At 54.0% G+C, this 137,396-nt stretch overlaps 5 protein-coding genes and 2 non-coding genes across 25 annotated transcripts; 6 read left to right on the top strand and 1 right to left on the bottom strand.

Moving 5' to 3' along the window:
* The first annotated feature begins 21,398 nt into the window (after positions 1-21,398).
* Positions 21,399-33,965, top strand: STAC2 (SH3 and cysteine rich domain 2). 8 transcript variants are annotated; one of them, XM_045983710.1, is made up of 11 exons: positions 21,399-21,862; positions 28,133-28,439; positions 28,793-28,890; positions 29,054-29,144; positions 29,757-29,869; positions 29,959-30,031; positions 30,147-30,208; positions 30,707-30,804; positions 31,188-31,239; positions 31,602-31,739; positions 33,018-33,965. In XM_045983710.1, exons 1-11 carry the CDS (start codon positions 21,773-21,775, stop codon positions 33,108-33,110), a joined length of 1,215 nt encoding a protein of 404 aa, XP_045839666.1. In that variant the 5' UTR covers positions 21,399-21,772; the 3' UTR covers positions 33,111-33,965. The 8 variants fall into 8 exon arrangements, with proteins under 8 accessions (XP_045839666.1, XP_045839665.1, XP_045839667.1 ...); XM_045983709.1 differs by having other exon boundaries at positions 32,333-33,111; XM_045983711.1 differs by lacking the exon at positions 33,018-33,965 and adding an exon at positions 32,171-32,322.
* Positions 33,966-39,421: 5,456 nt separating this feature from the next.
* Positions 39,422-44,041, bottom strand: RPL19 (ribosomal protein L19). The gene is made up of 6 exons (XM_045986580.1): positions 43,953-44,041; positions 42,912-43,018; positions 41,239-41,361; positions 40,478-40,598; positions 39,973-40,083; positions 39,422-39,627 (listed from the first exon to the last, which is right to left on the bottom strand). The coding sequence occupies exons 1-6, from the start codon at positions 43,955-43,957 to the stop codon at positions 39,504-39,506; spliced, it is 591 nt and encodes a 196-aa protein (XP_045842536.1). The 5' UTR covers positions 43,958-44,041; the 3' UTR covers positions 39,422-39,503.
* Positions 44,042-46,617: 2,576 nt separating this feature from the next.
* Positions 46,618-66,830, top strand: CACNB1 (calcium voltage-gated channel auxiliary subunit beta 1). 2 transcript variants are annotated; one of them, XM_045986522.1, is made up of 14 exons: positions 46,618-46,879; positions 49,365-49,451; positions 52,547-52,666; positions 53,902-54,024; positions 54,568-54,704; positions 54,923-54,999; positions 56,377-56,396; positions 56,656-56,736; positions 57,175-57,233; positions 57,423-57,532; positions 57,662-57,813; positions 61,487-61,582; positions 62,022-62,207; positions 64,289-66,830. In XM_045986522.1, the coding sequence occupies exons 1-14, from the start codon at positions 46,796-46,798 to the stop codon at positions 64,751-64,753; spliced, it is 1,797 nt and encodes a 598-aa protein (XP_045842478.1). In that variant the 5' UTR covers positions 46,618-46,795; the 3' UTR covers positions 64,754-66,830. The 2 variants fall into 2 exon arrangements, with proteins under 2 accessions (XP_045842478.1, XP_045842480.1); XM_045986524.1 differs by lacking the exons at positions 56,377-56,396; positions 64,289-66,830 and adding an exon at positions 55,415-55,569 and having other exon boundaries at positions 62,022-62,380.
* Positions 66,831-69,044: 2,214 nt separating this feature from the next.
* Positions 69,045-76,200, top strand: ARL5C (ADP ribosylation factor like GTPase 5C). 11 transcript variants are annotated; one of them, XM_045983851.1, is made up of 7 exons: positions 69,045-69,349; positions 69,503-69,686; positions 71,505-71,565; positions 71,649-71,727; positions 72,539-72,686; positions 73,326-73,502; positions 74,028-74,389. In XM_045983851.1, exons 5-7 carry the CDS (start codon positions 72,543-72,545, stop codon positions 74,232-74,234), a joined length of 528 nt encoding a protein of 175 aa, XP_045839807.1. In that variant the 5' UTR covers positions 69,045-69,349; positions 69,503-69,686; positions 71,505-71,565; positions 71,649-71,727; positions 72,539-72,542; the 3' UTR covers positions 74,235-74,389. The 11 variants fall into 11 exon arrangements, with proteins under 11 accessions (XP_045839807.1, XP_045839801.1, XP_045839806.1 ...); XM_045983845.1 differs by lacking the exon at positions 71,649-71,727; XM_045983847.1 differs by lacking the exons at positions 69,045-69,349; positions 69,503-69,686; positions 71,649-71,727 and adding exons at positions 70,606-70,901; positions 75,326-76,200 and having other exon boundaries at positions 74,070-74,179.
* A 659-nt stretch (positions 76,201-76,859) lies between these two features.
* On the top strand, positions 76,860-76,931 carry TRNAC-GCA. The gene has a single exon. It is a non-coding gene; the product is annotated as a tRNA-Cys (tRNA).
* A 719-nt stretch (positions 76,932-77,650) lies between these two features.
* On the top strand, positions 77,651-77,722 carry TRNAC-GCA. Its single transcript has one exon. It is a non-coding gene; the product is annotated as a tRNA-Cys (tRNA).
* Positions 77,723-79,532: 1,810 nt separating this feature from the next.
* PLXDC1 (plexin domain containing 1) lies at positions 79,533-136,065 on the top strand. The gene is made up of 14 exons (XM_045985900.1): positions 79,533-79,759; positions 87,495-87,673; positions 104,267-104,410; positions 104,703-104,772; positions 105,408-105,530; positions 105,911-106,029; positions 107,003-107,102; positions 117,907-118,002; positions 122,697-122,778; positions 126,115-126,175; positions 127,193-127,328; positions 131,349-131,384; positions 133,350-133,510; positions 134,745-136,065. The coding sequence occupies exons 1-14, from the start codon at positions 79,684-79,686 to the stop codon at positions 134,862-134,864; spliced, it is 1,503 nt and encodes a 500-aa protein (XP_045841856.1). The 5' UTR covers positions 79,533-79,683; the 3' UTR covers positions 134,865-136,065.
* Positions 136,066-137,396: the final 1,331 nt, after the last annotated feature.

Below are 137,396 nucleotides of genomic sequence, written 5' to 3'. Positions count from 1 at the left end.
CCTGACGGTCTCAGTCTCAGGACTCCAGGATGATGCCCTGAGCGGAAGGCAGACTCTTAACTGACTGAGCCACGCAGGCGCCCCTACATCTCTAGAAGTTTTAAATAAGCATAGTGATTTGATAGTTGAATGGTCTTTTAGAGGCTTTAGTGATTACCTTTTGTCTAAACTAGTTGGGGAAAAAAAGAAAAAAAAAAAAACAGCCAGGCTGATTTATTCCTGTGTCCCAGACGCCATCCCTTGCCCTCATCTATAAGGAGAGAACATTTCCCCGCAAGAGGACCAATACACCAAGAAAACTGAGCAAGCATTAACAACACATTAAACATATATGCCTTAAAATTAACTTTTAATATTGAGGAAAGGGAAGGGTGAATACAATTTTAAACAAACCTGAACCCCTGCACCCAGTGTTCGGGCGGCTCTGCTTGGGGCAAAGGCGCCTTCTCCACTGGAGCAGGTTCTGTGCCTCTTGGCCTTGGCCAGCTGAGCAGAGTGACGGGCCTGGGGGCTGCTCCCCTCCTCTCTAGGGGTTGGACATGGCGCTTCACCTTGAGCCCGATGAAGCTGCTGAGAATTTAAACAAGGCTTCTGGTGAATGTGGGGCCCCCAAGAACTAGGCTGGCGTCAGTCTCCGGCTCTTGCAGCAGTATGCCCCTGGGCCTAGGTAAGAACCAGGAAGGAGCCATCTGGATTCTGCACTGAAAGCAGTGAGACAGGGCACCACTGGGGAGAGACAAGCCAACCACAGCTTCTCTGCTGCTCCCAAACCATGCAGCGGGCAGTGTGCCTCCCACACCCAAGTGTTCTTCCTCCCCCAAGTTGAGGGAGCCTCCCTCTGCCCTGTAGGAGGGATAGAGGGCAGGCCTCTCTGAATAACGAGAACCCCAGGGCAGCCGGTCAGAGGTGCTCTGTGCCAAGTGATGTCCAGCAAGCATCTTCTGTCTTGTAAGATGGGGGGCGGGGGCAGAAGACAGAATGGGGGGGCCTTACCTTCCCCTCTGTTCTATTCCGTGGCCTAGAAACTGGGATGTTTTCTCCCTGAGCGGCAAACAGCCTTGCAGCCGCAGGGATCTGTCCCTTTGACAGCAAAACACGGCATTCAGATGTTTACCAAATGACTGGAAAATGGCACAAGCCCCACCTCACCCCCAGCAAACACACACCTTCACAGCATCTTTTAGTCTCATTTAGGAGATAAAATAAACACAATCTTGCCCTTTCTAGGGCCTGCTAGACTTCTTTCTCCTTTAAAACCCCTACCTTTTTTCCCCACAGCCACAAAGTATGACTCATTTTCAAGATTCTGAACCACCTGCCAGGGAGAAGGGGTCATTCAGACAGTTCTGTTCTTTGAGCCAAACAGAAAAAGCCAGGGCAGGGAGAAGGACACGGGGCTTCCGGTGGGACAGTGATCAAGGCCCTTGTGGGGCCTGGCAGAGAGCCAGGGCTCCCTTACCTGGTCACTGAGGAGAACGAGGACGCCCCCAGGTCCCTGGTGGAAGAGGCAGCAGATCTGATTGCCTGGGAGGGCCAAGAACTCAGCCAGCTTCACAGACAGCTGCACAGCACTGAGTTCATCTAGAGAGATCTCTTGATAAAAGCCTGGGGATGTGAGCAGCACCGGGCAGGAATCAGTGGCCGGGGTTGGGGGGGGGTGGGCGGGGGGTGCTAAGAGAGCCCCAGAGACCAGGAAGGAGAGGACAAGGTGATTAGCTTCTTGCGGGGTGGGGGCAGGAAGGAGTAAAGGAAAAAGGTTTATAAATCCACTTAATCTTCACCTATTCCTCAGCTTTGAGGAGGCCTCAGACTGAGGGGAGCCCCCAATTTTAAAAGGGGCCACCTGCATATGAATGACTGAAACTCAAATACAGTAGGATTATAATGTTCTAATGCCACATATCGACAATGACAAAGATAGGCTTGGGGAATGGAACATGGAGGAATAATCCCAGGGGACATCTTGGAAGGAGAGGACTAATCTGGTCACGGAAGACAGAGGAATGCCAGGCAAGGCATCTTAGGTCCCAAGAATGATGGAGGATCACACTCTCCCCAGGCAAGAAGATGTTCCGGGGGCACCTGGGTGGCTCTGTGGTTAAACCTCTGCCTTCAGCCCAGGTCATGATCTCAGGGTCCTGGGATCGAGCCCCACATCGGGCTCTGCTCAGCGGGGACCCTGCTTCCCCCTCTCTCTCTGCCTGCCTCTCTGCCTACTTGTGGTCTCTCTCTCTCTCCAATAAAAATAAATAAAATCGGGGCGCCTGGGTGGCTCAGTGGATTAAGCCGCTGCCTTCGGCTTAGGTCATGATCTCAGGGTCCTGGGATGGAGCCCCGCATCGGGCTCTCTGCTCCGCAGGGAGCCTGCTTCCTCCTCTCTCTCTGCCTGCCTCTCTGCCTACTTGTGATCTCTCTCTGTGTCAAATGAATAAATAAAATCTAAAAAAAAAAAAATAAATAAAATAAAAATAAAAATAAATAAAATCTTTAAAAAAAAAAAAAAAAGATGTTCTGAGAAGCCACACCTGAATCTCGCCTGCAGAGAGAGGTCAGAACCTCACCTGAGTTGGGGTTCTTAGGAACCTCATTCTCTTGCCTAGAGGCCTGCTGAGCCACATGCAGTCAGCCGGTGACAAATGGGCCTGGGCCAGGAAAACAGTTTATGTATCAACACTTCACACCTAAATTAACAGCCCCTCCCTGGGAGGGATCCCACCTCCTGCCAGGTTTCCAGGGAGGGAGGTCACCACTCATTTCTTAGACATTTTATCAATGGTGGACCCTGGGGAAAGAGAAGACGGGAAAAAATCCATCTCTGTCCTCAGAAATGGAGTGATGCAGGTGGGATGGGTCCAGAAAAAGGAGATCACAGGAGCCTAACTTTTTAGCCCATCCCTGCCAGCTTTGTTCTTGACCTCAAGCAGGTAGGTCACTGTTGGGGGGCTGAGTTTCTTCCTCTGTAAAAAGAGGGTGTGGGACTAAGTGGTCTTTAAGGGACCTTATAGCTTGACTGTGGCACGAGTCACAACCATTAGCTGAGTTAGTAAACACAACTACAGAGGGAAAGTACCAAGCAGGAAGAGCATTGGCTCGAAGAGCATTGAGAGGGCAGATCCCATCCACAGCCCCGCAGATCTGGACGAGGTTCTGGCGGGTAAACTTCAGCAGATCAGTGCCTGCAGAGTCAGGGCCACATTGGGGAAAGAGGCCTGCGATCAAGCATGGCAGGGGACACAATCCAACACTAGTCTCCAGACTGCCCTAGTATGTCCAGAGATGGGGATCAAACTTGGATTCAAACCCCAGTTCTGCCCCTTGCTTGTTAGCTGTGTGTCTTTGGGCAAATCGCTTAACCTCTCTGAGCCCTATCCTCATGGGTAGTATATAAATTACATGGGGTGAGACAGAAGAGAGCCGAGCAGGCATAGTGTCTGGCAATTCTTAGTCCTAAATAGAAGTTAGCTGAAGAACACACAGCAAGCCAGGCCACAGGCACATTTCCTGCCCTCAGTCTCCTGCAGGCAGGGTCCCGCCAGACCCCAGCCTCACCAGTGAAGTTGGTCAGCATCCTGCAGTAGCTGGAGAACAGGGGCTAGGATGGAGGCCCCAGGGTTCAGGTCTTGAGGCATAAAGGAGGGCAGTCCAGATTATCACCATGGGCTCACAGAGTGCGAACAAGGGGCAGGAGAAACACAGCCCCCGGCCCTTGGCGGCCCCACGTCTCAGAGTCTGAGAGCCTGGAGCCTCATCCTGCCGGCCGGCCGGGAACCCCAGTCCTCTCAGTTTTGCCATCTGTGGCCATACAAGCTCTGTCCACCAGGGGGCAGGCCCACCCCATTCTGAAAGAGTGCACTGAAACCCCGAGAAGGCTTTGCGATAGAGGTTGGGGGTACTGGAAAAGGGAGACGCACCTCAGCGGGGCTGCCCCTCAAGGTATCCAAGGCGAACGGTGGGGAGGAGCAGAGCCTGTGGGGGAGCAGACAGTGGGGAGTGCAGCCGGCCCCCAGCCCCACCCACCCTTCCCTGGGAAGCAGAGCTTGCTGGGGTTCCCACCCCACCCCCGCTTCCGCCCCCGCGTATTACCCAAAGGGCACTGAGCTGAGCCTCTTGCCCTTGGCCACAACCTCAACCCTGCCCCTCCCCGATGCCAGGGCTGAGGGTCTCTTCGCGCTCACCCCACCTCACCTCTCTGGGGATAGGAGCTTGCCGGAGTGCGGAGAGATCAGAACAAGAGGGCCGAGAGGCGCGTCGGGCCCTGCACTGGGACCTGGGCACGGTCAACACTGTGGGGCAAGCAAGCCGAAAGGTTCAGCCTAGACATCCCGAGGCCAGCGGAGGCTCTTCCCTCGCCTCCTTCTGGTGGGAGGCAGACCAGGGTCCCCGCGCCCTAGGAGTCCCGGACAAAACGTCACTCAGAGGAAGAGTCAACTAGCCTGCCAGTCTGGCTGGGGGAGCCAGGGAAAGCCTCCAAGAGCCGCCAGCCAGAAGCAACAGCAGGAAGGGAAGTGCTCCAGGCAGAGGGGGCCCAAGTGTGGCGGGGCGACGGCGGGTGCAGGGGAGGCAGCCCGGGAGGCTGGAACCGACGCTGCGGCTTGTCCTTGCAGGAAGCAGGTGCAATCACTGGGGATTGTGACGATCGTGGAGCAGTCACGGCACTCGGGCCTCAATTTCCCCACACGTACAATAAGGATCTTTCCTCCAAAGCTGCTCTCCCCCCTCCCGGCGCCCCCCTCCCCACACCTCCGTGAACACCAGGCCCACACGGGCAGCCTCATACTATGCCTCTCCCGGTCTGTTTTCAGTTTGCGGTTGGTCAGCTCCTTTGGGCTGCAGGAGAGTGAGGAGGGGAGTTCAGAGCCCCCCACTTTACCTGCCCCCTTCTCGGGACGGAAGGGGCTGCAAGCAGGAGCTCAAGCTCCATCCAGCCGTGTGTAGAGAAGGGGGCCGCCGGCTGAGGGAGTGCACCCAGCCGCCAAGCGGGGTGACAGTCCTGAGAGGGAGGGGCAGGGACCTGCCTGTACCTTGAACACCCTGGTGAGGCAGCCGGCTGAGTGCAGGTGCGCTGCCTGCGGAAGGTCCTTGTCGCTGGCCTTGAAGGTGTGGATCTGGAGGCGGAAAGGGACACCTTTCTCTCCACCCCTCTTTGAAGGAGCAAATACGGTGCTGATGCAGTGAATCTGAGGTGAAGAAGAAGCAAAGAGAAAGCAGGGTGACTCCAGGTCCCACCCACATTCAAGAAAGTCCACCTACAAACTACCTACCTGTCACCTGTCAGCCTTTCACCACAGCAACCTTCCACCCCAGCTGGAGTTTATTTCTTAACGCATAACTTTATTAGGTTCTTTCCGTTGCTCAAAATCCTTCGGTAGCTCCGCATGGTTATGGGATGAGAAGCAAAGTTCCTGACCCTCAGCTTTGAGCCCCTTAAAGAGTCAAGTCAAGGGGTGCCTGGGTGGCTCAGTGGGTTAAAGCCTCTGCCTTCAGCTCAGGTTATGATCCCAGGATCCTGGGATGGAGCCCCACAAGGGACTGTCTGCTCAGCGGGGAGCCTGCTTCCTCCTCTCTCTGCCTGCCTCTCCGCCTGCTTGTGATCTCTGTCTGTCAAATAAATAAATAAAGTCTTAAAAAAATATAAAAGAGTCAAGTCAAGGCCTTTTTGGATGATTGTGCGCACTCTCTCTCTCTGTATCTCTCTCTCTCTCTCACATCAGCCAACACACTGACCCACCTCCTTGGTCTAATCATGGCCCCCAACACACTTGCATTACAGTTCTCCCTAGAATCTTCTACCTGGAAAGCAATCCTTGCTCCTATCTAAGACAAAACGTCCCATTCCAGGGTAGAATTGCCAGTTAAAATACAGGATGCACCATTAAATTTGAATTTCAGGTAAACAACAAATAATTTTTTAGTATAAATATAATCTCAAATATTTCATGGGATATTCTCCCCCACACACCCCATGGGACATTCTTATACTAACAAGTTCTTATCTAAAATAGAAATTTAGGGATGCATGGGTGGCTCGGTTGGTTAAACATCTGCCTTTGGCTCAGGTCATGATCGGGGTCCTGGGATCAAGTCCGGCATCTGGTTGGTTGCTCAACCAGGAGCCTGCTTCTCCCACTCTCTCTGCCTGCCACTTCCACTCCCTCCGCCTGCCACTCCCCCTGCTTGTGCTCTGTTTCTCTCTCTCTCTTTCTCTCTCTCTGACACATAAAGAAATGCAGTCTTTTTTAAAAATCCATTTAAAGGGTAGGAGGTTGGGGGAGCCTGGTGGGTATTATGGAGGGCACGTATTGCATGGAGCACTGGGTGTGGTACATAAACAATGAATTCTGTTACACTGGAAAGAAATTAAATAAAAAGAAAAGAAAAAATCCATTTAAAAATAATAAACGAATAAAAATAAAATAGAAATTTAACTGAGTGTCCTGTGTTTTATTTGCTAAATCAAAGAGCCTATTCCAGGAAGCCTTCCCAGCCTGCACCCCACACAGCCTACAGCTGTGTTCTGCCTGGTACTGGGATTCCAAGAGCCAGCAGAGTCTTCCCCTCTGTTTACCCCCACTCCCCACTATAACCCTCCCACAATCCTGAGAAGAACTTGAAAGGTTGGGGAAACAAAGATCATGTGACCCAGGCAAGGTCTGCCTACCGAGGAGGGGAAATGAAATTGTGCCACATCCGCCTGACCTTCCAGTCCAGGTGCTTAGACCATGGTGAGCACTCAAAAGAGGGATACACAGGGGACTTTTGACAATATTGTTGGATTATAAAGGGAAACCTATGCGACCTAGAAAATGTGGAGGACTCTGACACAGAGTAAGGAATACAGGCATCCCATCACACCACCTCTCAGACACAGCACTTAACACTCAAGGATCCTTTCTTCCTCCCTTTTCTCTGGGCAAGAAAAAGGAAAAAGGAAAAAACAACTTGTGTACACACACACATTTTTTTTTTAATCAAATGGAAATCTCAAACTTTAAATACAAGTTTGTCCTCTGCTTTCTCTTTACTTACAGGAAAACAGTTTTCATTAGCCATTACTTTAAAGATAGATTGATTGATTAGAGAGAAAGAGCAAATGAGCGAGAACACAATCTTGGGGGGAGGGGCAGCGGGAGAGGGAGAAACAGACTCCCCCCATTGAGCAGGGAGCCCACCACAGGGCACCATCCCAAGACCCTGGGATCACAGCCAGAGCGGAAGGCAGACGCTTAACCGTCAGAGCCACCCAAGCGCCCCTAGACCTCACTTTATGGCTACATAATTTCCAGTGTATGTCTGCACTCAAATCAATCCTCTTCCAACAGGCACTTTGATTGTTTAAAATCTTTGAATATGAGGAAGAGTGCTGCTATGGAGAGCTGGTCAAGATACCTTTGTGTACTTATTGAACACTGTTGTAGGATAAATTTCTTGAAATGGAAACACTAGGGGCAAGCATCTGGGTGGCTCAGTCAGTTAGGCGTCTGACTCTTGGTTTCGGCTCAGGTCATGATCTCAGGGTCTTGAGACCAAGTCGTGCTTTGGGTTCCGTGCTGGGCATGAAGCCTGCCTGGGACTCTCTTTTTCCTTCTGCCACCCCCCCACCCCACTCTCTCTCAAATAAATTAATAAATAAACAAGTCTTAAAAAAAAAAAAAACCAATGGGGTAGAATGCTAGGAACATAAAATCAGTAAATTTTGCCCAAGTGTCATTCTACCAAAGAATAAGTGCACAAACTGCTTCTTTCGTCCTTCTTCTTCTTCTTCTTCTTCTTTTTTTTTTAAGGAGCTAGAAGTTTATTGAATACACCACAAGGGAGCAGCAGGCAGACAGCAGAAGAGAGGCTGTCTGCCTCCCCAGACTACTTCTTCACCAATAAGAGTCTTTTTTAAAGTCTTTGCCCTATGTGTGTGTGTGTGTGTGTGTGTGTGTGTGTGCATTTAATCAGCATTTTTTGAGGTTGAGGTTGAACTGTCTACATTTAAATGTAATTTGTATCCTTTTTGCATAAATTGTCTGCTTATATCCTTTGCCTACTTTTCTACTGAGCTTTTATCTATTTTTCTTATTGATATATGAGGACTTTTTATATATGGAGGCTATAACCATATGTCATATGACAACTATTTTTCCCATTTGATGCCTCCTTTGATTTTTGCCTATGTATTGCAGACCATTACTTTTTATGAAGCTAAGTTGCGTCTTGACTTTCCTAGCTTCTTCCATTGCTTTCAGGTTTAACAAGTCCTTCCTTGTGGGGCACCTGGGTGACTTAGTGAGTTAAGCCTCTGCCTCTGGCTCAGGCCCTGATCTTAGGATCCTGGGATCAAGCCCCATGTTGGGAGACTGCTTCCACCTCTCTGCCTACTTGTGATCTCTCGTGCTCTCTGTCAAATAAATAAATGGAATCTTAAACACACACACACACACACACATACAAAGAAGAAACAAAAACAAGTCCTTCCTTATGGTGAGATTCAATAAACATTTAGCCATATTTTATCTTCAAAGTACTTTCTGGAACTGGGTTTGTTCTTACTGTTCCCTCACCCCCACCCAAATTCCCCTTCCTTTCCCACCCGGCCTGCTGCCACTTCCAAATGATCTCCAGCCTCCACCCAGTCCCAGCTTCAGACTCACCCACCGGAAGAGGGAGGTCCTCTTGAAACTCCAACTTGCAACTTGAAACTCCAAACTTCATTGGGAGGTCCCAATGAAACTCCACTGTGTTGAGTGGTGAGAGCAGCATCTAGGGTTAGATCACCCCCATGGACAGGGGCACATCTGCAGGCACAGGGCAGCAAGCAGGGACCGAGCCTCAGCCCTCCCCATCCACATGGCCGTCCAGGCCAGAAAGTGGACCCAAAGGGTCCCCGGTCCCTCCCCATCCACCAAAGTCCAGGATGCAGTCTCCTGGCCACCTCCATCTGCACTCATCCAGCTGCTGCTGCTGTGTATCACAGAGCAGCACACTCTGGGGGCACAGGAAGTCACAGCTCACAGGTCAGTGTGCCTGGGCATTTGGGAACCAGTTCCCACAGCTGGGTTCGGCCAACCATCCCACCTTCCTCGCCCCCACCTTGCTTCCCACCCTCCGGGGTCATCAGCACTTAGATCATAAGGTCTGTGTCCAGATGCCCACCTGCCACTCACTAGCTGTGACATTGGGGTAGTGACCTAGACACCCTGAGCCTCAGTTTCCTTATCTATTAAATGGGGGAATTAATCCTTTCCCACTCTTAGCCACTCTACTTCTTTCTTTTCTTGCTGCCCTTTTCAATTTATAATCAGTAAATCAATTTGTTATTGCATATAACTTGTTTGATCACGCATTTGTCCCAGTAGAATGCAAGCTCCCTGAGGAAGGGAACCACATCTGTCTCTACTGTTGAATCCCTAGCTCATGGAATGGTTTCTGGCAATGCATGGGAGCTAAATATATAATTTTTTTGGAGAGAAGGAATCATGCATGTGAATAATGCTGTGTAAATGTACTTCTAAATCCCAGATCTGTTCCTTTGTGTCCTTGAGAAAATATTTAACCTCTCTGGGCCTCTTTCCTCAACAATGCCTGCCTACCACTGTGTGGCTGTGAAGGTCGAGGTAAAAGGGGGTCTCCAAAAAATAAAATAAAATAAAAAATAAAAGGGGGTCTCAAGAGGGTTCTACTTGACAGTGACATCGCAGGGATGACATTCGCCTCCTGCCCAGAGGGTCAGTCATGCCTAGCCCTTGCCAGGTGGGGAGGGGGTTGCACCTACCTTCAATAGCCGGGCCCAGGCAGTAGCATCACTCAGTGTGGTGTTACCAAGCATCCGCACCTCATAGGGCTGGCCTGGGAGAGGTCAAGGAGATGCGGGAGCCCCACTGGGGCAGAGATGGAGCCTGCCACCCCCATCTTGCTCTGGCCCCAGCCCCAGTGCCTGCTGCCCCACGACACCCTTCCCTTCCTCAGCCCCAGTGTACCCTGGTTCAGGTAGGTGAGGGTCTCTTCCTGCTGCTTAACAGGCATAGGAGGCGGCTGCACAGAGAATGTACTGGAATGCGGGTCGGGGATGCTCCTAGCTGGGGATGTTGTGCAGCCCTTCCTGCTTCAGGCAGGGCAAGGGCAGGGACTCCCTGTTGGGGGGTGGGGGGGAGCACTGGCAGCTTCCACTCCAGCCCCTGTGGGGCTTTGACTCTGCTAGACCTTCCAGGGAGCCAAAGGCTTCTGTAGCAGGCACTCCAGCAGGAGCAGGGGCCCAAAAGAGTCCCCCTTCCAACCTCTACTACCTCCCGGAGACCACCCTCCAGGGGCAAATTCCAGATACTGCCAAACATCTACAAAAACCTGCCATCAGGGTCACCTGGGTGGCTCAGTGGGTTAAGCCTCTGCCTTTGGCTCAGGTCATGATCTCAGGGTCCTGGGATCAAGCCCCACATCGGGCTCTCTGCTCAGCGGAGAGCCTGCTACACCCCTCTTTCTCTGTCTGCCCTTCTGCCTACTTGTGATCTCTGTCTGTCAAATAAATAAATAAAATCTTTAAAAAAAAACAAAAAACACTGCAGTCAGTTACTTGTTTGCATCTCAGGGCTTGTCGGAGACCAAGTAAATGCCCAACAAAAGTGCCCTAAGAGGGTGGGTGGTCAGGGTGTTTTGAGATCGTCCAGAATCCACTGAAGGTGGACCATTCCTCCACCTGCAAAAGCACCGGAGCCAGGAAGCCCATCCCCCTCCACTTGAACCTGATGAGCCTATCAGTCCAAGCCACACAGACCAGGATCATGCTTGGAGGCCAGGGAAAGGGGTTCTGGCCCTTACCTGAGCAAGCCACTTGGAGACCCTGGGTACAGTTTCCAGGGACTGGGCCATAGGTGCTCTGGCTGGTTATGCCAAAACAGCATCTTGGAAAGAAAGCCAGGGCCAGCTGTGTGACAGAGAGCTCAGCACTGGGTTGGGCCAGACTCACTGGACTGTCCTTCTGGGGCCCCAGCCTTTATGCACAGAAGCAGACCCACAAAGTGGTGGGGCAAGGCCAGGAAACTTCTATTGGCTGAGCATCCAGGGCTCTAGAAAACAAGGGACCTATCAGGAAGCCCAAGGGCAGGCAGGGGCAAGGAGTGTGGGGGGGTGGGGTGGGTGTGCCTCCCCTTTCTCCCCTACCTCCCCCAACAGGTGCAGGACACCTGTCCTTTTCCAGGGGGCTGCCTGGCTAGGGGACCACACTTTACAGAACACAGCCCAGATTGCTGTGGAAACACTCAGGGTGGCCTAGGAGTGAGAGTTCCCAGGTGGGGAGGAAGGGGTGTGCCTGGGAGTGCCCCCTCCCAGGGCGTAGGAGAGTAGTCCCAGTCCTCCTTGGTGGCTTTGCTTTTTCTCTGCCTGGGGGCATGGGCTGACTGTGTTTATGGACAAATAAGGTCTGCCTGGAGGCTTCTTTCCCACACTCAGCCCCTGTTGTCATTGTACACAGATAGCCCCCTCCACCCCCGACCACTGTGGTTGGTATAAACAGATGAGTGCCTTCCAAAGAGGAGACATTGCCTTTAAAGATGTGGCCTGACCTCGTGTGACCCTGGTTTTCCAGGCTTTGTGATTCTGGGGGGCCTAGCTGAGGGAGAGAGAAAACCAAAGAGTACCCCCCACACACATCAGGCAGGACACCTCCATCTCCAGGCCCCTGGCCCTTTGTCCTCTACGTGTTTTCTGCTCCCATGAAGCCAGACAAAATAGAAGTGGGGAGAAAAAAGGGATGGGAATATGCCTGCCAGTAGGGACTAAAGAAGCCTGAGTCCCCCAGATCCCCATGATAAGCTCCCCAAGACTTTGAGAACCCATCCATTGCCCAAAGTTGGATTCAAGGCCAGAGGTCTCCACAAAACCCTCCAAGGCTGGACAGAACGGGATTCCAGGAAGGCCAGGGGAAGGGGAGTCAGAGGGGACCCAACAGGGCTCAGCCCTGGCCTGAGGCCCTGGCCTGAGGGGAGCAGGGTGTAGGGGTGGTGGTTGGACAGAGGAGATGAGCAGGTGAGTGGAGGCTTGTTTTAGGGGCAGAGGTAGAAAAGCTAGAGGCTGGTGTGGGCCCCCACCTCCTTACAGGAGGACACCATGAGGAACCAGTTAGGGGAGTAGGTGGGACCCTTTTTCCAGAACCCAACCCCCCACCACTCAGCCTCCATCTCTGAAGACCTCTGTATCCTCACGCTTCCCTCCTGAGGCTGCCTCTCCCCAGCTTGCTTGGCTAATCCCTCCTTCCACCCATCTCAGAGTCTCCGAGCTCTGTCCCCCTCCAGATGGTGTTGGGCCTGTTCCTGGTTTTCTTTGGCTCTCTCTCTGAGGAAAAAAAGCTAGGCCTGAGGCAGATGGAGCCTGGCCAGTCCCAGCCCCCACCTCACTCTCACTGTGCCCCCTGAGCCAACAGAGCACAGGGTCTGAAAGGCCCATTCTTGAGCCAAAGAGGCCTTAAAGAAACTTCCGGTCTCAGAGGAGCCTCAGGCCCTGAGAGGTGGGAGGTGGGAGACCCTTCAAGGCAGGGCCCCTTTAGGCGTGTCACCTTCCTGAACCCCCTTTCCTCCTCTGTAAAATCGGGAGGTCTCCCTCCCATTCGGTGTGGTAGTGAGGACTGAAGGAAATTCTATGCAATTGCATCTGATCCCGGGGGGGGGGGGGGGGGGGGGTAATCCTCAGACGCCCCTGTTGGGAGGCATCCTCAGTGTCCCCACCAGAGCGCGGTCCTGGGAAGTACAGACATGACTGTCCCAGAAACTTCCACACACACAGAAAGTTCCAGGAAGAGTTTCTTGGGGAGAATTTTTTTTTTAAGATTTTATTTATTTATTTGACAGAAAGACACAGTGAGAGAGGGAACACAAGCAGGGGGAGTGGGAGAAGGAGAAGCAGGCTTCCTGCCAAGCAGGGAACCCGATGCGGGGCTCTATCCCAGGATTCTGGGATCATGACCTGAACCTAAGGCAGACACTTTGCGACTGAGCCACCCAGATTCCCCCGGCGAGAATTTTTTTTTTTTTAATTTATTTATTTGAGAGAGAGAGAGAGCATGAGTGGGTGAGTGGGTGAGCAGAGCGAGAGGGAGAAGACTCCTCCCTGAGCAGGAAGCCCAGACATGGGGTTTGATCCCAGGACCCTGAGATCATGACCTGAACCGAAGGTGGACACTTAACCAACTGAGCCACCCAAGGCGCCCCATGGAAAAAAAATTTTTAATGAATTTTTTTTGCCTCACCCCAATTGCTCTTACATTTTCTATGCCGTGGATAACCCAATCCTAATAATATCCTGTGGGTTCCCAAAAGCCGGGAAGCAACTTTTCAGCTGTAAAAATTGCTGAGCAGTAACAATTCAGAGTCCTTCTCCTCCCACCAAAATGTTTTGGGCTCTTTTGTTTTCTATCCCCAGGCAACATTCCAACCTGGAGAGTCGGAGAGCGAGGTCTACCCCTCCCTCGAAGAAAGAGGGGCTGAGAGAAGGGTTCCTCCTCTCTCCACCCACCCATCCATCCATCCAGTCAAAAATGTTATGGAGTGGCTACAAGGTAGGAGCCTCCCTCTCTCTATCTCTCTCACATTCTCTCTCTCTCCCTCCCTGCCTCCCTCACACGAGTGTGGGACGCGGGTCAGGATACCCAGGCGGGTGGAATCCAGCCCCACCCTGGGCTCAGGTATCGCCCGCTGCCTCCACATCGGTGGTCAAGTCCTGAGTCCTGAGCAGCCCACAAAATGATGTTTAAAAGGAAGATAGCAGGGGCGCCTGGGTGGCTCAGTGGGTTAAGCCTCTGCCTTCGGCTCGGGTCATGATCCCAGAGTCCTGGGATCGAGCCCCACATCAGACTCTCTGCTCAGCGGGGAGCCTGCTTCCTCTTCTCTCTCTGCCTTCCTCTCTGCCTGCCTCTCTGCCTACTTGCGATCTCTCTCTCTCAATCTCTGTCAAATAAATAAATAAAATCTTAAAAAAAAAAAAAGAAACAACCTTTCTGAGCTTCATGTGGCAACTATAAAAAGGGGTTGATTAATGCTTCTACCCCGTGGAGTAGAGGGAAAATGGAATTGAGGTAATAATTAAGCCCTTACTAAATGTAGAGGTTTCTTTCTCTATGTATCCCCAGTGCCTAGTACATCATATGGGTTTATCTATTGAAATTCAGAAGTGAAGGGGTGCCTGGGTGGCTCAGTCGTTAAGTGTCTGCCTTCGGCTGGGGTCATAATCCCAGGGTCCTGGGATGGAGCCCCAGATCGAGCGCCACTCTGGCTCCCTGCTCTGGGAAGCCTGATTCTCCCTCTCTCATTCCCCCTGTGTGTGTTCCCTCTCTCATGGTGTCTCTCTCTATCAAATAAATAAATAAAATCTTTAAAAAAATAAAATTTAGAAGAGAAGAGGGTCTGTTTGTTTTTTATTTTAAAGATTTTTTTTAATTGATTGATTTGACAGAGAGAGAGCACAAGCAGGGGGAGCAACAGGCAGAGGGAGAAGCAGGCTCTCCGCTGAGCAGGGAGCCCCATGTGGGGCTTGATCCCAGGACTCTGGGATCATGAGCTGAGCCGAAGACAGATGCTTAACCAACCGTCCAGGAGCCCTGAGGGTCTGTTTTTTTAATAAATAGTTTTTTAAAATTCAATATTAATATATTAATATATTAAATATATTAATATTTAATAAATCATAGTGTTTACTACAACTATAGAGTGCTTTTCAACCAATCTACCTTCTAAGGTAGAGGCTGGTTTTTTCTTTTATTCTATTGTTACCTTCCCCTCATTATACAGACAGATATACTGAGACTCAGAGAGGTTAAATAGCTATCTCAAGGTCACACAGCTAGGGGCTCCTGAGTGGTTCAGTCATTAACAGTCGTTAAGTGTCTGTTTCGGCTCAGGTCACAATCCCACGGTCCTGGGATAGAGCCCCGTATTGGAGCCTGCTTCTCCCTCTCCCATTCCCTGTTTGTGTTGTCTCTCGCTGTGTCTCTCTCTGTCAGATAAATAAATATAAATTTAAAAAATTTAAAAACTTAAAAAGGTCACACAGCTAAGAGGAGATAGAGCCAGGATTTGAACCCAGGCCCTTTGGGTCACAGTCCCTCCTCCCAATCACTGTACTGTGCTCCACTCTGCCTGATAAATATGTATGGAATTTAAAAAATTAATCTCCAGACAACATTCCAACCTGGAGAGCTAGAGAATGATGCCTACCCCTTCCCCAAAGAAAGTGGGCTGACGGGGGAAGTGTTTCTCATCTATGCATGCAAGCAGGCATTCATTCATTCATTCAACAAGTCCCAAAGAAGTACCCCACCCAGGAACCTGGATTCCAGGGATGGCAGTGACCTGGGGCTTTTCCAAGCTCCCGCTCTCCAGCTGCAAATTGGGGACAAAATACTTTCCATTCCACTCCCACCTGCGAGCCCCGAGGATGAGTAATGCGAGTGACAGCCCCTGGGCAGTGGTGGTTTTAACAGGTGGAGAACAGGGTGGGGAGGGTTGTGCTAATGATGGAGTGGGAGGGGCAGAAAGCAGGGTTTGTGATCTCAGCAGGTGTGGCTACGCAGGGGTCCCACCTGGCTTGGGAACTCCCTTGGGAAGCGGCGGCGGGGAGGCCCGCAGCAGGGAGGGAAAGGCATTGCAGACAGGGGAAGCAGCTTTCCCTGATTTAGGGTCCTGTGATCCAGGGGGAGGGGGCCCAGTCCTGCTACCCACCACCAACAACCCCATGAGGTATGACGATCCCCATTTAGGGACTAGGAAACCAGAGGGATGCCGGTTGCTGAAGTTTCTGAGCTAGCAAGGAATGGGCTGGAACGTGAGCCACCCCAGTGTCCTGCACACATGCCTTCCACCCAGGCCAAGACCCAGGACTGCTGTCCATTCCCATAGTGAAACCGTTGGCCAGACGGCCCTGAAAGCTCACTACTCCAACTCTCTTGTTTCCATGTTGCTGCCTTGGGGATCCAGGGCAATCTCCCTAAGACACAGGGATGATGGCACCACTCCCAGGGGAGATGGGGAGAAACCCCCACAGCCTCCATTGCTCTCAGTGCCGTTCTCAGACTGGGCTGCGGAAAACCCTGGCTAACCCTGGTCCATCTTCCCGGGCACCATTGGCACAGGATAGTTAGTTCTTAAAATCCGTTTTTCTGGCAGGAAAACCAGCATGGATATTCTTGGAGTCAAATGCAAGGCTTGCAGAACATTTAATATAGAGCCATGTGTCTAAATTCTTTTCGAGTTCTGACTGAACCACTTTGCCTGCTCTCCCCTCCCCACCCCCCATGCCTCCAAGGCACTGCTGGATTGCTCAGCTGGGCTCCAGGGAGCCTGCTGGAGAAGCCACTTTTCACAGGAAAACGCAGCTTCCAGGCTCAGCATTCAGGGCCGTCTGTCCACTTTCGTCTGCTTATTTTTAAGATTTTTATTTTTAAGTAATCTCTACCCCCAACATGGGGCTTGAACTCTTGATCTTGAAGATCAAGAGTCCCGTGCTCAGCTCTACCGACTGAGCCAGTCAGCCCCGCCCCAACCTGCGCTTCCTTCCCACCCCTCCTCCTCTTTGCGCACCGACAGCATCCACGACCGGCCCTTCTGTTCCACACCTCTCTGCCTTTGCCCAGGCGGTTCCCTCTGCTTGGAATACCTGGCCTCCCTGCCTTCCGACCCACCCATGGCCTCTATCAGCTTGCCACATGGGCTCCACCGCTCTGTACCCCAAGTCGGCTCAGAGAAACCCTTTGCATTATTGTGCTGTCTGGGTCAGGATTTACAAGAAGGCCTTGAGTGAAAAGCTCAGACGCCCCTGATGCCCAGAACCACTCGAGGCACTTAGTAGGACCTCATTATTTAGATGTATCAAATGGAGACCTTCAGAGACGCCCCTCCCGGAAGGCCATCCAGTGCAGATTTCTGTGCAGTCAGCAGGGGGCGGTGTGAACCCAGGATGGCCCCAGGTTCCCCCACCCCGCTTCGGCTGGGTCCTAGACTCTCCCAGCCCCAATGCCTCTCCCTAGGACAAGTTAACCAGCTGGACCCTGAGCGAGGGATTAAAGGCAGGCTCCGTGTCCCTGCCTCAGCTTCTCCTGGGCATCGCCACCCTGACGCTCCTTCAGCGTAGGAAGGCAGAGTCACCCTCACCTATAAGGCCAGGATTCAGCTGCTTCCAGACTTCATCCTCCCTCTTTTCCACGGACTGTCGGCAAACTTCTGCCCCCGTCTGTGCCCAGGCCGCTCTCCATCCAAAGATCCTCCTTCAGAGTTGGGGGCCTTCAGTGCTCATCTCTCCAAAATTCGAACCACCAGCAGCACTCCCTCCACCAGTCCACTCGGCTCCACCTCCTTGCTCACCCCAAAGTGATGACATTGCTGTTACCTTGGTAACAGATGCTTTGTGGGGGGGTAGGACACCATCAGAGGCTTGGGAGGTGGGGGTGGGGGGCAGGCTGGCACAGGACCTGGGGAGGGTACAGACAGGGGCTGTGACTCCGGGCCCATGACTGCTGTCAGCCCTACCGTCCCAGTCCCCAGGAGAAAAGAAAGAGAGTAGAAGGAGATGTCTTTCAGGAAGGAGAGGTTTTCTTCATGGAGGAGAGGGACACGTAATCCCAAGGTCACTATCCCCCTCCCATGTAAACTGGTGTCCAGGACAGCCTCAACTTGCCTGGTGGGGGGCAGGCAGGGATTGTATATACTGGAGCCCATGTCATTCCCCTCCAGGGAGCCTGGGGCACAGGGAGAGGGAACAGCTCCCCCAGAATGTGTTAGGGACAGTGCCACAGGCAGGGGGAGGGCGGCTCTATGCCAGTGTCCTGAGCTCCAGGGGTTGGTGACAGCAAGGGGTGGTGGAAGGGCTCTCCTCCAGCCCCTGGGGACCTGGCTGTCCCAGATGCCACAGCCAGGAAGTGTGTCAGGCACTTGCGTAAGAGCCTTCTATATTTCCATAAAATCATAATTACTGATGCCTGCCATGGGCCTTAGCTCATTAGAGCAGTATCTCTCTCTGGGGCCCTGGTGGGCTGGCAGGGGGAGATAGGGGAGACTGGGCAAGGCCAGCCCTCTTCACTGTGCTCCCTGTGTCCCCTGCCCTACAAAGCCTGGGCCCTCTTCCTTTCCCCGGCTAGGAGATGAGAACCAGACTTGACCTCAACAGTGACAGACTCCCTACCCTAGGAGCTCCAATTCTAAAGTTGGAGGAAAAGACCAACCACTCGTGTTTTCAGCTTGGGGGTGGGGGGCGCTTGGCAACTCATGGGGGCAGAGGCCACAGCAGGGAGGGACTTGAGCTGAAGGTGTTGTTCAAGGGAGAAAATAGGTCAGTCCTTATGGAAGGAGAAGCAATCCCTCCCATTAGAGACTCTCATCCGCTCAGAGTGGAGGGGTCCTGGGGATCCTTCAGGCCATTGGTTCTTAATCTTTTGGGAATCTTAGATTCTCTGAGGAGAAGGTGAAAGCTCTAGGCTGTCCCACAGAAAATGCTTATCCAACATTTTATACAGCTTCAAGGGATTCATGAACCCCTTGAAGCTTGCCTGCAAGTTCAAGGTTAAGTATCCCTAGATAAATGGACAGGTAGATAGACAGGTAAAAACTATTTACTATGCCCTTACTCTGTCCAGCTCTTCACGTATGTTAATTCATTTAATCCTCAAAAGAACACTAAGAGATATACAATTATTGCTCCCATTCTGACCTGACTCCCTGTGTCAACCTCATCTATTCCAATTCTGCCAATCTAAAAAGAAGGAAACCGAAGTCCTTCCGGAGATGGATAGGTCTCTGCCCAATGTCACAGAACAGGAAGAAAAGGGCTGGACATGGTGCTGTGTGCAGATATGGAGTCTTCTGGTCCATCCTTCTGCCCCCAGGCTCCCAAGAGCCTAGCACCCACGTTCACTCCTTCGGATGTCCCATTAAGAGGCACCCGGTAGCTCTGTCACACACCCAGAAGGGTGTGACTGCGACTTACCTTCACCTTGCCCCTGGCTCTGCCCACCCCTCATATCTGCCCTCTGACTCTGAGATAGAAGAATATTCCTTCTTCAGAAGCTAGCCTGGCTACTCATGCCCTGTCCCCAGTCACTGCAGTGGGAGTTGTCAGCATTCAGGCAATGACTCAGGCTTAGTTCATGAAAGACTGCTCTGAAACACGAAGGCTGCGGGCCAGAAAGGACATCCAGAGGTCATGGGATCCAGCCCCCAGCATTCTCCGCATAGGCCCCACCGTGGGCTTCTGATGCGGAGACCAGATGGGCCCCAGAGCCCACCAACTTCTCTGGCTTTCCTGGGTCCCTGGGAACACTGCTTCCCTTGGGAATTCTTCCCTCTCAGAATCTCCTTTGGAGTTGGTTCCCCCATGAATTAATAGGAAAGTGAGAGGAGGAAGCTGTTTCTTCTCTCTGCCCCAGGGAAAGCACTGGGAAGGGACCTATCTCTCAAGAAAGGAGGGAAAGAAGAAAACAACTTTCCCTGCTGTCTTCCCTGTGCTAAGGGGAGCTTCCTCAGTCATTCTCCTTACAGTGAGGTAGGCACTGCCTCTGCATTGCTGATGAAGAAATCAAGGCTCTGAAAGGTTTAGCTACCTACCTAAGGCCACACAGTTAATTTGTGTTTATATAGGTATTAGTCTAAGAAACTCAGAATCTCTGCTCTTTGGGGGGATACGGGTACCACCCCTTAGGAGGTCTCCAACACAGAGGAAGCCCCTGTTTCCTCCAGCCCATGCTAGATGGAGGGCCTGTTGACCCTATCTCAGGGTGCTTCAAGCACCCCTAAGTCTGAGTGCCCAGGGAGGGATGTTGGACTAACCTGGGCTGGGCCAGAGGGAAGACAGCAGCCATCAACTCAGAGGGCACTGGCAGAAGGCTGGCTAATGAATGAGCCTTAGGAGAGACTGGTCTGAGAGCTGAAGCCAGGATCCTTCGAGGCGTCTTTCAAGAAAGCTAGCACTCAGAGTCAGTCTGAGGCTGATGTGAGTGGATCTGGAGGGGGAGGGGACTAGCCCCCACAACCACAAACCCTCACTTCTGCCCTTGTCCTACTTCTGCCACTGACAAATAAATCTCTATTCCTGCACAGAGTAACCTGAGCAGGGTTCCCATGGTGAGCTCACTCTTGGGAGAACGGAGGTTGCATGAATGGCTATAGGCAGGGGCTGCAGGAGAGGGGACCCAGGGTTCAGCCTCTGTTCCCCAGGGCTGGCATAAAGGTAGAACCCTCTTGAGTCCCGTCCAATCTCATCACCCACAGCAGAGGAGCCCTGGAAGGAGGGGGACTTTGATCCAGAAGTTTCTTCACCCACCCTCAAGAAAGGATTCCTTCAGGGCGCCTGGGTGGCTCAGTGGGTTAAGCCGCTGCCTTCAGCTCAGGTCATGATCTCAGGGTCCTGGGATCGAGTCCCACATCGGGCTCTCTGCTCAACGGAGAGCCTGCTTCCCTTCCTCTCTCTCTGCCTGCCTCTCTTGTGATTTCTCTCTGTCAAAATAAATAAATAAAATCTTTAAAAAAAAAAAAAAAAAGAAAGAAAGGATTCCTTCAACCCCCAATCTACCTCCCTTTCTTTGGACAGGCCAGGAGATAAAGCTCAAAGAGATACCTTCAGGCCAAATGGATAGGGGTCAACTTGGAGAGTAAGAACCTCCCTCCCGCAACATCTCCCTAGCCCCTGATCTATCTCCATTTGTGGTAGAGTCTCTAGGAGGGGAACGTGTCTTGGAGAGGTTTAGGGACCTTAGGTGTGGGGACTGAGGCCCCTTCTTTGCTGAATTCCAAAGGCCAAGCCCTGAGAGGAATCCTGCTTCCCATCCACAAAGGAGGGATTGTCAGGTCTGGCCTTTGACACATGATGTTAAATTGTCCCTTCTCTGCTTGAGGAGCAGAGTCCTCTGCTTGAGGGCTATGAGCACATCCCCTCACAGTCAAGAGATGCGTGTATTTGGAGTCTCCAGGGCAGACACATCCAGTTAATGGGGCAGAAGGGTCTACATTCTGCCACTACTTCACTATCAGAAAGTCCTAACTTTGATGTCGCTCTGATCTGTCCTTCTGCAGATCCAACCTTTTCTTGTTCCCCTCAATCCCATCCAGACTCTAATATGGTCTCCCACGTCTTCCACGACTTTGTCACGTTCCCCATTCCGGGTCTTTCGATGTAAAACTTCCCCCTTCCCCGCATCTTTACCCTTCATGCTCCTCCCCATCTTATCAAGCCCCCCTAGACTCCGCCCACCTCGCGCTCCTGGCCACCACGGCAGCCAATAGCTGAGAAGCTGATTTGCATAGCGGCGCGGGGGAGCAGCGGAGGGAAGGGGGAGGGACCTGGCGACCTCCTAAATCAAAGTTGGAAGGCGAGGACTGGGCGGAGGGGCCTCCGGGTGCCGGGCAGGGGCCGGCGGGGGGGAGGGGGAAAGGGATGGGGGGCGGGCACAGAGGACAGAGGAGCGGGCCGGACACGGACTGCTCTGTCGCTCCCTCCCTCAGCTCATCCCCGCGTCCCCACTTCCCTCCTCCCCTCGCTCGGAGCAGCATCCTCTGCAGACCCTCGGTCCTCATTCCCGGGGTCGTCCGGCTCCCGCGGCTCCGTGTAATTACCCCCCTTCACTGGCCAACCCGGGAACTTTCTCCGCCCGCTCTTGGCAGTGGGGGGTCGCTTTGCCTGGGCGGATTTTTTTTGGGGTTCACTGGGGGGCAGTCTCTGGAGAAGGGCCTCAGGGTCCCAGAGAGACGTCTGCCACCTGCCACCTGCCCCCAGAAGACCTGCCGTCGGGTCTTGGCACCCTCTCTCCCCCTCTCCCCCAACCATGACCGAAATGAGCGAGAAGGAGAACGAACCGGATGACGCGGCCACCCACACCCCCCCGGGGACCATCTCTGCCCTCCAGGAAACCAAGGTAACTCAGGAGGGTAGAGGCCTGGACCCCTGCCCGAGTGCGTCCCCAGCCCGGGTGCCCTCTCCCTAACGCGGTCACCGCTGTGGGCTCGGGTCTCGACAGCGGGACCTGTGTGATCCCGAAGGCTCTGCGTGGTGACCTGGGAGAGTGGGTTCGCTACGAGGGGCCACCGGGAGCGCCCATCACACAAGCACGACACGCCCTTGCGCGCGTGATGAGCGGACACGCTGCCGCGACCCTCCGGGGAGGTTGTAACTCGGCTTTGTTGGAGGGAATCGGCGCGGCTAAAGCGGAGGGAGTGTGTAGCGGTGTGTAACGGTGTGTAGCGGGTGTGGGCCGGTGTACGCGCCGGTGTGTGCGTGCGAGGCGCACCCCTCCCGCGTCCACCAGGTCTCTGTAGCCCAGTCTGTCCCTCTCTGCCTGTGACTCTCTGAAAATGTCTCTACAACCTGTTTGTCTTGGTGTCTCTCCCGCTTTCTTTCGGCGTCTATATATGTTTATCTCTGAGTCTCTCTGCATGTCTTGCTGGATGTCTCTCTCAGACCCGCCGCAGTCCTGCATTCCCCCCTCCCAGCCAGTTTAGGCTCCGGGACGTGAGGCCGCTGCCCGGGGGTGCGTAGCTTCCGAGTGCTCGCTGGGGGCTGCGGCAGCGCTGGCCATCGCGGGCGGGGACCGGGGACTGTTGCTGCGGCTCCAGAGCAGAAGGACAGGCAGCCCCACCCCCCACCCCAGGAGAGGGACAGGGGGCGGGGGTGGGGGGCGGGCGGATGGAAGCAAAAAGAGAAGTCATCGTAATTAATGAATGTCATAATTAACTCTAATTATGTATGATTGTTACTCCTGCGGGAGTCGCAATGAATAAATTATTCCCCAGTGAAGGCAGGCGGAGCCCAGATTCCTGGTGCTATAGGGGTTGGGGGAGGCCACCCCTTAAATTTAATGCCCTCCCCCCACCTCTAATCTGTCCACGTCTTCCCCAAGTTCTAGGTGCTCAGGAGTGACCCACAAGAAGTTTTGCGGGGAGCAACATGAACTGAGTGGGCTGGGGATGCGGAGATAAAAGGAGGCGTCTGTCAAGGGTGCTCTCTGCCTCCTCCCCAGACTTCAGGCCAAGGCCTCTTTCCTTCTTCTTTCCACCCTGGTGTTTTGTTCCCACCTGCTCCTGTTTATCCAGTCGAGGAGGGGACGCTGAAGACCAAAAAAAATGGGTGGGGTCCTTGGCTCCTTCCAGGTGTGGAGCTCATCGATAGCTCTTTCCAATGCCCATCTTGCTTTTAATTCGGTCCAGGCCACCCCTCAGGATATGAGGTTAATTCAAGGTCAAGGTCATCTAGAGAGTGACCAGGGGTAGATGCGTAGGGGCAGGGTGGTGCTTGGCTGAGGCTCCCCAGGGAGCTCCTCCTCTCTAAACCAGTGAGACCCACTCCATCTCCATGTCAGTCTATAGATCAGAGCTTCACCTTCTTCTGCCCCCCTTCTGAGAATGAGACTCTGGTCTCTCAGACCACAGAGTTAACTCCACCTCAGAGATCCAAGTCTCTACTAGGAAAGGAGTCATGTCTTGGGGTGGGAGGATCTTGCTTGGAATATTTGTGTATTTGTGATGGTTTTTTTTTTTTTTTTTTTTAAAGCAGAGGGTCCCAGGAGCTGAGGCCCATCCTGAGTGCCAATATCCCTCGCCTTCCCAGTTGCCTTGTAGTGGCCTCCGACGGATACATTCCCTTTGCTTCCCAAGGGCATGGGGGTCTTCCAGGCCCTGCCTTGCTTCCCACAGGAGGCCAGGCTGCCTGCTCCCTTTCTTAAGACCTCTCCGAAAGCAGGCAGGAGTTGGGGCAGTGCTGTCTCAGCAAACCCAGAGGCTGCAAGCTAAGCTCTGTGGGGAGGGGGAGGGCAGGGCATAGCAGGTCTGCATCTCCCTCCGCCCAGCGCAAGGACTGTCCAATGCTCTCACCTCTGAGCCTGATCCAGAGACATCCCAAGAGCAAGAGGAAGGGGATTGCATACATCGCCCTGCCCCTTTGCCCCCTTTCCCTAAATCTCACCCTTGCAAAGGACTGTGATCACCCACAGGCTGGGCTGTGGATCTGGGTGGGGGTGTTCAGGAAGGCAGACGGGGGCAGGGAAAGAATTCAGGGCCCTACTAGCCCCTTTAGCTCCCGGCATCTCAACCTGTCCCAAAGAAGCTTGGTCTTCAGACTGTAGAATTTGGGGAAGGGGGAAGAGAGAGTTTGAGGCAGGTACAAAGAGGTGGCTGGTGTCCATTAGGCAGTGAAGCCAACATTCCAGAATCATTCATCAGTGCTGGGGTCCCCTGGGCATTCCTTGCCAGCCCAAGACCAGCCTCCTGCTCATACTAAGGTTGGATCACATCCCTGCACCCGAGCTACTCAGTGACCCTCCTGCTGCCATCCTACCGCAGGGTGGTACCATCACCCCCTTTGATGCCATCCTTGGGAAGACCCTGCCATGCCAGCTCTGCCATCTGAGTCAGCTTGTGCCACACCCGCCACCACCCACCGCCAGCTGCCTAGTGCCCTTTCAGGAGCTGGAGGGAAGTGAGGAGATGCTGTGCGGAGCTGAGGAAATGAAGGGACCATCCAGTCTGTGGGGAGGTGGGGAGGAGGCAGGCAGGCCAGGCCCAGCCTCCGGGAAAGGATTCAGGAGAAGGGGCGTGGAGGTCCAGTCTCCAAGCCAGACAAGCTCCTGGGACATCCAGAGAGAAGAGGATCCAGGTGGGTCCGCTTGCCAGGGTACATGGCAACTTCTCCCAGGGACTGGGTCCTGGGATACTGGGGGGCACCAAACAGAGAGCTGATGGAAGATAGGGAACTAGGGAGTTAGTCCTCTCTGGGAACTAGGAGTTGCAAGAGTGGGAATACCTGACCAGGCTGAGCCAAAATGAGGTTTGAGTAGCCAAGCCAGATGTCTCTTGAGGGGACAGGCATCAAGCCATTGGGCAGATGTGCCCCCATCCTGCTGTCCGGCCATAACACTTGACATCTGCCAGCCATCCCAGGTGATACATTATTCCTTCCGGCTTCTCTCCCCTCCTGGGATCTGGGGCCTACAGCAGAACCAGAAAGTTGGGGGCAGAATTGGGGCTGCCCCAGTGCCGGGGAACATTCTGTTCCAAAGACCTCTGTACCCTGCAGAGGCGGCTCTCGGCACTGAGGCCAGGGGAAGACCAGGAAAGGGCAGAGGCCGGAGAGTAAGGAGGCTACGCATCTCATCCTGTGGGGATTACTATGGAAATAACAGCCTTGGGCGGGAGGGACAGGACTGATGTCTTCAAATATTTGAAGGACTGATGTACATATAAGAGGGAGTGGCCCTTTCTGGAGCCAAGGGAGGAACAGAGCCGATAGGCAAAAAGATCTCAGGGAGGCAGGCTTCAGCTCTATATAGGGAAGCACTTTGCTGCGACTGCAGCTGCCCAAAGATGGAATGGCTGTCCCAGGAGACGGTGTGCTTCCTGCCACAGGAGGTGACCCGCCGAGTCAGACAACTGTTCAGAGGGGACGTGGTGAAGGCATTGGGGGCCAATTTTACGGGCTGCGGACTACTCTAGGTGGCTGCTCTTGCACGTTCCTTTCAACCTTACATTTCCTGGTTGACCTAGCGGGCAAGACATCGCTGAGGGTCAGGAGTGAGTGAGGGCCAAGGCAGAGCCCAGAGCAGCGGGACTCTTCTGGTCCTTTTGGCTCGACAGCCAAAACCACTGTTCAAGTCCTGGCTCTGCCACTTAGCAGCTGAAGACTCACTGCATGTGGGTGATTTCACTCCTAGGCGCCTGTGGGTTCATCTGCAAAGCGGGACCGTCATCGTCACTGTGTCGGCGGGAAGGACCAGTCTTCATGAGGTCCTGCAGGAGGAGTGCTAGCTCGACCCCAGTATTTTGACAAGGACAGCCCCTCATTATAGCTTCCTGTCTTTACTTTTTGGACCCAGAGCCTTGCATTGCTTAGAGAGCATCTAGTCCTGCCTCTTTCCTCTTGGACGTGGGGAAACTGAGGCTGAGAAAGTGGAAGTGAAGTGACTTACCTTTTTTTTTTTTTTTAAAGATTTATTTATTTATTTATTTGACAGACAGAGTTCACAAGTAGGCAGAGAGGCAGGCAGAGAGAGAGGAGGAAGCAGGCTCCCTGCTGAGCAGAGAGCCCGATGTGGGGCTCGATCCCAGAACCCTGGGATCATGACCTGAGCCGAAGGCAGCGGCTTAACCCACTGAGCCACCCAGGCGCCCCTGAAGTGACTTACCTTGAGACCACAGGAGTATTTTTATGCCCATGCCCAGCACAGCCTCCCAGAGCCCTCTCTTGCTCTGTGCTCTGGCCCCGGGGCAGAACATTAGGTGGTCCTCCCCCCCCTCACTCTGGGCCTCTGAGAGCCCCCAGAGTCATGTGGGCTCATAGAATACCTTTGTGTTCTAATTAATTGTCCCTCCAGGCCTCCACCTCTGCCCTAACACCCAGGGATCTGGGGCCTGGGGCCCTGCTTCTCATAGACGCACAAAGAAGCCCACAGTGCTGCACAGGAAGCTGAGTTTGGAAGGCAAGAAGCTGGGCAGCTCAGCGTGCCAGACACCCCAAGGCTCCCAGCTGGCACAGCGGGGCCTGCCTCGTGCCCAAACATCGCCCTCTCCCTCCTGCTTCTTCCTATGTTTTGCCGCCTGCCGGCCTCCCTGGGGTCACGCAGGCTGCTTAGAAGTGCCAGCTGGGAACCCTGACCAATTCTCCTGGCCTGAAGCCAGGCCTCCCGCCCCCTTTACCGATTGCCGCTGGGAAGGAGTGGGCAGGAGTGAGGGGGCTCTCCCCAGAGGGGAAGAGGTTCAAGGATCTGGGTAGAGATGTTTCCAGACCTCACTCTGGGCAGACTGCGAGAAGGATATGTTGGGGCGAGCAATGGAGGGAACTCTGGGCTGGCTGCAGAATGGACCCAGTGTTCCAGAACATGGGTTCCATTTAGGATTCCAGGCGCTCACCCACCATTTGATCAACATTGACCAAGCAGCTACTATGTCTTGGGGCTCTGTGTGGGGGTTTTATTCAACTGTCCCTGGCCTTGAGGGGCTCCAGTGTCCTGAGATAGTAAGAAGTAATTGACAACATAAACCAGATTGGATCTGTAATGGAAGCTGGTACTAGGTGCAGGGGGGCCCAGAGGAGGGAGTGGTTATACTCAAGGGAATTCCTGCAGAAGAAGAGACTGCTTCCCAGAGGAGGAACAAGAGTCACTGGAAACCCTGAGGTATAAAGAGGGTATTCACTGGATAAGGCAGAGAAGAGGACAAACACATCGAAAAAGGGCAGAGAAATCAACACAGATGGGTTTGAGAATCCCCGTGTCTGGGCTGCAGGTGGAAGGCACTGGGGGGAAGGGAAGGCTTGGCTGAGCTGCAGAGTCTCCTGACTCTGTCCTACGGAGCCATGGGAAGTGGTTAGCCAAGTCAAGGATCACCTCTTTGGCAGCTGTAGGGAGAGCAGGGGGAGATGGGTAGGGTGGAGGCAGGGACTGTGGCCCTGAACTGGGGCAGGGCCGTGGAGACGATGAGGTGATTATAGGGGATGGGCTGGAGAGCGATTTTGGAGGAAGAATCAGCCCCTGAGGATGAGAGTCCAGGATGACCCCTCCCCAACTCCCAGCCTGGTGGCCAACACAGGTGGAAAACTGGGGACCTGGTGTGTTTGTTTGGCCCCCAAAGTATTATTTTGTTTAACTTGAGTAAATAGTACACCCATACGATGAAATCCTGTGTACCCATAAACAAGAATGATGAAACTCTTATGCGTTGGTATGGAATGATTTCCAAGATTTACAGCAAAGTGAAAAAAGCAAGGCGTAGGAAACATAGTACACTACCCTTTCTGCAATGAAAAAAAAAAAAAATGCAGTACAACCTCTTGAATTTGTTTCTATCCAAATTCACAGAAAAGTCTAGATTTCTTTTGAAAAATTGGAAAGCCTGGCCCCACTGGGCTGGCCGTGTGGACTAGCCCCGGTTGTCCAGGGGACCCCAGCAGCTGCTCTCTGGCTGGCCAGCCTGTCACAGTGCTCAACACTCCCAACCGTGCCTGCCCAGCCAGACCTTCTTTGCTCACGGACGCTCCCTACCTGGCTCCTGTCGGCACACGGGGTTGGGACCACATTCTGGAACAGGGCAGCCTCTGTCTTAGTACTTCAAGGCTGCGAGGCTGCGGCTGACCAAGGAGCTATCCTGGCTGGGAGCCAGTCCCCTCTGGCTTTTGCTTACAGCCCCACTTCCTCTCTCAGCTGCAGCGGTTCAAGCGCTCGCTTTCCCTCAAGACCATCCTCCGAAGTAAGAGTGTGGAGAACTTCTTCCTTCGCTCGGGCTCTGAGCTCAAGTGCCCCACTGAGGTGCTGCTGACGCCCCCAACCCCACTGCCCCCTCCCTCCCCACCACCGGCATCTACAGACGGGGGCATCCCGACGCCGGCCCCCTCCCCCTGCCCCATCCCACGGCCCCTGGCACCACTCAAACCAGTAAGACTGCACAGCTTCCAGGAACATGTCTTCAAGAGAGCTAGCCCCTGTGAGCTATGCCACCAGCTCATTGTGGGTACGTGCCTGCAGTGTCAAGGAGAGGGGTCGGTGGGGGGGCGGTGGGGAGTATACCCAGGCCAATGTTGGGCTCTTGCTACTCAGGGCCTCCGTCCTCACTGCACCCCTCACCCTGGGTGGACCAATGGGCAACCTTGGGGTGGGCAGGTGCCCAGGGTCACAGCATTTACTAAAAACTTGGGCTTCGGTTGATGCTGCGAGTGTATGAGGGGTAGTCACGAGGTCCTCAGGCTGACACGAGGATGCCTGGCCCCTTCCTCTGTCCAATACCCCACCTGCCCCCTCTGCTTCTTGCCCCTGGATGTACCCTCCTTGGCCTAAGTGTTCTTGTTGAACCCAAATTCTTCCCAGGAAACTCCAAGCAGGGTTTGCGATGTAAGACGTGCAAAGTGAGTGTCCACCTCTGGTGCTCCGAGGAGATTTCCCGCCAGCAATGCCCAGGCAAGGCGGTGAGTGGGGACCGTGGCTGGCTGTGGGTGCCTCCCCAAGGACTGGCCTGTGAGGGGAATGAGTGACCCCCTCCAGGCTGGTTCCTCCCATGGGCGTGGTCCTGGGGCTCGGGGAAGGACAAGCTACACCCTCATGCCCTCTCTCCACTCCCTCTTGCCACAGTCCTCCTCCTTCCGTCGCAACTTCAGCTCCCCGCTCCTGGTGCATGAGCCACCCCCCGCCTGTGTCACAAGCAGAGAGTCCCCACCCACTGGTGAGTGTTTCCCCCATGGCATCCCATATCCCAGGGGTGTGATGAGACACCCACACATTCCTTAGATGGGCACCTGAGTCATGGGGCACTGCCGGTCCTTGGCACTTTACTGCTCTGAATGCCCTTGTCCTGAATGGAGGGGTATTCATTCATCCCGTTCTTCCTTCTTCATTCATTCATCCTTCAACAGACATCTTACGGGACACTTCCTAAGTGCCAGGCATCATGCTAGACATGGGGACACAGCACTGAAGAAGGTAGAGTTCGTGGTCTAGTGAGGGAGCGAGACGTGAAAGAGCTAATCACACAAATCGGCAATCAGTCACCATTCTCATGAATGCCTGAACTGAGAAGGGTAGAGACTGGAGAGTCAAGCAGGCACTGTCCTCCTCCGCAGGGAGAGGGAAGGCATCCGGAGATCCGAAGGATGGGGAGGAATTCCAAGAGGATCTGGAGAAGACTGGTGTGGGCAGAGAGGGTCCTGGGGTGGGATGGGGCAGGGAGTTAAAGAGAAAGGACGTCTCGGCTGTGAGAGAGTGAACGTGACACAGGGCTTGGGGCAGAGCAAGGTTGGCAGCCTGATGCCGGGCCTTGAGGGTGGCTCATTGGCAGGGGCGAGCAGCAAGGTAGACCCCGTCTATGAGACCCTGCGCTACGGAACCTCCTTGGCGCTGATGAACCGCTCCAGCTTCAGCAGTACCTCTGAGTCCCCCACGCGGAGCCTGGTATGTCGGGCACCCAAGGGGAGCCTGGGAGGCAGAAGTCTCTGAGGGTGAGGGTCCAGGGGCTGAGTCCTTCCCCCATGTGCCCCCAGAGTGAGCGGGATGAGCTGACTGAGGATGGGGAAGGCAGCATTCGCAGCTCAGAGGAGGCTCCTGGAGACAGTGGTGAGTGGAGGTGGGGACCAGAGGACCAGGAGGTGGGGACCAGGGGCAGGGAACGGAGGCCAGGGAGGGCCACTCCCTGCGGCCTCATGCCCCCGCCCTGCCCTGGCATCTCTAGTATTCACAGCCCCTGCTGAGAGTGAAGGGTCAGGACCGGAGGAGAAGAGCCCTGGACAACAGGTGAGGTTATGCGGGCACTGAGCCCTGGGAGGCCAGATGGCAAGGGAATGTTACTTCTTGTCATTGATCCATAGGTGGGTGCGAGCATGGTGAGTGGGGGTGTCACTGCTCCGTCACTTATCCTCAGTCTATGGGGATGGGCAATGCCAGGGTGAGTGCGCAGGAAAGGGGGGTGATCCCCCTCCCACCATGGAGCCAATGCTGCTGCCCCATCCCCGCGCCGGCTCCCCAAGACTGGGCCATCCCAGGGCGCAGCAAGGTGCAGCAAGGCACAGAGAGTATTCCCTTTCTCCATCCTTGGCCTGGTCCCCCAGGGATGAACCCGGAAGTCAGGAGAACTTGACCTCTCCCCGTCATGGATCCAGGGGCATTGTGTCCCAACCCCTAGCAACCCCCCCCCCCCCCCCGCACCAAGGGTAGGCAGGTCAGGGCCAGTGAACGGTGGGTGGAATGAGGAGAGTGTCCTCTTCCTATCACTGACCCGGAGCTTTTCCACAGCCTCCCAAGCCCCTTCTGCGGAAGGACGTGGGACCCATGTACTCCTACGTCGCGCTCTACAAGTTTCTGCCCCAAGAGAACAATGACCTGGCTCTGCAGTAAGTCCTCTTTGTGGTCCAGCCCCACCAGGCAGCCACCCAGCTCCAGCTCAGGGCCCTGCTCCCGGACCTTGGAATACGAGTGTGAGGGGGACCTTCAGGAACCTTCTCCCGGCATGCATGAGACAGCTGAGCCCAGAGAGGAGCTGGACTGCCCAGAGTCCAAAAGGGATTGGCGCTGATGTCCTCTCTCCTGCCCCTGGCCCGGGCTCTGCCCTACAGTGTCTGCTGTCCCTGTGGTCACAGTGTCCTCAGAGGGCGTCAAGATTCCTCTCCCAGCTGCAGGGTGGGGGCATGCTGGGGATCTGGGGGCCCCAGATCGTTAAGATGTGGAAAGGGCAGGTCCCTCCTGCCCATTTGCGACCCCAGCTCTGTCCTCCCAGGCCTGGGGACCGGATCATGCTGGTGGATGACTCTAACGAGGACTGGTGGAAGGTGACTTGGCAGGGTGGGGAGCAGAGGGACCCTGGTAGGCACCCCACCATTCCCCACCTTCAATGGGCATTGCCTCACCTTCCTCTCTCCAGGCCCAAAGTCCTCCCCTCCTCCAGCCACTGGCCCTCACCAAGCCTAGGACCAACACTTGGGACTTGCTCTCACTTTGACCCTCCCTGCCGCAGCCTTGTCACTCTGCTCACCTCATGCCCTTCCCAGTGCAGAAGCCACCCTCTGGGGGTTCGGATACAGGAAGCCCAGGATCTGGAGTTGGATGGCAGTGGCTCTGAACGGGCAGCGAGTCTAGAGGAAGCGATGTGGGGGGGGGGGGCAGGGGTGCTCATTGCCAGCCTCATCCCCAGGGCAAGATTGGCGACCGGGTTGGCTTCTTCCCAGCCAATTTTGTGCAGCGAGTCAGGCCAGGCGAGAACGTTTGGCGCTGCTGCCAACCCTTCTCTGGGAACAAGGAACAGGGGTACATGAGCCTCAAGGAGAACCAGGTGAGTTCCTGGGCCCCGCAGCAGCCGGAGAGGTGGGCAGGAGAGGGGCGCCAGGGGCAGCATGAATGCCCTGGAGGAGGAACTTGCAGCCTGGCAGCGGGAAGGAAAGGTTAGGAAGGGGGGACTGCAGGGCTCTCCTGTCATATCCTGCTGGGCACGGGGGCTGGTGGCTAACACAGGCAGGGGGCTGACCTGGGTTAGAGACAGCTTGGGGGAGGGGAAGAGCCCTGGGTGAGGAGTCTGGAGGCTTGGGTTTGAATGCTGGCTACGCCTCTGGCTTGTTGTGTAAGCTCAGGCGAGCCCTTTTCCCTCCCCTTACCTCCCCTGCGAAATGGGAGTTCAGCCGGGGCGTTAGGCCAGCTGATCTCACAGGTCAGCCCCAAAGTGCCGCTCAGCATCTGCTGATGTCCTGATCTCTCTGCCGAGCCCAGTACCCTCATGGGATCTGCTCCCGTCACCCCAGCTGATGTCTCCAACCACATCTGATCCTGGTCCCATCAGTCCCTGGGGTGGCCCCCTGGGAGCCATCAGCAGGACTCAGGGCCAGGGCTGCAGGCAGAGCCGGGACTCGGCTCCATGTCTCTCCCACTCAGATCTGTGTGGGCGTGGGCAGGAGCAAGGATGCTGACGGCTTCATCCGCGTCAGCAGCGGCAAGAAGCGGGGCTTGGTGCCAGCCGAAGCCCTGACCGAGATCTGAGAGGAGCCAAGAAAACCCAGATGCCACCCTGCCCATGCCTGGCCCTTGCTTCTGGCCCCGGAGGGGAAAGGCATCTGCCCTCTGCCTCTCTCCTAGGGGCCACTCCCCGGGACTTGGGAGCCTTCTGCACTGAGGAAGGTTTTATTTCTTGGGTCCCAAGTTGCCCTGAGGGAGTTGCTCCTCTGGGACTTGGGGATGAAGAAGGAGGAGAAAGTGGGAGGGAATGGGGAAGCTCCAGGTAGGTCCAGCCCATGCCCGGACATCCAGTTGCCCGTGCTGAATGCAGCCCTGGGGAGGGGGGTGTTCCTGGGGAACTTTCCTGCTGCTTTGCCCAGAGAGCCTTCCCACGTCCACACCACCTCTGCATGCCCGACACTGTCCCCCTCGCCCCACAGAGCCCCTGCTTGGGTCTATGTGCGTGAACTTGCGGCTGCCCCTTCAGAAGGGAAGTGGGCCTTGGGAAGGTGCTTTCCCAAGTCCCTCAGGTCTCCGCCCTCCGCCGGGGGTCAGGAGGCAGTTCAGGGCTGCGGGAGGATCCTGAGTCCAACTCCTGGTTTCACCACCTCTGTCCCTCCATCAGTTCTCAGGAAAGTTCTGCGGGAATCTCTCCCCTTACTTGAAACCCCGGGCAGACAGAGGAGGAGAGGGCCGAGTTCTGGGGAAAGCGCAGTAAATCAGAGACCGTCTCCTCAAAGAGAACAGTCTGTCAGCACAGAGTGGCCTCATTGTGCCCTTGCCCACTGGGGAAGGACACTCAGTAGCAGCCTGCACACAGAAACCTGACTGAGAACAAAAAAAGAAAACCAGCCCGTGCTTGGTCAGAACCCTCATTTGACTGTCAGGAATCTGGAAGTCCCAGCTAGCAGGACTGACCAGCCAGGGGAGCTGTGCTTAGTTTCTGCCCCAGGTCTCACAGGGCTCAGCCCCCGGAGCCTCACCCTCAGGGCCAACCTCCATATGGCCCTTCCTCACCCTCTTCCTCTGGGCCTTGCTGGAAACACTGGGACACCTCCTTCTGTGCAAGAGTCCCTCTTCTGGTTGTATCTGTGCCCTTCTCCTGGACACGGAGTCCTGGGAGGAACGGGGAGTGGGAGATGGTCAAGACCCATCATTCTGTTTGGCCACCAGGAAAGGAAGGGGGTAGGCACCCTGAGTGTGGTGCGGGCACACACATGAAGAGGACCCCTCCCTGGCGGGTTGCTTTTCTCTGGTGCCAACCTCTCTCTCCCCCCAAGCTCAGAGCCTCCTCTTGTGCCCTTGATCGTGCCAGCCAACGCCAGCCCCCATCCGGGGCACAGTCACACCCTCCCACACAGTAGGAGGGACACATCCTCCTACCACTGGCCCCTGCCCCATTTCTCCCCCTCCATGGGGGGCTCAAGCCACACTGCCCTGTTTGCTGCCACGGGGTCCCCCCAGCAATATCCCAGGGGCGGGCCCCACGCCCACGGTACATGAGGCTGCATGATGGGTCTACGGGGGCGTTGCTGAGCCCCTAGACCCTTTAAATAAATGTTTCTTGTCCCAATCTGTCTGCTCCGTGTGTCTGCTTGGGATAGAGGAAGGAAAGGTGCAAGGGGTGGGGCGGGGGCTGGAGGTGCCAAAAGGAGACAAGCCTGGAGGGGGAAGAATTTGTGGATCTCTGAGAGGAGGGGAGCTGGGGTAGACCCAGACGTGGCAGGGGTCCCCATGCTTCCCCAATCCCTTCTCCTCAGGCAGCAGCCCGAGATGGGGGATCTGGGGAGGAGTTGGAGAGAAAAGCAGGGCAGGGGTGGTGTGGGGTGGGCTGGGATGTTCCGGGATGCTGGAAGGGGAGAGAGTGCAGCTGCGGTCACTTTCTGGCTCGATGCACACCTGCGTCCGCAGGGGACGGGCGCCCAGCCATGAGCCTCAGCACCATTTCTGCGCAGCCATTGGTGGCCCACGAGACACCCCCCTCCCCGAGATCAGCCTCGCCCCCACAGCCTCCCGCAAACCCCAGGCAGAAAGGCCGGCGGCGCGGACAGTCTCCGACAGTGGGGCCCACCCGAGATGACTCAGTCCCGCCCGTCATGGAGAGCCTGGCACGCGGGGGGCCGGCGGCAGCGCCCCTCCCGCACCAGTGCCCGCCGCCCACCTGCTCCGCGGCAGAGCTGCCTCCCTCCCCTCCGCCTGCCTGGCCGCGTCATAGCCAAGGCAGGCACGTCCTGTGCTATTTATAGGCAGAGGGGAGCGCAGAGGGAGAAAGGCGGGCTGCGGGGGGGGGGGGGGGGGGGGGGGGGGGCAGGGCCACGCCAGTGCCACCAGAATGCGGGAGCATGTGCTGCCCCTCCTGGTCGGCACCCAGCGCTTCTGCCTTTTAGCCCCCCACCCCCCAAAGTGAGGGCGGCCAGGTAGGGCTATAGACACGGAGCCAGGGAAGGCCCTAGAGCTTGGTGGGTGAGTGGGAGGGGAAGGATGACCTCTCCTTTCTAGGACCCCTGGTAATGGGTATGAAAAAAGGGGTCACAAACCCAGTCCAGGGGCTTCAAGAGAGGAGAACTCGGCTAAAGAGGCACCTGCTGTGCCTGGAGAACCATGCGAGGAAGTTTATGTAATACTCTCAATGACCCAGCAAGGCAAGGGGCGCTCTCCCCTTTTCACAGATGAAGAAACTGAGGCACAGAGTTATTAGGGGGCATACTCAAGGTCATAGAACCTACCCAGCCCTGCCTTGCCTCTTTTATACAAAGGGACACTGAGGCCCAGAGTGGATCAGTAACTTGCCCAAGGTCAACCAGCAAATTGGTGAGCAAGCCAGTCTCAGAAACCATGTCTCTTGCCTCCCAGTTCAGCTCTCTCCTGACCTGGGTCCCTGGATACCTAAAAACAACAAGATGGAAACAGACACTCCGAGACGCTGAGCCAGGGGCTCCGGGGAACCAAAACTACCCCGCTGGAGAGAGGGAAAGCCTTTCAGCCAAGCTTTCTGCACACTCCGCTTGTGCCTGCCCCCAGCCGGCAGCTGGCCTGGACCCCCGCCTCCTCCCCAGCCCATTTGCCGCACTGCTGAGTACAGCAGCTTTTTCGGGTGGCTGAACCACTACCAACACGCTCACAGCCTGGGGGTGGGGAACAGCTGGTGCCCCCACGATAGCTTCTGCCCTCCTCTGTGCCATTCTGGGGGGTGGCTGGGCCAGTGATACCCCTGGCCTCGGGCAGAGGATGTCCAGGAACTGCTGGTGCCTGCTCCCCGTTTGGCTCTATTGTCTGACCCACGCATGCCCTCCCTCCCTCCCTCCACCTCAGCCTGCGCTTAACCTGGCATAGATGGTCTGTGGATAGACTTCGGGGAGATGCAAAAGAGGGGGAGTCTGGAAGCCAGAGACAAGAGGCCTAAAAGAGCAGAGAGATGGATACCAGAGGTGGGGGGGGCACAGACAGAGGGAGACCCTCTGTGCAACCTCACCCATCTTGCTAGTCCCACTCCCTTTAGCCTTGTCGGCCTTCTTCACCGCCCCCCATCCTCAACACATGCCACCCCAATGCTTAGGACAGGCTGGGGACCTCTGCCGAGGAGTGCGAGGGAGGCAGCAGTGGACGTCCAGCCTCTGGCCTCCCTGGGCTGGCAGAGAGCTGGCCTAGGGGTCTCAGTCTCTCAGCCTCAGAGAGAGCACTGGGAAGGGGTCCAAGGACCCCAGCCCCCTTCTCCAGCGCATGTGGCCCTGCAGCAGCTGCAGGCCCGGTCCCTGTGTGGCTGCCTGCTCTGAATCACACCCTCCCACGTCAGGAGGATCAACAGTAGGTGCTGGTGTCCATGCCATGCTGAGATCCTGGGGAGTCCTTGGCTTCTCCAGGCCTCAGTTTCCTCCCCCAGAAATGGAATTAGACTTCTCAGGGAGGTTTTACCTGAGGGCCATGAGCCCCTTTAAACGATATGCAGAACTATGTGGAGGGACCAGTCCTACGCTTTTGAGAGGATGGACCTATCTTTCCATTGGAATGTCCCTAGGCTCCAGGACCTGGACGAGTTCCAGCGATTACTTTTGAGGGCTCTGCCTGCTGAGGCCGCCCCCCCCCCACCCTGCTCTGGGAAGGGCTTGGAGGCCCATGGTAAAAAGAAGCAACCTCCAGGTCTGCGGTGAGCTCCAGAAAGAAGTGACTAAACCCGAGGTTTCCCAAGAGATAGGCTCCTAAAACCCAGACCCCTTCTCTCCCACCCCAACTACTTCCAAAATAACCCTCAAAATGAGCCGGTATCCTACCCCTCCAGCAACCTGCGGGAGAACAGCGCCATCTCCTGGTCAGGAGGGGAAACTGGCTTCGAGTTGCAAGCCCCGGAAGCCTGGTGGAGGGTCCCTGTGGTAACCTTCTCCTTCCGGTCATCCCTCCACTGCCTGGAAGAGGGGAGGAGAGATGGGGGTAGTGGAAGGAGGGTGGCCTACTATGCCCTTCCTCTGGTGGTCCAGCCATGCTTGGGAAGGAGGTATCCTATGATCCAAGCCGGAAGCTTGGTGAAGGTCTTTCCCCTTCTAGGCCGCAGCCTCCCCCCAACGTGGATGACAGCACAAACTAAAGGATATAGTTCAAAAAAAAAAAAAGGATATAGTTCACACAGGCTGCTACAGTGGCGACAGGGAACCCAAAAATCCCGTTCTGATGCACGTGAGCGGTGGTGAAGATCCTCTGGATTTTTCTGAGTCTGAGCTGCCTTGCCTTGGGCCACCCACCTGCCCCACCCTGTCTGGACTGGATGAGGACACTGAAGGCCGGGTAGGAGAGGGGGTGTGGTGTCTCCAAGAACATATCAGTCCTGTCTTCCCCATGCACGTGCAGATGGAAGCATCTGCCCAGCACATCCTCTCAAGTCCCCAACGGGTCGGGGCGGGGCAGGGAGGAAACTAGGACAGGCATGCACTTAGCTATGCTGAGGACTAAAGAAGGGGACCCTTTCTCTACTACTTTTCTCCCCATCCTAGACCTCTGACACCCCTGTATTTAACTGGCTAACTGACACTTCCCACCTGAACACCTGTCCTTCAAACTGCGACCCCACTCCATATATGCAAAGCTCTTCTAGCCATTCTCCCTAACTCACTTGGTTCCTCCCTGACCACCAAAGGCATCACCTGCCCAGTCCCGCAAAGCTTGAGGCCTGGGGATCAAGCCACTTCTTCCTTGGCCCCCACAGTGTCTACCAAGTCCTATCTTACTTTCTAAACATCTTGAATCCATTTTCCTGTCCCCAGCATGCAGGTTGTGTGAACAGCACATCACCTCACTGCTTCCCACATCTACAAAATGGAAAATAACTACAATGTTCTGGGGATTAGAGAACCCATGTCAATGCCAAGTGCCTCACAGACCAGGACTCGCAGAGCAGATCCTTCACCGAAACATGTATTGGTGGTCATCACTACTGGCTAAGTGGCAAAATAAAACTTACTCCTGATTGTTAAAGCGGATACAACTCATTAAGCAATGAATTAACAAATTCATTAAGCAACCATGGCTTCAACAAGTGTTTATTCCAATTTCTGCTGTGAAAAGCCTTTTCCTTTGTGCCGTTTGTAATGGATAGAAGCCAAAGAAACGTTTAAGTTTTTAGTAATCTCTATACCCAACCTGGAGCTCAAACTCAGAACCCCAAGATCAGGTGCATTTTTTTTTCAAAGATTTTATTTGAGAGAGAGCGAGTAAGACAGAACATGAGAGGGGAGAAGGTCAGAGAGAGAAGCAGATTCCCTATGGAGCTGGGAGAGGGACGCAGAACTTGATCCTGGGACTCCAGGATCATGACCTGAGCTGAAGGCAGTTGCTTAACCAACCGAGCCACCCAGGTGCCTCAGGTGCATTTTCTTTCTTTCTTTTTTTTTAAGATTTTACTTGAGAAAGTGCAAAGCAAGCGAGAGAGACACAGAGACAGGATGAGCCAGGGAGAGGAGCAGAGGGAGAGGGAGAAGCAGGCTCCTCACTGAGCAGAGAGCCTGAGGCAGGCCAATCCCAGGACACTAGGATCATGACCTGAGCCAAAGGCAGACACTTCGCTGACTGAGCCCCCTCAGGTGACCCAAGTGCATGTTCTTCTAAGGTAACCAGGCACCCCTAAAAACCCTCTTGGCAGGAAAGAAAAGGTCTAGAAATTGGGACGCTCAAGGCCATCTGGGCAGCTTCCGGAGGGGTCGGCAGTCAAGTCTAGATGGCATTAGCTTCTGGGCTATTGGTAGTTGAAATCCCCTTGCCCCAGACCCCAGGGAACAGCTGAGAAATACATGCAGTCTCAATGCTTTTTATTTTTATTTTTTTAAGATTTTATTTATTTATTTGACAGAGATCACAAGCAAACAGACTCCCCACCCAGCAGAGAGCCCAATGCTGGGCTGGATCCCAGAACCCTGGGATCACCCCCTGAACCGGAGGCAGAGGCTTTAACCCACTGAACCACCCAGGAGCCCCTTCTCAATGCTTTTTAAACAATGTTGACAGCTGATACCAAGACTTCTGTTGGTTCCCAATCAACATTTGGGACCACTTTTGACCTGTTACCCACTTTCTGCTGTGAAGAGCAAGGTTTTTGTTTTTAAGATTTTATTTGTGGGGAGAGAGCCCGAGCATACAAGATGTAAAAGGGGCAGTGGTAGAAGCAGACTCTCCGCTAAGCAGGGAGCCTGAGGCAGGACTTGATCCCAAGACCCTGGGATCATGACCTGAGCCAAAGCCAGTTGCCTAACCGAATGAGCCACCCAGGCGCCCAGAAGGGCAGTTTTGAAGCACAGGATTTTGGAGACTTGAGTAGAAGTCATTCTTTCCCTCCCTTCAGATCAGCCCTCTACCCAACTAAAACAAGGTGAGAAACCCCATCTCTCCCATAAATGCACACAAGCACAACCAGAGGCCAGGAGCCAAGGAAGACATCAACAGGCATCCCACAAAGGGCCTGTGCCCCAATCCTCAGTGTGCAGTCAGTTTTGATTCTCTCAATAGTGAAGACCCACCAAGCAGCCAGAAACTTCGGAAGCGGAGAGAGGCAGATAAAAGTTTGTTTTATTGAATAACTGATCTGTCTTATTGCCGAGGCCACTATGTACAGACAAAAGAGAGGGAGGTTTTATTTCTTGGTCTCTTCCTCCTTGGACAGAGTCTTGATGATTTCCTCCTTCTTGGCCTGGAGCCGCTCTTCACGGCGCTTGCGAGCCTCCTTGGTCTTTGATCTGCGGGCCTCAGCCTGGTCACTGGATGACAGAAAAGATGGGTCAGTCTGAGAATAAACGAGCTGCTGGGAAGACAGCAACACATGCCCAGACTTCTCCCTCTGAGCCTAGTCAGCTTAAGGAATGAGTCACTGGGTCCACCACGCACTCCTGCTTCAACTAAGCCACAGCCCCCACCCTGCAATGAGGGTAGGTGGTGTACGGCACAGAGGAGCATGGATTTCTAACTCAACAGCTATTTTCTGGACAGACTGGGTGTAAGTCAGAATCAGGCAGCAGTGTATTTTAAAGGCCTCAGAACAACCCTTATAATAAAGATCAAAGATCCTGCCCCCATGACAGAGGCCAATTTCTGAATAAACTTACGCCAGAAGCTTCTTGCGAGCCTTGTCTGCCTTCAGCTTATGGATGTGTTCCATGAGAATCCGCTTGTTTTTGAACACGTTACCCTTCACTTTCAGGTACAGGCTGTGATACCTGCAGGATCAAGGTTCAGAGGCTCCGCTCAGCGATGGGAGCAGAGGCTGGCCCAGCATCTGCCCCTCTGTATAAGGTCCCTAAGGATCCAGGGTTCCTCTCCTCTACTCTGCGGGGACGGTTTCCCCCAAACCAAGACTTTCTCTGCAATTTCTAGAAAGAAGAGCTTGCCTGGCAAGTTAAGTTCAATTCTTGGGCTATCCTGATATCATACATGGATCTGGGGGGGAGACGGAGAGAAGACACAGGACAGAATGGAACAACTTTCTTTGAAAGGCCTAAGACACATGGCTCCCTCCCCAAGGCCAATGAGACAGTTGGTGGGTCTGTGCAGAGAACAAGCTGTCAAACCATCAAATGGGTCTCCGTGGCCCTAAGAAGAGGGTGTGCTTACATGTGGCGATCAATCTTCTTAGATTCACGGTATCTTCTGAGCAGCCGGCGCAGAATTCTCATCCTCCTCATCCAGGTTACCTTCTCTGGCATTCGAGCATTGGCAGTACCTTTCCTCTTACCTGCAGGGAAGAGGAGCTAAGCCTACTGCAGTGCCACTGGATCTTGAGTCAGTTACAAGGGTCAGCTGCTTGGTCACAAGGTCAGCTGCCAATGTCTTCAACACTTGACAATTTGCTGTCATGTGCCAAGTACTGGATCCCATTTTCAGTAGCATATTTTCATTTTACAGATGATGACCCTAAGCATTTCTTTCATTTGTTCATTTTAAGGCAGCACCAACAAGGCAATTACTCCACTTCATGCAGAATGTGCCCAGGACAGGGTATGCAGCATGGCACTATGGGAAGCTAGAAGGGGCTTTAAACCTGTGACCTTCATCTCCCTAAATCATCCTAACCCTAGAAAGTGCTCTTAGGACTTACTGGACCACATTTTCAAGTACCCAATAGAATCCTTGGCATAGTGTACTCAATAAATATTCATAGGTAGTCAATAAACGTGACCTCTTTCTACCAATACTTTCAACTCCAACACTACTGTAAACTTTCTGAGTTGCACACAGAGAAAATACATGTAATATCATGGAGTAAGAGGCCTTATGAGAAGACAAAAATGGAAAGAAAAAGATCCTAGATATATCCCAGTCTAGACTTAGACAACTCTAATTTAAGTCTCAGAGAAAAGGAAGAACACACTTACCAATGCCCATATGCCTGCCCTTCCGGCGGGCCAAAGTGTTCTTCCGGCACCGAGCCCGGGAATGGACAGTCACAGGCTTCCGGATGATCAGCCCATCTTTGATCAGTTTTCGGATCTGCTGACCTGGGAAAACAATGTATCTATAGTCAGTGAGGTAGGGCCTAGCTCCCAAAATGCCAGTCATAACCCAGAGTCCGAACAAGATAGGCCAGAGACATCACTCACATCCCTGACCCAGTGGTCTCAAAAATGGTACAAATATTGGAACTTCTGCTTATTTCTCTTTTGCTAAAAAACAAAAAACTTCTATTCTTCTAGATGTTTTACAGCACAAATTTATGTATTTGAGGATGTGTGATCAAGAATTTACAGGTATGGGGCGCCTGGGTGGCTCAGTGGGTTAAAGCCTCTGCCTTCGGCTCAGGTCATGGTCTCAGGGTCCTGGGATTGAGTCCCGCATCGGACTCTCCGCTCGGTGGGGGTCCTGCTTCCCCTCTCTCTCCACCTGCCTCTCTGCCTACTTGGCATCAAGCCCCGCATCTGGCTCTGTGCTCATCAGGGAGCCTGCTTCCCCCACCCTTTGCCTGCTGCTCTGCCTACTTGTGATCTGTCAAATGAATAAATAAAATCTTAAAAAAAAAAAAATAAATTCTAGTCGTTGTAAGAACCCTGCCTAAGTCAATTTAGGCACAAGCCCCTACATTTGATAAAAGATTAGGTTCCCCATCCACCAAAATTCCCAGGTGACTTCTGACCATCCCAGCCTATCTTTATCAACAATCCTGTTAGGTCTAGCCAAAATCCCACCACCCCTGCCCCACCCCCAGCCCTTTACCATTAGGGTTTCCTCTTAGTCATCTTCTATCCCTCATACCATCCACCTTGGCCATAAAATTCCCACTTGGACACGCTATGCTCAGACCGGAGTGCAACATCTACCACACACCCCCGCACCGTAAGATTCCAGTGCAGTGGTCTCTATACTTGAGTGAACGGTCCGAATAAAGCCCGCCTGACTTCTTTAACAAAGATGACTGAACCTTTTTCTGTAACATTACATGGAAGTAATGTAGATAGGTCGCTACCTGCATTACTAACATCTGTTTAACTGCCCTGAAAAATTGTGTGCCAAGAGGCCTTATTACTAAAGCCCTAGGTCCCAGGTCTTCCCAGTCCACCCTTCGTCATTTCCTTGGCCATCTCTACTCCCAGTCCCTGTACCATCTCCTCATAAATCCTTCACGTAGTTATAAAACAATATCCACGTTAGCAATAATCATTAATACAACACTGGGTTGTTTCATTAACTTCCATCCTGTCGGGGCGCCTGGGTGGCTCAGTGGTTTAGGCCTCTACCTTCGGCTCAGGTCATGATCTCAGAGTCCTGGGATCGAGCCCCGCATCAGGCTCTCTGCTCAGTGAGGAGCCTGTTTCTCCCTCTCTCTCTCTCTGTCAAATAAATAAATAAATAAATAAATAAATAAATAAAACTTCCATCCTGTCATTTTGGCAAATGGCAGGTAGAGAATCTCTACTGTATTTCTGGGACCCTCCCTTTTAGAAGACCCCAGACTATGAGCTTTCGTAGAGTTGTTAAGTCGATAAAATCGTGACATCTTTCATCTCATGAAGGATGAGAAAGCAGTAGGGTGATGAAGACCCCAAGAACTCACGGGAATTGGCATTGGCGATTTCATTGGTCTCGTTGGGGTCCAACCAGACCTTCTTTTTGCCACAGCGAAGAACACTGGAGGCAAGCCTCTTCTGAAGCCTGAGCATACTGTGACAAACAGAAAACATTATCAAGCCCTGGAAGCCCTTTCCCAGCAAGACCTGCCTTCCAATCTTTTAATGTTGTGAAAAATAGAACACAGGAACTGATGCGTGTAAGCACTCAATATTTAGGACAACATCCCGCCCTCCACCACCATATTAAGAGTCTTTCCTATAGCAAGATTTTTGTGCTGTGCATTCCTTGCAGGGGCAACTGGCCGCCCTGGAATGAGAACAAAGTCCAAGCTATGCATAACTTCTCTGCCTCAGTTTTCTCCTCTGCAAAATGAGGCTAAGGGATAAAACTGGACGAAGAGCGGCCTTACGCCCTTTCTGCTGAGACTGAAGTCTAAGAATCCGAGGCCAGAGGATCTGATTTGCTCTCTAATCCTTTGCTTCTTGGGCTCGTTTTCCTCGTCTTATCTCAGTAACAAACTTACATTCAGCTAACCTTGGAATTTTCTTAACAAGCTTACATTCCGGTAGCCTGGTTTTCTTAGGAACCGTTCACGGGGCGGAAGGCTTTAAAGTGCTAGGGATCGCCTCACTCTAAGCAGTCTGAGGCCCGAGGCCTACGCGAGACCGGCCCTACGTCACATGGAAGCAGAGCTCGGCTCCGTTCCGGGGCGCCCAGCGAGTAAGGGGGCCACAGCCTAGGCCCTGCCGCGGCCCTTCCACTGTCCGCGCAAAAGTCGCTCATGAACCATATGGGGCGCGGGGTCTATCCTGCCCGCGGTCTAGCGTTCTCGGGACGCCCCCCCCCCCCCGGCCCCACTCCCCTGGAGACCGGGACCTAGGACGCTCCGGCCCACCCCAAGCTTCGGGACCGGCTGCTTCAGGGCTGCCCCCACCTCATCTCTCCCACCCGAAGCCACGGAAGCAAGTCCTGCCATCCGCTGGCACCGCGGATCAACCAAAATCAGAGGCCCGCGCGCCCTCACCTCATGGCTGCGGCCGCAGCGCCGAAAGGAAAGACCTCACTTGGTCCGGGATCCTCCCATTATCTGTGAAGGGGAGAGCCCATCCCCTGCTCCGCTCTCACCCGCATTCCCCGCCCATCCTGGCATCCCCTACCACGCTAAACTTATTCTTATTCTCTGTGAAAACCGAGATAATGTAATCCTAATCTCAGGAATCGGTTTTAAACTCAAAAGATGGAGAAATAGGTCTTTTCGGTGGGGGCAAAGTGGTATGGTCCGACTTCCTACTGGGCATGCGCAGCAAGGGCATCTGATCACGTGGGTAGTGGAAGCCGGAAGTCACGGCTGGACTGCGCAGGCCCGACGTAGTTTTGCTGGAGTGGCCTATGCTTTGCTGGCGGTGTGGATTGTCTGGGGTGATGTTTTCTTAGCCAAAAAATATTAGTGAATAGAGTAAGAGAAGACAACGAGGGGAGATATCAGTCAAGAGCAACCTTTTAGTCACTCTCCCCGTACAGTGGGAATTCCTGCAGCACGGGATAGTTCGCCATAGTTTGTTTTTGCTCCACTGTGGTCCTTAATCTCTTAGCGGTTTAGTCCACTCCTTTGAAAAGTGTACCTAATCCTAATATTCGTGTCATCTTTTGTGAAGATCACATGAATTAACTTGCAAAAGAGGATGTTAAGACCACCTCCTTGGTGACAGGAACCAGTCTTGTTTGGTTCTCGCTGTATGTGCCACAGGAGGCATGGAGCTTTGCCCATAGTAAGCATTTGAGAAATAGTGCATTGGCTGACTGAATGGATAGTTGTGAAGGTTAAAATAAATGGGATGACAGAGTCATCCACAGTTCTTTTCTCCTGCTCTGAAACATCCAATGCAAAAACCTAAAGAGAATATTCTGGGGTTCAAGAAACCTAGATCTGAATCCAGCTCTATCTCCTTGTTTGGCTCTGGCTGAGCACCCATCTCCATCACTCGAACTTTAATGGCTGCTAAACGGAGCTGAGCAAAGAGAGGAGGTGGAGCAAAGCAAAATTCATGCCACGTCTTAAAAACAACACGGATAGTGTCATCCTCATTTTACAGCTGAGTCCTGAGGTAGCAGAAACTGAACATCCAGGTCTTTCTGACTTCAATATCCATGACTTTTCTGTCATACCAGGCTCTCTTGTGCCCAAGGGACAGATGGAAACCCTACTCAGGGTTGGATCTCTTCATAGCACAGTGCTGATGTACTTCATTCTTATTCTCCCTCAAAGTAATGGGATCAGAGAAACAATTTAAGCTGGCCATCCTCTTGTAGAACCCAGGGTGAAGAGGAATCAGTGTATTCCACAGTCTCTCCTCTACTAGGAGGCAGCAGGCTGGGCTTTATATTAGGGTCACTGAACCTGGGCAAAGCTTGTCCATTCTGCTTCTCATCTTCCCTCTTTGAGGACCAGGGCAAGGGGTAGAGAGGTAATAATTCCTCCTGCCATTTGAGACTTCTGTTCAGCGCCTTACAGCATCTCCAAACACCCGAGCAGTCCATCATTTGATTTCATTTTCCTTCATCCTCCTAATAATCCTGGGAGACAAAGACAATACAGTACCAGCAACCCCATTTTATAGAAGTGTAGTGACTTGTCCAGGGCCACATGACTGAGTAAGCCTGAACCAAATGGACACCAGAGCTGTTGTTGTTAACTTATCTCTATGTCCAAGGTGGGGCTCCAACTCACCACCCTGAGATCAGGAATCACATGCTCAAGGGACTGAGCCAGGCAGGTGCCCTAATACCAGAGTTTTTGCCAGAGTCCCTTACTCCTTTTCTCTCCATAGGTGGTGGTGGGTGGGATCCAGGCCTTGGATATTTGACCCCAAATCAAAGATGAATGGGGAGCAATTCTAGGTCAAAAGTCTCTAGATCTGATTTAAGCCACTCTCTCAGCTCCACATTTCTCCCTCCCTTTTCCTCTCTCTTCCAAGAAACGGGCACCTTGCCTTCTGGAAGGGCCTAGGGGGATATGAGGGACAAAGCCAGAAGGACTCCTGGGTCCCTGGGATTTCTTATTGCTCTCTGTGTTGGGACTCCCTTTGGACATTCGCATCACCCCAGCCTCAGCCTCGGTCTCAGACTCTGCCTCCACCTCCGGAGGGCATCGTCCTTTTGGAGACAGAGGGGCCTTTCTGTTTGGTTCAAGGCAGCCTGTGACCACACTGGGGAGAAAGGAGTTAAAGCCGGGTCCCAGGATCAACGAGGGAAGTTCCGGCGGCCCACACTGGAGTGGAATGGGCAGACCAGCGAAGGGAGAGCGGGTTTGGGACGGAAGCGTGGGGCGAGTGGGGGGGGCTGCCAATCCATGCTTCACCTCCAGCGGCGCTCGGCATCCACCGGTAAACCGCGGTCCCCGGTCCCTGCCCCAAGGCCAGGACTCACTTTCCTCCCGACCCCCCGACCCAGAGTGGACCGCTCTCACCCCAGGCCAGTTGGGGGCTGGCGCTGACCCACCTCCAGAACCGGGAGGGGCGTGCCTCCCTCCGGCCGCCCTCCTATTGTCTGTGCGGAGCCCGCGGAGGGGCTGCGAGGGGCGGGGCCGGGGCGGGCGGAGGGAGGGAGGGCGGGCGGAGGGAGGGAGGGGCAGGTGGGAGCGGAGGGGGCGGGGGGAGATGCTTAGACTTCAGGGGCGGAGGAGGCGGCGGCGGCAGAGGAGAGAGCGGGAGGAGGGACGCGAGGCAGGAAGAGGGCTGCCGAAGGCCGGGCCAGGTGGCTGGAGCGGGCACCGGCTGCGCTGCGCTGCTCTCGGTTCCGACGGCCTCTCTCATGCGCTGAGGGCGCCGGGCTGGGCCGGACCGGCGGCCGGAGGGGAGGCTCCTCTCCATGGTCCAGAAGACCAGCATGTCCCGGAGCCCTTACCCACCCTCCCAGGAGATCCCCATGGAGGTGTTCGACCCCAGCCCGCAGGTGAGGTGTGGTGGCCGGGCCCGAGAGCAGGGGACCGCTCCCGCGGACCTTGTGGGGTCGGCTCAAGGGACGCAGGGAAGGAGTTATGTGCCCGGCGCGGAGGGGCGAGGGGCGCCTGCGCGCCCCCAGTCCCTGCCGGTTAATGATTGATGGGCGCTTGGCCTGGAGTTGGGCTGCGGTTTGGCGGAGCGGGGAGGGGGCGGTCGGGCCGCCTGTCACCCTCGCCTCCGCTCCCTCGCGTCAGTGTCCCTGCTGCTCTGGTACTGGCTCCCGGGCTGGAGAGTGGGGGTGCTGGCGGGGCATCCAGGGGTTGAGGGAGGCTAGAGAGAGAGCTCAAGCAAGGGGGCGACGCAGAGCACGTTCGGGGGGCGCCAGGCGGGGGTGGGTGGGGCGGGGGTGGCACTTGGAGATGGCCGTGGCGGTGGTCGGGGCGGTGCCAGCAGGCCTTCGGAGCCGCAGACACGGGCCTTTCGAGGGTGGGGAAGGGGCCGGCCCCGGGCTAGGCCCCCATCCTGGCACCTCAGCTACATCCTCCTGTTGGACCGCCTTCCCTCCCCCAACACCCACGTTATCTTTCCTTCTCCACCCCTCTCCCCTCCCCAGCCTTAGAAAACGCCTCCAAAGTTTGGAAAGTTGGATGGATGCCAACTCACTGTCCTGGAGGGGAGAAAGCCCTGTTACCTGGGGATTGGGGGGGGTGTCTGCGGCCCACCCCCAGTCATACTTTGCGGGTACCTCGGGTTATCCCCAGGAAGGGGTGTTCTTGGGTGTGGTGCGGCCCACGGAGTGACCAGCAGGGTCTGGGGTGACTGGTCAGAGTCTAGGGTGGTCGCGCGAAGGGATTTCTCTGGGACAAGGCCATTCTCCAATCTGGCAACATCCCAAGGGTAGGATACCATTAACTCTTTTCTTGCTGTGACCAGCCTGGAGCAACTGAAACCACCATGATAATGTGGTTGATGGGCATGTGGTGGGGGGGTCAGGTTAGACCTAAAAATACCTCCCTTCTCCACCCTCAGCCCCTTGGAGCCTGGGAGGCAGCTGACTGGGGCCTTCCTTTCAGCTGTCCCTTGTCTCTCTGGGTGCCACTCCCTTTTTCCATCCTGGGGTGGTGGTGATGGTGTGAAAGAGAGTCAGGGGCTCACTGGAGGATTCTCTTAAGTTTGTAAGAATCCTCAGTCCTAGAGGTCGGGTGTGTGTTTGGTTTGAGAGAAGGGGCTGGGAGGGAGGAATTTTGAAGGGTTCCCAGATACCTTTCTCTCCCATCTACCCATGCTCCTTCTTGTACTCAGGCCCAAGGAACCAGAGCCCCCAGTCTGATCATGTCTTATCTAGCTTCTTGGGCAAAGGAACTCTTAGGATAGGGGCTGGGAGCAAGGGTCTGGAGGGCCTGAACGCCCCCATCATCTCTCCCCAGCACACTCTGGACTGGCCTGGGGCCAAGTGTATGTGAGTTAGGGAAGGCAAGGATGAGCCCCCTTGACAGGAGGCCTGGAAATACCTGAATGTGTGGCTGCTCGAGAGGTCAGGCAGTGTCCGCTCCACCCAAGCCAGAAGCCCAGCCAGTGAGGCTGAGCTAGCCTACCCCCGGGCCTTGTGGGGGCTGTGTCCTAGTCTTGTCTTGGGGCAGGGCCAAGGAGCATTCAGATTGATGCAGCCTGGTGGGAATTGGCTATGGGCAGTGGCTGCTGGGGGTTAGAGAGTGGAAGCTTGAGTCCTCTCCCCCTTGGGGAGAGGTATGACCACCGTGATGATGAAGAGGGGCCTGAGAAACAGTCCTGCTGGTGCTGGTGGGGAGGGGGGCTGTGTTGTTAAACCTATCCCCATGATTCTGGGCTGGGTTGGGGTTAGATGTTTCCTTTCCAAATACAGTTCCATGCCCCATCTCTTGGGCCCCCCTTCCCCAGAAATCTGGTTTTGGGTCTCCAAGAACTGAGAGCTGCCACTCCCCTCCCCACTCTGCGGAAAAATGAAGGCAAGATTTGGGTTCAGGATAAGCCAAGCTGGGCCCAGGTTGGCGATTCCTTGTCACTCTGGGGGCCACAGGCACAATCAGCCCCCCTCTGCTCCAGCGGAGGGGGAAAGGGCGGGGGACTTTCCCCAGCTCTCTCTGCCCCCCTCACACTGCAGGCAGCCTCTCCCTTCCCCGGAGGACTCTGCAGCCTGCCCAGCATCTTAATTAGCTTTGCTGCCTAATGAGTCTCCAGCTTCTCAGTGCCTCCCTGTTCCCAGTCTCTCTGGCTTGGTTTGGGGGTTTCTGGGTGTGCTTCCTAAGGTTCTCTCCCACTGTCCCCCCACCCCAAGGCTGTGGTCTGGGCCCTCCCTCCCCCCGGGCTGTACCATCTCTGGAAGAAGATGGGGGGTGGGGCTGCTCAGATCAGGGAATGATATTCCCAAAGCTTGGCTGTAAGCTCTGGGCCTGATGGGATGAGGGTTGGGAACGGCCCTTTCTGATTCCACTCCTGTCCATTCCTGGCTTCCCCAGGGTAAATACAGCAAGAGGAAAGGGCGGTTCAAAAGGTCGGATGGGAGCACGTCCTCGGATACCACGTCCAACAGTTTTGTCCGCCAGGTAATGGGGAGGCTGGGCTGAGAGGAAGGAGGTGGGCTGCTTGGTGGAGACCAGCATTGGTGAGCTGGGGCTGAGGTTTTTCTCCAGGCACCCTCTCCCTGTCATTTGTCACCTGGCCGGAACCACCCCATCACCCTTCCCCCGGTGACCTCTCCTACACACACTGTCAGCCTGCACCCACTCCCTCAGCCCCCGCCCTGCCCCTCCCCCAGCTCCAGGCACCAGCCCCTGCTGCCTGCCTGCGTCATCTCATTCAGGGACAGCCTGGCCTGCCTCCTTCTAGCTTGCTTCGGGCTGTCACCCACTCCCCCTGCCGGCTGTCTGCTTCCATGTCCTCCCCCAGAACCTGTGACAGCGTGGGTTAGAGGCAGAGCCTAAGAGATGAGGAGCCAGGTCCTTTGGGTCCCTGGAGCCCCGGTGAAGTATGGCAAGGAGGAAACGCCCTCCTGCCCGTCCAGCTGACTGTTCTTGACTATGCAAAGAGAAAGTGTGTTGGAGGGTGTGAGGGCAGGAGGGGGTTGGTTTTAGAGAGGACTATAGCTCAGCACCCCTGGCTGCAGGAGGCTGGATAGCTTTCTGGGGTCTTTCCTCAGTCAGGAAGATGCCATTCTCCTCTCTGTTCTCACTCTCAACCCCAGGCCATCTCAGGCTCAGGGAGAGGCAGCCAGAGAACCATGTGGTTGCTATGACTACAGAGCATCTCAACAAAACCTGGTACCCAAAAAAGGCGAGAGAGGCTTGGGATCAAACGAGGAAAGGGAGTATGTCAAAAGGGGAAATGGGCAGGGCATGTGAGGGCAGAGGACAGCAGGGAGGTCAAGGGAGGTCAGCCCCCCACCTCCTCAGGCTGGATAGAGAGGGTGGCGCCAGGCACACCCACCGGCTGAGTCCAGGTTGTGGAATGAGGCCCGTTGTGACTCTTCTGTCTCCACAACACTCGGCACATGTTAGCCCGGGCCGGACTTGAGAGGGTCAGACAAGGAGCCCTTCATCCCATCATCTTCTAAGTACACAGACAGACAGGAAGTCCTTTCTTCAGTCTTTTCCTCATCCCTCCTGTTGCAGGACTGGGCCAGGGACAGAGCCGGGAGGAATGACGCTATGCTCAGTGTAACTCCTCTTGACAGAAAAGAACCTTTGGTTCCTTCATTCAGTGTTTGCCCGCTCTCCCCCCCCAAGGGCATCAGACCCCCAGCCTTCAGTCCTTCCTCCTCTCAGCTCCCTAGCTCTGACCCCTAGTAGGTGGCAGGGAGTTGGGGGGGGGGCAGGCCTTGCCACATCTCTGAGCTAAATATACCCTAGCAGTTTGCACATGTAGCAACTCTGCTTGTAACCTGAGCCCCCGGGGGAACGGGCAGTTTAGGCCACCCCCTAGGCCGGCAGGGCCAGGCACTGAGGGCGCCGGGATGGAGGCGCCCAGCCGGACCCTCGTAGTGGTGAGCTAGGGATGGGGTGGGAGTCGGGGTGGGTGGGAGCAGGCCCAAAGGGAAAGCTGATGGGGGAACCCTCACTCTAGCCTGTCTCCTTGCCTCCTCGCTGTTACCCTGCTCCTGCCATTTCTGATATGTCTACTGCGTGCGCGTGCGTGTGTCTGCACGTGTGCGTGCGTGTGTGCATGCGTGTGCGCGCGCGCATCTCTGTAAGGATCAGTAAATGCCTGTCTGCCACGCTGTCTCTGGGTCTGTTTCTCCCGCTCTCTGGGCATCTGTCTCCCTGATTCTTAGTGCTGTCATCAGGACGGGTGGAGAGTGGAGATGAGCTGGTTTTCACCGTCCTTCACTTTTGTCTTTTCCGGCTCTTGTTAGTGACCCCGCCCTACCCCAATCTTGCACCTTCACAAGTCTCCCATTTTTGTGATTTGGCTGGGAATGGAGTGGGCAGCCTCCCTAGCTAATGACAGGACCCTCTGGGGAAGTTGGGACTTTGTTTACTCCCTTTCCCAGGTCCCCCAGGCATTCCTGGCCAAGTGACCCTTTCATGGCCTCAGGAAAGACCCCCCACGTGGGTGTAGTCCAGCTCTTCCTCCGCATCCCCTTCTCCCCCTGTCCCCGCACCACCCCATTTGTGTAGTGACACAGATGCGCACCTCCTGGCTCCTGCCCTCATGGGCCCCACACAGTCAGGGACATTCACACCTAGGGTCCCCCCCGCCCGCCGCCTCCCAGCCGCGCTTAGGTGCACCTGTCTGCATTCAGTTGTGCATATCCAGCACATACTGGGGAACACCCTCCTAAATGCACTCGAAGTTGCACACCCAAGCACGTCCGTGAATAAGCATGTTCATTGACACCTTGGGTCTCACCCACGCACCTGCATCCCTGAGGGAATTCCTGGTGCTCTGGGATGGTCCACATGGTCAAGGCCAGCTTCCTGGCATAGCCAGACTTGTGGATCTGCTGAGACCCTAGTAGCCAGCAGCCCTAGTATCAAAGCAAGGCCTGCCCCATGTTCTGTTCTTCACCTGCCTCTTTTGCCTGCACTACCCTAGGAATCTTGGGTTCTCTTTTTAGATCTTGTAAGAGACTGAGGATTGGGGTTCCTCTGATTCTGGCCAGGGAAGTAGGATTTTATCTCCTCTCACCTTTGAGCAGAAGATAGCAAAATTTTTGGTGTCCCCATCCTGCAGAGCAGGCTGCCCGCTGCCAATGGTGCCGAGAACTCAGGCCTGTGCCAGTGGCTACTGTCCCTGGAAGGACTCAGTGGGGTTCTCCTGAGTCCGTCTCAGCCCGTGTGGTCTTGGGGACAGGGGAGGGAAGGAGGAACAGGGAGTGGAGACTCGTCCCCTGGCACTCCTCCCCTGCACTGTGCCCCTATCAGGTTCCCACCCCTCCCTGGGCCCCAAGCAGCTGTCCTGGGACCTGCTTTAACCCCCTGCTTGCTGCTGTCGCCCTTCCTAGGGCCACAGTTTTCCCAGGGGCCTGCCAATCTCAGTCCCTGGTTCCTCTCATCTAAGTACCACCTTTTCCTAGCCCTTGTGGCATCACGCTGGGGTGGCTGGGGCTTGAGGGATCCATGATGGGTGGCCCCTCTGTGCCTTCCAAGACCTAGGAACCAGGAGGCAGTGTGGGCCCTGAGTCAGCCTGGTCTGTTTTTAGGGCTCGGCGGAGTCCTACACCAGCCGACCCTCGGACTCTGATGTGTCTCTGGAGGAAGACCGGGAAGCCCTAAGGAAGGAGGCAGAGCGCCAGGCATTAGCCCAGCTCGAGAAAGCCAAGGTGAGAAATACAGAGTCAGGGGACTGTGCTGGCGCTATTTCCCCCATCCCAGGCCTTAGAGATGGGCTGAACAGACCCAGGGTCAAGTTTTGGCCCTGACACTTCTCAACTGGTATTCCCCAAGGCCTCGATGTGCTCTTGTCTTACAGCTGTAAAATGTGGGCTATACTACTTGCCTTCTTGTGTAGTATGTATAATAGGTGCTTAATAGTGTTGCCCCACGTAATAGAAACTTGAGACTCTCCACTTCTTTCTGGAGTCCAGTGTGTCCTGGGCTGATCCTCATTAGCTGCGTGATCTCAAGCGAGCTGCTTAGCCTTCCTGAACTTTGGTCTCCTCATTCATTAAGATGAAGATAATAATAGTAGTTAACATTTATTTATTTATAAGGATTTTATTTATTTGACAGAGAGAGACAGAGTAAGAGAGGGAACACAAGCAGGGGGAGTGGGAGAGGGAGAAGCAGGCTTCCTGCCGAGCAGGAAGCCCAATGCAGGGCTCGATCCCAGGACCCTGGGATCATGACCTGAGCTGAAGGCAGATGCTTAATGACTAAGCGACCCAGACCTCCCTTTTAAAAATTTTTTTAAGATTTAATTTAATTTTTTTTTTTTTAAATAATCTCTACACCCAATATGGGGCTCAAACTCACAACCCCGGGATCGAGAGTCGTATGCTCCACTGACTGAACGTGCTCCTAGTAGTTAACTTCCTAAAGCTTTTGTGGTGAATAAATGAGGTAATGCTTGTAAAACATGTAACACAGGCCCTGGCACAGTAAATGTAACTGCAGTTATTATTATTATTATTACTAATATTCTTTCCAGATGTCATTCCAGGCTACTACGTCCAATCTCCAGTGGCCCCCTCCATTCTGAGAAGGCCAAATTCTATTTTTTTTTAAAGATTTTATTTATTTACTTGACAGACAGAGATCACAAGCAGGCAGAGAGTGGAGGAAGCAGGCTCCCCGCCGAGCAGAGAGCCCAACGCAGGGCTCGATGATCCTGGGACCATGACCTGAGCCGAAGGCAGAAGCTTTAACCCACTGAGCCACTCAGGCGCCCCTCTATTTTTTTTTTTAACTCTGAAATTTAACATATATACAGGAAAACTACTTAAACAATTCAGTATACTTTCTAACGATCAACACAGAAAACCTCCATATCATCCGCATCCTGTACAGTACATCATGGCTTAACCCTCCTGTTGTCATTCTCCCTGTGCACCTCTAGACCAAGCCTGTGGCGTTTGCTGTGCGGACAAATGTCGGCTACAACCCATCTCCTGGGGATGAGGTGCCAGTGCAGGGAGTGGCCATCACCTTCGAGCCCAAGGACTTCCTGCACATCAAAGAGGTGGAGAGAGCACTTGGAGTCTGGAAGGGTGGGGACGGAGGGGTGCAGGGTAGCGGGTACCAGGAGAGGGGCAGCTGGAGCTCTAGCGGAAAAAGACTTCTGAGCCTAGCAGAGCTTGGCTGAATCTGCTGTGTGACCTTAGAGAAATCTCTTCCCCTCTCTGAGCCTCTAACTTGCAGTGGTAAAATGGGGTGGTGATGCCGAGGTCACACGGCTTTCGAGAGGGTTTGGGAGATCTGTAAGGGGAGTGGCAGAGTGCAGGCACATGTGGGTGTCACCATTTGCTCCTCTTCCTGCCTTTCCAGGGTGCCGTGAGCCCATGGTGGGATGAGGACCTGCTGGGTGTGGGGTGATCTGTGGCCTGAGTGGATACAGGTCCCGGGGTTGTTCTGAGACCTGGGGCCTGGCTCTTTGCAGGGGGGGGTGCCACCCCCTGAGGAGGCTTGGCAGGTCCCGGGGTGGTTCCCCCTAGGGTGGCTGCTGACTTGTCCCTCCAAGCTCCCTATTGGTCTCTCCCACCCCACCTGCTGTGGCTGTCCGCAGAAATATAATAACGACTGGTGGATCGGACGACTGGTGAAGGAGGGCTGTGAGGTTGGCTTCATCCCCAGCCCCGTCAAGCTGGACAGCCTGCGCCTCCTGCAGGAACAGAAGCTGCGCCAGAACCGCCTCAGCTCCAGGTGTTTAGCTGGGGACCGCAAGGGGGCCCTCCAGCTGGGACTCAGGCGCAAGGGTTGACCACTTGCCCCGAGGGCCCAGCCGCCTGCGGGTGTCACCCGTGGGGCTGGAGAATCTCCAAAGGGAGTGGGGGTCAGGCAGCCTGTGAGAGAACAGGCTTCCCCCGCCCTCACGCCCACCCCCTCCGCTCACAGCTCCGTTTGCCTCTCTGCCCACACAGCAAATCAGGTGACAACTCCAGTTCCAGCCTAGGAGACGTGGTGACTGGCACCCGCCGCCCCACGCCCCCTGCCAGTGGTAAGAGCTGCTGCCACCTTAGGGAACTGCGGGGGTGGGGCAGGGGAGCTCCTGGGTGGGGTGGTCTCCGCACTGCCTGTCCTCTCCTTTCCGTGCAGTAGGGGGCACCCGAGTCCTGAATCCTCCAAACACACCCAGCGGTACCCCCCGCCCCCCTCCTGAAGAGTAGGACACCCCCCCCATGCTGGGCCTGTCGGTGCCCATTCTCTCATGTCTCTCCTTCCCCTTTCTTCGGGAGCTCCATCTCTCTGCCTGACTCCCCTGCCCCATCCCCATTCATTTCTTCTAGCTCTGTTCCATTCACCTCTTCTTCTTTCTTTTTTCCCCATCCCATCCCTGCCTTCTGTACTTGTGTCTCCATGTCCATCCACTCCTCCCCACCTCGCCTCCCTCCTCTCTCCTGACTGCGGTCCAGGTAATGAGATGACTAACTTAGCCTTTGAACTAGACCCCCTAGAGCTAGAGGACGAGGAGGCAGAGCTCGGGGAGCAGAGCGGCTCTGCCAAGACTAGTGTTAGCAGTGTGACCACCCCGCCACCCCATGGCAAACGCATCCCCTTCTTCAAGAAGGTAATTCTTGCTGGGTTCTGGCAAGAGGGCAGGGGGTCAGGGCCCAGGTCTTTGGCAGTGGAAGGGGCCAGAACAGATTCACATGCAGCTCTGGCTCGGTTCTTTGGGGGGCAGGGCCTCCTACCAAGGAGCCGGGAGGGCTGGCGTGGCACCAGGAATGGGCATGTCCAGCTTCACGCACCAGCCCACCCTGGCCCACCCCCAGGAAGGAATGTTTCCTGCAGTTGAAGAACCCCTTCCCTTGGAAGGCTGTACCCTCTTGCCCCAGCACTACGGGAAGCAGGGGCTGGTGGTAATGAAACTGGGATGTTCCGTGTCTGCCCTCCACCCCCACGTGTGATGGGGAGAGTGGAACGGTGACCCCTCTTTATCTTTTTTGGACTCCGTGGGGCTAGGGTGGGCACACTGGCTGCACAGCGGGACAGTTTAAGGAACGCTTACAATGGGCAGGTTGGACTGCGCTAGAGGCAGGAGATGGGGACCAAATTACAGGCTGTCACCCTTTCCAGAACTTTTCCCAAGACCCAGAAAGGGGAAGGGCATGTCAGAATATTCCCAGGTCCACTGGACTGACTGTCAGTCCTTCTCCCAGCCCTGATCTTGGGCCATCTCTGACTCCCCCTTGGCACGGGGTCCCGTCCCCTCTCTCTGGCTCTGTCTGTCACTAACACGCATGCCTTGTTATCTCTCCTCGTCTGCCCGCTCTCCCTCCCTCTCTTGTCCTGGCTCCTTCCTTGCCCTCTGCCCCTGCCTGGGTGCCCTCCCCTCTCTCCCCTGCTCCCCACTTTTGGCAATCTCTGGACCCAGCCAAACAGAAGCAGAAGTCGGTGAGTATCACAGCTTTCTGTGTCCCCCTCCCCACCCCCTGGGATGAGCTAGTGGGACCTTCTAACACCCATTCTCGTGCCCTCCCCACCCACCCCCCCATTTCCCTCACCCTGATTCTCCTTGGCCATCCCTCCTGATCCCCTACATCTGGGCTCTGGGAGCAGGGGGAGGAGAGGATGCATGGGGGAGCCTGGAGGCTGGGGAAGAGGGGCTAATGCCATCTCCACTGTGGGGTTCCCCTCCCTGCTTCCACCTCAGACAGAGCATGTGCCCCCCTATGACGTGGTACCTTCCATGAGACCCATCGTCCTGGTGGGACCGTCGCTCAAGGGCTACGAGGTAGGAGCCCATAGAGGGGAGTGGACCCAGAGGGGGCACAGACCTTTAGAAAGATGCTACAGAAAGGTTCAGACTCCAGGGAGATCCCCTGGAAGGGCCCAGATTCCCAGGGTATCTCTCCAGAAGGCTACAGACCTTCAGAGAAGCCCCCAAAGGGGCCTGACCCACAGGGAGACCCAGAAGGGTCCAGTGTGCCTCCCCCAAGACACCCCTGAGAAGGGTCTTCCCAGAGAATCCATCTAGAAGAACCTTTGGAATCAGAGACCCCATTGGAAGTTCCTCAGACCCAGAAGGAACCCCCCACTTTCCCCAGAGGCCCATTTATCTCAGAAATTAAAGAAGAAAATGGAATGTGAGGGTGTACGTACTTAGCAGCCGACCCTTCCTGAGTGGCTTTAAACACCTGACTTCCTCCCCCACCCCAACCCCCAACCTCAGGTTACAGACATGATGCAGAAAGCTTTATTTGACTTCTTGAAGCATCGATTTGATGGCAGGTAAGACCCTGGGAGCTGGCTCCGCACTCCCACTGTGGTCCTCTGCTGCTGGGGATGGGCAGGGTGGGTTTGAATGATGATCCTGGGCTTCCTTGGACTGAAATCTAGGAGGCAGGCCTGGAGCCTGGGGGCATGGGCAGGGCACTCGAGCCCACCCTGACCCCCTATTCCCCTTGCTCCATCCCTCAGGATCTCCATCACTCGTGTGACAGCGGACATTTCGCTGGCTAAGCGCTCGGTCCTCAACAACCCCAGCAAACACATCATCATTGAGCGCTCCAACACACGCTCCAGCCTGGGTGAGCCCACCCTGCGGTGTAGGAGGGGAGGGTGGAGGGGGTGCATCTCCAGAAGGGTTGGATTGTCCGTTGCCTCTTGGGGGAGGCCCCCCCTACATTCCCCCTTCCCCGTGACTCCGTGCCCCGCAGCTGAGGTTCAGAGCGAGATCGAGCGAATCTTCGAGCTGGCCCGGACCCTTCAGTTGGTCGCTTTGGATGCTGACACCATCAACCACCCAGCCCAGCTCTCCAAGACCTCACTGGCTCCCATCATTGTTTACATCAAGATCACCTCTCCAAAGGTAGGTGTGAGAGCCTGACCCTAGTGGGGACAGGAGTGCTCTGGAGTTGGGTGGCCTGTATTTCAGTCCCGGCAACTGCTTATTAACTGTGTGACCCAATCTCCCTGAGCCTTATTTTCCTCCTCTGTAAAACTCCATCAAATGGACATTGTGAAAATCGAACCTAACGTGAATGCTTAACACTTAGCAAAGGGTCTGGTATGATGTGCCCCATCATGTATTAGCTGGTATAAGTATCATGGTAGGGTCATGCAGGCCAGCCCCCTGTCTCCACTCTGGTTGACCTCCCAGCCTTGGTCCAGAAAACTGTGCTTTTTTTTGGTCACAGTGTCACCCAACCACTTGGCAGTTGGGAGGTCTTTTCTGTCATTTGATTTTGTCCCTTTTTGCTGCATTGTCCTCGCTTGGACCTTGATAGAGATGAATTGGGAGGAAGGCTGATTTACTTCTTTTTAGTGTTGCAGCTTTGTGAGTTTCCTCTCCTAGGCGTTAGTGGGGGTTTGAGAAACATGGAGGGCGAGTTCAGGTGAAGGATATGAAGTGAGAAAATAGCATTAGGTTCAAGCCTTTGCCCTGGTTGACTTACTCGTTCATTCATTCATTCATTCATTCACTTTTGTTGTTTGTTTGGTGGTTGTTTTGTTACTGAGCTTGGGATCTCTGGAGGATTTATTTGGCCTCTGAGCCTCAATTTCTTCACCTGTAAAATGGGAATTAAACTCCCTCCCTTGTTATTGTTGAGGGGATTTCAGGTAATGATGGAAAGAGCCCCGAGTTCTGTCTGATTCATGACTGACAGCCAAGGGTGATAATTGTTCCCATTTTAGAGGAGCCTGGGTGGCTCAGTCATTAACTCAGGTCATGATCCCAGGGTCCTGGGATCGAGCCCCTTTGGGCTCCCTGCTCTGTGGGAAGCCTGCTTCTCTCTCTCTCACTCCCCCTGCTTGTGTTTCCTCTCTCAGTGTGTCATTCTCTGTCAAATAAATAAATACAATATTAAAAGAAAAAAAAAAAAAAACTGTTCCCATTTTGGAACACACCCTATGAGCGGAACACCCAGGTATCCTGACCTTTCTGAGTCCTAAGTTTCTAAGGAGTAGAAAGGGGAAGATAGGATTGAAGTCCTTCCTGGGTTGGTTGGAAAGATCTAATGAGTTAATGGATAGTTATGGATACAAAAACACTTTGTGAGCTGGAAGTGACTGATCCTTCATTTCTCCCAGGGGCACTGACCGAGGTGAAGGGTGGGGACTCTGGAACCAGGGCAACCAAAAGAACCAGCACTGCTACTCCTCACTCTGTGCTCTTTTGGCAAAGTCACCTAACTTCTCTGTGCCTGTTTCCTCGCCTGCAAAATAGGGATCCTCATGTGGTGGTTGTGAGGATGACATAAGTGGATTAAGCATGCAGAACACCCGGACCTACTAAGCACTGTTTTTCTTTTCTTTTCTTTTTTTAAGATTTTATTTACTTTTTTTTTTTAAGATATTTATTTATTTATTTGACAGCGAGCGAGAGAGAGAGAGAGAGATCACAAGTAGGCAGAGAGGCAGGCAGAGAGAGTGAGAGGGAAGCAGGCTCCCTGCCGAGCAGAGAACCCGATGCGGGACTCGATCCCAGGACCCTGAGATCATGACCTGAGCCGAAGGCAGCGGCTTAAACCACTGAGCCACCCAGGTGCCCCAAGATTTTATTTACTTTTTATTTGAGAGACAGAGAGAGGGGCGAGCAGGCTCCCTGCTGAGCAGAGAGCCCGATGAGGGGCTCGATCAGGATCCTGGGATCATGACCTGAGCCAAAAGCAGAGGCTTTAACCCACTGAGCCACCCAGGCGCCCTTTTTCTCTTCTCTTTTTAAAGATTTTGTTTATTTATTTGACAGAGAGAGGGGGAACACAAGCAGGGGGAGTGGGAGAGGGAGAAGCAGGCTTCCTGTCGAGCAGGGAGCCCAATGCGGGGCTTGATCCCAGGACCCTGGTATGACCTGAGCCAAAGGCAGATGCTGGACTGAGTCACCAGGCACCCCACCCCCCTTTTTAAAGATTTTTGTTTTGAAATAATTCCAAATCTAGAGAAGGGTTGCCAGAATAGTACCAGGAACTACCATTCTTTGAATGCCCTTCACTCAGATTCAGTAATTTTTTAAACTGCTTTATTGAGATCATTCACACACCATTCAATTCAGCCATTTAAAGTATATTACTTAGTTTTCTTCAGATTCACTAATTGTGAACATTTTGCCACATTTGCTTTATGTATGTGTTATGTATATGTGTATTTATATATATTTTTTCCTTATGAATCATTTGAGAGTAGGTTGAAGATACCATACCATGTCTTTATTCCTAAGTATTTCAACCTGTGTTTCTTAAGAACCAAGGACATTAATCTACATCACCACAGTACAGTTGTCAAATTCCAGAAATATTTTAGTCCTTCATTTTTCAGTTGCCCCAATAATGCTCTTTATGGCAGTTTCTCCCTGAATCCAGGATCACGTGTTATATTTAGTTGCTTTATCTCTTTAACATTCTTTTTTTTTTTAGATTTATTTATGTATTTGAACGAGAAAGAGCTCGAATGAGAGAGAGAGAGAGAGAGAGCACAAGCAGTGGGAGGCAGAGAGGCAGAGGGAGAGGGAGAAGCAGACTCTGCGCTGAGCAGAGAGCTCTACTTTGGGCTCAATCCCAGGCCCCCGAGATCATGCCCTGAGCCAAAGGCAGATGCTTAACCCACTTAACCCAGGAGCCCCTCTCTTTCACATTCTTAAACCGGAACAGTTCCCCAGCCTTTCTTGGATTTTTACGACACTGCTGTTTTTGTTTTTTTTTTTAATATTTTATTTATTTGACAGAGAGAAATCACAACTAGGCAGAGAGGCAGGCAGAGAGAGAGGAGGAAGCAGGCTCCCTGTGGAGCAGAGAGCCCGATGTGGGGCTCCATCCCAGGACCCTGGGATCACGACCCGAGCCGAAGGCAGAGGCTTTAACCCACTGAGCCACCTAGGCGCCCCCGACGCAGCTGTTTTTGAAGAGTACAGACCACAGAATTTGTAGACTGTTCTCAGCGTGGGTTTGCTTGATGTATGCTTGCGATGAGGCTTAGGTTTTGCATTTTGGTGTGACGTGTCTTTCAAGAGGCGCGAGGTGTCTGTTGTGTCGTTGGTGACATTAAATTTGATCATTTAGTGAAGGTCATGGCTTTCTGTTTAGTTATTATTACCATTATCATTACTGCTGTGGAGATGAGAATAATAATAGTGGCTCCCTCGTGAGATATTATCAGGACTAAACCAGCTTTTCATGTGGAAAGCACAGAACAGCGCCTGTTTGCAACAAGTGTCCCATCAGAGATGGCTGTCGCTGTTCCCGTGGGATGCCTGCTTGGACAGCGAAGGCTGTAAGGATGACAGGGATCAGGAAGGTGAATCACTGCCTTTCAGGGAGCCACTTCCGAGGAGAGGCTGGCATGAGACCCAGGAGAGAGCCTGAGCATTGTGTTAGGATGGACACAGGCCTGGCAAGGTCATTTCGGAAGAGGCGGTCAGGGCTGAGAGTCATCTAGCGTCCCTCCCTCCCTCCCCAGCCCTGACACGCTGGCTCCACCAGGACCTGCTTCTCTGACGTGGTGCACTGCGAGATCCCTCTAGCCCCTCTTCTCTCCCCCAAAACCAGGTACTTCAGAGGCTCATCAAGTCCCGAGGGAAGTCTCAATCCAAACACCTCAATGTCCAAATAGCGGCCTCAGAGAAGCTGGCGCAGTGTCCCCCCGTGAGTGCCCAGACCCTGGGAAAGGGGGGATATTTGGGTTCTCCTGTTTCCTCTGGCCTGCATGAGAGACAGAGTGACCAGGAGCACCAGGGTGGGGTCTATGGGAGTGAACTGGTCTTCCGGGAAAAGAGCGCCGGACAGGCAGTCAGAGATGGCTTTTGAGCCCCAGAAGCCCACTTCTGTGTGGGGCGTCAAGCCGGCCTCCAGACTTGGTTGCCTTATATCTAAGACGAGAGGGTTGGACTGTCTGGGTGTCAAGACCTTTTGTAGTTCTGCCAGTGTCTATATCTGAGAGTCGTCCTCTTCCTGGACATCCAGAGGTTTCTTTTTAACTTTGTCCTTCAACCCTTTGACTCCACCCACTGCACCTAGGCCACACCCTCACCCCCTCGGTCAAGCCCGGCTCATCCCAGCCCCGCCCCTAACCCCGCCTCCGCAGGAAATGTTTGACATCATCTTGGACGAGAACCAATTGGAGGATGCCTGTGAGCACTTGGCCGAATATTTGGAAGCCTATTGGAAGGCCACACACCCGCCCAGCAGCACTCCGCCCAATCCGCTGCTGAACCGTACCATGGCTACTGCAGCTCTGGCCGCCAGCCCTGCCCCTGTCTCCAACCTCCAGGTACAGGTGCTCACCTCACTCAGGAGAAATCTCAGCTTCTGGGGTGGGCTGGAGGCCTCACAGCGGGCCAGGTCCGTGCCCCAGCAGCAGGAGCATGCCATGTAGGTGTCCCACCCATCTCCCCTCCTGCCCAAGCCTCGGAATTGGAGCTCAGGGAACATGGGGAAGAAGGGAAGAGGTTTATTTTGTAAAAAATGTGGTGAGTGGCAGCTTCTGGTGTCTGTGGTTTTTGATGGGATGGGACGGGGGGTGCCTCCCTGGGCCTGGCCTGTCCCATAGGACTACAGCTGCTGCCCTAAGGGCTTTTGGATATGAGGACTGATTGGGGCATTGTTATAAGACAGGTGATTAGGAGAAAAACATGGAAGACTGATATTTTCCTTCACTGGACTTCACAGCCATTTTGTTTTTATTTTTTAAATTTATTATTATTTTTTAAGTAAACTCTACACCCAAAGTGTGCCTTGAACTCACAACCCTGAGGTCAAGAGTTGCATGCTCTACCAAGGGAGCCAGCCAGGTGCCCCCTCCCCCCCATTTTAGACCCAACAGAGCAAGGGCCATTTAACCCAGAGAAACTGTCCCTTCTCTCAGAGCCCTAATCCCAGAAGTTTCCTGAGAGGGGACCCAGAATGAAGCATCTTGTATGAGTTGATGCCCTACCTTCCATCCTTCTCCCAGTGAAAGAGATTCCGGGAAAGGCCCTCCTATGGGGGCCCTGCCCTAGGCTGGACCTCCTCCCTTGGGAGCTGCTTCCCATCTCTGAGCTCACACCATTAAGTATTTGGTTCTAGATTAGAGCCAGGAGAAAGCCATGAAATCATTCTAAGACCATTGCTTTTCAGATTTGTTTTCAGTAACAGAGCTCATTTGTTCATTGAAACAACTTCTTCTTTTTTAAAATATTTTTTTATTTGTTTGACAGAGAGAAAGATCACAAGTGGGCCGAGAGGCATGTGGGCGGGGGGAGCAGGCTCCCTGGTGAGCAGAGAGCCCAATGCAGGGCTCAATCCCAGAACCCTTAGATCATGACCTGAGCCGAAGGCAGAGGCTTAACCCACTGAACCACTCAGGTGCCCCTTCATTAAAACTAATAAGGAAGCTCAGTATATAAAGTGTCCTTGCTCTGCTCAGAGGGAGCTGGTGGCTTGACTTCCATTTCACCTCCACACGGACCCCTGAAGCACTTCTGTGCCCTTCTCGCCACCTTCGGTCTCCAGAGAACAGCTTGGAAATTGCTGGTCTAATCCCCATCATGCCACCACAGAGAAACTTGGTCATAGAGAGGAGAGTCATTTGCTCAGGGTCACACAGCTTGAAGTGATGGGGATGACACTAGAACCCAGCCCTTCTTGCACCCTGCCCAGCTGCCTCTGTGGTGGCCGTGACCATCAGATCACCTTTATGTGGCATTTGGACCTGAGGGTGTTGGGCCACCTCATTGTCTCTGGGGGCAGGGGAGGGGGAGGGGTTGTGTGTGGAGGGGGTGGGGGGTGGAGACCCATCAGCTTTCCCCAGGATGCTGCTTTGGTTTTTTGCTGGGGTCAGGGCAGGAATCCTATCAATCTTGGAGACTTTGTCCTCTGGCTAGGGAATAGATGCGGGAGGCGTGGGGCTGTGGAAGCCTGTGATTAGGGTCTGGTTTGAGCTGAAGGAGCTGGGGTTAGTGAGCTCAAGCTGCAGTCCTCTTAGTATATTTGGAAAATTGGGGCAGTGACTAACTCAATCAACCACTAACGAGTGGCGATGCTAATGAGCTGTTAATGATGATTTAGCCCAAGACAGCATTAATGACGTGCATTGAGGAAGCAATGACTAATTATTCATGGGCTTTCTACCATGGTTACCGGAAGAGTTCATGGCTCCTCATGTCTTACAAAGGTTGGGTGCCTCCTGTCCCAGTAGAGGAGCAAAGGCCCTGAGGTCTGTCCTCTGGCTGTGCTGGAGAGCCCTTTGCCCAGCTGCCCACCCCCTTTAGCCAGGCTGGATGTCTTGGTGCCATCACTAACCTGCCTTGCTTTGTTGTGTCTTTCTCACCCCTGCCTGATCTGCATGGTGTGTGCTGTCCGTCTGCTAACCAGGGACCCTACCTTCCTTCCGGGGACCAGTCGCTGGAGAGGGCCACCGGGGAGCACGCCAGCGTGCACGAGTACCCCGGGGAGCTGGGCCAGCCCCCAGGCCTTTACCCCAGCAGCCACCCACCAGACCGGGCAGGCACCCTGCGGGCACTGTCTCGCCAAGACACGTTTGATGCAGACACTTCTGGCAACCGAAACTCTGCCTACACGGAGCTGGGAGACTCATGTGTGGACATGGAAACGGACCCCTCAGAGGGGCCAGGGCTCGGAGACCCTGCAGGGGGCAGCACCCCACCGGCCCGGCAGGGATCCTGGGAGGATGAGGAAGAAGATTATGAAGAGGAGCTGACTGACAACCGGAACCGGGGCCGGAATAAGGCCCGCTACTGCGCCGAGGGTGGGGGTCCCGTTTTGGGGCGCAACAAGAATGAGCTGGAAGGCTGGGGGCGAGGTGTCTACATCCGCTGAGAAATCGAGGCCACGCGGTGGGGGGTGGGGAAGGGCCCTGAGCCCCGGGGAGGTAAGGGACAGAGGGGCTCACCACCGGGGGTGTATCTTTCCTCCAGGGGGCGCTGTCTCCCTCTCAGATGCCTTCACCGGGTGTTTGGGGTTTCTTTCGTGGTAGCATTCTAGCTCCCGGGATTCCCTTAAAGCCTGGCTGTAGGTTTTCACCTACGTGGTGTGGATGGATGGGGGGATGCCCACCTTTCTGCAGTGTCCCCTTTCTCCGACTTCAGGGGGCTCTCTCCCCTCACTCCCAGAGAAAAGGTGCACTTCTTTAACTCTTTCTACTTGGGGCTCTATATAGGGGTCCTAAATGGGGTGGCCCTTTCTTTCCCCAACCTGGAGTATTTGGGAAGGGTGAGGGGGCTTTTCCTGGAGAGGGAGAGCATAGACTCCTTCCCATGAGGGCTGTCTTCCCCAAACCCCAGATCCAGGGTCCCTCCCGGTGCCCACCTGTCTCCCAGCTTCCTGGCACCATTGTCTGGTGGGTGAAAGGTAGAGAATGGAAGCCCCATGGGGAGCTTGTCTTGGGGAGTGGTCTGAGTAGAGAGTGGCAGGCATCAAATGTCCTGACCTCTGCCAGAGCCCGACCCGGACGCCTGAAGAGCAGGCAGCCAGAGACCCTGCTACCCACCCCGCCACATCCATGCCTCGGCCTTCGCCCACCCAGGAATGAGCTTTGCCTACAACCTCCCTTGCCTACTGCCATCAGAAGAGGGGGCCCCTCTGCGTCTGAGCCCCCCACCCCGTTTCATCTGGGTATGGCACCCATGGAACACTAGTCCGCCTCATTTTGAAACCAAAAAACTGCTCCTTCACTATCACCTGGAGGCCCCAGGGGAGAGGCCCGCACCACCCCAGGGGTCACCTCCGGACCTCGGATCTCCCCTGGGGGGCTTGGCTGCTGCTGCTGTTCTATTTGCCTCTTGTGATCCTGTCCTATACCCACGTCCACTCCCCCAGGAGAGGCCTTGGTACCCCCCCCCCCCGTCCCCCTGAGTGTTCCTCAGCCTAGCATCCCTCCAGCCCAGCAGCCCTGCCCCTCCCCAGCACCCAGCTGGGCCAGAGAGAGCCGATTGTGCCAACGAGGACTGGGCCCTGCCCGGCTGCCCGCCTCAGGGATGGGCCCCTCACGCCTGTCTCGCCACCTCCTGTGCCAATGTTGTCCCACCCCCCCCACTGGGGGTGGGGTGCAGCTTCCACTCACTGGTTAGAAGACATCACTGCCCAACCTCCCTCCCTCCCTGTCTGGTGTCTTGTGCCCCCATCTGTCTGTCTGTCCATCTGTACTCCCCTAGAAGTATTTGGCCACATATAAAACCGCCGTCCTGTCCTTTGCAGCCGCCTCCTGAGCCTGGTTCTTCGTTCCTGCCATGTGGCTAGCCTGGCCCCCAGTGGGAGCTGCATGCTGGGGAGTGTGAAGGGGCGGGCCTGGGAGGAAGCTGGGTCCGGAGCTGGTTATTCAACAGGAGAGAGTGCTTTGTTTTGCGGCTCTCGAGCATCACGGTCAAGGCTGATGGGAGCTATGTGGCCCGTTTCAGCCACAGCTTCCCATCAGCCCCAAGTCTTACCCATTCCCCCATAAGTAGAGCCTGAGAAAATGGAAGACTGAGGTGAAGTGGGTGTCGCAGGCATTACTCAGGGGGTGAGATCCAGTTTTTCTGCTCCTGTGGGCTCAGCTGCTGACCAGCACCTCCTGAGAGAGAGTGGCTGAGTTCTGTCCGGCGCCCTCCTCCACTGATGCCCTGGTTGACCAGCTTGGGGGATGAAAGAGGTCTACTTTGGGGGGCAGAGAATGGGGGCCCCCCCAGCCCCAGCCCGATAACATCAAGAGTGAGAAAGTCAGCAGGTGTCTGTGTCAGTTCTGTTATCACCAGCTGGCAGGATGTGGACCCCGGACTGTTGTCACCGCCGGCCCGTATATCCTGCCACACGTGGCACTCAAACCATTTCTCCACTCTCCTTGTTTCTGGCGTGGTGGACCTAGAGGACTAGAGCTCCTGGGTCCCTCACCTGAATGTTTTTGCCCTAAGTGCATGTGTGGGGGGGGGGGGCGTGTAGAGGGCAGCAGCCATCTAGATCTTCCAGGTGAGGAGTTAGCAGACCCAGGGAAAGGAAGTGGTTAAGTCCACAGGTCAGGTGGCTGGCCCAAGATCCTAGGGAGTTGATGATAAAGACTGCTGGGATTGGAGTCCAGTCTCTGCCTCCCAACCTAGTGTTCTTACCCCACTGCCTTTCAACGGAGTCAATCGTTTATTCCTGTGTTTACTTATTGAACATTTGAGTACCTACCGTGTACCAGGCACAAGTCTAAAAGGGAGCCACAGACCGACCAGGACAGCACTGTGAGCTCGCTGCTGGGAGAAGCACTGAGTTCTGCAGGAACCTGGTAGAGGGGAAATTCCCCTAGCCTGGGGAGGTCACGAGAGACTTCTCCGAGGAGGTGAGGCTTGAGTGAAGTCTAGAAGCCTGGTTAAGAGTTAACCTCGGCGGGGGTGGGGGGCAGGGAGTAAGTGTTCAAGGCAGAGGAAGCAGGTGACATGCATGGCATGTTCCTGGTACTTCACCAGCAAAGTGTGCTCTCAAGGTGGTGGTCAGAGAAGGGTCAGCAGGAGCAGATCACAGGGGGCATTGAGTCATGTGATGGAGTCTGGGCTTTGTCCTGAAGCCGCTGGGCAGACATTGAAGGCTTGTAAGCAGCAATGGCAAAGTTGTCTTGGTTGCAGTTTGGAGCATAGATTGGAGGGGCTAGCCTGGACACAGCTGCGGTCCTCCGGGTAAGAAACAAGGTGGGGCTGCACTAGACCACAGCAGTGGAATAGGAAAGGAGGCAGTAGCTGCCAGAGACAGCAAGCAGTTAGAATCCAGCGCTCTTGGAGAGCAATTGGTGGTGGCCAGTGAAAGAGAGGGATGTGTCTGGGGGTAACTGTGGGTGACGGTCTTCTCGGACATAGAGGAAGCAGGTGGAAAAACCAGGTTAGGGGCAGAAACAATGTCAAGCTTTGGACAAGGCAGGCTTACAGTGCCTGTGGAAGGACACCCAAGAGGAGAAGAACAAAAGGCAGCCGGGGGCTTAGTCTGGAGAATCAGGGAATTGCAGAGAGCTCCATCTGGGGATGGACCCCGATCTTTTGAATCAATGGCAGGAATTATTAACTTCAGTTTACAGATAAAGTTCAGTGAGGCTAAGCAACGTCCACAGTTACACAGCTATGGAGCAAGGACTTGAACTCAGATCTTTGAAGTTCAAGTTCTGCGGTGCCTATAAGCCCCAAGTCTCATGCCGATTCCCCTGCTCCGGCTTTTGCAAGGGGAGGAGGGTTGGGGAGGAAGAAGCAGGTGTCTGAGTATGTTTGTCTCCTTTTCATGTGCCTTCTGCCTGAAATTGTGTTTTCCCGGAACTGGCAGGCGGGGGCATTTCTAGGTGACTTAGAAATGTTGAGAGATGAAGAAAGAGAGATTCTTGTCTTTTGGTAACCACAAACCCTCAACTGATGATCATTCAGCACGGTGGTGGTTGTCAATATGTGAGGATTTCAACAACCATAAAGTCAGCTGGGATTCGGTCTAGAGAGACTGGGGTACTGGGGTTCCCACCACCTCAGGGATTTGGGAACTGAGGCACTGGGGACCCCTCCTGTTGGGGACCACTGGACCAGTAAGTAGCAGCTTCTTCTTCTTCTTCTTCTTCTTAAGATTTTATTTGTTTATTAGAGAGAGAGAGAGGAGGCACAAGCATGGAGAGGGCAGAGGGAGAAGCAGACTCCCTACTGAGCAGGGAGTCCAATGCGGGGCTCCATCCCACAACCCTGAGCTCATGAGCTGAGCTGAAGGCAGCTGCTGAACCAACTGAACGACCCAGGTGCCCCTGACCCATAACTTCTGTCCAGCTTCTGAACTGAGGTCAGAGAGGCCTCAGTCCATTGTGTGGCTGAAGGTTTTCCCAACAAATCACAGAAGCTGATCTGGGACCTCCATGGCCCGGAAGCAATGGGTGTTCCAGGTGGTACCTTAGAGAAAAATCTTGTCTTAGCGCCAATAATCACATCCTCAAGAAAATGTGCCTTCCTACATACTGTCTCTCAGAGTTTTGTTCTGGTTTTATTTTTTGATGTTTATTTTTGGTGTTTATATCTCTTTCGCACTAGACGGTAAAGGCTCCAAAAGACCCAGACCAGGTCTGTTTTGTCTGCTTGGCCCATTTCCTAACTCCTGACTCACATTTGTCAAATAAATGAATGAATGCCCCCTAAGACCCAAGCTCTAGGCCTGGCGGCAGAGGCAGCTCTCGTCTGTTGACGGACTGTGCTCCAGCTAGCAGAATGTCACTTTCAATTCCGCAATTGGTGGTGGTAGTTGGGAGGGAGGGGCAGGATGCACTAAGGGGTTCCTTTCCCCCCCAGGAAACAGATGGTTAAAGTGCTTAACGTGTTGCTGCTTCCCCCAGCACCCTCTGCACCCCCATTCTGCTGCACCCAGCGTTCCTTCTTTCCTGGGGCTGAAATGGGCTCTGGTAGTCAATTCTCCTTCCCTCTAACTCCAGGCACCAAGGCGGTTGAGGTGAGAATTCCTTATTTAGCTGACTGTTTTTCCTCTGCGCTCTCCATAGACTTCTCAGCCTTCTTCATGCCCCGTCAACTTGTGCTCATACTTCTTTAATGCTTGAGACACCATCTCTCAGGCTCTAGCATAACTCATTCTACTTCACTCCAGTAGCAACACGGTCCTACTGTGTGCCAGGCACGGGACCAGCCTGGGAGTCGGGGAGGGGGGCGGAGAACAAAGGTGAGCAAGACCCGAACCCCACCCTCCTGGCCTCAGGGCTGATTGGTGGAAACAGGCCAGTCTCCAGTGCCAGGGTGGAGAGAAGCCCCATTTGTCTGGAGAAAAATGTCAGGTGAGGTGGCTGATCCAAATCCAGTGGGCACTAGGGACTCACTGAAGGTTTATGAGCTGTGGAGTGCCAGGCTCTGGGCTGGGCTTTATGTCAGTGAATAGGGCTGTGCTGAGTCAGGGGGAGGCAGAAGAAGGGAGAGGATCAGAGGTTTTCCCCTTAGTGGAGGGGAGCACTAATGCGCTGCGGGAGGACCATGGCAGTGTGGGGGCGGAGGGAGTTGATTCTCCTGTGTGATCACTGACCTCTCCTAACTGTTCCCTCAGCCTGAGGTGGGTTTGCCTTCCCACTTCTCTTTTTGTTTTCTGGTTTTTCCCAGTTTAAGCAAAGAAGGAAATTCACAACTAAAAGAGTCCCTTCGTCCTTCTCCCACCTCCAGCGCTGCTCTCTTTGGCTCGGGCTCTCTTCTGCTGGCTCTTGGCATCTGGTACCCCTCTGTAGGGTCTCTGACTGAAAGATCTCTCTTTTTGCTCTGTCCCTATCCTCAGATGTCCATCCCCCGGAACTGGCAGCTGTGCCTGAGCAGTCGGTTTGCTAGTGAATTGTAGAAGCGGTACGGATTTATTCCTAGAAGTTGCCTATCACCAAGGGACCTCCAAAAGGAAGGGAGACCTTGCCCTTTCTAAGGGAACTCACTTTGAGTGGGTCTGGAAGAGCCCTAATGAAATCTCTAGTGAAACCGCTGGAGATCCAGCTAGGGCTGGAATATTCTCCTGGCAGAGAGGATCAGTGACCCCTCTGCTCCACACAGCCGGCAAGTGCAGAATGGAGGGATTTGCTTCAGTCTAGTGCCCAAACATGACACTTGGAGAAGGGACAGCTGGGACCTGGTAGTGGGTCACTGTGCTGGGCCTCCTTGATGCAGTCAGGGAGCAGGTCACCCACAGAAACTCTAGAGTTTTCTCAGGGCAAAGGGGGGGTGATGTGGAGTCTGGACCCCATTTTCCTTGCTCTAGACAAGTAGCCTGTTCGCTGTCGTTGTGACATTCATAGTATCCGCGAGGGGCCAATGTCCCAGGGGATTCCCGGGTCCCGCAGGTGACTCGTCGGGCTTCCGTGACTTCATAGGCAAAACTCGCTCGGCCCTCCCCGGGGGCGGGGTTCTAAGCACCCTGGCTCGACCCGGCCCCCGAAGGTGCTGAGTCTTGCCCCTCCCTAGCCCGGGACGCGCCATGGGACAACTGATCGCCAAGTTGATGGGCGTCTTCGGGAACCAGGGTAAAGGGCGCACAGCGCATTCAAGCGACCGCTTTGATTCGGCTCCCACCCGGGGCTCCCTGAATCCGGGGTCGGGGCGGATGCGCTGGGGGACCTTGGGCTCCGAAGATCCTGCGTGGGCGCTCCTTGCAGGCTCCCCTTCATAGCCCCTTCCCGCCCCCTCCCCTCCTGCTCCTCGCGGGTGGCGCGCTTCGGTGCACACCGGGGCGCAGGGCTCCGCGAGCCTCCGTCCCCCTGACTAAAAGGGGGTTTTAAAAGGGTTTCCTGCGATCGTGGCTCTTTCTCCAGACCCCTTCTCTTGGCAAGCCCAGGGCGCACCGGACATTTCGGACAACCGCTTTTCTGGAAATGTGGAGCGAGGAAGGCTCAGCAATCATTTCCAATGTCCGGGAGTGCCGCGGTGTCCGGGGTCGGGGAGGAAACCTGGCCTGTTGGGTTTTGGTCGGGGAGGGGTGCAGGGGAGCAGAAATGGTACAGTGAGCAGAGGTCTCCCAGCTCGCTGGAAACACTCGTCTCCTTCTTGGGAACCCCGGTGGGGCACTCAGTACCTTTGGTTACTTAGTTTGGCCCTGACCGTGCCCTTCCCCCCGCCCATGCCTCCAGAGCACAAGGTTATCATCGTGGGACTGGACAACGCGGGAAAGACCACCATTCTCTACCAGTTGTAAGTGACTCTCGGGTGGAAAGAGGTGGGGGTTGGCTCTTTCCACCAGACTGACAGACATTTGGACCAATCATCCTTCCCAGGGTTCCCAGGTTTTCCAGTAGCCAGGAGGAGTGATCGTGGGGGAAGTTATGTGATCTTCCCGGCAGGGTGACCCTTCAGGTCTGTGGCCGCTCGCCGGCATTCGAATCTTGCCCGGTATGGGCGACCCTAATGGTCCTCACCGTCCCTCCCCTTACCCCCCCACCCCCACTTGCCCCTACCAGACTCGGTTGCAGGCCAGAGGCTGTCAGAAACTGACTTCCTGCCTCCCTGCTCTTCGCTCTCCCTAGCGGTGGGTCCCACCTTTTAACTCCTGCACCCCACCTTTGCCGCTTAACTTTCTCCCCTTCTTCAAACCCAAAGGGGAGGGCCAGTTTTGAGTCAGGGTGAGCTCCGTAGCTCCCCATCTAGAAGGGTCTGGCACGTGTGCTGAGTAATTATCCATCGGAGCTCTTCCCAATATCCGCCCCTTTGGAACCTCCAGAGTATTTACTTAGGAAAATTTTCCCCTGAAAAAGAAATATATGCAAATGTTTATCTTAAACCAGAAGAAAAGAGAGCATTGAACATTACAAGCACGCAGAGTGAAAAGTAAGTTTCCCAATCAGCCCAGACGCCCAGATCTTCCAGAGATGCCCCCTACATATAAAAATGTGTGTGTTCTCTCTGCATTTTAACAAGACTCCCAGGTGATCCAGCTGCACATTGCTGTTTGGGGACATGGCTCTAATATGACTCCCATCTCTGGGGTCCGCGCCAGGACAAGGCTCAGTCCCACTCCCACCTGCACTCCCCTGTGACCAGAGACTTAGCCAACCCGGGCCGAGTTGTTCTGAGTTAGATCTAGCCTGACTCGGGAGCCGAGGGCTGGAGGACCCAGAGCTGGGAGCAGAATGGGCTGAGCTCTTGGTGGTCTCTCCTCCCTCCCCAGCCTGATGAATGAGGTGGTCCACACATCTCCCACCATCGGTAGCAACGTGGAGGAGATCGTTCTGCGGAAGACTCACTTCCTCGTATGGGACATAGGGGGGCAAGAGGCTCTCCGCTCCACCTGGAGTGCATACTACTCCAACACCGAGGTGAGCTGCAAGCTGGGGCTGCAGGGGCCTGGAAGGCTGCTTGCTGTGTGACTTGAGCCTGTCACTTCCCCTCTCTGAGCCTTCCTTACCCGACTCTGTGAGGCGGAGATTGTAATAATGATTGCCCCAATGGCTGTGAAAATTAAAACAAAACAAAACCGCTAACACCTGTGTTTCAAATCCTTAATGCAGCAGTGTTTTGTTAAAATTTGTGAATACCCCTTGGCAGCTTTGCTTGCTGGCAGCTTTCTGTGTGATGCCCTCCGTGGCGTAGGCCCTTGGTCTCTGGGGGGCCTTCCTTTCTCACTCTGGCACCCGTGGATTTGGTGGTTTGCTTCCCGGAGTGAGACTGACTGCGAATTTCAGCACCGCCACTCACCAGCCGTGTGTCCTAGGGCAAGATCTGCCGTCTCCCTGAGTCCATCTCATTTGTAAATGGTACTAAGCCTGGTCCAGGGGCACAGGGCAGTGCTGGGAACCGAACGCTGTCCCCAACGCCCATGACATAGCATTGCCTCTGGCACGCGATCCGAGTCGTGCTGTGTTCCCCCACCGTCTGGATGGAAAAGGGAATGAAAACGGGACTTGAGGGCAGTGAGAGGTTGAGACCAGACCAGTTCTCTGTGGGGCTTACATCAGGGCGGTGCAGAGGCCTGGTCGGGAGCACAGTGGGCGGGAGACGCGTTCCTCCCAGGAAAAGCCCACGACTCACCGCTGCCCTCTGCTGGCCAGTTTGTTATCCTCGTGATTGACAGCACGGACCGGGACCGGCTGCTGACCACTAGGGAGGAGCTATATAAGATGCTGGCCCACGAGGTAAGGCTCCCGAGGTTGGGAGAGGGCCCCGGGGGGACTAGCTGTGGGACCTCAGCCTACTCACTTAGCCTCTCTGAGCTTCGTTCCTGAGTCCCCTGTATCTGAGAGCCACTACCCCAGCTGTCTGGACAGGGCTAATTTCTCCCAGATGAAGGGCCCTAATGCCCTCAGCACAACTGATCGCAGAAGCCAGAGCTACTGGTCCAGGTCGTGAGCCCCCTTCTCCCTCACCGTGGGACTTCCTCCCCTCACACAAGTCACTTCACTTCTCTCAGTTTTTCCAAATACAAAATGGGGAGGATCACCAAATTCCTGCCTCATCAGACTGTCGTAAGGATCACAGAACTGGGGGGCAGGCAATCTGCGAGCTGTCGGTGTCCGCGGGTGTGGTTGCCCTACGTTGGGTACCACGGGGCATGGGCTTCTTCTGCAGGGACAGCAGGGGGCTAGGGAGGACTTAGGGGGCAGGGGGAGGGGAAGCTAGGCCCTGGCAGGCGGACTGGGGCTGGGTTCCTCTGTCCACAGGCTCTGCGAGATGCTTCTGTCCTAATCTTTGCCAACAAGCAGGATATGAAGAACTCCATGACCACCGTGGAGATCTCTCAGTTCCTCACTCTGAACGCCATCAAAGACCACCCATGGCATATCCAGGGCTGCTGTGCCCTCACCGGGGAAGGGTTAGTGGCTCTCCACCTGGATATCCAGGGTCTGGCCCAGTCAATGAACAGCTGACCATCAGAACCTTCTCCTGTTTCTCCCCTGTCAGAATCTGGCTCACAGGCGAGCACCCTCCCACAGCTGAGATGTGGGCAAGCAGTGAGCGAGGCAGAGTGCCTGCTCTTGGGAAGCTTATTCTAGTGGGGAGAGGGGTGACCCTCCACCTAAGCACAAACATTTCGGGTACTGAGAAGTGCCATGCAGAGAATGAAATTGGATTAACAGCGATGGAGGGGGCAACAATTGGTCTGAGTTAGCTGTGGTGGTCAGGGACAACCTTTGGGCTGAGACCTGAAGGGAGAGGAGAAAGCCATAGGAAGATCTGGGGGCCAAGCCCTCCAGACACAAGTCATAGACCCTTTCTGACCTTCAGTTTTCTCATCTGCAAAGAGGAGGGTGATTATACTGACTCTCTCTTAGGGTTTCTGTAGAGAGCAAATGGTATCACTCATTCAACATTTATCGAGCACTGACTCTGGGCCAGGCACTTTTCTAGGCACCAGAGAAACAGCAGTGAACAAAACACAAAACCCCTGCCCTCATGGGGCTTACATTCTGGTGGGAGGGAGCTGACAATAAACAACAAAAATAAGAAAAAGCTACAGTAAGTTAAAAGTGGCAAGTGTTTGGAAAAGATCAAGTGGGAAAGGGAGATTGAAAGTATGTGGGCAAATGTTGCAAAGGATGTGAAGGAGCTAGGTCACGGTCACATAGAAAGGGCCTCTCGTCAGTCTTGGAAAGTTCTCTTTCCTCTTTCTCGAGTGGGATCGCAGCAGGCTGGGGACCCAGGTGTCTGGAGGCTGGAGGGAGGTCGGTCCAAGGAACCACACATTTCTGGTAGTTCCCTTGCTGTTCCCTCCTCCAATCCACATCAGTCCCCTCTGCTAGACTGTAGGCCCCAGAGGGCATGTCTGTGTTTTCACCAGTAACCCCGGCCCCTAGCCCAGGACCCAATGTGTAGTGGGTAATCAATCCGTTTATACTTTTTGATGGAGAGAAGGGATTTAACTAATCCATCGGCTCTGGGTTGGGGCTGGCGACTTGGAGGCCATCATCCTCATGGGATATACTGATCTGTGGGATATACTCTTCCATCTTCCCTGCAGGCTGCCCGCGGGGCTCCAGTGGATGCAGTCTCGGGCCACTGCCAACTGATGTCCTGACCTGAGGCCAACCAGAAACTCTGGGGGGTTTTGCTTGGACTGTGTGGGTGGAAAACGCAAGTGACGATTATTTTCTACGGTTCTCTGATGGGAGCTGGGTCAGCTATGGACAGTGAGATTGCCGAAGTCCACCTGACCAATCCTGCCATTGACGGGCTAAACTGCCCACCCCGACCCGCGGCAGACAGGACAGCAGAAGAGCTGCCCTTCACCCTGGGGAGGTGTCTTTGGAGGCACAGGCAAGTCCTTAGATGTGTTGAGGGATTGGGAAGTGGAGCCCCGTCCCCTCAGCCTGCAACCTCTTTGAGGGGAAAAAAATTGGGGATAGAGTAGGAGACCCGTGGAAATCCTCTTTATTTCCTAGAACCCCACCTCCTATCCCTCGATTCCCACCCCAGTTTTCTGGCTCCTTAGCCATCTTTGAGCAAAGGAGATTCCAGAAAGGCAAAGGGGGCAGGCGCAGAGAAAGGAGGACAGAGCCAAAAACTGGTGGGAAGGGAGAGGAAGAAGGACGGGACATCCCAGACGGGGACAGTCCCTTGCACTGTGGGGAGTTCCACTCCTCCCATGCCTTTCCTTTCCCTCTGAGATGCTGGCTTGGACCACAGCTTTTGAGAGTTAAGCCATCCCATCCTTTGCCCTCCAGTCCTTCCAGTGTGAATCCCACGCCTCCCAGATGTCTCCAGTTCCTACAGCGTGCCTATCTTGGCTGTCTTTTGTAACGATTTTTTCATTGTTTTAGAATTTTTATAGTGCTCGCTTCGGCAGCACATATACTAGAATTTTTATAAAAGAGTAATAAATGCTGTTGAAAACCGCTCACTTCTTATTTCTGCTATCTGTGCTTTAAACTGGCTTTTGTTTTTTGTACATGGCATCAGGTCTGCAGAAATCCTCCTGGGAAATGGAGGGGGTACTGTCTCAAGGGTCCACTATGCTAGGGGACTGGCTGGTTCTTTGGTCCTGGGCTCTCCCACCCCTCTGCCAGGTAACTGACTCCTGGCTTGCTGGGACTGGGAGCTTTCGGCTCTCCCTGGGTCTGGGGGTGGGCGTGGCTTGATGCTGACTCAGGGAGGAGGGGAGGAGGGGCCCTTGGGGATTGGAAAAGCCCACGAGTCCTCTGGAGGTAGAGCTGGAGACAGGATGGAAACCCAGGCTGTCCATCTGTACACAGGGAGCCCTGCTTTTACCCCGTAAGACCTGAGATGGTTCTGGAGTCCATGGGTTTCTCTCCTTCCCAATTCAGGTAGTGGACATCTTGGAGACAGTCTGGACTCAGTTATAGAAGGTCCAGGAATCCTTAATCCTGTGGTTTTCCTGGATGGTGGAAAAAGAATTCAGCAATTCTAGCTATCCCCATTCAGTCCACAACCTGTTCTTTTCATGAGGTCATTTTGACGCAACTCTCGTGTCGAAACAATTTAATATTTTCCTTATACTACAGAAACCTATTTCAAAAGGAAACCAGCGATATGGCGGGGGTATAGCTCAGTGGTAGAGCATTTGACTGCAGATCAAGAGGTCCCCGGTTCAAATCCGGGTGCCCCCTCTCCACGCCAGATTTTTCGTGTTTTCTTGTCCACTGGTCCATCTCTCAAAGAGCCCTGGCAGGGGAGAGGGGATGCGAGATGCGATGTCGGGACCTGCCACCCCATTTTGCAGGCAGGCGACGGTGGAGGCTTGGCCGGCATATCCGTGCGCTCAGCCCGCGCGTGCGTGTATGGGTGGGTTGCAGTGAGAGGGTGAGAAGCTGCTGGTTAACCCCAGGTGGACAGCCCAGACTGCGCACTCCCGAAGTGCTAGGGCGGAGGGCGGCGCACCCTCAGGGGGCCCTGGCCAGCGACCCCAACGGCTCTGCCCGGGGAGGGAGGCCCAGGACAAGGTCCTGGCTTGGCCTGGGGAAAGAAGAACCAGAGAACCCTGCCTGAGCGTGCAGGACGGAGAGAGGGGAGCCAAGATGCAATAAAGGGGCTCCGACAGGGCAGGAGAGGCGGACCTCGGTGCAGGGAATGTCCCCGAAACCAGGGATCTCGAAAAATCTCGAGGGATCTCCCCTTCCATTTCCAAACTCCATTTTGCTTACACCATTCAGTAGAAATCTTAAGCTCAGAGCTTCGGGAAACAAGTTCTGTATCCAGGCGAGAAATCTTTTGAGACTATATTATTTCCAACTTTTATAAACATTGGATACCACTTCTTTTCACGAGCTCATCACAGCGCCTGCGCAGTCATAGGACTAAGAGGTTACTGCGCCCAAGCGTCAGCAGAGGGGGTATAGCTCAGTGGTAGAGCATTTGACTGCAGATCAAGAGGTCCCCGGTTCAAATCCGGGTGCCCCCTGCGTAGTCGTTTTTACTGAGCCACAAAGCTCCATTTCTCTGTGTCATTTTCCCTTTTTCCATTTTATGTTGACATTGCCTTCGCCATCTCTTTTGACCAGACGACAATTGGTGCAAGAAAGACGCGAGACAGTGCAAGAAGCGAGAATTCTCAAGCGATGGATCTTAAAATGTGGTCCCCAGACTAGCACCACCACCTGGGAATGTGTTAGAAATGCAGATTCTCGGCTTCTTCCCGGAACTATTGAATTAGAAACCCGAGGGTGGCGCTCAGAAATTTGTATTTTTATTAAGCCCTCCAGGTGATTCTGATGGGCGCGCAAGTTCCAGAGGCTTACGTTTAAAAAAATTTACACGTCTCTTGCTTGGGATTATTTCCAAGTTGCTGTTTTTAGTCCGAGCCTTTAAAGAGACCGTGTAAGACAGACGGCGGCTCCCCACTTGACCGCTAGAGGGCAGCAAGAAGCCGCCGCTGGAAGCGGCGGCCTATTCCTGTTTGAGAGTCGGCAAAATCGGGATTTGAATTAGACAACAAGAAGAACTTACAGACAGGCCTTGCCTTGTCTATCTTAAAGGATTAGCGTTTAGGGCTGGAGGAGGTCGTCTGAGAGATTAGGGGGGCTTTGGTTCTTGTTTCCCTTCTCAGTTGCTGTCTTTGGCCTCAGTGTCAGGGAACCCCCCTCTTCGAGCCCACACTTCTGTTCCCGCGCGTATCCGTCCTCCTGGGGAATTCCTTCAAGAGCTCTCCGTGTCCATCGCCTACCTGTCCGCGACTGTCCAGTTCCTAGGTCCCAGCCCCGTGAGAAACCAGGTGTCCCTCATCCCTCATCCTCCCACCCTGGAGTGCTCCAGCTCCTCGCCATCTCACGAAGTAGGTCAGGGGAGGGAATCAGCACCTTCGTGTCCTGACCTGATTCCCCGCCGTCTATTAAATCTCCTAAATTGTGGGTATTTTTATTCTGTCCTGAAAGAAAATGAAAAAAAAAAAAATAAAAATAAAAGGTGATCTATTCCCCAGAGTCTGTCATAAGGTGGTGGCAGGTGGGGTGAGACGTCTTCGTGCTGGGGGGGGGGGGGTAGACTGGCTTTGAGGATTGATAGGGACCCTGAACAGGCCTGGGGTCCCCAAGAGAGAAAGGTGGCCTCGGTTACCTTCTGGGGTTAAGGGGAGGTCCCGGCTGCCCTCTACCACGGTGTCCACCAGGCTGATGGGAAAGACGGTGCTGGGAACTGGGGTGGGGGAGTGGTGATGGGGAAAAGGGAGAGGAGCCCCGGGGAGGGGAGTGGCATTCAGGTCTCTGTTGGCGAGAGAAGCTGGGGCGGGGGTGGTCTGTGCTGCAAGGGGAGATTCCTGGGGTGGGGATGGGCATCAGAAACCCACAGAACTCTGAGGAACAGCCCAGAAAGTCGGAAAGCCTGGTAGAGCTGGAGGAGGGGGTGCGTATGGCAGGAGTGCACCGCCCGAGGAAAGGGGCGCCTGTCCCTTCCTGCACACACCCCCCTCCACGGTCTTGTCTCAGCGGCTTTCCCCGGGGAAGGGGGGTGAAGAGGGGAAGAGAGGCAGCAGCTAAGGTGCGGGGTGGGGGCCGCTTCTCCCAGCCCAGGGTCCCCCGCCCTGTCCCCTACTCCGCCCCCAGCCACCACCCCCCCTCCAATTCCGCCGTGGGAGCGCTCCGGGAGGGCTGGGAGGACCCGGGAAGACTCTGGGAGCGCTCAGGAGGCGCCGCGCCCCCCCGCCCCGCCCCCTCCCCGTCCGCGCTCCGGGAGGCCGCCGCTCTGCTCGCTCGCCGCCGGCCCGCGCCCGCGCCTCTCCCGCCGCCCCGCCGGGCCCAGTGCTCCGCCGCCTCCTCGCCGCCCGCCCCTCGGCGCGCCAGCCCGGGGGACTGCGCTACCGGAGTCCGGCCCCTCCCTCGTCCGGGACCGCGGCCCGCAGCGGGCCGGGGGCGGGTCCTGGCACCCACCATGCGGGCAGAGCTCTGGCTCCTGGTGCTGGTGTTCAGGGAGGCTGCCCGGGCGCTGAGCCCCCTGCCCAGAGCAGGTAGGACTGGCGGGAGTCGGTCGGGGTGGGCGGGGGGGCGGGGAGGGAGCAGGCAGGCGGGCGTGGGCAAGGCCAAGTACCCACCGGCCCGCGTTGTCCGGTGGGTGGGGGGACTGTCCGCGGAGGGCCAGGAGCTCCGTGGGTTGTGGCAGGTGGACAGGGACCCACTTTCTTAAACACATCGGGTGTGCGAGTGAGGGTGGAGGCATCAGACACGATGCCCCTCGCCTCTCCTTCCCTCCTGGAAGGACACCAGAGGGACCCCAGTAGAGGGGGCTACATAAGGCAATGGGCTCTGGCCCCAAAGAGGACGGTAGGGGAGTCATAGGGACCCCTCGTCACACTGAGGGAGGCTGAATTCTGATGAGACGGAGAGTCTGGGGTGCCTCCTGCCCAAGCTTTGCCACCTCCTCTTCCCGCCCCCTAGGTCCCAGCCAGCCCCAAGCTGACCCAGGTTAAATCTGAATCCATTTCACATTTGGGGGCTGGGTGGGAGCAGCCAGAGGGATGGTGGAGACCCAGCATCTCTCCTAGAGGAAGCTCTGTAGCAGCCTGTCCTACCGCCTTCCTCTCCCTGTTTGGAGCCTGGAGAACCCTCTGGGGCTCAGGAAGCAGCAACTTGCTGCTCCCCCATTCCCCAGTCTCCAGGACCCTCCTGTCACTCTCGCTCTGCTGTCCTGGTGGCCTTTGGCCATCAGCTGCTCTAGCTCTGGATGGGGGGGGGGAGCAGGGGCTCCTCTTGGCACACTCCTCTTCCCTACACTGGTTCTCCATAATCATCTCTCCCACCTGGAAGTCCTTTCTGAGGTCTACCTTGAGTCTCTCCTATTATCAAAAAACATTATTCAGCATGTAATTTTATATTACCTTCCTTTCTCCTCAAGCACCCAGACTTCTCTGGAGTTGGGAGGTGGGTAATTTGCAGTCTAGCATCTTGACAGCTAGAATTGAGGAGATAGAACTTTATGCCTCGGGGACATAGGTGTCCCTTAAATGGGATGGGGCAGGGTCATGGGCTTGTCCTGGGAGATGCTGCAGCTGGGCTGCTGTGTCTCTGGGGTGTGCTAGCCCCGGGCATGGCATCTGTGACAGTGTTCTTGACTTCAACGGACTTGTGTGTAGACGAGACAGGCCTGGGTCCCTGTGGAGAAGGAGCATGGGGAAGGGTGCCGGTGGTGGAAATGCAGGCAGAGAGCAGTGGAAGCTGGTTATGGCAAAAGGCCGGTGGTACAGAAGCACCAGTTTTCAGGGAGACCACACAGAGAAGACCCGGAGACTTGGCTTCTTGTCCTCACATCTAACTTGCTGTGTGACCTTGAGCAAGTTACTTTCCTTCTCTGGGCCTATTTCGCCACTTCTAAAGTGAGCTGTGAGCAAAACCTTCGACTCTTGGTGGGATTATGAGAGGTTCTTTTTTTTCCTTTTAAGGATTATCTTTCCTTTTTGGATTTGTTATGATCTATGTGGGTAACTGGCAATTTGAAAAAAATCTATATAAAAGGGAGAGGTTGGCCAGGTCAGTTTTTGAGGTCCTCTGCACCCCAAACTTGGTGAGACCTTCTGAACTCAGGATGTGACTAGGAGGATGAGGGAGGGCTCTGGACCCCTGACTGAGTTGGGAGAACCATGGAGAGGGGTGGGGAAGGGGAATTGGGAGATAAGGAGCCTGTGCTGGGAGGTGGGGGGAGGTGGCCAGCCTGGGGCCTGGCTGAGAGCTGCCTCTTCAGAGTCGGTTTGGGGTAGTAGATGCCTGGGGAGGCCAGAAAGAGAGGGGCAGGCAGAGACTTGAATCAAAGCTCTAAGTCGAGGACACCCTGTCTTCTGGGCTCTGCCAGAGACTCAGCCAGGAAAAAATGGACTTTCTCTGTGGCAGGAGAGGTGGGTTGGACTTCAGGAAGTGCTTGGGAAACCAGAGGGGGCAGCTGCTGACTCTCAGTCCAGTGTTTTTCATTTGTTTTTGTTTTTTTTGTTTTTTTTTTTCCACCAGGCCTGGCTACACTGGAGGAAAGGCCTGGGTGGAGGCGAAGGTGGGGGTGTCTTCTGGGAAGAAGAGATGTGTGTGTGGGGGGCAGGACATTCTAGGAGAGGGCCACCAAGGAGGGACAGCCTGGCTGGGATCAGTGGTGGAGCCCTGGGGCCTGGGGAAAGGGCATCGGGGAGCTAGATGTGAAGGAGTGCCATCCAGCCCCAACACTCCAAGCTCTCTGGGGTGGGGGTGGGGTGGGGGTGGGGTTCAGGGGAGCCTCAGGAGGGAACTGAGATCTCCCCTCCCTCTTGATGGGTTGGTTGGTTTGGTGGAGCCTTGAAACTTCTTCCAGAATTAGAACAGGAGCAGGAGAAAGATGAAGAAGCCAAAGATACAGTCAGGAGGTGAGGAAAGACCGCAAGAGGCTAATAGACAGTCAGATGGACAGACAGGAAGATGGCCTTTGGATGCATGGGGCATGGCAGGGGCAGCAGGCTCTGGCCCAAGGGGAACAGGAGCTGCCTAAAATACACAGAGAAAGAAGCAGCAGCTGGAGGGCTTGTCTTTGGCCTGGGAGTCAGGAGATCAGGCCCAACATCTATCCCTCTGGCCATCCTGAACTTCCTCCTTTCTCCGCACCTGGATTTCCTCTTCTATAAAGTGGGGTTTGGACCAGATCGTGTCTAGGGTCTCTATAGCCATGATTCTGCCGCATCCCTCAACACACCCAGGCTGTGGGACGTTGGTCTTCAAGTCCAGGTGTTGGTTAGATCAAGGGCCACATCCTCAGAGAGGCCCACCATGATGGCTCTGCCCAGGGGAGCAATAAAGCCCAACCCTTTTGTCTGCACTCATCAGCATGTCACATTGTCTCATCCACCACTTCGTTCGTTCGTTCGTTCATTCATTCATTCATTTACGTGTCTTTTCCCACTAGAATCTTCTGGGGCCCAAGGGTTGTGTCCACCTGTTCACTGTCGCCCTGGCATCCGGCGCAGTGTCCGGCACACAGTAGGGCCTCAACGAGTGTGTACTGAACAAGTGAGCGAAGCAGGTGGTCACGGACCCCAGACTCTCCCTTTGAGAGAAACTCACAGAAAGCCAAGCTCTTCTCTCCTTTCCTCTTCTCCTCTTGGTGGTCCCTTCCTGCCAGTTCCCTGCGCCTCCCTCCCTCTCCCCAAGGGAGGGTCCTCGGCGAGAACTTCAGTGGGTTTCCCAGCAAGAGGAGGCCGCTGAGGGCTTTGTAACTAGGATTTTTGTAACAAGATTTGTAACAAGATTTCAGTTCAGGGTCTGGAGACTCTCTCAAGCCCCTAGGAAAGAAGGCCAGGGGACTTTTCTGGGGGCTCTGCACCTATCATTTTGTTAAAGACTTGAAAACAACTGCAAGTGTAGGTTTTATCATTCCCGTTTTACAGATAAGGAAACTGAGGCTTAGAGAGCTTATGTGATTTGTCCAATGTCACAGTCAGTAAGCAGTAGATTCGGGGTTCATCCCCGAGCTTGTATGACTCCAAACCTGTGCTTTTTTCTTGGGGCCTGCATCCCGGGGGAAGGGTGTTCTCAGCCTGTGGGTCTTAAGTACTCAGGGGCTTTTGAAGATTCCTTCCCTCCCTCCCTTCCTTTCCTCCTTCTCTTTCCTGCCCCCTCCCTCCCTCCTTCCCTCCCTTCCCTGCCCCTTCTACCCTACCTCCCCGGATCCCTCCCTCCTTCCCTCCATCCTCCATCCATGCTTACCAAGCACTGGCTCTGTGTCGGGTATGGGGAGCCTGCAAAAGCAACTGCGTGTGGGGATCAGAGCTGGGACGGTGCAGCTAGCCTTTGCGGTGACAGGGGAGAGACGTCCGGGGATGCTTTGGAAAGAGGTGCCATCTCATGGCACTGGAAAGATGAGCAACGGCTCGTCAGTAGGGTTCATTTATGGGGCAGAGTGGTCCTGGCTGGGAAAGCCCATCCGTGCGAGGCCCAGTGGCCAGAGTCAGCCAGGCTGGGTCCTGGAGAGGGCTTTAGGGAGACAGGAGGCTGGAGGAGGGAGCAGGGATGGGGTCACAAAGGGCCTTGGGCTGGAGGGCTGAGGGGGGGAGCTGGAAGCCTGGGAGGGAGGGAATCAAGTTTGTCCTGGGTGTGCGGGAGATTCCCTCGAGGGCATTAAGGGTGGTGACTACAGTGACTCCTGGATTGCCTGCTGGCTGTGGGGCAGAAAGGGCAAGCTGGGGTGGCGGGTGGTTCTGCCAGGCCCTGGGGCTGGGCATGACATGGCCTCCTGAAGTCAGCCCACAGCTTCTGGCAACAGAGCAGGACAGTTGCCCACAGGGGGTCTGGGGCAGCACTGCTGGGGCGCCCGCCTGTGTGCCAGGGGACACAGTCTCCTAGACAGGGCTCCTCAGATGGGGCGCGATGGTCCCCAGTGAGCCAAGCCCGTATGCCAGGCCTTCCCCGGGCTGTCCCTGCACCTGAGGAAACGGCCTGGGGTTCCTGGTCCCCTCTTGTTGCCCTCCCTATGGCCTGAGCAGACCCTGAAGTCAGCCCTCCTGGAAGTCAGCCTGCCCGTGTGCATCTGTCCTGCCACGGACTAGTTGTGTGACATTGGGAGATTCCACGACACCTTCATGCCTCAGCTCCCAATTTGCACAATAGATCCAACCTAGCAGTCATCCCAAGGGGTTACTGCGGGGAGTAAATGAGTTCATGTTCATGGGCTTCAAGCATTTGGAAGAGGGCTAGCACCAACTAAGCATTCTCGAAAAGTTAGCTTTTTTTATTCTCCCTATTACCGCACAGACAGCCCACTAGACGGCAGCCCACTTGGGGCCGTGGGTGAATGGACGGGTGGTTACAGGACCCAGGAGTGGGTGCTCTGGGCTCTTCTGGTACTTCTGGCCGGAGCTCCCAGGCAGCTACACTCACATGCGTGCATCTGGGTAAAACGGGTGCTGGGAGGGACAGAAGGTAGAGCAGAGAGTGGCCGCGTTGGGGGAGAGGTTGGCAACAATGTGTGAGCGCATGGGGAGGAGGGCCAGGGCCTTGGGGCAAGTCTGTGTGTGCACAGGCACATGGGCCGTGCAACACACATGTGAGCCACCAGCTGTGTTGGCTAAGGGGGTGAGGTCCTGTCCCAGCCTACTGGGAGGGGGCGGGGTGGCTGGGAGACTGAGGTGGGGGTGGGGTTGAGAGGGTCAGACTCAGGGTTGGGCCAGGGTAGGGCGGATTCCTGGGCCGCTTCCCTCTCCATCCCCTTTCCTGCCTGCCTTCATGGACCCTTTGCTTCTGACCTGAGCCCCAGGTTCTCTGATTATAAAGACTTCTCATTTGAATTTGATACTCATGGCAGTCTGTGCTATGGGCATGACTGTCATCCCTGTGTTCATGCTGAGGAAACGGAAGCTCAGAGAGGTCAACAGACGGGTCCAAGGTCACACAGCCTGTGGGTGCAGGTGTCCCTTCCCTGACCCCGCAGCTGGTTGGGTCCCCCTTTCCAGCCCTCTTCTCAGGCCTTGGACCCCCACTTTTCAAGTACCCTTCTGTCTCCGTTGCTAGTGATGCCTGCAGATCCTCAGCACACCCTTCCAGACCCGTTAAGCTCCTGTGCTCGCTCTGCACACGTTCTTTCCTGTTCTGGCTCTCGCCCAGGCTCAAGGGCTGCTTGCAAAACGACCCAGGGAGCCGGGCAAAGCAGCCCAGCACAAATGGTTCTACCTCCAGAGACAGCTGTGGGCCCCACCCGAGAGGGGCAAGACAGCCCTGGCTTGGGGTCTGAGCCTCGGGCACACTGCCTTCCCAGTTCTGGGCGCAGGCCCATGTCAGCCAGTGGGCAACCTGGGGAAGGGGCCTGGGGACCGCCCTTCTCCCCACCTTCTCCAGAGCATCTGGTTGCGATTAGGGGCAGAGAAGTGAGAGGGGGCCGGCAAGGGTCCAGCAGGCACCAGCAGCCAAGAATGACTTAATTGGATAAAATGTCTAATGACAAACCAGGGCCCCACAGCAGAGTCCTGGCCCCAGCCCCAGGCCTAGTGCTGGCCAAGCCTTGTCTCAACCTCTGTCCTTGCTGACTCCCAAGAGTTACTTACCTCTAGTATCGTGTCCTCAATTGTACAATGTTTGAGCACCTACTGTTTGCTAGACACTGAGGATCCATATTTGCAGAAGATGGGGACAGCCCTGGGGGAACTCGTCTACCAGGGAGAGAGGCACGTAGTTACATCACCGGCGCTCTAGGAAAGGAAGTTGTATCTAGCAGCTCTGGGGAGGGTTAGAGTAGGCAGAGGTGGAGAAGGGCGTCCGACGTGGAGTGGGCCTGGAATTGATGAATATCCAGGAAATACCAGATCCACCTCTCCAGTGATCTGTATCCCACACACACATCCATAGTAGGTGTGACAATTGCAGTGACAATATAAGACACATTTCTGGGGGCACAGATCTTTCCAAAAAAGGAAATGCATGATTTCTGTGACATTTGGAATGCACTTAACGCCTAGAGGAGACAGAAGAGAACGATTGGAATGGCTGCTAACCGGCCGGTGTGCAGCGTCTTTCCAATCCTGTGCCCTGGCAGACATTGTTAATTGATCAGACAATCTCTCCTGCTACACGCAGATGGAGCTTCCGAGTTTGTCTCAATTAGAGTGCTCTTGGCTGTCGCTAATCGATTGGAGAGGACTTTTGAGATGAAACCTATTTGCCATCCTTAATGGTGGCAAAGCTCCATGTTTTAGGGAGAAGGGGACTTGACCAAGTGGCTTGGAGGTAGTTGCAGGACTAAACAGTGGTCCCTATCATGGAGACATCTTCGATCGGCACCATCTGGGAGGAGATGCCACTGGCATCTAGTGGACAGAGGCTGGGATGCTGCTGGACTTGCTAGAAGGCTCAGGATAGCCCCCACAACAAAGAATTCTCCAGTCCAGAATGTCCACAGTGCTAATGTTGAGAAGCCCTGAACTAAAAGAGCTCTACTCTCAGGCTTCTCGCCCACGGAGTCCCCGGAAGGTGAGATTCTATGATGGAGAAATAAGGAACTGGTTTGGAATATTCCAGAGCAATGGTTCTCACTCTTGTCTATAGAGTTCGGTTCAGGACTTTGGAGAAAGCTCCCCTGGGGATAATTTAAGACTCCTAATGCCCAGTCCATACTACAGAACAATTATATCAGCATTTCAGGGGTGGGACCCAGAAAGGAGGAATTTTTTTTTTAAAGATTTTATTTATTTATTTGACAGACAAAGATCACAAGTAGGCAGAGAGGCAGGCGGAGAAGGTGGCGGGGGGGTGGGTGGGGGGAGAAGCAGGCTCCCTGCCCAGCAGGAAGCCCGATTCGGGCTGGATCCCAGGACCCTGAGATCATGACCTGAGCCGAAGGCAGAGGCTTTAACCACTGAGACACCCAGGCGCCCCAGGAGGAATTTTTAAAGCTCTGCCAATGATTCCAGCGTGCTCTGGAGGTTGAACATAATTACTTCTTTGGAGGTTTGGAGCTTACCTCCATCCCTAACCCAAGGTGTGACAATCTTTAACCTCCGTGAGCCCCTGATTCCTGTTTGCAAAATGGAGAGCATCTTATCTACTGTGGAGGGCCGGGGTGAGGGACTAGAGGTGTTCTGTGCGCAGAGTGTGAGGCGTGGAACTGGCCTGAGGCTCTTGGTGCATGTGGGGTGTCCCTACACTCAGGGACGGTGTGGGATTGGGGCCTCCATAGAGTACATGGGCTGGTCCCCTCCGTGGACCTTTGCTATGACTGCTGGGACTCAGCTTTCTGTCTCCTTCTCCCAGGTCAGGATGCAGGCCAAAGCTCTGGATGGGCTGCCAAGGGGACCACGCAGGGTTGGAGTCGGAGAGCCCGAGAGAGCCCTGGGCAGGTGTCAGAGTCGGACAGGACCCAGCTGAGCCAAGACCCAGGCGGGGGCACCCTGGCCATTGACACACTACCTGATAACAGGACCAGGGTGGTGGTAAGTGCTGGAGGGATATGGAAGGGGAGGGAAGTGGAATTGGGGGGCTCCCCAGGTGCCCTATGTGTACCTGTCAGATGCACAAATCACATATTCTTTGGGATTGACCTTGGATGTCAGCCTGGAGAAAGGGATCCCAGGGGAGGGGATGAAAGCATGGCCCAGCCTGGGACATAAAATCTTTGCATCTCAGAGCTTCATAGATTGCCTTCCTCCTCGTGCACCCAGAGAGGGGAAGTGACTTGCCCAAGGATGCACAGCCTGTGCACAGGACTCCTGGCACTGGACTTTTTCACTGCCTGCAGGGTCTACTAAAAGCTGAATGAAGGTGGCATTACTAGTCACACCCAGCTGCCAGCTCAGGCCCCTCTCCCTTTGCATTTCTGCACCATTTACAGACAGCGCAGCCCCAAAGGTTTAATGGCTGCAGAGGCTCAGGCTTAGCTTCTGGGCAGGGCACAGAGTAAAGAAGGCAATTTGCCTGTGGACTAGGAGTGGTGGTGGTGAAGGGAAGCCAGGAGGGCCAAGGCCCAGAGGAGGCGCTGTCCTTTCGGTGTCTGGCCCTCTTCCCCAGCCGGCTTTCTTTCCAGGAGCCTGGCGGGGACTCCGTTTCTGTGGGTGAATCGATCACCATGTGTGTGTGTGTTTGCACGTGTGTCTGAGGGTTTTTCTGTATTACGTACGCTTGCCTGTGTGTCTGCCACCGTGGGCTGTCTGTGCGTGTGTGAGTGATGAATGTGTGTGGCCATACACGTGTGAGCGTGCCCCTGGCCGTGTGTATAGGCGCCTATGGCTGAGATTGAATTCCTAGGACGCAGAAAAACTGTGAAACAAGAAGCAACAACAGGATGTGCTTCTTCGCGTACATTTCTTTATGTTCAAGAACGATCTTTTTACATCAAAGAAGTGCACGCAGGTAGTCAAAAAGATCAAATGCTGCTAAGATCGGAGAACAAAGCACCGCAGACCGCCCCGCCCCTCTGCACCTGCCCGCCCCTCTGCCCCGCCCTTCTGCCCCGCCCTGCCCCTCTGCACCTGCCCGCCCCTTGCTCCAGAGGCGCCCCTGGAGACCTTTTCTCCTGGCGGTTACCACAGTATTCCTAAATAATCTGCTTGCGCTGCTGCCTCTTAATTAATTCATTTAAACATTATCTGTTGACTACCTGTTGTGTAGATGAAGATTTGTCTTTTATATACTCCCGCGAGTGTCATCCTGCGCTCGATATTTTTGTTAAATCCATATGCTCTGCTTTATATCATGATAACCATGTAAATATTGTTCGCCACTAATCCAAGCAGGATAATATCATTGTTTACTCTCTTATATGATTTTTGTTTTTTCCTGGATCCTTGCCCCGAACCTCCTTTGCTTAGTTTTCTGTACTTACCATGGTTATATATTCTTATATATCCACTGGCCTCAAATAGAACTTTGGTTGGTCCAACCAGTCTGTTTTTATCCCCCCCACCCCGCCGCCCCCCCATGGAAACCTCTCTCCTGTTGTCCTGCTCTGGCTGCAGGGGCTCTATCCCAGGACCCTGCTGTTGTCTGCGCTGGCTGCTGCCCCACGCAACCGCCCCGGGGTCATCGTGGGGCCTCCTTCTCCTCTGACACCGGAACCCTCCCCCTTCATCTGTCTCCTGTGTTGGGCACCCTGTTCTATGGGCCCTGTGTCTTCTCTTCCCTGCCTCTCCCCCTTGTTTGTTTAGCTTCCTGAAAAAGGTTACACAGGAGGGAAAATTCTTTAGAGAGCTCGCATGTCTGAAAATGCCTTTATTCTATCCTCATACTTGATTGATAGTCTGGCTGAATATAGAATTCTAGATTAAAAATAATTTTCCTTCAGAAGTTTGCAGGCATTATCTCCTGGCTTCCAATGTCATTGTTGAGAGGTTTTCTGTCCTTCTTACTCTTGTTCTTTGTTTATAACTGCTTTCCCCCAACCTCTGGAAGCGTTTGGGGGTGTAAACCCCAGTATTCTGGAAGTTTGGTCATGTGCCCTGCCTCTGGCTCTTTTTCTCCCCACCGTGCCGGATACGTGCTGCCCTCTTGCCACCTAGGACTTACAGTCACCAGTTCTGGAAAGTCCTCTTGTTTTATTTCTTTGACAGTCTTCTCTCTGCCTGTTGTCTTCTTTCCACAATTCCCCTTGATTAGATGTCCATCTCAAGGATTGATCCTTGAATTTCCTTCTCTCTCCTGTTGTCTATGCCTTTTGCCTTTGTGTGTTTGCATAGGTTGCTTGGTGGTGGTGGTGGTGGTGGTCCATTTTCTGGAAGATTTTCTCAATCTTATTTTCTTTCTTTCTTTCTTTTAAGATTTTACTGATTTAATTGAGAGAGAGAGCACGAGCATGAGTGGGGGAGGGGCAGAGGGAGAGGGAGAAGCAGATTCTCTGCTGACCAGGGAACCTGATGGAGGGCTCAGTCGGCAGACACTTAACTGACTGAGACACCCAGGCACATTTCAGCCTTATTTTCTTTTTTTAAGATTTTATTTATTTATTTGACAGAGAGGGATCATGAGGAGGCAGAGAGGCGGGCACAGAGAGAGGGAGAAGCAGGCTCCCCGCTGAGCAGAGAGCCTGATGAGGGGCTCGATCCCAGGACCCTGAGATCATGACCTGAGCCGAAGGCAGAGGCTTAACCCACTGAGCCACCCGGGCGCCCCAAGCATTCTGTTCTTGTGTCGTGGATGTAATATCTTTTCTATCTTAGGATATTTTATTTTTTATATTTTAATTTTTATTTCTTTGACAGAGAGAAATCACAACTAGGCAGAGAGGCAGGCAGAGAGAGAGGAGGAAGCAGGCTCCCTGCCAAGCAGAGAGCCCGATGCGGGTCTCGATCCCAGGACCCTGGGACCATGACCTGAGCTGAAGGCAGAGGCTTTAACCCACTGAGCCACCCAGGCGCCCCAAAAAAAAATTTTTTTTTGAAATAAAAAAAATATGTTTCCTCCTCTGCCCTTCCTTCCTCCCTCCCTCACTCCCTCCTTTCCTTCCTTCTCTCCTTCCCTCCTTCGCTCCTTCCTTCCTGTCTTTTTTTCTAGTGGGGGCGTTCAATGCAGGGACAGTTCACCCAAGAATGGGCAGAGAGAAGGAAAGCAGCAGGGGGTGGTAAAGTGCTTTGGGAACAGCAGGAGCGGGAGCTCAGCTGAGGGCTCCGAGCTGGCAGGGAGGGTGGGGACCCAAACCAGGAGGAGGGGCCACATCTATTAGATGTCCCCCTTGAAGTGGGGACTGAAGAGGGACCAGAGCTAACCCGCAGCCTGGTAGGGAGGGAGCAGGGTCATAAATGCGCTGAACTCTCCCTCCTTCTGCATCGTTTCCGTGACTTATTTTTCCTTTTACCTCAGGCTCTGACATGGCTTGGCACTAGTACTGATCCTGTCTGTTTACAATTTGATATTTTGTTCATTGTGGATTTCTTGGCCCTCATTTCTATTTTAAGATAGTGCATGAACAAATTGTCTATGTTTATGGCTGGGTTTGGTGGTGCCACATTAAATGTAGTACCTGAGGGCAGGGCCCCACCGCCTCACCTCATCCCTCTCTGAGATGGAACCTGCTAGAACCTCAGAGATCGAAGCCCCAACTCAGTTCCCCTTCTGCCCTGCCTTTCCCATCTTGAAGAATGAAGGAGCCATGGTGGGATGACGGAGTAGAAGACCAGGGCAGGAGAGGTACCCTGAGTAAGGGGACCCCTGGACACCCTTCCCTACCCCCAGGTTTGTTGAACTATGAGTTAAAGAACTGATACTTTCTCTGGGCCAGACGCCCGGGTTACAGGGCCATGTCCCAGTGCTTGCAGAGAGGACCTGGCAGAATAGCCACAGAAATGCAGACTTTTGGAAGCCATTGTCTGTGGGCATTCAGAAAGGGCAGTGGGGGTCAGCAAGAACCAATATAGATTCAATAACCCCAGAACTTAAAAAACAACAACACAGGGACACCTGGGTGGCTCAGTCAGTTAAGCCTCTGCCTTCTGCTCAGGTCATGATCCCAGCCAGGGTCCTGGGAATGAGCCCGGCATCAGATTCCCCATTTAGCTGCGAGTCTGCCTCTCCCTCTCCCTCTGTGATCTCTCTCGCTTCCACTCTCTCTCAAATAAATAAATAAAATCTTTAAAAAAATTAAAAGTTCCCATGGAATTCTGCTGGTCATATAGGTGTGGGAACTTCTGATCTATCATATGTCAAACCAATTTTAAAATCAGTTACTAGGGGACGCCTGGGTGGCTCAGTTGGTTAAGTGGCTGCCTTCGGCTCAGGTCATGATCCCAGCGTCCTGGGATCGAGTCCCATATCGGGCTCCTTGCTCGGCAGGAGCCTGCTTCTCCCTCTGCCTCTGCCTACCACTCTGCCTGCTTGTGATCTTTCTCTCTCCGTCTCTCTCTCTCTGACAAATAAATAAAATCTTTAAAAAAAAAAAAAAAATCAGTTACTAGAATGACCAGCAGAACATGAAGCTTTCTTAGGTACCACGTGGCTAACCTTGATGACCCAGGAGCGTCGTGGCCCCCTCGGCAGCAACATGTCGAGAGCCCACGTGAAGGAGCAAGGTCCCCTTGGCCGGAGACCCCTCTTGAGTGCCCGGGAGGCTGAGCCCAGCTCTGCCTGAGCGATAGAAGTGATCAGACTTCTACCTCAGCTGGAAGAGAGTTCGGATGTCAGACTGGGATCTGGAAGATGGCCTTGGCAGGCTGAGTGATAGTCGGCCTCATGCCCGATGAAACTACCAGGATAAATATAAATCCTGGCGCTTGAGTTTAAAATAAGGTGGGAGAGATGGGGCTTAGCAGTAGTTCATGAGGAAAAGATGTGGGGCTCCTCACGGCTTGTAGGCTGGAGATGAGTCAGGAGTGTGAAGGGGCTGCCAAGGACGGAGGTGGGAAAGCTGACTGTGTTAGTGGAAACCAATGGAAACCCACAGAATCCCGGGAACCAGTGCTAGGACTCTAGAGACCATGTGGGGCATTTCTTGGCCTGACCATACACTGAGGGGGTTGTGCCCCCTTTTGGGTGGTTATCTAGAAACCAGAGGAGTCCAGAATGGCTGAAGGAGCTTGCGGGTATTAAGCCTGGTGCAGAGAAGGCTCTAGAGAGACGGCTGTTTTCTCACAGCTGCGGGGCTGTGACTGCTCTTGAGGGAACAAACTGTTTTGCTCCATAGAACTTATCACTTCCTGCACCGAATTATCTATTATTTGTTTATATTGCCTGTCTTCCCCGTGGAACGGAAGCCCCGTGAGGCCCGAGACTGCCATGGGTGCCCGGCACACGGGAGCACACGGGAGGAGGGCCTTCTTTGAAGGAACAGAGGAAGTAGGGATGTCCCCCTCCCTGGAAACCTCAGAAGACGGGGTTGTTGAAGAGAAGAGGTCATGTTGGGGTCTGTCCTTGGACTCAGTGCCTCCAAGGACCCCAACTCTATTCTACTCTTGGGTTCCCACACATAAGAGAATGACAGAGCTATACACCAGAACACGGGGACGCATGCCTGTGACCCAAGTGGTGTCATGCCAGGGGCCTCTGTGGGGCCCGAGGTCCATTCCCTCCTGGAACCCACTAGGCCTTGCACTGAGTGGTGTTTGATGGGGGTCACTGAGGATCACCCCCTTTAGCACAGCTGGGCTCAAGCCCGGCCCCAACCCCGCCCCCATTCATGCTATGTGCCCACCCTACCCTGGACAGTGGGCAGCCTCCGCCACTCAGGAGCCCAGCAAAGGACCCCAGAGACACCTGCTTCTTCACGAGTCTCTGCTCAGCATCTCTGAGAGCTGGAGTCTATTTGACCAGAGGAAACCCCATCTAGACTAAGACTTGGTGGCAAAGGGTTAGGCAAGCAGGGAGTGGTGGGAAGAGGATATTTCAGTGGATTCGGTTTGGTCTCTTTCAGGTTTTCTTGAGTCTCACCAGGAACTCTGCTCTGGGGCCATATCAAGGGGCCGAGGGCCTGGCAGGTGGGCTTCCATTCCCTCTGCTGCCCCACACAGCCACCCCAGAGGCCTCTCACACTCCGGACCGTGGGCTTCCCTTCTGGCTCAGGCCTTCTGCCCAGTCTCTCTAGCCATCTTCCTATCTTGCCTCCTCCGGCCCAACACTTTCTTCCCACCCCCTTTCCCCCCAGATCCCTGTCCAGACTCCCTAGCCATCCCTCCTGCCTGGCCCCTCTGCCCAGGGTAGACCCAGGGTAGATCCCTGATCGGGGTCCTCAGCTCAGCTTCTGTTGCCCAGCACCCTGGGCTCACCACCTCACCACAGCGCTCTGTCCAACCCAGACGTGCTTGCTTTGAGGCCTTGAGCATCCAGCCAGCATTGCCAGGGTGAGCTGGCAGCTCCAAGGCCCCTGGCCAGGGCCCTCTCCTTAGATTTTATTCTCATACCCACTCTACCATACCATGCCCCAGTGGAGCTAGGACTCTTGTCTGGACCAGGATTTCCAGAGATTTTTCCCACCAAGACCAATTCTGAGGCCCTGGAACATGGGCAACTTTTTTGGAGGGGTGGGTTGGGGATTGAGGGGATACCCTGGGTTGTGGCTCAGTTTATTCTGAGAGGCTAGAAAGGGAAAGGAAGCCTTGGACAAAGTTCTTCTTCCATCCTGGGGATTTCCAATCCAGTCCAAGGTTTTCTTGACTCTCTGTTTCAGATCTAGCCCAGAGTCTGGGAGGAACCAAGCTTGAGAACGTTCAGATTTGGAAGTTCTCCTGTAACAGAATAGTTCTCTCCATGGTAGGAAAGACCCTCTCCTCCACCCCAGTCTTCCTTAGGGCTGCACCTCCCTAAGTTCCTCTCCTCTCTAGCCAAGCAAAACTTCCCTGCTCTTTCCCCACCACGGGAAGCCCCAGGGATGCCGAGGGACCCTGCATCCAGGCAGGTACCATGTGGTCCAAGATGGCGGACAGCAAGAGGGACAAATGAGTGCAATACCTGCCTGGTTTCTATAATCTCCCAAAGGAGGCAGTTCCCGAAAGGAGACTTCTAGGAGACATCCTCCCCAGATGGAAGGGCCTGGGGGAGATGGCACAGACAGACAGACTCGTAGCCCAGAACCTGGTGACCAAGCAGTGCTCGTGGGAGGACTGTACTGTGCCAGTGGGCTCAGGGGAAGGGATGAGGTGAGGACGCTGAACCTGGGAGAATTCTGGGAGTAGTGTGTAATGTGGGTGGAGGGAAGGGAAGCTCAGGAAGACAGAAGAGAGAAGATAAGGGGTTTTGTAAGAGGAAGGGGTGTTTGGGGAGGTAGGATGTGGAGCCCAAGGGTCCAGTCTCCAGTGCTATGGAAACAATCTAGCAGTACTGGGCCCCAACCTTTGCACTGGCAGGTACCAGTTTCCTGATCCTGGGCTGGATGCTGAACTCCTCAATGAAGGAATCCCTGCAGTCCCCACTAGTTTCGAATTTCCCAGATAGGGTGGTAAATACTGATCTCACAGGGTTGACATTCAGGAGCAAAATGCGAGTTTTCTGATCCTGTCATCTCCTCACCCACCCACTCCGGGCTCAGTACGGGTGCCAAGGACACCTCGTGGCTGCTCAGCCCCAGGACATCTATCCCCCACAACGGTTACTCTTGTTGATCTTTTTCCCGTCCCTTGGGCAGGTTGGTGGTTGGTTGGTTTTCTTCTTTCTTTTTCTCGTGTTGAGGTGAGATTTACATAACATAACATTAACCATTTTATTATTTTTTTAAAGATTTATTTATTTTAGAGAGATAGAGAGAGTGTACACATGGGGAGAGGGGCAGAGGGAGAGAGGGAATCCCAAACAGATTTCCTGCCAAGTATGGTGCCCAACATGGGGCTTAATCCCACAACTCATGAAATCACGACCTGAGACAAAATCACAAGTCAGACACTTAACCGACTGAGCCGCCTAGGCACCCACATAACATTAACCATTTTGGGTTTTTTTTAGACTTGTATTTATTTATTTGACAGACAGAGATCACAAGCAGGCAGAGAGGCAGGCAGAGAGAAAGGAAGGGAAGCAGGCTCCCTGCTGAGCAGAGAGACCAATGCGGGGCTCGATCCCAGGACCCCGAGATCATGACCTGAACTGAAGGCAGAGGCCCAACCCACTGAGCCACCCAGGTGCCCCAACATTAACCATTTTAAAATGAAGGGCATTTAATACATTCACAGTGTTGGGCAACCATCACGTCTATCTAGTTCCAGAATATTTCATCACCCCAGAAGGAACTGCTGTGCCATTTAAACTGTTGTTTCCCATCCCCCCTCCCTTCATCCCCAAGCAAGAACCAATCTCTGTTCTATTTTTATAGATTTACCTATTCTTGATGTCTCACATATAACTGAAATCATACGATATATGACTTTTTGTGTCTGGTTTCCTTCACCTAATATAATGTTTCTGAGTCTCATCTATTTTCATGGCTGAATGCTATTCCAGTGTACGAATATATCATAATTTGCTGATTCATTCATTTGTTGATAGGCACTTGGGCTGTTTCTGCCTTTTGGCAGTTGTGAATATTGACACTGAATGTGTGTACATGTATTTGTTTGAGGACCTGTTTTCAACTATTTGGGCCATATACCTAGGAGCGGAATTGCTGGGTCAAATGGCAACTCTATGTTTAACTTTTTGAGGAACCTCCAAACTGTTTCCCACAGTAGTCAAACCATTTTACGCTCCCCCAACAATGTGTGAAGGTTTCAAACTCTCCATATCCTTGCCAACACTTGTTACTGTCTTTCTTTTTTAAAAATTAGAACATTCTAATGGATGTAAGATGATATTCACTGTGGTTTTGATTTGTGTTTCCTGATTGACTAATAATGTTAAGCGTCTTTTCATGGTTTGTTGGCCATTTGTATATCTTCTTCAGAGAAATGTCTACTTAAGCCCTTTGCCGCTTTGCCCATTTTTAAATTGGGTTGTTTGTCTTTTTGTCTTGGGCAAATTTCTTAACCTTTCTTCATTGTCAAATGGGGATGCTATTGTCTAAATGTAATTGTAAAGATGTTCTAGAGGAATCTACATTAAGGCCCGGCACGGGGTCAGGAATGATAAACATTAGCTGACTCTGAATTAGGCTCTGGTCTCGGTGACCAATTATCTTGGTGTTCCCAGAATGCTCCTGGGTTTTGCATTGTCCTGGGAAATTCTAGTAGCAGGCAAATTAGGACACTGGTCACCCTACTGTGGTCCCAGGTATGGCAGATACTAGGTATCCTTGTCACCGATGTGCTCTAAACCTCAGATTCCTCATCTATAAGTTGGGACTGAGAATGACTCATGGAGTTGTTCTAAAAATCCAGTGAGGGGGGCGCCTGGGTGGCTCAGTCAGTTAAGCGTCTGCCTTCAACTCAAGTCATGAGCCCAGGCTCCTGGGATCAAGCCCCGAATCAGGCTCCCTGCTCAATGGGAAGCCTGTTCCTCTCTCTCCCACTCCCCCTGCTTGTGTTCCCTCTCTCACCGTCCCTCTGTCAAATAAATAAATAAAGTCTTTGAAAAATTAAAAAGAAATGCAGAAACTCAAGGGCACGTGGCTGGCTCAGTCAGAGGAGCATATGACTCTTGATCTTGGGGTGGTGAGTTTCAGCCCCTCACCGGGTGTAGCAATTACTTAACAAAAATAAAAAAAAAGAAAAGGAAATGCAGAAACTCCAGCCCTGCCGAATCAGTATCTGATTCTCAGGTGACTTGGATACACATTAGGGTCTGAGAAGCACTGCTTTGTATCAAAAGTTTTAAAGCTTTAAAGCAGGGGAAACCATCTTGGAGATGGAAAGTACATTAATAAGTTCACCACAGGAGTATCTATGAGAGCATAAAAATTAGAAGCTACCTGAATGCCCCAACAATAAGGAAATAGTTAAGAAAATTATGGGTTTTCTTTGGAGTAGATGGCCAGGAAGCCATTACAGGTGATGGTTAAAAGACCAAGTTCAACATCAAAAACTGTTTTAGAGATCATGAAAGCTGACAGAAGCAGTCCACACAACAGGATTATAACTATGTGAAGTTATATACATATGGAAAAGGCTAGAAGGAAATGTGGCCTCATGGGACCAGTTGAGGGATGGGGGAGGTCTGTGTTTGTTTTTATGTTGCCTTGTCCTGATTCTGTGTGGTGATAGGATCTATATTTATGCTCTCAAAATCCCTGGTTGGCTGCTATTTCCTCCTCATGGGGAATTGTGCCGAGAGTGGATGATTCTTCCATTTCCATGAAGTGTTGGGGGCACTGAGAAATGCTGTGTCTAGAAAGCCCGTCCCCACCCTCTTTCTGAGCCTGGTCCAACGCCCCATTTCCAGGGCCTTCTAGGTCTGCCTTATCCATTCCAACACCTCTTTACCGTGGGCCCTCGGTGTGGATGTCGCTGCCCCTTTGTCTGGTCTGGGTCCCCTCCCTTTCCAGGATAGACCTGCTTTCTGCACTCTGTGATGACAAGTTTTCTGTGTGGGTTTATTTTAACCTGAGGCTTGAATACTTCCAGAGGGAAGATGGAGAATATTATTATTACATGAGGTAAGGGAAAATACGAATAAAAGGCCATGTTATGGAAGTCCTCTCTGATTGCAGACCTCATTCTATGGCTTGACATGGAATATCACTGAATTATGACATCTATGACATTAGAATTATGACATCAATATCACCCACTTATACCAAGAGGTGAATATTTCTAATACCATCTTGGAACAGAGAGGTGAAGTTCTTGCCTCAGGTTGCACAGCTAGTGGGTGACAGCCAGGACAAGAGCCCAGGTCTTTCTGCCTTTGGAGTCCAAGGGTTTAACACGCCGTCTCCTCATGGTTGAAACTGCCTGGCATATTGGTCCAGACAGGGGGTGCCTCTAGACCAGTGCTTTTCAAACTATTGTGCAAAAGAATCCCCTGGGAAGCTTGTTCAAATTCGGAATTTGGTCCCTGAGGTTTGGGGTTGGGCCCAGGATTCTGCATTTCCAAGGAGCTCCCAGGTAGATGCAGGCACGGCTGGTCCCTGGGGGCACATTTTGAGATGCAGGGATCTGGAGAATATCCCTATGGGTCTTGTAAGGCTTCGTGGGATGGTGGAGTCAGGGAATGGGATGCTGCCTCCTCCAGCAATCCCATCAGCACCGCCTGGGTTGGACCCAGCTGCCTGGAGCCCCATCCTGACAAGCCTGGCTGGCCAGACCTCTCCAGCAGGCCCCGCAGGGTGCCCTTGGTGGCCTGCCCCAGCATTTTCACCTGCCAGTTGGCTGGCAGTTGACGGGTCGATGGTGACAGCTTAGCCGGAGCTCCTGTCCAGAAACGTCTTGAGCTCAGCCAAGGCAAATGCCGCCCCGCTGTCAGCAATGAAGTGCCTGGCGGGCTCCAGGCATGAATAATTGAGGCAGAAGAGACACTGTAACGGCAGACGATCGGGATGGGGCTGGGGCTGGTTTGGAGGAGGCAGCCTCCACAAGCAAAACCTTTCTTGGAAAGGTCCAACAAAATCATCGTAATCGCTCCTATCTAGCGAACACCGACTGTGGACCGGGCACTGGGCTGAGAGTATACGTGGGTAGCTTTTGTCTAATCCTTTCAAGAACTCTGTGTGAGAGATTACTGAGGAGGGACTCAAGCTGAGAGGAGAGTGAAAAACTGGAGCCAGGTTTTGAATTTAGATCTGTCTGACTCCGCAGCCCGGGCACCTGACACTAGAGCAGTGGTTTTCAAAGTGCACTCCATAGAACCCTAAGGGTTCACAGGGGCACTTCCCTGCACTGGCTGTCGTGGAATGGAGGGTGTTGGAAGAGGAAGTAACCCAGCAGGCCCTTCTTTCCTTCCCCCAGAATGGCCAAACTTTGATATGATTTATGTACTGAGCTTCCATGGAAGGTTAATTGGAAGAAAAGATTTCGTGACCCAAAAAGTTTGAAACCCCCGGCATGCCACCTTCCAGAATGAACGTGGATTACTGACCAGAGCTTCTTGCGCGGATTTCAAGGGAACACAGTTCCCTTTGGTGGACTTACCAAGTAGTCTGACTCAGGCTATGCCCCCTGACCCTCTGTTCTGTGAGCCCACCCTCCTTCTGGACTCCAGGCCACAGGCTGCCCTCAGGGGGAACGGGACTGCCCCATGGACTGCAGGTCCCGGGACTGCCCCATGGACTGCAGGTCCCGGGACTGCCCCATGGACTGCAGGTCCAACACACTGACAGACCTGAACTGGGTAAATTCTTGGGACAACTTCACCGCCAGGCACAACCTCTAAATCCTTTTAGGAAACACGTGTATATGGATGACAGCGAGGAAGCCCTCAGATTGACCGGCCTGAGGAGGCCTCTCAGGACCTTCCTTGTATTAATTAGGACGCAGATTCAGCTATTGTAACAAATGCTCAACTCATGAGGGGCTTCGGCACGAGTTTATTCTCCCACATGTAATAGTGTGCGTGTAAGGAAGCAGGTGGTGAGGTACTGTCTCCATGGTGTTGGGGATCCAGCTTCCCTCCGTCTTGCTGCTCTCGCCTCTGCAACGTGTGCTTTCTCTGCTGTGGTCCAAAATGGCTGCCCATTCCTACTGAGGACGATTGTTCTGCTGGTCTTCCATTGGTCAGGCATAGTCACGTAGCCCCACTGAGCTGTAAGGACGGCTGGGACACGTAGTCTTAGCTGGGTGGCCACGTGCCTAATGGAAACTAAAGGAAGAAGGAGAGAATGGTTATGGGGAAGCACTTATCCGTCTCTGTCATGGGTGGACTTCCTCTATCAAAACTGCTGGTCCTGGCGTCCGCGTGAGCAGGGCTCCACAGTAACAAATGGGAAGTGCCCCCTAGGTTGGTGACTTTCCACATGACTCGTCCCCTCCATAGTCAGTCAAGAAATTGGCAGTGGGGCACCTGGGTGGCCCAGTCCATTAAGTATCTGCCTTTGGCTCAGGTCATGATCCCAGGGTGCTGGAATCAAGTCCCACATTGGGCTTCCTGATCAGCGGGGAGTCTGCTTCTCCCACTTCCTCTCCTGCCCCTTGTGCGCACGTGCTCTCTCTCTCTCTCTCTCTCTCTCCTAAATAAATAAAATCTTAAAAGAAGAAGCAGCCAGCAGTGCTTAACTTTATAGAAGAAAAACATGGCAGCCTGGGTGTTGTCAGGGAAAATTCTCCCAGAAACTGGGTTTCTCACTTCTGTCTTCCCAATCAGAGTCTCACTGTCTGTGCTGGTGAAGGACTGTCTGGGGTGTCCCTGGAAGACCCTCTGATCACCCCAGGAGCAAGCCTCTTCGGGTTAGTGCCCTTCTGGTTCCAAGGAGCTATTTGAGCTGTGTCAGGAGGAAGGCTTACAGTGAGGAGGTAGAGGCCTAATGTGGGCTCCAAGGGCCAGAGATGACAGATAGGCTGATCTCAGAGTCCAGGAGAGCAGTCAGAAACCAAGGCTGCTTTCTTTGTCTCCAGGCCCACGTCAACACTAGTCTCTTTTTCACTCACTCAACATATATTTATTGAAGCCAAGTGCATGTAAGGTCTTCCTTCTCCTCTCTGTGGACAAGAAGTCACACTTAGGACAGCGCCCTGATGACACAGAGGCACCCGTGTCCACCTGCTGCTAGGCGGAGCCAGGGTCTCTCTTCCTTGCTTGGAAAGAGTCTCCCTCTCTAGCTTCAGTTCCTCAGGGAAGAGCTGGAGGAGTCAGGGGACTTCCGCCTGCGAGCAGGACATGCCAGCTTTGGAAGGCTTTCCACAGACTTGGATTCTCAGAGGAGGCAGCTGGGTCCTTCACAAGGGGCTTGTGTTTCACCTGCCTTCAGTGCTGAGGGAAGATGTTGTCCCTGTCACCGCCCCACATGTTCTCAGCACAACCTCGGGCCCCAGCAGCTGCAGGATCCTTGTGACTCAACTAATTCAGCAGGCAGATCCTAACACCTGCCATATGCCAGGTGCCAAGCCCTGCACTGGGAGGTGCTGGGGTGACAAGATGAACATGACACAGTCCCCTCAGCTCTGTGCCCCATAAAGGACCTGCGCTGGTCCTTCTGATGTGGGAGACTTTATTTATTTTTTTTAAGATTTTATTTATTTATTTTATTTTATTATTATTTTTAATTTTTAAATTTTTTTGTTTTTTTATTTATTTTTAAAAGATTTTATTTATTTATTTGACAGAGATCACAAGCAGGCAGAGAGGCCGGCAGAGAGGGAGGGGAAAGCAGGCCCCCCGCTGAGCAGAGAGCCCGATGCGGGGCTCAATCCTAGGACCCTGAGATCATGACCTGAGCCAAAGGCAGAGGCCCAACCCACTAAGCCACCCAGGTGCCCCTTATTTATTTATTTTAGAGAGAGAGAGGCAGAGGCAGAGGGAGAAGCAGACTCCCTGCTGACAGGGAGCCTGATGCGGGGCTCCAACCCAGGACCCCGGGATCATGACCTGAGCTTAACTGTTAAGGCAGACGCTTAACTAACTGAGCCACCCAGGCACGCCTGACGTGAGAGAGTTTAACCAATGACTAAAAAGCAGCCCAGGTCACCTTCCAGTGGGGACAGTTACTTAAACATACGAGAAGCAACGGACAGAGGAAAAGCCTTTGCCTTCGAGCAAGACTGACCTGGTTTTAGATGGGGCCCAGGAGACGCGCCCCCATCACCCCACCCTTTGCCTTCGTAGCTGAGGCAGCAGACACACAAGTTAGCATCTGTTTGGGGTTTCCGAACCCACGGCAGACTGTGGCTTCATTTCTGACGCTTGGAGGTTTGGCAAAAGCTCTCACCGCGTGAGTCCCCCGAAGCAGGTGATAGAAACCAGACCCTTCTCCAAGCCTCCAAGCAGCCGTTTTTCAACACGGGTCTGCTCCAGTTCCTACGTGGGAGCTGCATTTGGTTGACTCCCACCCTACCTGCCCAGGTGTGTTCTCCGTTGGCTGTTGTCCTGCTTTGCTTGGTAACACGATCCCATTCCGGTCACCAGCATGCGCGGTGGTAGCCGTGGGACAGGGGAGGGGCAGGCCCCTGATGGCTGTGCCCTGGGACCTTTCATTCATCAGCAAATCCTCCAGTTGAGCACATCCCCTGTGCTCCCTGCCCCCCCTCCCCAACCAATGGATAAAGGCAGCCCTCGCCTGTGGGAATGTCTGGTCTTAGAGGAGAGGACTGTGGGAGCCCCAGAAGGCTTGTGAGCAGAGTGATGGGGCCTTGCACGTGCCTTAGATTTGTCTGACAGCCGCTCGGAGGGCCAGTGGAGGGCTGGGGGGATCAGGAGCCTGGAGGGGAGGCCCCCCTCCCCTGCCACACCATGATTCTCCTGCTCATCTTCCCCCCAACCCTGCCCTGACCCCAGGTCCCCAGAGCGTGTCACTTGTCAGAAGAGCAGAGCCTGCCTCTTGGCGGCTGGAGAGGACAGGCATCCCCTGTCCCTACTCATGCTGGGCCCAGGGCAAGGGCCGGCTGGGCAGCTGGCAGGTTGGCAGGGAGAACATGGTCTGTCTGCTCTGCTGTGTCTGCAGCCGCAGCCGCTGGACAGCCTGATTAATGACCCGCCGCGTCCAGGGCTCCTCACGGGTCAGCAGCCTCATCTCCTCAGCCGCAGCCAAGTGCACCGGCTGGGTCTGCCTCCTTCTCCCTGTGGCTGGCACTCCCAGATGGGTTGAAATGCTACAACATCGCCTCCTACCCAGGCTCTGCTACCCTTTCTGATAACTGTTTCCTGCCCTCTTTTAAATCCTGGCCCTAAATGCTTCTGTGCAGGAGAGGCTTTACAGAACTAACTCCCAGCTGGCTGTATTCTGGCTTGTTCTTTATCTGCTTTGGGCTCAAGGTAGAGGTTAGAAATGTCTCAGAGGAACCACAGCTGCTTCTCTCGGCTTTCTCAGCCCTCTGGTGACTGTCATGTGGGCCCCGATTTCTCCCTCTGCTCAAGGGTTTGTGTCTGTGTGTCCTACTTGCCTAAGGCCTACCTCCTCCATCAGACTAGCAGCTCCCCAAGATCAAGGGTCTGCCTCCATCTTTATTTTTTATTTATCTATTGATTTTTTTTTTCTGAGGGGGTGGGGGAAGGCAGAAGGAGAGATGCTCCATGCCCAGAAGAGCATCGATCTTGAGATCCCTGAGATTATGGTATGAGCCAAAACCAAGAGTTGGACTCTTAATAGACTAAGTCACTGAGGCACCTCTCTGCTTCCATCTTCAGACTGGGGGCTTCTAAGATCCACTTTTCTCTTTTCCCTGAAGCAGGGTAACCCGGGCAGAGACTGCATGTCCCGTTCAGTCTGGGAGCTCCCTGAAGACAAGAGCTCTGTTTGGGGCTGCCCTGGCTATTTCTTGCTGATGCCTCAAACTGAGCTCTGCCCTGGGCGTGCTCCATGGCCAATCAACGGCTGCAGGGAAAGCCTCCTGGCCTGTCTGGAAATGACAGGGCTGAGCGTGGGTACAGCAGGTGTGGGTTTGGCTGGGGCCAGAGCTCCTGGGGCATGGCTGTGGGCCTGATCCTGAGCTGCTTGTCTGGGGCCAAGGGGAGCCCAGGACGTCCAGGCCAAAACCAGCCCTCAAGGCCACAGGGCTCGCACGAGGGAGGGTGGTGACTTCTCTGGGGAGGGCAGAGGATGGCTCCTGGCCAGCCTGACTCCTCATACCTCCTGTGGTCTCTGTCTTGGGTGGTGGCAGGAGGACAACCACAACTACTACGTGTCTCGTCTGTATGGCCCCAACGAGCCTCGCAGCCGGGAGCTGTGGGTGGACGTGGCCAAGGCCAACCAGAGCCAAGTGAAGGTCCATAGAATCCTCTCCAACACCCACCGGCAGGCTTCGGTGAGTAGGCCAGTCCCTGGCAGGGCTGCCTTGGGCTGGGAGGCTGGGGGCCAAGGCATTGTGCCTGGTCAGTGGGCATGGTTGTGGCCTGAGGTCCATGATCTGGTAGGTGCTTTCCAGGGAACCCTGGGGCTGGGGTGCTGCCTAGAGTTACGGGGCCCACCCGTGGTCCTGGCGACCTGTCCTGGACATGCCTCCTCCCTGCCCTGTCCAGACAAGCATGGGGCAGTGTGGGTGCCCAGCCTCCTGGCCTACAGCTTGGCCCATGCTGATTCTCTCCCATGCCCTGCAGAGAGTGGTCTTGTCCTTTGATTTTCCTTTCTACGGGCATCCTCTGCGGCAGATCACCATAGCAACTGGAGGTAAGGCTGTGTTGGTGGGACTGGGGGAGGTTTGGAGATCTCAGCCAGAACCCAAGGGACCTACCTGGAAAGGTTCAGTGGAGTTGGGAGTGTACAGATAAGCAGTGGAGGGTCCTGCGTTGGGCTCTGTCTTGGGATCCCAGTCTCAGGAGGGAGAAGAGCGTGTGTGTTGGACCATGTCCCCCGACGTTGGTTGACTTGCATGTGTGTGTGCATGTGTGTATGTGTGTGTGTGTGTGTATGTGTGTCTGGGCCAGTTCAAGCCAGCCTGGACAATCCCTGTGGTCCCTGTGCTTCAGTCTGTGAATGAGAGAGAGGAGGAGATTTCACTGTGAGCCCAGCTCTTGGGATCAGGCTCCTTGCTGACAAGAGGAGCCTCTCTTAGATTCCTGTGCACTTTCCCAGGGACAGGGAGGGGCGGGAGTCCATGCCTACCTGGAGGGTCAGAGAGAGCCTTCTCTGCTCTGGAGCCCTTTTGCTCTGTACACACCAGACCCAGAGCCCAGCAGGCCCAGCAGGGGAACAGAGGTCCAGGATTCGCTTCCAGCTCCCTCTGCACTGTCCCTTCCTGCACAAGGAGGGCACCCCTCTAGGCCTTCTCTGATGATTCCTCTGCCTTAACCCCCCTCCCCCAGGCTTCATCTTCATGGGGGACACGATCCATCGGATGCTCACAGCGACTCAGTACGTGGCGCCTCTGATGGCCAACTTCAACCCGGGCTACTCTGAGAATTCGACAGTCGCTTACTTTGACAATGGTGAGACCGGATCTCAGAGTTTACAAATGCTCCCTGGCTCAGGGGCTCACTTAGTCAGCCCCTTTAGAGCAGTCCCAAGTCTAGAGAGGACAAGGGACTTGCCCATGGTCACAAAGCAAGGCAGCCACCCACCTTCTTGTGTTCACTGTCTTCATCTCTAAGATGGGGATAGGATGCCTGCCACCTAGCAGGATCTGAGAGATAGGAACAAAAAGGGCTTGGCTCTTAGCAGAGGTGACAAGCATTAGAGGCCATGATTGTCTCTTACTCTCCCTGGATTGTCTCTTGAGGACCCAGCCTCCCACGACACCTGTGTTGGCCCCCAAAGCTGCTGCGGGGCCTGCCTCCCTGGCCAGCCGGCTCTCTCCTCTCCTCCCCAGGGACAGTCTTTATTGTTCAGTGGGACCACGTCTACCTCCAAGGCCGGGAGGACAGGGGCAGCTTCACTTTCCAGGCAGCTCTGCACCACGATGGCCGCATTGTATTTGGCTACAAAGAGGTGAGCGAGCTTAGCTGCGGAGACGGCTGGGTCTTGGAGTCTTTCATTCAGCAACTGAATCTGTAAGGAACCTGCAAATGTGCCAGACGTAGGCCTTGGTGCTGGGGAGACAGAGGTTGATGAGATGGCTGGAGGCCTGTAGGTATGGTTGGGGAGATAGATGGTAACTGCAGGAACAAATGTAGAATCACACTGTGACAAGTATTCCTAAGTTAGAGGTGCCCGGTGTCAGGAGTGCCTTTCATGAGGCTTTTTTTCCCCTCCTTTTCTTCTTTTTCATGAGGCTTTTTACCTCAGCAGAGGTCAGGGAAGGCTTCCCTGAAGAACAGAGTTGAAATCTGCAGGAAGCAAAGGAATTCCTTAACAGGAAGCCAAGAGGAGAGGGAAAGGCACGTTCAAAGATCCTGTGGCAGAACAGGGCATGGCTGGTACAAAGCCTTGGAAGAAAGCAAGGCTGCAGGGGAGAAAGTAGGGGACAAGCAAGGGCAGGGGAACACCCAGCTTTGCCTTTGAGAAAGGTCACTCTGGCTTCAGAGTGGAGAATAGATTGTTGGTGGCTCAGAGGGAAGGCTGCGGGATGGTTTCAGAGAGAGATGTCAGCTTGGAGTAGTGTCGTGAGATGGAGAGAACTAAACAGATTTAAGAGCCAGAGGGCAGGTGAATGAATAGGATTTGGAGATGTGTTCGGTGGAGGAGGGCTGAGATGGACGAAAGGGGGTGACTCCCAGGTTTCTGGCCTGCATGGAGGTGCCATCCACTAAGACAGAGCAAAGGAAAAAAGGAAATGTGCTGGAGAAGTTGTGGGAGAGACTTGCAATTTGGATGGGGACCCATTGGATTTGGGATGTCTTTGAGTCCTCTGAGAGGAGATGCTGAGCAGGCAAATACATCTGGAGCTCGGAGGGGAGCTCTAGGCTGGCCCAGGGGTGTTTGGGGGGTGAGGGTAGATGGTGCCTCTTTTCTCCTGCCACAGATCCCTATGCCTGTCCTGGAAATCAGCTCCTCCCAGCACCCCGTCAAAGCAGGCCTGTCAGATGCCTTCATGATTCTCAACCCTTCCCCGGATGTCCCAGGTGAGTCCCTAAGGATCCAGCGGAGCTCTCGGGCAGGCGGGGCATGGGGGGGGGGGGTTTGGACTGAGCTCCAGCTGACCCAGGCTGTAGGCGGGTGGGGATGGGCAGTGGAGGGGGTGGATGGAGGACAGAGAGCCAAGCAGGAAGGAGGGAAGATGGAGCACAATGAGTTCCAACTTTTCTTCATTCAAGCAGAGGAACCATTTTTTTCCCCCAGTGAAATCTCTAGTGGGAGGCACGGCTCTAGTTTTGGAGGGGAAGGAGAGCCACTCAATACCCCGTCCATTTAGAAAATCTCCACAGACACTAAATTAGGATTTTTGAGTCCTCACAGAACACAACCATAATGACATGCCCATCCCAGGTGATAGGAGCATCACAGGGGCTTCAGGGGAAGGAAGCTGGTCTCAGCCACGTTGTTAACTGTCCTTTGGCAAATCAGATCTCCCTAGCCTCTGTTGCTTCTTCTGTAAAGTGGGGGTGTGTGTAGCTGGAACGGTGCTTTTTCCTTCCTGGTCCTCTTCTAGTTCTGATATTTTGGGGGGATCACAGCTCTTTCTCTCCTGCTTCTAACTCCTGCTCACCCCCATGAGGGTCTTGGATTCCCATTTCTGGGGAAGGCACGGCAGGCATGCCGGCTGCTTTTTCTAGACCCCTGGCTCCAGTGCTTTTGAAACTGACCTCTTCTGTTATGCTGTGTATACAAAAGTCCTTCTGTCTAGGGGCACCTGAGGGGCTCAGTCGGTTAAGCCTCTGCCTTCAGCTCAGGTCATGATCCCAGGGCCCTGAGATCGAGCCCCGTGTTGGGTTCCCTGGTCAGTGGGGCATCTGCTTCCTCCTCTGCCTCTGTCCCCTTCCATCCCGTGCTCTCTCTTGTTCTCAAATAAATTAATACTCTTAAACAACAACAACACTAACAAAGTCCTTCTGACCTAGATAGAAGGACTGTCTAACCTGCAGGGCCCCAAGCAGGAGCAGACCGGTGTCTGTTCTTCTCTATCCCTACCCATACCTGATGGGACTGGGGGATATTCTGACCTCCACCCTAGCCACACCAGGCTGGATGAGAGGACGTGGGTGGGAGGCACCAAAGGGCTTCCCTGTAGAGAGGCAAGGCACCACCATTCTGGGAACTCCAGGGACTCCAGGGGAAGTATCCTTCCTACATCTGTTGGTTGAATTCAATCAGTACACATGTTCTGAGTTTCTACTCGACACTATGTCCTGGGTGCTATGGAGATACAATGAAGAGGAAGTCATGGAGGGACTCATCACCTGAGCAGAGCCTCTGTCCCTAACAGAAATCTGAGGGAAGGGACCAGGGCTCCTGTCGTAAGCCTCCATCCAGCACCTTCCACGTGCAAGCTTCAGTGCAGTGTGTGGGGCTTGGCTCTGGAGTTGGAAGCATGGAGTCCAAACTCCCCACAAGCATCTGACCTTCGGCAAGTCACTTATCCTCTTAAAGTTTATTTCTTTATCTGTAGTTGGGGATATAAGTAGTTCGTGCCTCCTAGTTACTGTGAAGGGGAACGCTATGATGCACACGAAGCGTTCGCTCCGATGTTTGGTGCACTGAGTCTGTGAGTCCTGCATTAGGATATCTTCCTGTGCTGGCCCTTAGCACTTGATGCGGTGTTTGATAACCCAGCAGGACATCTGGTACAGGAGCAAACAATGCAGAAATGGGAGCATGTGATGTCCTGACACCGGTGTGTCATTGGTCAGATGCCACGCCCACAGTACGTTCCCGTGACTTTTGCAGCTAGTGGGAAAACAATCACGTGCTACAGTGGCAGTTTCCCAAACTTCACCCATGTGCGCATCACCTTTGAGGTTTTTGTCATGAACATGAATGACTGTTGTGTTATTATGAATGTTCTTTTTTTTTTTTCTTTTAAGATTTTATTTACTTATTTGTCAGTGGCGGGGGAGAAAGCGCAACCAGGGGGAGCAGGAGGCACAGGGAGAAGCAGGCTCCTGCTGAACAAAGCGCCCAAAGCCGGATTTAATCCCAGGACCCTAGTATCATGACCTGAGCCAAAGGCAGATGCTTAACCCACTGAGCCACCCAGACATTCCTATGAATGCTTTTCTTTATCCCAATCTATAAAGTGATATATTTTTTAAAGATTTTATTTATTTATTTGACAGACAGAGATCACAAGTAGGCAGACAGGCAGGCAGAGAGAGAGGAAGGGAAGCAGGCTCCCCGCCGAGCAGAGAGCCCGATGCGGGGCTCGATCCCAGGACCCTGGGATCATGACCTGAGCCGAAGGCAGAGGCATTAACCCACTGAGCCACCCAGGTACTCCTAAAGTGATATGTTTGCACAAATAAATGTACCCAGTTTAAAACTCAAAAGATAAAAAGTTTGTATAAAAACAGTTAGGTTTTGGGAGAAATGGGGGGGGGGGAATTAGGTTTCTCTCCCATACCTGATCCCTACTCCTAGTTTTCCTTTCTGGAGGCAACCCCACTACTGGGTTATTTCTAGAGCTGTAAGCCTATAGGTAAGCAAGCATATGTTTGGTTATTTAACACCAATGATGGCATATGATGCCACTGTTCTACCCTTGAACGAAGTATATCCTGCCCATCATACCACGTCAGCTCCCACCCCATTCTTGTTACTGGCTACTTGACAGCCTGTCACACAGATGTTACCTTAATTTAACCAACCCCCTCCCCCGACGTAGGCTTTACAGCTGTTTCCCACTTTTGCTACAACAAATAAGGCCGCTGTGAATATTCTTGCAAGTAGCTATTTTTACTCCCTGTTGCGAGTATTTCCGCAAGATAAATTCCCACGATCCGGATCTTGCCCCGGCGGCTCTCAAGGTGCTTTCCAGGGTATAGTCATCTCCGCCGCTGACTGGGCTGGAGCCTGCGAGAACTCTCCCATGGGTGTGGGCAGGGTTCATTTCCTTGAGGAGGGCCCCCTCTGTCCCTGCCCTGTGGACCTCCCCGTAGGACAGCTCGTAACAGGGCAGCTGACTTCCACCAGAGAAGGTGAGCAAGACAGCCGGAGAGGGTGGGCAAGGTCAAAGGGCAGTCTCTTTTTGTAACCTAATCCTGGGAGTGCCATCTCATCACTTTTTTTTTTTTTTAAAGATTTTATTTATTTATTTGACAGAGAGAAATCACAAGCAGGCAGAGAGGCAAGCAGAGAGAGAGGCAGGGAAGCAGGCTCCCCACTGAGTGGAGAACCCGATGTGGGGCTCGATCCCAGGACCCTGAGATCATGACCCGAGCCGAAGGCAGAGGCTTAACCCACTGAGCCACCCAGGCGCCTCCATCTCATCACTTTTGCCGTATTCTGCTGGTTAGAAGCAAGTCACTCGGTGCAGCCCACACTCAGAACAGGATTCCAAGGGCGACAGTACCAGGAGGCAGGCCGCTGGGGGCCACGTTGGAGGCTGCCTGATTACCACACTGATTATATTCCCATCCCCAGGCTCTCAGTTTTATCGTATCTGGTCAACCTCCCAGCACTGCAAGTGAAATCTGTATTTTGTAAATGAGGACACAGAGGCTCTTGAGGTGGTTTGCTTGTGATCGCAAAGCTCCGAGAGAGAACTGAAACCCAGATCTTCCTTTTTTTTTTTTTTTAAACCCTGGGGTGGACGTTTGAGACTTTCTAAATCTAACCCAGCCCCATTCCAGCCAGAGGGGTGAATCCTTTCCTCCTTAGCTCCCCAAACACCCACAGCCTGCTATGCCCCAGATCCCAGGCTGTTTTGCGGGATGGGCGGTTCTTAGCGTCCTGGTCCTTGCGGCGCCCGTGTGCCTTACGGAACCCCGTCTGGTTCATCGGTGCCTCTCTCACAGGGCTTTGTGGGCTGGCAGCATCTCAGGAAATGTGTGTTCGATCCAGCTGTTTTATGAGGGTGAATTAAAGGAAGTCAGATCCCCCAGGGAGTGTCTGCATCTGAGGTTTCTCTGTGATTCTGGAATGAAAGGCTGTCTTAGAGCAAGCCAGGGAAATGTGGGGAGGCGGTAAGAGGGGCAGGAGAGGAAGCACAACCCACCTGCAAAAACAGGAGGGCAGTTGCGCCTGCTCTGGGAGGTGGGGCCTCTCCGGCGTGGGAGCTGCGGGATTCAGGACTCCAGGTGCTGTTAGCTGAGCTGTCGCGTCTGCCTGTCTGCTGCAGGCACCCGGCCCCCAGACACAGCCACGCAGCCCCCAGCCTCTCATCTCCTTCCTTCCTCCCCCCATTCCTTCTTGTCACCACTGGATCTGATCATGTCATTCTCTGCCCTCTTGTTGCGGCAGCATGAAGTCCAAATCCTTAGCGCGGCATTTAAGGTCCCATGCAGCTGGCACGGCCTACCCATCAGCCACCACTCTCTGTCGGGGTATCACTGGTCTGCGTGCCCTGTTCCCCAAACGTGCTAAGGGCTGTCCACATAGCTATGTCACAGTTCTTTTTTTTTTTTTTTTTTTTAAGATTTTATATATTCATTTGGGAGAGAAGAGAGCACAAGCAGGGGGAGAAACAGACTCCTGGCTGAGCTGGGAGCCCGATATGAGGCCCTATCCCAGGACCTGGAGATCATGACCTGAGCCGAAGGCAGATGCCCAACCATCGGAGCCACCCAGGTGTCCCTCTATGACACAGTTCTTGTTTAAAATGGCGCCCATTTCAACCCTTTTGCCACTTGGCAAAATTCTCCTCATCCATTGGTCCAGCTCTGATGTTGTCTCCTCCGTGCACAGAACTCCTGGTTTCCTCAGACCCCTTCTCCCCAGCGGGCCATGAGCTCCTTGGGGGGCTCACCGTGGCCCCCTTAGCTCAGTGCCCGCGTCAGGGCAGGCGCTCAACAAATGTGCAGTAGGGCAGGGGCGGGAGCCGCTGGAGGGAATGGGTGCTGTAGAGACATGGTCCTTTGCTCTCTGGTGACCCCAAGTGAGAATAGGGCCCTGATGTGGTGGTGGGGGGGGGTACTTTGGTAATTAACTGCATCTCTCTTTGTCGGAGGTTTTTAGCCTGGCTCTGGGCAGAGACTTTAGGAGGAATATCGAGGTGTGGGTGGGCCATATTCAGATGCCTGCCTTTTTCTGGGACAGCACCCATGGCCTTCATTGCGTTGTTGTTGTTGTTTTTAAAGATTTTATTTATTTGACAGAGAGAGACTCAGCGAGAGAGGGAGCACAAGCAGGGGCCGTGGGAGAGGGAGAAGCAGGCTTCCCACTGAGCAGGAAGCCCTATGCGGGGCTCGACCCCAGGACCCTGGGATCATGACCTGAGAGCAGACGCTTACCAACTGAGCCACCCAGGTGCTCCCTTCACTGGACCATGGGCCACCATGGGCCACCACCTCTGCTTTGGGGAGTGATGGATTTGATGTGGCTGAGAGGTCAGATTCCTCTGGGTCTGCTATTCAATCCACAAGTAGGGAATTAGTTTGGATTAGGCTGAGCTGCAAATAACAGTAAATCCCCAATAACAGGGGCTTCAGTGAGACGCAAATTCAGGGACAGCTCTCTGGGCCTCTGCTCCCATTGTCCAAGCCTCCCTGGGACGCTGCCACCAGAAAGGATGGTATTGCTGTCTTTGTACCCAAGCCCTTCCATGCCTGGAGTGCAATGAGAAGTGGAGGTTGGTTTCCCCACTATTCCAGAATCCCCCGGCAGTGAGCCCATGGGCTGGTCTAGGAGACTGTCTCCTTCCCCAGGCTCCCCTTTCCTTCCACCCCCTCCTGAGGGCGGTGGGGCGGTGTTGGGGGTGGGGGGAATTCAGCACAGTCTCACTCTGGGATTGAGGGAAGGAGATACTGCAAAAGCCAGAATTTTTCTTACCATTACTTCCTTACATAAACCGTTACACGGGCTTTGCAGCAGAGTCTGCAGAGCCCGCCTGATGCAGAGACAAGATCTATGGGCAATTAGCGGCGGCTTTCTGCAGAGGCACGCAAAACATACAAGGTCGCTCATATGCTCTATATTTGGCCACAGGGGCCCCCAGGAATCAATAAAATTTCCTCTATTCATTTGTTTAAGAAACTCGTTCTTGGCGCACCTGGTAGCTCTGTTCGTTAAGTGGCTGCCTTTGGCTCAGGTCATGATTCCGGGGTCCTGGGATCGAGTTCCCATGGGGCTCCCTGCTCAGCAGGAAGCTTGCTTCTACCTCTGCCCCTCCCCCTGCTTGTGCTTTCTCTCTATCTCTGTTAAAATAAATAAATAAAGCCTTAAAAAAAAAAGAAAGAAATACATGAACGAAGAAATGAAAACTTCTAAGACTACCATCTTATATTTTTTAATCTCGTAACCACCCATTTTTGGAGTGGTTGCACTTTGTGGCAGAATTTGACAGTCTGATTTCTTCTGGCCAATCCAACCCTTCCCCGCTGGTGTCGGTTTTGAAACAAAATGGGACATGTAAACCTCTCTTTTGAGCCGCTAACATTTCTTGTCTGGGCAGCAGCGCTTTCGGTGTCTGGATCTTAGTATTTCTGAATCTTTGATGAGTGGAGGCAGAGATAAAAACAGAACGTCTCAAACTGCCAGAAATGTGGCTTTGGGGAGGCCTCTGTCTTGCTTCCAGAGGGATCTGTTGGTCGTGCAGATGGACGTCATCATCCTTGGGCGAGCCCCAGATGTTGGCGAGATAATCCAAAAGCAAATAACTCAGGCAGGAATATTAAGAGTGCTGTTTATAGACAAATAAAATATTACCCAAGCCATACACTCAAACAAGTACAAGTTAGCAGTTGAAATGAGCAAATATTTTTAATCAGTGGTCTATTTCCGCACACCCACTCTCATCCCCCTTCCTACCACACTCCTCTTCCCTGCCCTGCGGTAGGGCGGTGACGGGCTTTGGAGCACATCTGACCCCGTCTGGCTGCATCCTCCCTTGAAGCACATCCCCAATTCTGGTTCCCCGGCCCAGATGGTGGGGAGACTCATCCCTAGATTCTGGCAGGAGATTTGCTGGGAACCTTGCTTTCCCTGGCTGCTGCTCGTATGTCTCTATCCCTGAAATCAGCCTCCTCGACAAGTTCTTGCCTCCATTCATGCCCAACCCTGATTTCACTTGTTCTTCCCATTTCACCTTCCTTCCCACCCTGGGGGCAAGCGCTCCTCTACATCCTTGCGGCTTGGAAGTCCGGAAAGCCAGCTCTCCCCTCCTTTGAGCTCTAAGGTCAGAAGGGGCATGTCTGACTACAGTGCCCATTGGGGGCTCCCCTTTCGAGAAAGGCCATAGTCTGGTGGGCTAGGCAGGAAGGGCGTTCTTCCTTTAGAACTGAACTGAACTGGACTGAAGTTATAATATGTTGCTGAGGTTTTGGTGACTATCTAATCTACTCATTCATTCTCGGTCATTTCTTAAGCCCCTGTTATTTGCAGGGTGGGAGTGGTAGAGCTCAGCCGGGTGGGGCAGGTGTTGATCAAAGTCAAAACTGATCGAGGGTGTAACAGGGGATCCTGGACATTGTGCAGAAGTTGTGAAGCTCAGAGGAGGGGCCACTGAAGGTGCTGGGGAGGGTGGGGAAGCCTTCATGGAGGGCGTGTCCTTTGAGTTGAGTCTTGCAGGAGGAAGCAGATAAAGGAAGAAAGGTTTACTTAGATCCAGTGGTCTCACACCCGTTGGAAGACCTGGAATTTCCCTTCGTTTTCTTCCTCTTACATTTTAATGCTCAAAGGGATGATTTTTCAGAAGGAAAGATCGCCCTTGGAGGTGGTGTGTGGGACAGAGCCATGGAAGGCTGCCTGGGTGTCCTCCAACTAGATGTCCCACATCCCCTAGACTCACTCCTATCCCAGGCCACCTTCCCAGTGCAATTGGTGCTACATGGGGAGGGCCCTGCAGCACATACAGACCTTGATGAAAGATTAAAGATTAAAAACTGAGCAAAAAATTACAGAAAGCTGAACTTCCTCACCCCAATTTCTTCCAGACCCCACTCCTGCTTGGCAATGGGACTTCCTTGTACAAAAAAAAAAAAAAAAAGTGTGTGTGTGTGTGTGTGTGTGTGTGTGTATACACGGGGCTTTGTGAACCTCATCCCTCAGCTTTTGATGGAGGAGTCTCTCCTCCCTAGGACCTTGGTAACCCTGTAGACATCCGGCAGTGACTGCCTGCCTGAGATCTATGAGGATTTCCTCTCGGCCCCTTCCCTTTCAGACTTAGGGTTGCTTAGGGAAAAAATAAGGACACAGTTCCTCTATCTTTGGGATGTTGGCTTAAGTATTTATTTTTACGGAAAACACTGTAAATGTTTCCCTTCTGCCCTTTTATTTTTTTTTTTAAGATTTTACTTATTTGACAGACAGAGATCACAGAGAAGCAGGCAGCAAGAGAGGAGGAAGCAGGCTCCCTGAGCCTGGTGCGGGGCTCAATCCCAGGACCCCGGGATCATGACCTGAGCCGAAGGCAGAGGCTTTAACCCACTGAGCCACCCAGGCGCCCCCCTTCTGCCCTTTTAGAAGCACAAATACAGTGGTCCCCCCTTATCTGCGGGCACACGTTGCATGATCCCCAGTGGCTACCTGAAACCATGAGCAGCACTGAAGCTTGTGGATACTGTGTTTCTTCCTATACCTACATACCTATAGTAAAGCTTAATTTATAAACTAGGCGCAGCAAGAGATTAACAACATTAACTAGTAATAACACAGAGCCATGATAGCAATGTCATGTTATAAAAGTCAAGTGAAAGTGAATGTGGTCTCTCAAAATATCTTACTGTACTATACTCAGCCTCCGTTGGTGAGGAGATGGGGGGAGGTGAGCCACGTGGCTGATGGGGGAGGGTCTCAGGCTGCGAAAGCGAAGCCTCGAATGCGGAGGACAACTGCAGAGAAATCAGGAGCTATGGTATGGCGGGTACCCTTGTGTAGAATCACGAGAGCAGAGTGACCACGTCTCTTCCTGATGCTGTGTTCAGTGACTCCAGATTGGTAGCTTGAAATCAGCATGGGGCGTGTGTACACCACAGAAATCAGCAAATGCCACCAGTCAGGACTCATTCATTGCATAGGGTGACGTTTCCAGGACATTCCGCGGTTGGGAATGTTCCTGGGGCAGACGTGCCCATCATTGCTCTGCCGCACAGCAGTGTGGTGTGGTGGGAAGAGAAGCACCAGACCCACTGGGGTGCAACCCGGGGTTAAGTAGGAGGCATCAATTCCAAGATCGGAGATAAATCCATGATAGAAACCAAGATGAGATGTTCTTTTGAGCAGATTCTTCATGCAGGAGGAGGACTGAGGAGGGGGCACCCAACACAGGACCCCCTTCCTTTCACAGCTGGGCCTGATGAGTTCTCCTGCCACCTTGGGGAAGGTTCCTCCAAACTACCTTCATCTGAGAGAGAAACTTATCCCCGCCTGCTCTTGGCTTCCAGGAACAAAAGCCCAGCTCAAACTATCTTAAGTGAAAGAGGGGATATGATGCAGCCCAAAGAACCAAAGGAAGAACTGAGAACTGGGGAGACAGGGACCAAGGCAGGTCTGGGGGCACCAGAGGCTGGAGAGCCACGATTATGTACTGCTATGAGTCTGTGCATGAGATCGGACCCGTGGCCGTTCATGGACTTGGAGCTTGCATTTTCTCAGCTTCATTATCAGAAAGCAAAGGGCCTTTTGATAACAGTTGAAAAGTGCCAGGGAAGGTCTCTGATTGGTCCGGCTTGCATCACATGCCCAGCCCTGGACCAATCTCTGTGCAGCCAGGGAGGCAGAGTCACAGGGGAAGATGGTAGCTCCAGGGCCAAGCACATGTAGGAATGGACTAGGGGTAGTTCCCTCAAAGGGAGTGCTGTTTCCAAAAAAAAAGAAGGGGCGCTGAACAGGCCGAGCACAACAAGGCTCCTTCCCCTTGTAGGGAAATTCATTCACAAAGCTTGGTGGCTGGCTGACGGCCTTTCAGAGCTGAAGGAAACCAACCCATGTCATGGTTCTTGGGTGGGTGTGGAGATGTGGTGGAAAGTATCAGAGCATCGATTGTCATTTTAGGAGAAGTCTTTCCTCTACAATTGTACGTTGTCCCTCCCAAATGAGTTGTATCAGGTGTTTCTGCCTTTCCACATCACAAATAGGAAACTGAGGCCCTAAGCTCGGGAGCGGAGCTTGAATGAAAACTCAGGTTTCTTGAAACCGATGCCCTCCAGGGACTGAGAGGTAATATAAGCCCAGTCCCAGGCCCTGAACCTCACTCTGGCTTCCATTCTGGATGGGAGAGGTTTCCCAAGTTCAGCCTGTGCGTCTGCAGACATTTGCAGAGTGCTCTCTGTGGGTCAGGTTCAGGACCTGATGATACTCACTGTCTAACGGCCCTGCCCCCAAATAGACCCCAGTGACCACATACATGGAGTGTGTAGAGGGAGCAGGGTGCCTGGCCTGGGTAGAGAAGAGGAGGGACCTGGTGAAGGAAGGCTGCTCAGAGGAAGTGGGCCCCGAGTTGGATCTGGAAGGGTGAGCTAGATGAGGGGAGAAGGCTTGGAAGGACAGTATGGGTCAAGGGAACAGCAGCTGTGAAGGCACAGACCTGTGCAGAAGTAGGGGAGCAACTAGGTCTTGACCTCAGGAGCAGCAAGGCCTCTGTGTTGGGTAGTTTAACCTGTCAACAATTCAAAGCTCTCCTTGCAGGGTGAACTCCTGTCCTCCTGTCTCCCTGCAGCTTCAAGATCATTGTCCGAGGTTGATGAGTTTACTTACTGCCCTTAGGCACTGCATCCTGACCCCCCCCCCCCAATCCACTCACTTGAGTCTCTTACGCACCTGTCAGGCTCTGGCTACAAACTTCAAAGTCCTCTGGGCATGCGATGCTCCCAGTGACGGGCTCTGCCTCTGTTTCAGAATCTCGGCGAAGGACCATCTTCGAATACCATCGTGTGGAGCTGGACCCCAGCAAGGTCACCAGCACATCAGCCGTGGAGTTCACCCCAATGCCAAGTGAGTAGGGGTTGTCCCCGCGGGGGGAGGGCATTCCACTGTCCTGGAAAGAGCTTCAGAGTCAAACAATCTGGGTTCAATTCCCAGGCTCACTACTGACCCCTGTGTGGGTACGGCCACCTCATTTCTCTGGGCTGTTGTTTCTCATTTGTCACATGGGCCTCACACCACTTCCCTCCCAGAGCTAAGGTCAGGGTCAGAAGCATGGCAGGTAGAGTTGAGGACATTAATGCCAGCTCTGATACTAGCCGGCATATCCCAAGCCTGGGCGTGGTTGTACTTGATACAGGACACCTACGGTGATTAACACACAATTAAAACCAGGAAAGGTGTATCCCTGAGGATTTTTAGACTGAGCCCCCAGGAAAGGTAATCCAGGAATGGAGTGAATCAATCCTTACATTTCTTTTTTTTTTTTTTTTTAAAGATTTTATTTATTTATTTGATAGAGTGAGAGAGAGAGAGCGCGCACAAGTAGGGGAGAAGGGCAGAAGAGAAGAGAGAAAAGCAGACTCCCCTCTGAGCAGGGAGCCTGAGATGCCAGAGCTCCATCCCGGGATCATGACCTGAGCCAAAGGCCCAACCGACTAAGCCCCCCAGGCCCCCATGGCCCTTACATTTCTTGTTACGTGTCCCTTAGGGGAGCAGTAATGCCAGAGTTCACAGGCTGGAGGCAATAAAGCGATTTAGCCAGTCCTCCTCCAAGAACCACAGCTTTGGCCCTGTCCGGTGCCCCACTCACCTACAGCTGAGGTCCATGACCAAGGCCCCAGCTGCTGCTGTGGACCCCACAGGATCGGGGTCTATATCCCTGTAGGATATGGTCTGGGCAGCTGGGGAGAATTAGGGGAAGGAGGACAACAGTCTTGCTCTCGTAGACCGAAGTTTTACTTTCTTCTTCTTATTTTTTTTTTTAAAGATTTTATTTATTTATTTGACAGAGAGAGATCATAAGTAGGCAGAGAGGCAGACAGAGAGAGTGAGAGGGAAGCAGGCTCACCGCTGAGCAGAGAGCCCGATGTGGGACTCGATCCCAGGACCCTGAGATCATGACCTGAGCCGAAGGCAGCAGCTTAAACCACTGAGCCACCCAGGCGCCCCCTTTCTTCTTATTTTTTAAAGTTTATTTGTTTATTTAATTTCTACAACCAATCTGGGACCTTATGACCCTGAGATCAAGAGGCTCATGCCCTCCGGACTGAGCCAACCAGGCACCCCTGTTCTTGTATTTTTGAAGAGAGTTTGAATTTCCTCTCCTGTCTCACAGTACCTACCAGCTTCCCTCTGAGTCCGTGGCCTTCTCCCTGCCTTCTGCGGTGTTTCTTGCCTTACCTCCCCTGGCTTCCTCTTCCCTGGAGGTTCTGGAAGCCGGGGGGAGTGGAGAAAGAAGAAGGGGAAGAGGAAAGTTCTTGAACACTAGGCCTGTCTCAGCGGGGCTCAGCAGGTGTCTCCCCCTGGGAAAGAGGAAGGACACAGACACTGTGACCTGGGGTGACAGGACACAAACCCCTTGAAGGTCACAGCCCCACCCCCACCGCAGCTGCCCTCTGTCTTAGGCAGGAGAGACCTGGGGCCTGAGAAGCAAGGGTTCCTCAAGGACTGCTGAGGGCAAACCTCCAGGCCCAGCACTTGAATAAACTGCACTTGGGAGCAAGGACATCCAAGGGCAGGTAACTGCCTGGGCGGGAGTGTAGCATCCTGAGAATCGTTTCTGGGACACTGTACATTTCAGCCACTTCCACCCCTCCAGTGAATTCGTGAGCATTTAATAGCTTGCAGGACATCTGAAATGCAGATGAGAAATAAAGGTCAGCGGGTTATACACCTAGCCCACGGAGGCTCCCAGGCCTTCTTCTCATGGCCAATTTGTCTGGAACAATTGCCTGGAGCCCCTGGAAGCCAGTTAACTTGGTCCCAGGAAAACTCTGCACCCCCGCCCCCAACCATGAAGGATTTCTCTCTTACCTTTGGGTGGCCGGGGCCAGGAGGTGGGGGCGCGGTTTACTTACCCAAGATTTGTCCAGAGGTGTGGATGGGCTGTCTCCAAGCCATTTTACTCTGTGACCAGTTCCTCCTGGTCCCTCTTCTAGAAGACACCATAAAAGGGTAGCATGGGCAGAGGGTGGGAGCTGGGGGCAGGGAAGCCCTCTGTGGGACCTCCAGGCTAAGAGCTCAGGCTTTTGGCTCCCTCAGACCTCAGTTCAAGCCCAGACCACCCCTCCTAGCTCTGTGACTCTCTCTAAGCCTCAGTTCCTTCACCTGTAAAATGGGGATAACAAAATCACACAGGCATCGATTCCACAAACATTTGTCAACTGCCTACCCGTGCGTCTCTGATAGGGAGCTGTTCTGGGCCCTCCGGGTACAGCAGGGGACAAAACAAAACGGCGGGAGAGCTCCATTCTGTTGAAAGGACACAGTGCCATCTACAGCCAGTCCCTCTCACAGTGACTGAAGGTGACACACCGTGGCCACAGCAGCTTTTCTCCCACTCAGCCATGGCTGGTTCCCAGCCGCCATCTTGCTGGGGTGGGGGGCCTGGCAGGCAAAGTGGCTCCCTCATTAACGGACTGCAGTAGAGTCCTGGGAAGACTCACAGAGTGAGGAAATGAGTGTGGTAGGTGTTGAACGAGGGGTCATTTGTCTGAGTCAGTTGTCTCCTCTTGCTGCTGGCGGTGTGTTCTGTTCTGTTCAGCTGCCCATCACATGAGCCCTTCTCTTGCACACGGTTATTCTGGGTGAGGGCCTGGCTCTCCTTGGAATGAAATGCACAGGTCTGTGGCCGCTGCTTGCCACCCAGAGGTCATTCTGGTTCTCTTCGGAGGAGCGCTCAGTTGCCAGCGAACAACGCTTAAAATCCAGCCCCCATATCTCCTGCACCCCTGGCCCTCTCTGCTCCTGGGCTTGGCTGGTGCCACAGGGGTCCCGGCACCATCCAGTAGCCCACTCCCACTAACTCCTCTGCTCTCCGGCTCTGCCCTGCCCCAGGCCAGCCCTCATCTGTCCCTCCCCCTCATTCCCATGACCCTCAGCTTGTCCACTCCGCGCAGCCCGTTAGTGTTCTGACGGCTGCTGGGAACAGCGCTGGTGTTATACTCCTCCCGGGCCTCTGTGCTCAGGGGCTTTTCTGCTTCAACTCCTCCTCCTCCAGGAGAGCCTCCAGGCTTGCCTCCTCCCTGCTCTCAGTCTCTGCCCAAAGGACCTCTCCTCAGAGGCCTTCGCCAACCTCCCCGAATAGAACCCCCCCCACACTGTCACCGTACCTCCCTGTTCTGCGCCCCTCGTTTTCCCAGCCTGCTGCTAGTGCTGCACCCTAGTGCAGACTTTGTTGTTTGGGTATTGTTGGGCATCTCCTGCGCTTAGCGGATCACAGTCAGCCACGGGCAGCATTCACAGGACTCACCGCAGGGCCGGCCCACGTACAGACCCTCTCCCTGGGTCGCTTCATTTCATCCTCACTGCACGTCTGTCCAGCAGAGACCACCAGGATCCTTCTTTTCCACACGAGAAACTGAGACACAGTGAGGTTCAGTAACTCCCCAGGTGAGATGTAAACTTGAGTGAGCAGAGACCCACACCCCAGGGGGTAGCTTCCTTCCACGTGGGGAGGGAGAAGAAAGGGATGGAATCAGGAATGCCTGGTTGACCCCCCACAGACGCAGTGCTCAGGTTCCCTGAGGCCAGTGAGGAGGTGGAAACAGGCCAGGGGACAATTCTGGTCCCAGGCCCTCTGCATGGACGGAAGGCGTGCTCCCAGCTAGCACTGGCTGGGGGGCAAACCAGAACATCATAAACATCCTTTTCTGTGATTATAGCCAACAAAAATATATTCTAAACATTAAATTCAGGGTGTCTGGGCAGCTCAGTGGGTTAGGCATCTGCCTTTGGCTTGGTTCGTGATCTCAGGGTCCTGGGATCGAGTCCCGCATCGGGCTCCTTGCTCAGCAGAGAGCCTGCTTCTCTCCTCTCCTCCCTCCTCATACTCTCTCTTTCTAATACATAAATAAATCAGTTTAAAAAATAAATAAACATTAAGCTTGTTGGAAGACTAGCTCTCGTTCCTGCCAGGAGAGGACATAGCAACTGTGTGACACAGTGGCATCCGTAGCTAACCCCACAACGGCAGTCATAGTGGAATATAAAAGTGTCAAGTCAACATGCTCTACGCCTTAAACATAAACAGTGTTCTATGTCAAATAGATCTCACTTAACACAAAGAATCCTTTTCTACCCTGTAATTGTGGGCAACAGCCCAGCGGTGTCACTTCCCAGGCTAGGTGCGATCCCTTTGTCCACGCTTCCAGGCCCCTGTAATTTTCCTTCCCGAGCCTTATCATGATGATAATGACATAGTTATGTTTGTTTGATCATCTATTTAGTGTCTGTCCACCCGGGGGACTATAAGTCCCAAGAAGGCAGGCACCAGGATTTACGACGCAAACCCCAGTCCCAGCTCAGGGCCCAGCCCCCTGGGAACGGAAGGAGGAAGGAAGAAAGGGGAGGAGGGAGAAAGAGATGGAAGACTCAGGGCTGGGTGAGAGGGAGGGTGACGTTAATGACTTCCAGGGTCCCTCCTAGTCAGAGACTCCGTAGCTCTGTAAAGGCCTGGCACCGAGGAGAGTTGTGCCTTTTGGAGATCCGTGGAGGTCCATAGAGGATCTGCGGCTGGGGGACAGTCACCTTCTCTCTTGCAGCCTGCCTGCAGCATCAGAGCTGTGACGCCTGCGTGTCCTCGGACCTGACCTTCAACTGCAGCTGGTGCCATGTCCTCCAGAGGTTGGTGCCCAGGCTGAGGCCCACGGGTGGACTGTGGAGGAGGGGCAGAGGGTGGCCTGGCCCCCACTCCCCACCTCACTGCCAACATGAGAGTATCTCTAGCCAGTCCACTGTGACCCCTGGGATGGGAATGTCACAGAAGTGAGTCTTTCCCTAAGGCCTGGGACCAATCCAGGTGACCGTGTAACCGGGTCCCTATGGTGACGCTGGGTTTCCGGAAGACCATCCAGGGATCGCACCAACTGCAGCTCCTCCTCACACCCTGGAAGGGTTGGCTCATCCTAGGGCAGGGCTTCTCGAAAATGATCCACAGCTGTGAGGATCCCAGACTCAGCTAGGGCTCTGGTTAAATATGCAGATTCCTGGGCCCCGCCCCAGGCCCCCCCAGGATCAGGGTCCCTGGGAGGGAAGCCCAGGAGCCTGAATTTCAACACGGTGTCTTGTCTGCAAACAAGTGTGGGACCTGCCGGCTCCAAAGTCCCATTGCTGTTGGATGGGATCCCCTGACCCCAAAACCCCTCCTGAAGATCTTTGTCAGGCTGCAACGGGGTTTCCTGAAAATCGGGGCTATGCAGGCATCTGGGGAAGGTTAGGGCAGGCTATGAAGCTGTGTTTGCTTTTTTTGGAAAAAGGGAAAATTCGGATGAGATTGGGATTCAGGGATAAAGTTCTTAAATTCAACTCATCTTCCACTCCTTGTTCTGAAATCATTTCCTCGCAGATTAGACTCAGAATCCGAGCCCTGTTCTCCTGTCCAAGATAAATAAATAGCAGGAAGGGGGAAAAATGTCTCTGGGGACTGGGGCTCTCATGAGAGTGGGAAGCCCTGTGAACTCCGAGAGCCTCCGAGGCAATCTTGAAAATTGCAAATTACAGAGTCTCAGAATTCCACGCAGCTGTGGGGCACCTGTCAGCATTTCCTTTGCTCCTTTCAAACATCCTGGTGCAGAAATAGAAGCTGCCGCCCTCGCAGGCGGCCTGCCCAGCACAAGGCATAGCCCAGGCCAGGAGGAGGGGGCTCCAGGATGTTTTTCTTCCCATCAGCTGTGCTCTTACTCACTCTCTTGGGGCCTCAATTTATTTTCCCCATAAAATGGGCTGCATGGTGATGTGGCCCCGGGGAAAAGTGGGTGAGGAACATGCCATCATTTTAATTTCTCAACTATCAAAGAGCATTTTTGCAAAATGTCCAGGGCCCCGTGCATGAAGGGCATGGAGCCTCAGAGAGGATACCTAGGGCAGATCCCAACTTGGTCCCTCCTGGAGTGTGGCTTTGCAGTGTGGTCCTCCTCCGGCCCTCTCATTTGCGAGCCACTGTTTCAGCGTGGAGAGATAGCCCGGATGACCTCAAATGAGCCCTGCAATCCTGGGGCTGGCCGGCCACCGCATGACTCAGTGTCCAACCGGAGCTGAGCCATGAGAACTTCAAAATGGGTCAGATGAAAGCAAAAGCCTCACATGAACACATCCCCATTTAACACATACGCCCAAACCCAGAGACCGTGACCGTTTAATGAGGGTTGGTCAGGTTGGGGGAGGCCAAGGCCTTAAGTGCGGACACGGCCGTTACTGTGGTCATGTCAGCTCTGGGATGGAGAAGCTCTAGCAGTGAGAAGGCAAGGCTGATGTGGGTCCGAAGTCTCGTCCCCCAATGCCCATGGGCCTGGGCTTACCCCAGCACGGGGCCCTCCTTACCAGCCATCTGGAGTCTTGGCATCCACTGAGAGTTGATCCCGGGTCCCCAAAGAGCCAGAAGGCAGGGCTGGTGCCGAGGGCCCGGCCACTGGGGACTCTCCCCCGCCACAGCTGCTTGCAATCACCCTGTGGGTTCTCAGCTTCCCCTTCCTCGCCACCCACTCTGCCTTCCGCAGCCTCCCAGAGCTTCCCCTCCTTGCGCCGGGGCTGGATCTGATTTAGACAATTTCACTTACCATGGCTGGTGCCCTCCTTTCATCCCACATCACCCCCAACCCCGCAAGGGCCCACTCTGGAGTCTCGGGGTGACCTTAACTCCAGGATTTGGGCCAAGGAACGAGGGGCCATAATCCTTGCTTCCCAGGGTCACTGTGAGGGTCCCCTGACACAGGACAGGAACAGCACATGGCTGGGGTGGCTCTTGGCATTCAGGAGGCGCTCAATAGTGGCCATATCTCAGGCCCTTCTTCTCTGCATCTGGGTTGGTTGGCTCAGGGCTTAGAATGTGATGCTCTTAGACCTATATCAAAGGCTCAGCCCTTGAAAGAATCAGTTAGTTTGGCTTCAAAAGGAACTTCAGCTCCCAGCCCCCAACATACCCCTAATCCTCCGTGCCCCAAAGTAGTGGACACAGAGGACCTGAGGGGGGGGGGAGTGGGGATGGCTTAGTGCGTCCGCTCCCCCTGCTGCAGGAGAAGCAGCTCAGAGCCCGAGGAGGCATCTTCAGAAGGAAGCACTGACTGTGCTCGGGAACCTTCCGCCTCACCAGGTCTTTGGCAGCGGGGTGGGCGGATGCTAGGGAAGAAAGTTAACTAACCACGAATCCTCTCTCAGCACTGGCGACTCATGGGATGCTTCTTCCCATGCAGATGTCCCAGAGCTAGAGCAGGGCTCGCTGGTTTCCCCTGGCACCAAAGTGAAGAATGGAAATGGGAGCCTGATGCCATGGAGAACATTAACATTCTCTGGTTCATCCTCGTTCCCCCACCCCTTCTCTAGGGATGCACTTGGCCTCTCCCAGCCCAGCGGAGCTGCACAGCGTCCTTTCCTGGGACACTGACCAGCCAGTTTTTAAAATTTCTCCTAGCCTCTGGCAAGACCCTCCCTCTTGCCCTTTAATGATCACCCAGGGGGTATTGGCTGACTCTGTTGATGTCTACCCTCAGCCCAGCCTCTCCTCGTCAAGTTCAGGCCCCTCCACAAAGAAGGAGGAGGACAGTCTATGAATAAGCGAGGCTTTCCCAAGAAGACATTTGTGTGATTTCACTGGTGCTCAGCAATTTCATAACAGCCTAGAGCCAAGAGAATCTTTAAGTTTATCTGAGGTCATGCAGTCCATCTAATGCCCTGTACACACACATCTGCGTAGATATGGCCTTAGTCCTGGGGAACTGGGTCCGAAGCAGGGTAGAGAGGACACAGACACCTTCCCTTCCTTTGGCGTAATTGGGGAGAGGGTCTGACTGCATCCCCCAGCTGTCTGGTGCTGAGGAGGGCACCTGCCCGTGGTCTTGATCACCACAGCCCTGGGAGATTGGCCCCCTCCTCACCATCGCTGGAGAGCTGTTACTGACCGGGGGAAAGAAGGGGAGGGCTTCTCTGTCAGTCCTTCACACCTCTTACCTTTTGGTCCCTTTGCAGATGCTCCAGTGGTTTTGACCGCTACCGCCAGGAGTGGCTGGCCTATGGCTGTGCACAGGAGGTGAGAAGCTTCAGCAAGCCAGTTTGTGGGAACGGTAGGGCTGTCCTGGCAGGCCTGTCCCCCCGGAGCTCTCCACAAGGTGTCTTTGGCTTTTGGTGGAATTCTCCCTTCCATCCGGGCCTTGCCCCTCAGACTGCTCTGAGCCAGTTAGACCAGACTTGGGAGATTTTTGAGGGCTCTCTGGAGGCAGGCTTTTCTGGGAGGAAAGAGGATGGTTCCAGGCACCTCCCTTTTAGAATCCCATGCAGGTTCCTTCTCACTGCTGGAGTTTTCCAGAATGCTCCACACTTTGATTCTGGGTGGGGAGTGTCCTATTCTTACACCTTATCCCGACCCAGACAGATCCATTCATCTGGGCGTCCTTTTCCTCTCCCTCGTCCTCTCCATCCCTTCTTGCCATGTGAGCCCTCCATAGCGCACTGCCCGCACTTGCTCTGATTTCATCGGAACGGGCCCAGGAGCCGGGGGTTGGTCCCCCCCCACCTGCTCAGAGCAGAAAACTGAGGCACAGAGAGATTTCATGACTTGACCTGCCCCACGCAATGGGTGGGATACAGAAGTGCCAAGGCCCCGCATATCAACATAAACCACCGGCCCCAGGCCCCAGGCCCCCATCTGTGCGCTCACCACCTCTTCTGTTATTAGTAAGGCTGGAGGAGCCTTCTATGACCTGAAAACAAATCTTGTCCAGCAGCCCACTTGGGATGCTGGCTGTGGCGAACGTACAGATTTGCTTTATTTGTGTAAGATTGGCATCTCCGCTCCTTCCTGAAGGAAGGATTGGAAGCCGCGGTAAGCTAAATTGCCTTGTTAGATAGATCAGGGAGTTTCAGGATAAAGTGGAAGGTGTAAGTGCCCTCAGGGCCCAGCTTACCACCCTTGAGCCGGGCACTAGCATCTGAAGGTTTCCGGCCGCTGAGGAGGAGGGGTCCCCCTCCGTCCTCCCGAGTAAGGGCTCTTTCCTGCACGGCGGGCAGTGAGGCATCTGTGCAGAGCGGTGCGGGGTCTGTCCTGCAGGCAGAGGGCAGGACGTGTGAGGACTTCCAGGACGAAGGCCACTACTCGGCCTCCCCCAACAGCTCCTTCAGTCCCTTTGATGGAGACCTCACCACCACTTCCTCCTCGCTCTTCATCGACAGCCTCACCACAGAAGGTAGGGCCTGAGCCCGGAGTGGGGAACGGCTCGGGAAAGAAGCCCCGGGGAGGGAAAGACCTGGGGCCCTGGCAACCATCCCCGACAGGGGTTGTCTCAGGGAAGAGGAATGGCCCAACTTTCATGGAGGAGGGCCCCTAGGGAGAGGCAGAGCCAGGCGCAGGCCCACATCGCGACGGTGGGATGGATTCGCTGTGGCGAGGGGAAGATGGATGTCCCAGCCCAGGGCCCGGAATGTCATATGGTCCGCCTCAGGTCATCTTAATAGCCATCCTCTCAGAAGCTGGGAGGTCTTAGCAGCCTTGTAGCTGTCCACACACTCAGATGTGAGTGAAAGACTGCCTGATTTTCCTCCAACCGTGCTCAGCGGGAGGGGTGCCCCTCAGCCTGGCTTCCTGGCCCTGGGACCTGGTGTGGACAGAGGGTCGGAGTGGGGCAGCTGTGTTCAGGAGGGATGCTGATGCTCCGTCCCCACGGATGGGTCTAGCTGGCCCCCCCACCCCACCCCCTACAGACACTTCTGCCATCCCAAGGCCTGGGGGTCTTGAAGTTGCCAGAGGTCTGTCTGCCCAGAGGTACCACATAGCATCTGGGAAAGCCCGGTGCAGGCCCTTCCCGGATTTTCCTCTCTCATCCTTTGTCAATACATTACTGCTAGGTTTTAGCCTTTTGCCCTCAGGCTCAGAAAGACATGGGCTTGTCCCTCCTCCACGGAGCCATGTACCTGCTTGAAAGGCGCAAATGCAACAGAGGAAAGGGGAAGAGAAAAAGGCAAATGTTTTATTTTTTTTTTATGATTTTATTTATTTATTTGACAGACAGAGATCACAAGTCGGCAGAGAGGCAGGCAGAGAGAGAGGGGGAAGCAGGCTCCCCGCCAAGCAGAGAGCCCGATGTGGGGCTCAATCCTAGGACCCTGGGATCATGACCTAGGACCCTGGGATCATGACCTGAGCCAAAGGCAGAGGCTTTAACCCGCTGAGCCACTCAGGCGCCCCAAGGCAAATGTTTTAAAACATTATTCAGCCACCATCCTATTTAATAGCTATGGAAACGGGCTCAGTAGGGGCAAAGTTGGTTACTTGGGGTTACCTGCAAAGTAAGTGGTGGAATGTTCTTTCCACGGTGCCCCCCTGCCTTTCTCACTTCAGCCTAAAGAACTGGAGAATGGACCCATGGGTCTGGCCAGAAGGAAGTCCTAGAGGAGGGAGCAAATAATAGGTGAACTAACATTTTTTTTTTAAAGATTTTATTTATTTATTTGAGAGAGAGAACAACACGAGCAGGGTGAGGGACAGAGGGAGAAGCAGACTCCCTGCCGAGCAGGGAGCCCGACACAGGGGTTGATCCCTGGACCTGATCATGACCTGAGCTGAAGGCTGTCACTTAACAACTGAGCCACCCAGAAGCCCTGTGAGCAAACATTCTGAGGGACCTGACCATGGGCTAACGTTGTTCAGGCATCAACACATCAACACTCACTTGGTCCTCCTGACAATCCTGCATGCTGATTCTGTTATATCTCCATTTCTCAGAGAAGACACTAAGGGCTAGGGAAGTCAGTGACTTGCCCAGGGTCACACAGGCAGGAAGAGATGGAGTCAGGTCTCATTCGGGTCAAAAACGGAGATCTTGTCCCTCGACTGCTTTTCTTGGTGCTGAAAAAAAAAAAAAAAAAAACCACCTTTAAAAAAAAAAAGATTTTATTTATTTGTCAGATAGAGAACACAAGCAGGGGGAGCAGCAAGCAGAGGGAGAAGCCGATTCCCCGCTGAGCAGGGATCCTGATGGGGCCTCCCTCCCAGGACCCTGGAATCATGACCTGAGCAGAAGGCAGAGGCTTAACTGACTGAGCCACCCAGGCATTCCAGTGCTGAAAAAAAAAAGAAAAGAAAGGTCTTTGCAGATTTGAGGGACTGAAAAAAAATAGCAAAGGGGTGAACAAGCAAGGCAGATTAGGCAGCTCCCATTATTCTAAGATGGTCCAGGATTAACAGGGAGTGGGGTACGGTGCAGGTTTTGAGAGCATTTATTCTCAGATGAATTAAATGAAAAAGAAAAAGAAAGAGACAGGAAGTGAATAATCCAGTCCAGGAGTTAGAGTCTGTCCTGCATGGTCTATCTTGGGGTACAGGGAGATGGGAATGAAGGGAATACAGCCAAAGGGACCCACCTTGCCAGAGCAGAGCTGGAGAGCAGAGGAGTTAGTGGGAGCGGGCTGCTGGACGGTGGGGGCACCCCTCTGGCACCAGCCAAGCTCAGGAGCAGAGAGGGCTGGGCACACAGGAGGTATGGGGACTGGATTTCGTTGTGTTTTTTTGCAATTGAGCGCTCCTCCAAAGAGAACCAGAATGACCTCTGGGTGGCAAGCAGCAGCCACAGACCTGTGCATTTCATTCCAAGGAGAGCCAGGCCCTCGCCCAGAATAACCGTGTGCAAGAGAAGGGCTCATGTGATGGGCAGCTGAACAGAACAGAACACACCGCCAGCAGAAAGAGGAGCCAACTCAGAGACACCTGGGTGGCCCAGTCAGTTAAGCATCTACCCTTCAGCTCAGGTCATGATCTCCAATCTGGGTCCTGGGATTGAGCCCCCGCAATAGGCTCCCTGCACAGCAGGGAGTCTGCTTCTTTCTTTCTCTCTCTCTCTCTCTGCCCCTCCCCACCCCTCATTCCCTATCCCTCTCTTACTCAAATAAATAAATTAAATCTTTAAAAAAAAAAGTGACAACTGACTCAGAAAAATGGCCACTCATTCAACACCTACCACACGCATTTCCTCACTGTGCGAGTCTCCCCGGGACTCTACTGCAGTCCACTGATGAGGGAGCCATTTTGCCTTCCGTGCCCCCCAGCAAGATGGCGGCTGGGAACCAGCCATGGCTGAGTGGGAGGAAAGCTGTTGTGGCCACAGCCCCCAACACAACCTGTGGGGAAGAGCCACAGGGAGGGTCAACCATAGGAACTGATTTAGGAAGCCACAGGACACACACCTTGCAGTGTAGACATCTTTTCTCCAAGTTTGCGCAGGTGAGGAGGGGGAGGTCTTCAAGCAGATCTGCACCTGGAACGCAGGCCCCTCCTCAGCCCTTCCTAGCCTCCCGCGCCCCTAGCCTCATCTCTCACCTCCCCCTACTCACACCCTCTCCACCCTCCAACTACACTGCCCTGCTTTTTATTCCCAAGTGGCCAAATCCTTACTGACTCGGGGCCTTTGCCCATGCTTTTTCCTCTGTCTAGAACCCTTTCTCCCGGCCTACATCTCGCCTCTCCATCCTGACACGCTTTATCTGGGTGAGGCCCCCAGTCAGAGCTTCATTATGCTGGGTTTTAACTGTCACTCCCTCTCCCCGACTTGTTAACTCCCTGAGGGCAGAGACCATGTTGAACCCCAGTGCCTAGTCCCAGGGCTCAACTGCATAGTAAACATCCAATAAATATTGCTTGAATGAATGAACACGAGACTAGGAAAAGTTGGCTTGTTTGTGGACCTCCACCATTACACTGCTGTGTGACTTGAAGCAAGGCACCTCCCCTCCCTGTGCTTTAGTTTCTTTGCCTTTAAAATGAAGGATTGAGGCACCTGGCTGGCTCAGTTGGTAGAGCGTGAGACTCTTGATCGCAGGATTGTGGGTTTGAGCCCCACATTGGGTATAGAGATTACTTAAAAATAAAATATTAAAAAAAATTTTTTTTTAAAACCCACATAAAATGTGGGGGTTGGGGGCTCCTGGGTGGCTCAGTGGATTAAAGCCTCTGCTTTCAGCCCAGGTTGTGATCCCAGGGTCCTGGGATCGAGTCCCACATCGGGCTCTGCTCAGCAGGGAGCCTGCTTCTCCCTCTCTCTATGCCTGCCTCTCTGCCTCCCTCTAATCTCTGTCTGTCAAGTAAATAAATAAAATCTTTTTAAAAAAAAAATGTGGGGTTGGACTAAACCTCCCTAAAAATCCCATCTGGACCTAAAGTGACCAAGACCATAATGATTGCACTGATCTGACGCCTTCTCTCCTTCTCTTCGAAGATGACACGAAGCTGAATCCCTATGCAGGAGGAGAGGGTGAGTACAGAGCTTCCTGCTACTCTCCATCGGACCCACAGCCTCCTAGAAACCCCTCGCCCCTCAAGAGGGTGCAGCAGTCCCCTGGCCTCTTTGCTTTGGCTCCGAGGTGGGGTGGGGAGGGGAGTGACAGCAGCCTGAGCTTCCCAGACCTCCCGCTGGGCTCCTGGGCCTGGGCCCACTTAGATTGAAGGAACGTGTCTACCTCTAGCCATTTCTCATCAGCCAGGAACCTCCCAGAGGTCTGTCTTGACTACTCACTGCCCTGAAAGGAGCAAGAAGAGGAAGGAAGAGCTGAGCTAGAGCAGGCATGGCAGTGTGGGGCCTGTCACCGTTGGCCGCCCCTCTTGTCCCCCCGGGCCTCACCGTCAATGAGGGGTGAAGTACAGCTTCTCCCACATCAAGTTGCCTTGGATTCCCTGCCTGCGTGGGCAAAGGGTACACAAAACTTGTCCACCCCACTTTTTACAGGGCCCCGGAAATTGGGGTCCTTTGCTCCCGAGATTAAGTACCAGGATATTCTCTCTCTGGTGACATGACATGTCCCACCTCCCCTGCTCTTGACTCTGGGCCAACTCGGGCCTCTGTGACAACCACCACACAGAGGAGCTGGAAATGCCTTCCAGACTCCAGGGACAGCGACATTGTTATCTTGGGTTCTCACAGCGGGGAGAGGCTACTGACACAACATGGCGATCCAGTCTCCCCCGCAGAGACGAAGCCATGACGGCTCTGTGGGCGGTGGGCGTGTGTGCACTGTGAGTGTAGGCTGGGAGTGAGGAGTGGGGACTGGACCACGTTCCGCTCACTCCGTGCGCTCTTCAGCCCAAACCCTGACCATCAGATCACCAGGGTCTCTGTGGGCTGACTGCCAGGTCCTGGAAGGCTAGCAGGGGAGGTATCACCTCACCTGTGGGCAGGTAGGGGGCACTAACAGTGCACTGGACCACCGCCCCCCCCCCAACTCCACACCCCCACCCGCCCTGGGACAGGGCAGAGGAGAAGGGATGGGGAGGACAATGATTGGGATGTGCGTTTCAAGTCCCCACCTCCTGCTGATTCCTCTTCCACCCACGACCCCTGTAGCAAAGGATTTGGCATTTCTTTTGCTTATGTGCTCATCAGTCTTTTCCACTCCATGATCTGCGCATCCCTGTAGGGCAGGGAGAAGAAGCAAGTAGCCACCCCAGGTAATATGGGAATACAAGCTTGTCAGTGGCGGGCTGACTCTGTCCTTGAGCAATTCACTTCACCTGTCTGTATTTCCAGCCATCCAAGAGAGGGGCTGGACTAGATGACCTTCCAGCTTGATAGTCTATGGCAATAGTCAGCCTCCCCCGTGGGATGTATTTCAAATGTTCAGAATGTTCTCGGAGATTGCCTGCTGGTTTATTAGCCCTCAGAGGACTGGGTTCACTCTTTTATTGAGCTCCTACCATGGGGCCCGCCATCTTTTCTAAGAGCTAAGGACACAGAGATGAATAAGAAGACACTGTCCTTGCCCTCCAGGAGGCCACAGTCGGGTAGCAGACAGTGACAGGTGAAAATATGGTCATTTTGTTATCAAAATAGCCGAGGTCATCTGAGATACCAGCCCTGGTCTTCAGCAGTTGATGTGAATGATCTGGTTTTAACCCTTAGGGTTGTAATCATTATGATTAGGTAATTATTATGGTAATCATTATGATCCTTGTTCTACAGGAGTGGTAAGTGAGGCACCGAGAGGTTAGGTAATTCGCCTGAGGTCACACAGCTTATAAGCCGTAGAACTTGAATTTGAATCAGGGAGCAATATTCAGATCCAAAACTCTTCACCATCATATAACCTAGGAGAATTCTCGAAAGCGTTTAAGTGGCACGGGTGTTGGAGAGAACTTCTCTTTGATAACCTAGGACCTAGGACTTCGTGGCCCTCCCTTCCCAGTTCTCTGGTAGCCACTCTCTACCCTAACGTTCTCTCCACAGGCCTTCAAAACAACTTGTCCCCCAAGACCAAGGGCCCCCCCGTGCACCTGGGCACCATCGTGGGCATCGTGCTAGCAGTCCTCCTGGTGGCAGCCATCGTCCTGGCTGGGATTTACATCAACGGCCACCCCACCTCCAACGCCGCACTCTTCTTCATCGAGGTCAGTGTAGGATTTGGGCCCAGCTCCGCCATCTGCCTCAGCATCAGCGTTTCCCCAGCCGTGGGGTACCTGCCCCTCCCCGCCTCATCCCTCCCCTCCCACCTGCCCAGCTCCTATTCCTTCCTCAGAAACCATCTTTGACTCCATCCTTTGAGTCCCTAACCACCCCCCCACCTCAGTCTCCCCGAGGAGTGCTGCTCCCCTTCCTGTCCTGCTGAACAGCCTTTTGCTCCCCTGTTGGTGAAACCAGAAGAGCCCCCAGAGGAAAGCCAGAGAAATCACTGGGGACTGTGCAGCCAGTCTTTAATGCTTTGTGGTCTCTCACCCCCAAATTCCAGGCCAGCTGCTTATTCCAAGCCATAGTGGAACAGAGATCTCCGCCTCTTTGCCCATGTGTGGGTGTTTAGGTCAGAATCGACAAGACATAGTAATCATGAGTCTCTCTCTGGGAGCTTTCATTGAGGGTGCTAGGGTTTGGAATGTCTCGGAATTCAGAAGAGCCAGAGCCCCCTTCTCTCTGGGCCACAGGGCTCGTGAGCTCCTGGCCTTGTCCTCTGCTCTCCGCGCCTCCCCAGCTCTGTGTGTGGTCCAGCAGGGCTGCCTCTGTAGGTCTCCCAGACAGGGATCACCCAGAGGTGCAGGGGGTCTCCTCCTCTTTGTTTAGAAGCCCCTGTTTCTTGTAAGCCCTAACCTGTCAGCCTGAAGTTTTAGCCTCCCTGGCTGTCACCGCCGGGGGACTGCAGATCCCCAGTCACACAAACACTGATGGGGCAGGTCTGAAACGGGCCCAGGAAGGTGCATGTTCATAAGGTCCCCAGCTGTCTGCAGGGTCTACACTGTCCGGAGGGTTATCCTGGCAGCTCCAGAGCCTCCCGATCATTCCCTCTCTCACCCACGGCCTCACTTTTTGCCGTCTCAGGAGTCCGCTGGGTATATCGCTAAAGGCTCTCACCTGTGTCCTGCAGTCCCTCCCGTGAGGGATAAAAGGACCTCCTCCCAGACTCCTCCGGCTCACAGCAAGGCTCCCACCAGTGGAGGGATCACCCCTGGGGCGGGGGTTGGGAGGCTTCTGGACAGGGGTGTTGAACTCCGCCTAGCTCACAGGAGGCCCCCAGCGCCCTTGAGAAGAGAGGCTCTGTGCTCAGCACTGTCCCTGGTGGGGGAGGGGCGGGTTGGGGGGTGGTCCCAGGTGGTTGAGGGCACGCCCACTGACTCTGCGTCATGCCCCCCCCAGCGGAGACCTCACCACTGGCCAGCAGTGAGATTCCGCAACCACCCCAACCACTCCACCTACACGGAGGTTGAGCCCTCGGGCCACGAGAAGGAGGGCTTCGTGGAGGCTGAGCAGTGCTGAGGGCACCAGGCCTCCCCTTAGAAGGATAGGAAAGAAGACCCCGGGTCCCCAAAGAAGATCAGTGGAGGCGAAGCGGTGAAGTGACTTTTTTCGGCTTCCTCTGAACTTGCCCTGGCTGGGAAGACAGAGATGAGACCGTGGCTTCCGGGGCCAGAGCTCCAGTTTGCCCATCGCACACCACATATGGAAGCGAGGGGCCCAAAAAGCAACCCCATGAGGTGTTTAAGAGACAACAACCCAATCTCATCCTGTTTTGATGTGAGGGGTCTCTCAATGGTCACCCCTGGTGGTCTTGCCCCAGCGGCCCCTCCCACCCGAGGCACCTAACACCCCTCGACAGGACACAGAGAGCAAGACTCTAGGTTGGGGCCGCGTCCCAGGGTCCATAGACTCCAGAGCTGGTCCTCATGGCTATGGACTCAGCGTATATCGCCCCAGCCTCGGCGGCTCTGGAAGTCTGAAGACGTTCCGGCCGTCTGCTAAACACAGGGCCGGCTCTGTCTGGCATGTCGTCACTGGAGGAAAGCCAAATGCCAGGAGAGGAAAGCACTTGTGGGGGGAAAGTTGCATTTTTAGGCTTTACTCCCTAGAGTTACCCTTTCTGCTGAGAACCAGTCTTAGATGGAGCGTGTGTGCCACGAGCCGCATGGGTTTTACCCCAGTGGCCGCCCAGCCTTGGCCTGGCCAGCCCTGCCCGGCATGGGTGCATCTCGGTGTGGGGCTCCAGACTCCGACGGCACGTGTCGTGTTCCTGGTATTCGCGGCCTGCCCTTCTGTCAGCGTCAGGAAGTACCTTCAAAGGCAGGGCCTACCGGACTAGTACCTTTCCTCCTCTGAGCTGGATTTTTATAGCCATTAAAGAGAAGAAACAGGGTGGTAGGAGGACTTCTAGAGACGTACTCCGCAGGGAACTTCCGCTGGATTCTGTCAAGGAGCAAAGCTGCGGGAACGGATGGGAACCCAGGAAGCTGGCGTGGGAAGGAGGGACTTTCTGTGGAAAACCTTGATCTGGAGAGTCCTTTCCAACTGCCCAGCTCTGCTGGAAGCTTTTGGAACAAAGCCTTTAGGCTCCCAAACTTCACCTGGTTCTAAGGGAATTCTGTCCCAGGGATGAGTTGGGGCTGCTTCTGAAGAGAATTTTAAAATTAAAATCTTTAGCTCAACCTCATTCAGAGTAAAGAATATCAGCAGCAAATAAATGTTTAATCAGTCCCCACTGAGTCATGCCCTTTTATGCACGTCGCGGGAGACACTGCAAAAGAAAGAAGTCAGTTTAAGGACCAGGCCTCCTGAGGTGGTGGGTAGGGAGTCCACAAATAACCAGACACATCCAAACACTTGACCCATGGTTTTCCAGATGCTTCGTGGTTTATCGGCAGTGAGGGCACTATTGATAGTCTGAGTGGGAAACATGCTGGACCTCGGCTGTGTGTGTGTGTGTGTGTGTGTGTGTGTGTGTATTTTTTTTTTTTTTAAGATTTTATTTATTTAACAGGCAGAGATCACAAGTAGGCAGAGAAGCAGGCAGAGAGAGAGGAGGAAGCAGGCTCCCTGCAGAGCAGAGAGCCCGATGTGGGGCTCAATCCCAGGACCCTGAGATCATGACCTGAGCCGAAGGCAGCGGCTTAATCCACTGAGCCACCCAGGTGCTCCTGTATTTTTTTTTTTCATAAACCAGACAAGGAAGAGCTATGGGGGGGAGGTCAGAATGTGAGACACAGAAAAGACAGCGCAGCCAAGAGAATAGGGTTCTTTCCAAGCTTCTGAAGGACAGAAAGGTCTGTAACTGAGCTGTCTTAATGAAAGAAGAGCAGCCAGGCACTGAAATGATCTGGGCTCCCAGCACTCCTGGCCAGCAGGAGGGTGATTTCTGCCCTTGTCTGACTAGCAAAGCGTCTGTGACCTCCATGGGTTGAAACTGGCCAGTGGAGCAGTTCCTGTTGTGGCCAAATGCAGGGCACAGCACCATTTGCCCCACTCCTAAACCCCAGCAAGCCTCTTCCCAGTGGGAGCTCTGTCCCCCTGCTCTGGAATCCTGAAGGGAAGAGTATTGAGAGGGAAGAAAGGTCGGGGGTGGGGGGGCGCACCTGGGTGGCTCAGTCAGTTAAGCATCTGCCTTTGGCTCAGGTCATGATCCTGGAATCCCGGGATCAAGCCCCACCTTGACTGACTCCTGGTCAGTGGGGAGTCTGCTTCTCCCTCTCCCTCTGCCCCTCCTCCTGCTTGTGCTCTCTCTTAAATAAATAAATGAATAAAATCTGGAAGGGAGGAAGGAAGGTAGGTAGGTAGGTGTGAGGCCTCTGCCGTAACCTCTGCAGCGGGAAAAAGCTCAAGATTCCTCTGCCAGGTCAGAGTGAGCCTGACTGACCCCAGCAAGGACAGTGGTGAGGGCAGCAGGCTGCCTGCTGACAGCAAAAAGAGCTAAAGATGTGTCACTGGATATTAAGTCTTTGGACTTCTCGAGCCAAAACACATCGCCCGGGGGTATAGCTCAGTGGTAGAGCATTTGACTGCAAAACACATAGCCCAGTG

This window comes from Meles meles, chromosome 18 (assembly GCF_922984935.1).
Source record: "Meles meles chromosome 18, mMelMel3.1 paternal haplotype, whole genome shotgun sequence".
Taxonomy (NCBI): Eukaryota; Metazoa; Chordata; class Mammalia; order Carnivora; family Mustelidae; genus Meles; species Meles meles.
Note: the sequence above shows the minus strand (reverse complement) of the source record. Positions and strands in the feature narration are given on the sequence as shown.

What these genes read in the sequence shown, in the direction of transcription:
- RPL19 (XM_045986580.1), bottom strand. An exon ending in GGGCAGGCATATGGGCATTG is followed by an intron (nt 40,599 to 41,238) that starts GTAAGTGTGTTC and finishes TCTTCCCTGCAG; the next exon opens with GTAAGAGGAAAGGTACTGCC. An exon ending in GCTCGCAAGAAGCTTCTGGC is followed by an intron (nt 39,628 to 39,972) that starts GTAAGTTTATTC and finishes TCTGTCATCCAG; the next exon opens with TGACCAGGCTGAGGCCCGCA.
- STAC2 (XM_045983708.1), top strand. Translation starts at nt 21,773, where the DNA reads ATGACCGAAATGAGCGAGAAGGAGAACGAACCGGATGACGCGGCCACC. An exon ending in AGCAATGCCCAGGCAAGGCG is followed by an intron (nt 28,891 to 29,053) that starts GTGAGTGGGGAC and finishes CTCTTGCCACAG; the next exon opens with TCCTCCTCCTTCCGTCGCAA. An exon ending in AGTCCCCCACGCGGAGCCTG is followed by an intron (nt 29,870 to 29,958) that starts GTATGTCGGGCA and finishes ATGTGCCCCCAG; the next exon opens with AGTGAGCGGGATGAGCTGAC.
- ARL5C (XM_045983843.1), top strand. Translation starts at nt 70,856, where the DNA reads ATGGGACAACTGATCGCCAAGTTGATGGGCGTCTTCGGGAACCAGG. An exon ending in GGGCGTCTTCGGGAACCAGG is followed by an intron (nt 70,902 to 71,504) that starts GTAAAGGGCGCA and finishes CCATGCCTCCAG; the next exon opens with AGCACAAGGTTATCATCGTG. An exon ending in ATAAGATGCTGGCCCACGAG is followed by an intron (nt 73,503 to 74,027) that starts GTAAGGCTCCCG and finishes CTCTGTCCACAG; the next exon opens with GCTCTGCGAGATGCTTCTGT.
- CACNB1 (XM_045986522.1), top strand. Translation starts at nt 46,796, where the DNA reads ATGGTCCAGAAGACCAGCATGTCCCGGAGCCCTTACCCACCCTCCCAG. An exon ending in ACTTCCTGCACATCAAAGAG is followed by an intron (nt 54,025 to 54,567) that starts GTGGAGAGAGCA and finishes GGCTGTCCGCAG; the next exon opens with AAATATAATAACGACTGGTG. An exon ending in TCAAGATCACCTCTCCAAAG is followed by an intron (nt 57,814 to 61,486) that starts GTAGGTGTGAGA and finishes CCCCAAAACCAG; the next exon opens with GTACTTCAGAGGCTCATCAA.
- PLXDC1 (XM_045985900.1), top strand. Translation starts at nt 79,684, where the DNA reads ATGCGGGCAGAGCTCTGGCTCCTGGTGCTGGTGTTCAGGGAGGCTGCC. An exon ending in TGGTGCCATGTCCTCCAGAG is followed by an intron (nt 122,779 to 126,114) that starts GTTGGTGCCCAG and finishes GTCCCTTTGCAG; the next exon opens with ATGCTCCAGTGGTTTTGACC. An exon ending in CCGCACTCTTCTTCATCGAG is followed by an intron (nt 133,511 to 134,744) that starts GTCAGTGTAGGA and finishes TGCCCCCCCCAG; the next exon opens with CGGAGACCTCACCACTGGCC.